The following is a 124,147-nucleotide window of genomic DNA, read 5'->3' as shown; positions in this document are numbered from 1 at the left end:
TTTTGTACAGTGGCTTTCAGCACCCCTCCCCCCCATAATAATTGTTCTAATGTCCCTGTATGCAGTGTTGTAGCCATATTGGTTCCAGGATATTAAAGAGAGAAGGTGAGTTAAGACAGTGGCTATAAGACCAGACTACTGTACTACCCCTTTCAGGAGTCTGATTTGTCCTGTGTACTCACAAGTTTCACCTTACTTAAAAACTACTTGCGTACAAAATCAGACAAAAATACAGAAGTGTCACAACACACTATTACTGAAAAATTGCTTTCTCATTTTGACCATATAATTATAAAATAAATTGGAATATAAATATTGTACTTAGTGTATAATTTATAGTGTAGTATAAACAAGTAATTATATGAAATTTTAGTTTGTACTGACTTTGCTAGTGCTTTTTATGTAGTCTGTTGTAAAACTAGCTAAATAGCTAGATGAGTTGATGTACCCTCTGGAAGACCACTGTGTACCCCCCATTGAGAACCACTGGGTTAAGTAATATCTCTTATTGGTGAGAGAGACAAGCTTGTCAGCTACACAGAGCTCTTCTTCAGGTCTGGGAAATATACTCAGAGTGTCACAGTTTTATACAAGGGGGAACATATTGTTTAGCATAAATAGAACATATTTCAAGGGACCAATCAAGGTGAAATGGCCTATTAACACCCTTCCAGTCCTAGGGAGGAAAGTGGGGGGAGGGGAGTGGTAGCTGGGGTACATTAATGGATTACAGATTGTTATAATAAGTAGGGCTGTCAATTAATCACCATTAAATCACGATTAACTCAAAAAAATTACAACAAAATTACCAGTAATCTTGATTAATTGTAGTTTTAATTGTACTGTTAAACAATAGAGTATCAATTGAAATTTATTAAATATTTTGGATGTTTTTCTGCATTTTTGTATATGCTGTATTCTGTGTTGTAATTGAAATCAAAGTGCACATTATTTTTATTACAAATATTTGCACTGTAAAAATTATAAACAAGAAATAGTATCTTTCAATTCACCTCATACAAGTTCTGTAGTGCAATCTCTTTTGTCTCTCTGAAAGTGCAACTTACAAATGTAGATTTTTTTTTGTTACATAACTGCACTCAAAATTAAAACAATGTAAAACTTCAGAGCCTACAAGTGCACTTAGTCCTACTTCTTGTTCAGCCAATTGCTAAGCCAAACAAGTTTACATTTACAAGAGATAATGCTGCCCTCTTCTTATTTACAATGTCACCAGAAAATGAGAACAGGCGTTTGCATCGCACTTTTGTAGCTGGCATTGCAAGGTATTTACATGCCAGATATGCTAAACATTTGTATGCCACTTTGTGCTTTGGCCACCATTCCAGAGGACATGGTTCCCTGCTGATGATGTTGTTAAATAAATGGTGTGTTAATTAAATTTGTCTGAACTCCTTGGGGGAGAATTTTATGTCCCTGGCTCTGTTTTACCTGCATTCTGCCATATATTTCATGTTATAGCAGTCTTGGATGATGACCCAGCACGTCTTGTTCGTTTTAAGAACACTTTCACTGCAGATTTGACAAAACACAAAGAAGGTACCCATGTGAGATTTCTAAAGATAGCTACAGCACTAGACCCAAGGCTTAAGAATCTGAAGCGCCTTCCAAAATCTGAGAGGGATGAGTGTGGAGCATGCATTCAGAAGTCTTAAAAGAGCAACACTCCAATGCGGAAACTACAGACTCCAAAGTACCAAAAAAGAAAATCAACCTGCTGCTGGCATCTGACTCAGATAATGAAAATGAACAAGTGTCAGTCTGCACTACTTTGGATTGTTATCAAGTAGAATACATCATCAGTATGGAAGCATGTCTTCTGGAATGGAGGTTGAAGCATGACAAGACATATGAAACTTTGGCGCATCTGGCACATAAATATCTTGCAATGCCGGCTACAACAGCGCCATGAGAATGCCTTTTCTCACTTTCAGGTGACATTGTAAAGAAGAAGCAGGCAGCACTATCTCCTGCAAATGTAAACAAACTTGTTTGCCTGAGCGATTAGTTGAACTAGAAGTAGAACTGAGTGGACTTGCAGACTCTAAAATTTTACATCTTTTTTTTTAATGTAGGTTTTTTGTACATAATTCTACATTTGTAAGTTCAACTTCCATGATAAAGAGATTGCACTACAGTACTTGTATTAGGTGAATTGAAAAATATTTGTTTTTTACAGTGCAAATACTCGTACCGTATTGTTCCGAGTATAGGCCGCTCCTGATTATAAGCCGCACCCTTAAAGTTTGGTGCTATTTTAAAAAAATTAAATTTTTAACTTTTTTTAACTTAAAGAAAATATACACATTAGTAGAACAGTAAAACAGTATTTTATTTAATGAATAGGAAGACATGTACCAGTATTTTTAACACTTTTAACACTTTTGGTAGTCCTGCTTTTGACGGCATATGTTATATACTCAGAAATATTGAAAACTATTTTGTAGTTATACTGTAAATAAAGAAGGGAAAAGGAATGGACAACAAGGAGACTGATGGGAACAGTTCTCACCCTCTTCCCTGCACAACAATCAACAACATTAGCAAATGTTCTTAGGGTTCGGAATCATGCCCCCCCCCCCCCCGAACTCCTGCCCCATCCAACCCCCCCCCCGCGGTCCTTGACACCTCCCCACACCCCAGGGACCCCTGCCCCATCCAACCACCCCTTCTCTCTGTCCCCTGACAGCCCCTGGAACCCTTGCCCCTGACTGCCTCCCACCGCCCCATCCATCCCCTGATCCTTTCTAACTGCCCCACCAGGACCCTTGCCCCTATTCAATCCCCCTGTTCCCTGCCCTCTGACCCCCCAACCCCTATCCACCCCCCACCCCGAACTCCCCTGCCCTTTCTCCAACACCCCCTCCCTGCCCCCTTACTGCGCTGCCTTGATGTGGCTGGCGGCACTACAGTCCGGCCGCGGCTGGAGCCAGGAGCCCCGGGATGCTGGGCCGGGGCAGGAGTCATGCGGCCGGAGCCCGGAGCTGGAGGATGTGGCGGGAGCCGGACGGCCAGAGCCAGGTAGCTGGCCGGCCAGAGTAGGGCGGCCGGGAAGGGATGCGGGTCCGGGGCCGGGCGGCGGGGGACACGGGGACGGGGACGGGCGATGCAGCGCCGGGCGGCGGGGGACGCGCGGCCGGGGCCAGCGCCGGGCGACGCGAGGCCAGGCAGGGCCGGCCAGAGAATTCTGGGGGGCCCGGGGTCTTCGGCGGGGGGGGCCCCTTCCATTCTGGGACCTGCCACCGAAGTGTCCCGAAGACCCGCCGCGGGGCGCCCCCGCTGCCGAATTTCCGCCGAAGCAGGACCCGCCGCTGAAGTGCAGCCCGGTCTTCGGCGGTAATTCGGCGGCGGGAGGCCCCGCCGCGAGTCTTCGGGGCACTTCGGCGGCGGGTCCTGGAACGGAAGGGCCCCCCACCGCCGAATTACCGCCGAAGACCGGGCTGCACTTTGGCAGCGGGTCCCGCTTGGGCAGTAACTCGTCAGTGGGGGGTCCGTCCGCCCCGGAGCGGAAGGACCCCCCCCCCCCGCAGGCGTAGACCAGGAGCAGAAGCAGCTCCTGCGCCCGGCCCCGCAAGAGTTTTCCGGGCCCCCCGGAGCGAGTGAAGGACACCGCTCTGGGGCCCCTGAAAAACTCTCGTGGGGGCCCCTGCTGGGCCTGGGGGCAAATTGCCCTCTTTGCCCCCCCCTCTGGGTGGCCCTGAGGCCGGGGCCGGCGGAGGCGGGTATACGGGGCTGGAGCCGGGCGGCGGGGGAGGCGGGGACGCGGCCGGGGTGGAGCCGGGCGGCAGAGGAGGCGGGGACGTGGCCGGCGGAGGCAGGTACGCGGGCCTGGGGCTGGAGCTGGGCGGCGGGGACGCGGCCGGGGCCGGAGCTGGGCGGCGGGGACGTGGCCGGGGCTGGAGCCGGGCGGCGTGAGGCCAGGGCCGGCGGAGGCGGGTACGCGGGGCGGGGGAGGCGGGGACACGGCTGGGGCAGCCCAGAGCCCTCTGATTCCCCGCCACGGCTGGGATTTAAAGGGCTCTGGGCTCTCTGCCGCAGCGGGCAGCCCAGAGCCCTCTGATTCCCCGCCGTGGCTGGGATTTAAAGTATTTTTATTGGTTTTTTTTTCAAGATCCCGATTATAGGCCGCCCCCTAATTTAAAGACTTAAATTAGGGGAAAAAAGTGTGGCCTATACGCGGGACAATACGGTAATAAAAAATAAAGTGAGCACTGTACACTTTGTATTGTGTTGTAATTGAAATCAGTATTTTTGAAAATGTAGAAAACATCAAAAATATTTAAATAAATGGTATTCTATTATTAACAGTGCAATAAATAATGTGATTAATCTTTATAATTGCACGATTAATCACAATTTTTAATGGCTTGACAGCCCTAGTAATAAGCCATAAATGCAGTATCTCCATTCAGTCCAACATTTTTAGTCTCAAGTATAGTTATGAATTTAAACTCCCAGGCTCATGTTTTGAAAGTTGTGCATGTTTCCTTTGAGGGTGAGGACTGATAGGTCAGATATAGAGTGATTGCCTTGTGAAAAGAGTTCACCTACAGCTGATGTGATGTTTATGTCTTTTATCATTTTCCTGTGTGAGTTCATTTGAGATCTTAACAATTGTCTGGTTTCATCCACATAGTTGCTATTGGGCAACTTATCTCTCACAAACAGAAGTTGAGCCAATACAAGCTATTACCTATTCATCCACCTTCTCGCTCTCTAAGTTCTTAATGGCACATTTGGGTAAAAAATTTCACAAGTGATCATTAACATGAAAAAAGACTTGTGTCCAATTCTCCACTGTTACTACTGGGACAGCTTCTTCTATGGTAGGAGTACTGATTTTAAAGAGTGTGCTGTCTAGACCTGCTCTGAGTAGATTTAGATGACATGAGGATGGTCAACACCTGTGCACCTATGACATTTACCACCATTGGAGCTGCTGCAACCATAGCAAGAGTGGGATGTTAAAAACAGCTAGTGAAGCCCTGGGCCCTTCTTGTCAGAGGCACCATTTAATTTAATGGTTAACGTTCATTGCTCTGAAAATAAGGATGTGTTTTGGACTAGGAAGAGGAAACTAGGAAGACCAGGAAATGATGGTCTTTGTGTTTAGGTATAAACTTTTAATGTCTTGGCCTGTTTTCTTTGTAAGAAGATGTGTGATGTTACATAGTTACCCAAGATATCTATCTTGACATAAAGGTTGAGCAGAAACAAGCCACTGGTAGATTCCACCTTGATTGTAGCTCCTCAAGGGCAACATTATCCCCCTGACCTGGGTTGACCGCTGCTACAAACAGTGGCAGATTAGCCACTGGGCCAATGGGGTCTGGGCCCAGGGGCTGGGGCCACTGGAAAATTGAGTGCACCCACTCCACCTAGCACTCTTGCCAGGGAGCAGGGTTGGGGTACTGGGGCATCCCCCACTCTGCCCGTTGCTCCTGTCCCCATGTGCTGACCCTGCTCCACAGCAGGAGCACGGGGAGGGGCTCCCACTTGCTCTGGCCCAGGGCCCCAGAAAACTGTAATCCACCTCTGGCTACAGAGAGATAAAAATTAGTGTCTTGTCTCCACTAGAATTATGTACCTAGGTAGGTGCCCATCTCAGTGTGAAAACTACACACTTTTGCAGAGAAGACAAAGCCTTGATGGGCCAAAGTTGGGCTTTCCAATGGCGTCAGTTTAACATAATAGCAAAATAATGGCGAGGCTGAAGCACGTGGTCAGCTAAGGCCATGGAGCCCCTCAGGGATGTGACGCTAACGTGACTGAACTCGCGCGGCTGGAAAACAAGCCCCTGTAGCTCCGTGGGGACGGGCCGGAGACAGACCCTCCGCCGCTCACCCCGTTCGTCTCGGGCCCCCCGGCCCCGGCCTGAGGCCGCGTCACTTTCTTGCTCGGCCTCTGGGGGGAGCCCGGCGGCGCCTCCTCCCGGTTACCCCCGCGGGCCGGGGAGCGGAGCCGCCGCTCTCCCGCCCCAGGGAGGGGCCCGGGGCCGCCCCGCAGGCGCTTCAACCCCTCACGTCCGGCGCGGCAGCAGCTCCAGCCCCAGCCCCAGCCCCGCTCTCGGGAGCCATCTTGCGAGCGGGGCCGCGCTGCCTACACGGCGGAGCCGGCTGCAGCCGCGGCCGGGTGACGGCCTGTCCCCCTCCCCCTCCGCGCGGGGCGGGGTTGATGGGGCCCCCGGAGCCGGGGCGCCGCGTGGGGAGGCCGGGCTGGTGGTGACTCTCCGCCCGCCGGACGGAGCAGCAGCCGCTCCCAGCAGGCGGCCGGGCTCGGGGGGGCGGGAGCCGCGCTCCGGCACGAAGGGGGCGGCCATGGCCGGCGAGCCGCAGAAGAAGCCGCACCTGTCGGCCCTGGTGGGACACACCAACGGGCTCACCAAGCCCGCCTCGCTGGCGGCCGCCGCGGGAGCCCGGGCCGGGGGCGCCGCCGCCGCCGCCACCTCCAAGAAGCTCGTGATCAAGAACTTCAGAGGTGGGCCGGGGCCGGGGGCGGGCGAGTCCCCAGCGCCTGGCGGCGGTTCCTAGCGTCCCCTGTTTGGTGCCGGCCCCGGCCCCGGCCCATCCTGCCGGCCGCAGCCAATGGCTCCCGCGGCCCTTTCCGGACCTGAGTTTACTTTGCTCCTGGCCCTGCTGCCCCCGCCCCTTCCCCGGAGAGGGAGGCCGCTGGGCCCGGCTGGGAGGGGCCCTGACTGCGGGCGGCTGCTGCTGCGAACAGTGACGGGCAGGGTGGGGAGCGGCCGCCTGAGGACCCTGCCCTGTGGGGGTGTCAGTGTAGCCTCCGAGCCGCTCTCCAGGGGCCCGTGGTGCACCCTACACCCCAGGAGGGCAGCCCCCGCCCAGTCGCCAGCGCCGATCTTCTGGTCATGTGGTGGGGGGTCTGCTCCAGTTCCTTTCTCACCAAGAGATACGTGCCAGGCGGGGTTTGCCCTGGAAAGGGACTGTGAAAAGGCCTTAACTCGGCTAACTTGCTCTCAGTGCCTCCCTCAACAGCTACAAGGGCCGTTGCTCCGTTAGCCTGTTCACTGTGTATAGCCAGTCACTTTTTTTGGCAAACGGGCCTGATCCTCCAGCCGCAAGGAAGTTATTTCAGTTTACTTACATATATGAAGTTCTGAGCACAGGGGCCCCAGTGTAGCTCTCATCTGTAGGTCTCAAAGACAGGCCAGTATTACTGGGGTGCTGATGATGGAAACCATGTATTTGGTGTTTGTGGTTGTTACTTCAAGCAAGGGATGCAGCAGCACCCCCAGCACCTTTAGTTCCAGCACCACTGTTTTACAGATAGGGGAAATGAGGCATAAAAAAGTGTAGTGATTTGTCCATGGTCATGCAGCACATCAGTGGTGTAGTTAGTTGGCAGCAGAACCCAACTCCCCTGTCTAACCAGTCCTGTGTCTGGCATCTGTACTGCCTTAGTATTCCCTTTCCTCATCTCAGCTAAGTGATGCAGTTTCTATATAGATAACAGTTTGTGTTGTAGTCTTTCTAATGTTTCAGTTAACAGCATGTTCTGTAATAAAATATGTGTAAAAAGTTCTATTACACACAGTGTAGTCAGAGATAATGTATATCAATGGTTTGGTGGTCAGTTACTCTTTAAAGAATATATAGAAAATAAATCTAGTATAGAGAGTGTTGAAATGAGAGTAGTGTCAAAGATATTGCAGTAGACCACATTAGTTTGCTAGTGTTTGGAATGTTTAATTAAGCTTTATTAAATAATAAAAAAGAACACCTTAAATTGCAACACCAACTTCTTGAGTGCATTCTGAGATAGTATCTTTGCACGTTTTACAAATTTTATCCAGGATCATGCAAGCTGCTCTGTCTGGGCAAATATTTTAGTAGGGATCTGTGCATGTGAAGAGGGGCAGCCCATGTGAAGCTTCTTGCAGGAGCAGGGCCTTTATATGCCACGATTCAGAGATAAAAATGGCACTTAGTGGCTTTTGCCATATTATATGGTTTTACAATATTTATAAATTTAAAAAAAAATATTTCAAGCTTGAAGTGTGAAAGTGAAAGACACATTGGATTCCACTTTATTAAATTATTCCAAAAGTATTTTAAAAGATATAGCTATAAGTAATCTTGTATTGCGGGTTCAGTTTCTACTTACTTGTATCTGGTTTTACAGAAAGACCTAAATTGCCTGATAATTACACACAGGACACATGGCAGAAGCTTGATGAAGCAGTGAGAGCTATACAAAGTAGCACCTCCATTAAATACAACCTTGAAGAGCTCTATCAGGTAAGAGTCAAGATTTTGTTTGTTTGTTTGTTTTAAACTAGTAAAGTGGTAGAGCAGGGGTAGGCAACCTATGGCACGTGTGCCAAAGGAGGCATATGAGCTGATTTTTAGTGGCACTCAGTGCCTGGGTCCTGGGCACCAGTCCAGCGGGCTCTGCATTTTAATTTAATTTTAAATGAAGCTTTTTAAACATTCTAAAAACCTTATGTACTTTACATACAACAATAGTTTAGTTATATATGCTAGACTTACAGAAAGAGACCTTCTAAAAATGTTGAAATGCATTACCGGCACGCAAAACCTTAATTTAGAGTGAATAAATGAAGACTCCGCACACCACTTCTGAAAGGTTGCCGACCCCTGCGGTAGAGCATAATACTGATTGCTTTGGGATTTTCATTGTCATAAATATGTAAATAGGATTTTTGTGTTTGCAATGTATATCATCTGGCTACTGATTAGGTCAGTATTCTGTTCCTAATATATGTTTGCCATTTTCTGGATCAGTGGCTCCCCAAATGTTGTCCTTGGAAACTTTCTGATGGTCCATGGAGAGAGAGCTAGCAGGATTGGGGCCTGTGATAAATGAAAAGAGGAAGGAGTACCTTCCTTTTATGGACACCCAGCTAGCCAGTTAGCTATAAAATCCCTCTTAGTAGCTGTTCTCTACTTGCTTTACCTGTAAAGGGTTAAAAAGTCCCTCTGCGATACATAGGTAAAAAGAAGGGAGTGGGCACCTGACCAAAAGAGCCCACAGAAAGGCTAAAACTTTTTAAAATTGGGGAAAAAACTTCCCCTTGATCTGTCTGTCTGTCGCTCTCTGGAGAGAGGGAACAGAGCAACTATGCTGTAAGAAGCTTTGGGTCAGGTATGAAAAATCACCTGAATCATACCTTGAAACTACTCACTTGAAACCCCCAGATATGTAAGTAGATCAGGAAATGTTTAGGAAGACACAATTAGGTTTATCTCTTTTTATTTATTTATGGCTTGTGAACTACTCTGTGCTAACCCCAAATGCTTTTGTTTGCTTGTAACCTTTAAGCTGGACCTCAAGAAGGTTATTCTTTATGCTTAATTCTTTTTTTTTTTAAATCTAGCAATAGCCTACGTTTCCAAATTTATTTTTTCTTTCTTTTTGTTTTTAATAAATTTTATCTTTTTAAAAAACAGGATTGGATTTTGTGTCCTAAGAGGTTTGTGCACATGTTGTTTAATTAGCTGGTGATATCATCTGATTTCCTTTGTTTTCTTTCTCAGTCTTCCCCAGATTGGGGGGAGGGGAGGGCTTGAGGGTACCCCACAGGAAGGAATTCCTGAGTGTGCCTTCCTGGGTTCTCAAAGGGGTTTTGCACTTGGGTGGTGGCAGCATCTATCCATCCAAGGTCAGAGAAAAGCTGTAACCTGCGAAGTTTAATACAAGCCTGGAGTGGCCAGTATTAATTTTTAGAGTCCTTGCGGGCCCTCACCTTCTGCATTCTAAATGCCAGAGTGGGGAATCAGCCTCGACAGGGCCATCTAACTAGCTAGTCATGTTGAGGACTGTGGAGGATGCATTTTGGCAGGGGTCAGAATGGGGGAAAGAGAGGCAAATAAGTGGTCATACTCTCCCAAACTCTGCTGGTTCTGGATGCTGAAATGGGATGTTACACTCACTAGATTATGCAAATACTCATAGTATAATTGGTTCTCTACCTTGCATGATTTGGTCTGCAATGAAATAGTTAACAGTGTTATAATATTCATTATCACAATTAACCTTCAGAGTCAACACCCCTGGTTCAAACCTGGGTGGGCAACAACACATTTATTATATTTACATGACAGTTAGAGACTTTAAAACTCTTGTTTAAAATAATGAAAGAACATTGCATGAAGGGGTAAAGGACATATCCATGACTCGTTTCCTTCTTTCTTCCCTTTCTATTTTGTTTTTAAATATGGTCAGTTTTCAGTTGTTTTCCTCAATATTCTTTTTTATAGCTTGTGTTTTTTATGGCACATAAAATAAGAATATTTATAAATTTCAGTAACTGCAGCATTGCAAAATACACAAAATGTGTTTTCCGTAGTCCTGCAAGATGCACCACCTCTGTGTGCAACTGAAATGAGTGAGTTTCTACATGGGCATGCATGGAACTCATTGCTAGAGCCCTGTGAGGATACAAAACTTGTATCCGAATCCAGTTTACAAACATGGTCTGCAGATATCTGCATCCACATCCGTGGATATAAAGCGGATATCCTCATTTTTGCAGGGCTCTACTTGTTGCAGTATTGGGGCCTAAGAAACTGTATGTCCCCAGAAGTGGTCTACGAGTTTCATTGGAGTTCTGTGGTGGGTTTGGGGTCATTAGCAGAGAGCATGCTGGGAGTTAGCAGTCTGCATTGGGTGTGAATATTAAAGACCTAAAAATAATAATGATTGGTAAAGGCTTGATTGCCCTTTTCTCCCTGATCCTCTGGGGGCATTTAACATATAATTCTAAAAATACTTTCTTTTTTTATTCAGTACTACCTTTAAAATAAAGGGATGTAGCTTGTTCTTTTAAATAGACAACTTGACTTGTATTATTTACATTCTGGGCATTGTAAGACGGCAATATTCCAGTTGAATAACATTGATCCCTATTTAAGGGTTTTAAGCTGAAGGCTGAAAAATCATAACTATTTTTTGTGCATTCTTATTTGAAAAAAGTCCAGATGTTTGTAATTTTGTTTGACTTGCTTTCAAAGTTTGAGATGAGATTATAGTAACATGAGCATGAAATTATCAAGGCCTGAACAAGAATTTTGGTGGGTGGGAAGGAAGGGAAGGGATGGGATGGATTTTTGGATACATCATAAAAGAAAAAGCAAGGAAATTGCCAGTTCACTTGTTTTCATGCTAATTTTGCAAAACTTAATTCAAAATGGCAATTCATTAATTCATAACAGATCTTCCAGTCATCAGTACTAATTAACAAGGTTCCACTGTATGTTTCTTTGCACACTTATTTGTTCACCTAGAGAAGGAGAGAGAAGATAATTCAGGCTTGACTAGAAATGTGGTTACAGATCATTTTAACTGCCTTGTGTTGTATATGAAATCATGCACAGGGTGGAACCTGTGTGTATAGGTTCTCTTTACCCTCTGATCTTTGTGGTCTTTATTCATCATTATGAAAGGAGGCCAGCAGGCCTGCAGAAACCCATGTGTAAAGTAGGTTGGTCTGCCACATAACCAAAAGCTATAATCATCTGTCATTTCCCATGTTGTTATTGATTACTGTAAATAATTACTGGTGAGTAAAATCTAATTAAAATAATTGAGTTTTGAAATTTGGGAAGAATTTGCAATAATGATGCATAAGCCTACAGTGCTTGCTAAAATATTTAGCTTGGAGATTTTTGAAAAAAGTAGTGGTTTGTAGAAATAATAGTTGTGCCATATCTGAAATCTCACTCTTCTTCACCGATCTGAGCCTTCAGCTAAGCTAAAAGTAAAAATAAACAGAGCAATGCTTTTCAAATGCTTTGTAATTCCTTTACTCCAGGGCTGCTGATTTCCTAATATAGGATCATAGACATGTAGGGCTGGAGGGACTTTGAGAGTCATCTAGTCCATTTCCTCTTCCCCTCCGTCCCTGCCCCATGGTGATGCAGGGTCAAGTATACCTATACCATCCCTGACAGGTGTTTTTCTAACCTGTCCTTAAAAACCCATTATTGGTTCATCTATGGGCGTTTGAATAGCAGTGCTCACCAAAGTGCTGCACTGTAAATCCTGTGTGGATGCCACGGGCACAAACTAAAAGGTTCCTAGTTTGTATTAACATAGTCCAAATTGCATGGTAATTTGCAAGCACTATAAGTCTATAATAGAAAATAAGCAGTCCTAGGGTGAAGGCATTACAAAGCATTTGATAAAACATAGCTTTGTTTATTTTTATACATGATGCACTAGAGAGGAAATGCACTGCTTCTTCCACTGGCGATGATTTATCTTCTGGTTCCAGTGGATTAATTGTATTCTCTTTTCCCTTTGTGACATACTCAGGGTACAATCTAGACTAATAAGTAGCTGTGTCACTCCTGTTCTCTTACCTGGGGTGCCCTTTACACTGCTTTGCTACTTAGTCTCCAGTCTGGACTGCTCACAAGCAGCCTCCAGCATGTAAGTCACTCCCAGCTATGTCCATGTGTGAGCTGTAGCTAGGCAGCCGCACTGTGTCTCTGACCAGTAGGGTGAACTTAACTCACTCCAAGTCTTAGATTTTCCCTCAGAAATGTATGTCCTGTACTGTCCAGCCCTCTCCAGGACAATACAAGTAAGTACAAGTCCATTATTTCTTTAAGATAGTAATATGCCAGTTTATTATTTCAAATAGTTCTTCAGACATTACAATTTAAATGCACTGGATTGGATAAAACAGTAAAACAAATGTATTAATGACAAAGGGAGATTTTAAGTGAGTACAAGTGAGCGTAATAGTCAGAAATGGTTACAAGAAAAATAAAGATAAAACACAACTGATGCCTAGCTTAACAAACTCTGGTAAATTTGAAGCAATGTTTTCTCACCACATGTTTTCAGTAGTCTTACTGACCAAGCTTCTTAGGTCAGAACCCCATGGTTATCTGCCCCTTTCTATAGTTCTGTCCCCCCTTTGAGAAGCATTTCCAGCTGGGAGCAAGGCGACGGGCAGTCTGTGTGGGCGGGAACTGTTTCTTGGCTAAGATGTAGATTTTTTTTTTTCTCCTGCTCCCTTTCTTGCCAAAGAGTGGCCACTTAGCAGGTAATGGTCCATCAGCTTTGTTTACACCTGGCTGAAGCACCAGCTTGTGATCTGTTTCTGAGGAATTGGATTGGCCAATCCCCAGACTTCTCTGGAAAACATACTTTTAGTCACAATCTCAGCTTGTTTATAACTTCACATATAACCCTGCTATGTGCATTTTACCATGATATTATTGATCAGCAAACTATGAATTTTTAAATGACATCTCACAAGGTGGTGTTTGTACAAAGATTATTTACAATGATATGTAGGGTGTGGACACAGGTGTAAATTCTGTCACACCCTTGCATTTCTTTTCTGAATAAAGGCTGCTTACAGACATTATAGAGCGGTGAAATCATGTGATACAGTTGCTTCTGAGTTTTCATTTTAAAAGGCTCAGGGTTTGTTTATGCTCAAAATGCTATGTCACTACTGTAGCACTTCAGTGTAGACACTACCTACGTCGATGGGAGGAGTTCTCCTTTCAGCATAGATAATCCACCTCCGCATGGGGTGGCAGAACTAGGTCGATGGAAGAATTCCTCCATTGATCTACCTATCTATCAGGGGGTTAGTTCAACTTAATTATGTTGCTCAGGGGTATGGATTTTTCATGCCCCTGAGCAACATAGATGGATTGACCTAACTTTCTAGGGTAGGCCAGCCCTAACTTTTCCATCTCAAACAAGTCATTTACTTTAGGCTTAGTAAAACCAGTCTTTCAGCGTCTCTACATGGGGACACTCGGGAAAGTAAATCTTAATTCAGACCTTAAGTTAATTCAAAGTGGATTAGTTAAACTGCATTAAGCCCCTCTGTGGACACTCTTAGAATTAAAGTAGCCTTATTTGGAATCTAACTCCGAGAGAGTTTGCAGCTGAGAATCCCAAGTGGAGAGAGGAACCTCTCTGCTACCTAGTATTAGGCTCCAGATTCCCTGAGAGGGGCAGGGTTTAGGACACAACCCTCTCCTTTGCATCTCCCATTGGCTAGCTTACATGGGGAGCCACCTATCATGCTTGCTTCGCTGAATCCCATTCTGAGATATGTGTTGAATCTCATTCATTGTACAAGGAATCTAGGCAATTAACCCAGGCTTTTGAATCCCAGTGATTTTCTAGGTGTCTACAAGTTAGGCATTTCTTTGTGAATCTAGCCCACAGTGTCCATGCTGATTCTTTTAAATCTATTGGCAGCATTTAGTGCTGCTGACCATGAGGGACTGCTGGTAGGTGGGGTTACTCTTGAGAACCCTCCTTCTCTTCTCTTTTTTTCTGTAGGAGGACTCAGCATATAATACTTGTATCATTGTGAATCTTGAGGTTCTAGTCTGTCATCCTGCTCAATACAGTAGAACCCCGATTATCTGACCCTCTCCTAAACGTCTATCCACATTTACTGAACAACCAGGATTCCAGGGGCCGGAAGCGGGTGATCTCTCCTGTGGCCATTTGATGGTGCTGCAGCATTGCATTTTCCCATTCTCCAATTTATCTGGGGTTTTGATTATCTGATCTGGTCCCGGTCCCAATTAAACTGGATAAACGGGGTCCACTGTATATATGTGAGGCAACGTGGATTGCATTACAGTACAGACCTGCTGATGCGCGAATCCACTTAACGCACGGTAGCGCCATGCCTCCCAGTGCTACCTATTTAACATGTGAGACTCGTTAACACGTGGTACAGGAACTTGCTATGTACCGCTACAGATTTGCTCACTAACTCACTGACAGAGAAATTGACAGGAAGTGCGGAGTGGAAACATGTTGTACATCTTTACCGCCAACGGGAGGGAGATGGTGGGGGGAAGGGGCAGTAACGTTAAAGCGCTGCCACAGCAGCGCTTTAACATTGCTGACCCTTTCTCTCCCACCCCGTTGGTGGCCTACCAGCAGGGCTGCCGATGGGGGAGGCAAAAAGGGCAGGGACATTAAAGCTCTGCTGCAGCAGCGCTTTAAGGACGGTCCTTTGCCGCGGCGGTGCTGGGCCGCCGATGGGGGGGCACAGCAACATTAAAGTGCTGCTGCAGCAAAGGACCCTGCAGCGCTTTAAGGTCCCTGCCCCTTTTGTCCCCCCCCACCCCCCCAGCCGCCGATGGGTGGGGTGGGAAAAGGGAGCAGCTGCCTTGGGGCCAACGATTTAAAAGGGCCTGGGGCTCCAGACGCTGCTACTGAAACAGTGGCGTCCAGAGCCCCAGGCCCTTTAAATTGCCACAGGAACCCCGGGTGGCATGGACCAGGTGGCCTGGAAGGGCTGGCTGGCGGATGCTGACCCCTAGCCCCGCCCCTTCCATCCTAGGCCCCGCCCTTTCTGGGGGCCAGAGCCGCCCCGCCCCTTACCGGTAAGTGTCTGAGTTACTTTCACCCCTATGTAGTAGTAGTAGTAATGTTTTTATTAGATTACACATTTGAATTTATATTTTTGCAAAGCACTGTTAACAGATAGGCCTGCAGTATTTGGGACGCTGTGAATACGTATGTAATCCTAGATAATTATACATTTATATACAGTATAGATATCTTAGGATATTTCAGCATGGCCCTCTTAACCCGCCGTCCGTTAACACGCGGTCGTGACGGCTTGACTCCCAACATCTGCATGTAAACAGGTTTGTACTGTACCTTTATTGTGCAAGTGACGCCAATTGTATATCTGTTTGATCATTTCCAGAAGATAACTAAGCAGCATTCTGTCTACAGAATGTCTAATACAGAAAACATGTTTGGAGGAAATAAAAGTAATTCCTTTTCCTCTTGATGGAAATAATTAGTGTGCCATTTGTCACTCATGTTTGTTACTTGGTGCTCTTGTCAGACCCACAGTTGCTTCTGAATGTTCAGGTATCAGCAGTGGTCCAACATATTTTTCCTTGAAACCATGCTTGGCAAGGAGATTGTGATCATTCTTGAATATGAAGCTCCCCTTGGTTATCCACCCCAATGTCACTTCCAAATTGGGTCATTGCAGAGCACTCTACTTGTGTCTAAATAAGCCTGTTCAGAATATGGCTGCTGAGTTGGAGTGCTTCCTTTGGGGAGCACAATGCATTTGTGCTTCACATACTGCACTGGTTACCAGTTTATTTGAGTGAAATTCTAAGGGTAGTTTTGCTGAGTTCCCAAACCATATAGTTAGTTAATGGTTAAGGATGAGAGGTAGTACTCCAAACAAAACTTACTATTCTAGACACCCATAGTTTTTAAATAACCTATGTTCAGATAAGTGCATAATTCTGCAGCAAGGTTCATACCACTGATTAACACACCTACAGAATTTTTGTCTGAATAACACCACCACTAATTCTTCCTCTTAGAGACACCACCCTCCAGTCTTTACTTTTTTGCCTGACCCTGAGAACCCTTATTTGTGTGATTAATGGTATTCAGGATCAGGCCCCTGTATTGAATGATTTGTGTTATGAGATGAAGAACTCTCTCTCTAAAGGCTATAAAAAAAATCTCTCTTGATGGTTGTAGGCATATGTAATTTTAAAATAGAATTATGCTGATACAGTAACTATACTGGTACTATTTCCCCTTCACTGTGCTTGTCATAAGAGGTTTACATAGTCTGCAGTGTCTGTAAGATGAAAACTTAAACTTTGAGAGTGATCTAGACCTAGGAAGCATACACATTTGGATACACTAGATCTTTATTTAATGTTGTATGCATGTCATATCACTTGGTAACAGTGCTTGCTTAACGATGGTGCTTTTTGTGTCTATGTATGTTGAGGTTATAATCTTATTAAGGAATGGAAAATGATGGCTTTCTCTGTGCTGTTGGTCCAGTTAGAAATTTGTAAAATATGCATTTTTTTTCAGAGGACTGTGTGTGGAAGTAAAGTAGTTGCTCCATTACTGCCCAGCAATCAGTTACTCCTGAGGGAATTCTGCACCTAAAAATTCTGCGCACAATATTTTAAAATTCTGCAAAATTCTGCATATTTTATTTGTCAAAACAACACACTATAATCACACCATTTTCAATTATTTGCTGACAAGTATTTTGAAATAAATTATCAACATAACTGAAAGTGGTGTGATTATTTTGTTGTTGTGTTTGTGTTATTTTGACAATTAAAATATGCAGAATTTTGCAGAATTTAAAATTTTTAAATTTGTCGGCGCAGAATTCCCTCAAGAGTATCAGGGTTCTGTGTGGCGCAATCTGGGTGTGGGCAGCCTGTGGGGGGTCTGGGTGCAGCAGGGAATCTGGATGCACAGGGGCTCGGTGCAGAGTTCTGGGTGCAAGGGGAGTGGGACTTGGCAGGGGAGTCCAGGTGAACGTGGTTAGGGCTCAGTGGGGAAGGGCGGGGGGAGTGGGGCTTGGTAGGGTGGGGGGTCAGGGTGCAGCTGGTTGGAGCTCAGTGGAGTAGTGGTCTGGGTGTGGGGGGCTCCTGATGCAGGGGGTGAGGCTCAGTGGGGTGGGGGTGTGGGTGGCTCAGTGGGGGTGTTCAGTGCGCAGCCGGCAGAGTGAACAGAACCCCAGGCCGGCAGGAGGCTGAGCGGGGCCGGTGGCAGTGGCGGGGAGCCCAGACTGGCGGCAGGCGAGCCCCCCGGCTCCCCCCACCAGCTCCCCCGTCACCATGCCCGGGTTCTGCGGCTCTTGGGAGTGTGCGCTGCCAGGGCGTGGGGCCCTGAGCCTGCTGTGGGAGGGGCGGCGGCTCCTCACACTCCCGGGAGCCGCAGAGCCTGAGCACGGCGAGGGGGCAGCCATGGGGCGCACGGGGACCGCTGCCCGCATGCATCCGCTGCAGGAGCCCCCTCCCCCCCGCGGGGGTGTGTGTGTCACTGGGCCACAGCCTGGGCAGGCGTGCCCCCCGGCTCCCCGCTCACCACGCTTGGGTTCTGCGGCTCCTGGAAGTGTGAGCTGCTGCCGCTGTCCCCCCTCACCCCCCGCAGCTTCCCCCCTCAGCTCTCACGCTGTTGCCAATCCTTTAGTATCTAAAGGTTTATTTATAAAATGAAAGAAAGGTGAGAGTTAAAATTGGTTAAAGGAATCAAATACATACAACAATTGCAAAGTTCTTGGATCAGGCTTGTAGCAGTGATGGAATAAACTGCTGGTTTGTTAAGTCTCTTGTTGCTTCCAAATCATTGGAAGGTCCTCAGTCCCTTGGTTAGAATGCTCCCATTAATATAAGTTCATAGTCTAGAGGCTTGAGCGGGAAAGAGACAAAATTGAGATGTTTCCAGCACCTTTTACAGCAGAGGTGGGCAAACTACGCCCTGGGGGCCATATCCGGCCCCCAGCCTGTTTAGTCCAGCCCTCGAGTTCCTGCTTGGGAGCGGGTCTGGGGCTTGCCCTGTTCCTGTGCTCCAGCCGGGGAGCGGGATCAGAGACTGCTCCATGCGTGCGTGCCAAGGCTCCCGGAAGCAGTAGCATGTCCCTCTTCCGGCTCCTATGTTTAGGGATAGCCAGGGGGCTCCGTGTGCTGCCCTCACACCAAGTGCCACCCCCGCAACTCCCATTGGCCGGGAACTGCAGCTAATGGGAACTGCAGGGACAGCACCTGCGGACGGGGCAGTGTGCGGAGCCGCTTGGCCGCATCTCCACGTAGGAGCTGGAGGGGGGATATGCTTCTGCTTCCAAGAGATGTTTGAGGTAAGCACCGCTCGGAGCCTGCACCCTTGATCCCCTCCCGTGCCCCAACCTCTTGCCCCAGCCTTAATCCCTTTCCCTCAGCCCAACCCCATGCCCCAGACTGGAGCCCCCTCCCACACCCTGAACTCCTAATTTCTGGCCAAACCCCAGAGCCTGCACCCCTAGCCGGAGCCCTCACCCCATATTTCTCCATATTTCATTTCTATTGATTTCAGCTACCCATGCGTCTGTATCTGAAATACTGTGATCTTCAGAACAAATGTGTTTTTCCATTGAAATCACATTTTAAAACATACTGTCACACTTGTTTTGTTCTTGGTTTCATTTTCACCTGTCCTTTCTTGCATTTCACACATTTTGACTTAAAATTATTGTAGGAAATGTTTTAAACTTATTTTTCCCCTCTGTATTTCACACTGTCATCTATAACCTTTTGCAGGTTTTTCTCTTCTTCTCAAATTTTTAACCTTTCTTTATTCCTTTCCTTTTACTCCCCACTATATTTTCCATTTTAGTTCTATTAGTTTCTACTTAATTTTTCACTTCTTGTTAAACTCTGTACTCCTCATCTTCCCTCTGTTCCTGCTGTTCACTCTTACCACTTTCTTCCCTTTCCTACCTGTGTGTTCCTCTCTCTACTACTCACCTTCTCTCCCCCATTTTGCTCCACGTTCCAGTTAGGTATTTCCCAGGATAATGAAACTGGCTCATCTAGCATGACCCCTTTCTACTCTCCATTACTACAGTCCAAAAGAGTTATAAATCATTCTCTTCTTCAAAATTTTTCCTTTCGTGTACACCTATAATTTTGGATAAGTGAACTTAAAACATTTAATAACCACTTGGTAAAACTTACTACAGATCTTACTTAAAATTGTGAAAACTAATTTAGAGAGATAAGGTGGGTGAGCTAATTTCTTTTATTGGACCAAATTCAGTTGATAGTGAGAGAGAGACAAGCTTTCAAACTTACACAGAGTTTGAAAGCTTGTCTCTATCACCAATAGAAGTTGGTCCAATAAAAGATACCTCTCAACTACTTCATTATATTAATTTTATTTTATATATCTAAATTTCCTTCTATCCCACAGAAATATGGTGGTGTCTCCATGTTTAATAAAACTATCACATATTTTGAAACTGAGGTTAATGAAACACTGTATACTTGTTCACCCTATGTCATTTCAAGCTTCTGCTCCTATTTTCTTTTTATCTTGTATTGGGTCTTTATTACACATTTTGGATTATGTTGTAGGGGAGGGGGCTGAGAAGTGCGAGCTGAAGCCTCCAGATATGCAGTATGCGTTCCTAATTAAGGGGTGATTTTATGCCACCAAACCTTCATGAAAATGACAGATGACAGAAAACTTTAAGTGATGTGATCTTTTAATTATGCCAATAGTTGAGATTTACGTTTCTTTTACACATTCCCATTCTCTATTGTTGCCGGCACAAAAGGCCTGAGGCGACTGCAACAGTGGTTCGTTGCCCGGAGTGCCTAGCTCCAATTAGACACACCAGGGTGGAGAAGCAAAAAAAAGGTTTATTTGAGATCTCAAAGCGCGTGCTCGGAGACCACGTCTCAGATCAAGCACACACCATACAAGCAGCTCTCTGTCTTTATACATGATTTTAGCTAAGCATGTCTATTACCCCCAATGCCCAGCTCCCCCTTCCCCCCCCCCTCTTCTTCCCTCCCTTCTAGTTCCCATACAGCAAGCACATTATAACGTAGCAATTACTCTAAACAGGTTAGATCATACTTGGCAAAAGACATACTATCTCGTTAGTAACTTTTCTTGACCGGTCATTCTGTTTCACTTCCTTTAGCCAGGTGCAAGCAGGCTGTATAATTGCCTCCTGGTACTGATAACTAGTTGCCACACATTCCATTCTTTCCATCTAGCCTGTGGAGTTAATTAAAGTCTAAACATAGAAGCGGTTAGGACAAGCAGAGGCCTAATACAGGGAGCCTTCATTGGCACTGTCATTTTCCACCCCTCTGTTAACACTGGGCCATGCCTGGTGCCACCAACACTATCAATGAATGTAATACTGTTCCTGATAGCTAATCATGCTCTGCCCCTTGCCATTTTTATCAATATTATTCCAAGAATTGACTACTAGCAAATATTTAAGAGAAAGTCTTGAAGCATCTTTGCCCTGTGTCCTTCTGTAGTCTGTTTAATCTAACACCTTGTTAAATTCAGAATTATGTCTGGCAGTCATGTTTCATGGGGGGGTCAATATGAGTTTTAAATATATTAAAGACACTATATGAACCTTTAGTCTTTTTCCTCAGGAAAAATGTAGCAGAAATTTAATATGTTCATACTTACGTTAACTATCAATCTAACTCACTACTTTTGTGTCTTCAGTAAGGCCCGTTAATCTTAATAAATATTTCAGGTGCATAATAACCTTCCACACATTTTACGAATAAATTGGAAAGTATTTCATACGCAGTTTGCGGGGACTTCTAATTATATACACATGTATATGAGACTCACTATTGTGATCGCTACTTAGATTGTTGAGCCTACATGGGTTGTCAAAGCATACAGAGGAGCTGATGTCTGAAGTGGCCACAGTTTGTGTGTGTCAAGACCAGGGGTCGGCAACCTTTGAGAGTGGTGTGTCAAGTATTCATTTATTTACTGTAATTTAAGGTTTTGCGTGCCAGTAATACATTTTACATTTACGGGGTCAGTGGACGGAACCCCAGACTGGAGTGGGGGCGGCGGACGGAACCCCAGACCGGCAGCGGGCTGAGCATCTCAGCTCGCTGCTGGTCTGGGGTTCTGGCCGCCAGCCCCTGCCAGGTGGGGTCCTGGCCGCCGGCCCCGCTCATCCCGCTGCCGGCCTGGGGTTCCGTCCATCCAGGCAGGCAGCAGGCTGAGCGGGGCCGGCGGCCAGGACCCTGGCTGACAGCAGAGTGCCACTAAAAATTAGCTCATGTGCCGCCTTTGGCATGCTGCCGCAGGTTGCCGATCCCTGGTCAAGACCAATGATCCACTCGAGAAAAACAAACCACGCAAAATCATTAAGAAAATTGACAGTAAAAGGCTAATAGACAAGTTATTGCAGCAGCAATTTCAAACTGAACTGAAAAACAGATTTCAGGTGCTACAAGAGTTAGATACTGTAAGAAGTCAACATCCATCTGTCAAGATGTGGCATTATTTTTACACAGCAGCCAACAACTGCAGCTGGTTTCCAGGCAAACTAATCTAAAATCTGGATAAGTAAGGATATATGGGACTGTGGGGAAAAAAAGAAACAAGTCAAAGCAAACATAGGTACCTCCAGAAGAAGGAGCAGCAAAAAAAATCTATTTTTTTTTAAAAGGACAGAGCAGTGAAAAGCAGTGTGAGAAAGACAAGCGGAAGTACATGAGTAATGTTACCAGTGACTGCTGAAAGAGATGATGATAAAAACACTTTTTTTCATTGTCTCAACGAGGTCCTAACTGGCAAATTTACAGTAGCAGGAGGACCTGTCAGGGATAAACCAGGAAAGAATAACACAAAAAGAACAAAAAAAGCAAGTGGCAGATCACTTTCAAGAGCTGCTCACACCTTCTTGTCAACTGTTGGAAATGGGCCATCCTGATTATCACTACAAACGTTTTTTTTTTCTTCTGCTGATAATAGTCCACTTTAATTGATTAAGTCTTGTTATAGTTGGTATGGCATCACCCATTTTTTCATGTTCTCTGTGTATATATATCTTCCTACTGTATTTCCCACTGCATGCATCCGATGAAGTGGGTTTTAGCCCACAAAAGCTTATGCCCAAATAAATTTTAGTCTCCAAGGTGTCACAAGTACTCCTGTTCTTTTAACAACATTGAGGACATTCAAATTGTGGCTCAGGATAGATGGGTGTCAGAGTCTAGTTTGTGCCCTAAGCAACATGTGATGGTGTGGGAAGGATTCAGATTTAGGGTACGTCTTCACTACCCGCCGGATCGACGGGTAGCAATCGAATTCTCGGAGTTCGATATATCACGTCTCATCTAGACGCGATATATCGAACTCCGAACGCGCTCCCGTCGACTCCGGAACTCCACCACCGCGAACGGCGGTGGCGGAGTCAATGGGGGAGCCGCGGACTTCGATCCCGCTCTGTGAGGACGGGTAAGTAACTCGAACTAAGGTAGTTCAACATAGCGTAGCTGAAGTTGTGTACTTTAGTTCGACCCCCCCCACCCAGTGTAGACCAGGCCTTAGAAATGAAAAATTCCATGAAATGTTGATTTCTCCCCCCGGTAATTTGATGATAAACACCTTTTAACAGTAGTTCTTTTTTTAGTTTAGATGGATACATTTGATGTTTTTTCCTTTCATCTGTGATGTTTTTTCCTTTAGCATCCTTCATTATGTTAATTATGCTGGAACATGCACTCTGGACAGGATATCGTTTGCTTATTTGTAACTGCCTTTGTTTTTTAGGCTGTCGAAAACCTCTGTTCTTATAAAGTGTCCCCTACACTTTACAAACAGCTCCGGCAAGTCTGTGAAGATCATGTGAAAGCACAAATTCTTCAGTTCAGAGAATATCCTTTTCTTGTGCACAGAAATATAGTCCAATAATACTTTTAAAATTATATTTTAAGGTAACACAACAGCAATTGATAAAACAAATGTGTAGGTGTTATATAAGCATTCAATATAGATCTTTAAATCAGTCTCACAAAATTCTAGTTACCTGCTTGCCTTAGTTAAATAATTTCTGTGGACAATAAAATATGAATAGCATTTCCATTGTCATGGTAAGGGTGCATGAGTAATTTTATACCTGGTCTGAAAATTTTCATGACTGTAAGCAATGCTTTGTTAACCTCTTTTGAAACAGCTATTGCATAAGGAGGAGAGTGGTTACAGGGGGAAAGTTGTACAGCAGTCCTGCTCCTTGGCTTTGAGATAAGGTGTTGGATATTTTTACCTTCTAAACTCTCTATGTGCCACTTAGTCCTGGTTTACACTACAAAGTTAAGTTGATGTAAGCTGTCTTGTGTCATCCTTGATGTGCATGTGTCTACACTTACATTTGTGAAGTGCCCCGTTACAGTGATGATGTAACACCAACTCCCCAGGCGGTGTTGAGCCATGGTCAGTGTTCTGAGGTCAACGCAGCATGAGTGTAGACACTGAGAGCTTGTCTTCACTACCGGGATAAGTCGACCTAAGTTACGCTACTCCAGCTATGTAGCTTAGGTCGACTCTTCCCTGGGTGTCTTCATTACACTGCTTCAATGGGAGATGCTTTCTGGTCGACTTACCTTACTCTTCTCAGAGAGCTGGAGTACTAGTGTCAACTGGAGAACACTGCTGTCGATTTAGCGGGTCTTCACTAGACCTGCTAAATCGACACCTGCTGCATTGATTGCAGCAGCACCAATCTCCCTGGTAGTGAAGACACGCCCTGATTTGCCTATGTCAGCCTTAATAGTCCTACAGCAGCTGTGTCCCGTAATGCCCAACGCTGACCGCTCTGGTTACAGTTGTGAACTCCACTGGCTGGGGTCACAGAGACCTAAAGCCCCGCCCCTCCCCCCCCCTTAAAGCCCGGTACATTTTTGAAATGCCTGCTCCTGATTATCCAGCTTGGCAAGCACATCTAGCAGCTCTCCTTTGTTGTGTGCAACTGTCCAGCCGACCATGCCAGCTACATTCTCCAGATGAGCTCCAGCTTGGAGTATAGGATAGGAGGTATAGGATTTCCTGGGCCTGTAGGAGAAGAGGCTGTGCAGGCACAGTTGTGGACCAGCTGTGGAAAGTGGACATCTACGAGCAGATTGCCTGGAGGATGCAGGAGAGAGGGCTATGATAGAGATCACCAGCAGTGCCGGGTGAAAGCGAAGAAACTGCGGCAGGCATATCAGAAGACTAGGAGGCCAACAGTCGATCCAGTTTCAAGCCCGCAGACCTGCCAGTTTTACAAAGAGCTGCATGCCATACTCGATGGAGACCCCATTGCCACCCTGCACATCACTGTGGATACCTACGAGGAACCTGAGTCGTAGACCCCTGCTGTGAACAGTGAGGGCAAGGAGGAGGGACATACAATCAGCGGGGATCCATCTATGCTGCAAGCCAGTACCTGTTTGAGAATCTACCACAGTCCAGTCAGTCCCAGCAGTTGATCATGGGAAAGCCTGATACAGGGGAAAAAACGTTGGGTAAGTATGTAATTGTATTTCCCATTCAATGATGTACTGATAGTTTTGTCCTGTTAAGTTGGGGGTACTATTGACCTTTCATTAATTTACTCATACTAGAAGAGGTAGGGTTACAACAAAGAGAGAGCCGTCATCTCTGTACAGTTAGGTGGGGGGACGGACATGCAGAGCAGTTTATGTACAGAGGGATGTCCCTTCAGTCCTCCTGAGAGATCTCAATGAAACGTCCATGGAGGTACTCTGCAATCCTCTCTCAAAGGTTTTTAGGGATGGCAGTCTTTATTTCTTTCTCTGCGATAGGATGCTTTCCTGTGTCTGTTGGCAATAACTTTGGCAGGCATCATTGCAGTAAACTGGCTAGCAGCATGTGGGCCTTCGGGGCTTCAGGACCCTAGTGCTCTCTGTGCCCTTGTCACCCTCAAGAGCGAGATACCCGCTAAAATCATCACTGCCAGTGGAAAATGGTCCCAGCATTTAGTGCCATTGCCCTATATGCATAGTTTCATGCAACCGAACAATTCCCTTGCCTGTGGTGGGTCATACTCACCATGGCTGGTGCTCTTGAGTGGTGTTGTGCACAAGCACTCTGAAGCAGAAGTGTCAATAAGCATGTGTTGTTTAAAACTTTAGGGGAGCAAGGAAAGGGAGTTCTGAATCTTAATTTTCACTTTCCGTTATGACTGTTGTGGCAAAGGTACCTCTGTGTATTTTATTTGTGGTTGCTGCCATTGCAGCCTTGAGGGTTTCCCCCTCCACACCTGCAGGGTGCCTGAGCCAGATCAGGAATTAAAAAAGAAGACGCGGGAGGACATGCTTAATGAGGTCCTGCAAGCCAGTGCTGCATCAGACTATGAGCAAAGGGCCTGGAGGGTGAAATATTGCAGACAGCCTGGAGAAAGAAAGTAAGTGGACAGGGGAAAGGCCCAGGAGTCCTAGCAGGAAAAAGAGAGGGAGATACACCAGGACCTAATAGGGCTTCTCTGGCAGTGCAAACAGATGCTGCAGACCCTTATGGACCTACAGGTTCAATAATCATGGATTCCCCCAGCAACTCCCTACATCTTTGTTCAACATTCTTCATGACATCAGAAGCTGCATCCCTTCCCCTACCATTCTATCCCATGGGACATTAAGAAAACCACAGTTGCTATGTGTTTAGCTAAAATGGGCATAAATGTTCTTTCTGTTCCATAACTTACGTTTTTAACATACAGTAACTCCTCACTTAAGGTCGTCCTGGTTAATGTTCTTTCGTTGTTACATTGCTGATCAATTAGAAAACATGCTTGTTTAAAGTTGTGCAATGCTCCCTTATAACATCGTTTGGCAGCCACCTGCTTTGTCCACTGCTTGCAGGAAGAGCAGCCCGTTGCAGCTAGCTGGTGGGGACTTGGAACTAGGGCAGCCCCCACATCAGCTCCCCTAAGTTCCCTGTGCGGCAGCTGCCCAGCAGGCTGTCAATTGCCAGGCAGTTCAGCTGTCCCTCCCCCCACTGCCATGTGCTGCTCCTGCCCTCTGCCTTGGAGCTGCACCCGGGAGCCTCCTGCTTGCTGTGCAGGGGTGGGAGGGAAAGAAGGGGGCTAATGTCAAGGTATCCTCCTGCACACTGCTTACCCCAGCTCCATAGAGCAGTGGAGGGACACGACAGGATGGAGGGAGCTTGCTGGCAGCAGCTGCTGTCTCAACTTGCTGATCTACTTAAAAAGGCAGCGTACTTGGAGTGGGGTCAGCATACTTAAAGGGGCAATGCACATCTCTCTTTCTGTCTCACACAGGGTGTGTGTTTCTGTCTCTGTCTGCCATGCTGTCTCCCCTCCCTCCATTTGTGCTGCCTTGTAGAATGTGAGGCTACATTAACAACAATGGGCTGAATGCTAGTTCATCATTTATCAGTAAGGGATTCCCTGGGAAATATTCCACCCTCTGACTTCACCGCCTCAACCAAGCTTCACAATTATCATTGCTGTGTACAATATTAAATTGTTTGTTTAAAAGTGTGTGTGTGTGTGTGTGTGTAAAAATAGTCTTTTGTCTGGTGAAAAAAAATTCCCTGGAACCTATTTACATTAATTCTGATGGGGAAATTGGATTCACTTAACATCGTTTCACTTAGTCACATTTTCAGGAACATAACTACAACGTTAAGCGAGGAGTTACTGTATTTGCTTTTAAATTGCAGAAATTTTTCTTTGCACTGGTTTTGTTACTGAACAAAATTTTAATCTTTTGGAAAATATTTCATCTTTATTAGTTCACGTCATATGCTGCAGCACGCACTAAAAGCACGCACTTGTGTCACACTGTGCAATAACAACTCATAGGATCAGTGACAGTGTAATAATCATAAATGTACAGCAAGCACCACAAAATTAACAGGTGAACAGACAGTGTTGTATTTATAGGCTTGCACCAAGCACCATACAGTTCCTACCAGGCCCCCAAAACAAGGTGGCCAGGTGGAGCACTTTACATCCCAAAGCACTATTGTGGCTCACTGTTAAAATATTATTTCAAAGCCTCTCTGAGCCATATAGCTCTGTATTGAGCTCTTCTGGTAGCACTTGTGTCTGGCTGTTCAAACTCAGCAGACAGACACTCCACCTCTGCCTTTCACCCTGGCAGCAGCTTTTTCCTCATTTGCTTCACAGATATTACGTAGGACAGAGCAGGCAGCTATAACTTTTGGGATTTTTTTTTCACTGAGATCCAATCTTGTGAGTGAAGGGATGCTGGTGTCCCTTCAGTCTACTAAAAGCATATTCAACTGTCATTCAGCACCTGCTGAGCTGGTAGTTGAATCTTTCTGTGGTGCTGTCCAGGTGGCTGGTGTACAGCTTCACGAGCAAGGGTTACACTGTGTCCCCCAGAATCACTATGGTATTTCAACATTGCCAATGGTAATCCGCCGTTTGGGAAAGATAGTCCCTACTTATAGCTTTCTGAACAGTCCTGTGATCTTAAAGATGTGAGCATCATGTATCTTCCCTGACCAGCCAACACTGATGTCAATGAAGCATCCCTGGTGATCCACCATCGTTTGCATAACCATAGAAAAGTAGCCCTTTCTGTTGGCAACGTGGTCTGATGCCAAAACAGTGTTATGCATGCCGTCTTTTGGTCGACTGCAGTTCGGGAACCCCATTGCTGCAAATCTATCCACGTCATGCATGTTGCTGAGTCACAGTCCTGCATACTAGGAGATGATCGGCCATGCACGCTTGCATGACAACAGCCTCCACAGTGCATTTGCCAGCTCCAAAATGATTTCCCATTGACCAGCGATCCTGCGTCACAAGTTTTCAGTGTGATTGTCACTCGCGTCTCCATTTCAGTATAACTGTCATTCTGGTGTCACTTCGCTGGAGGGCTGGAGCAAGCTTGGTGCATAGATCCAGGAATGTGACTTTGCGCCTCCAAAATTTTTGCAGCCACTGCTCATCATTCTAAGCCTCCATTCTGATACGATGTCACTAGTTAGTGTTCATTTCTTGGGCCCAGAAGTGGTGCTCCACCATCTGCATCTGCTCTGTGAATGCCACCAACAACCTTCAATTGTTTCTTGCTGTGGCCTACAGCAGTTTGTCCTCCCATGAAATTGTCGTGTTCCCTGCTGATTTGGTTCTCTTGTGGCTCTGCAAATACCGGAGGATTGTGTGTTCAGTGCTTGAACCTGATCTTGTGGGTGTGGGGTTGGTTTTTTCATTTTGTCAAAAGCTATCTATCTATCTTCAGTCAGAATTATATATAAACCCTCTCTTTTTTCAGACTCTCAGACTTCATCTGATCTTCTGAATTGAGTGCTTTTAAATTTAGGATTTTCTCTGTCTGAGAAATGATTTTTAGAGATCTGAGATTTCTATATCTGACAAGTATACTTCCTTTCCTGTTCCACTGACACAAGATGGTAGTCATCAAAATTTGGCTTACAGAGACTTGAGTTGCTATTGTATTTGAAGGGAAGAGTAGCCACATTTGGATTTCTTCATAAATGGTTTAATGAAACTCAGAAAGCTTGAATCACAGCTAGAGTCTGCTGTTGTGTGAAGTAGCCACCACAATTCATGAACATAAATTAATGAAGATCTGGGATTTTAGGTGAACCCTGTGGGGGGTTTAATGAGGATTATTTAAGCCCTTGGAAGATTTCTAAAAGAATACAGCTATTTGAACTATGTCTGATGTAAACCAGTTTAATGAACAAAATTGCTTTTCAGACACTTCCTCCCAGCTCTCCTCAATGGGAAGGAGAGTTGCTTCTGATTTAAGTGAGACGACTTCTTTAACCTGTCAGAGTTATGTAGTGCAGATGGAGGTGCAGGAGAGCAATGTGAGGTATTCACTCAAAAACTGAGTCATGCTTTTGGAAGAGTTCCCAGGCCTCTGCTCGTCCAGCACTTTTTAGCAACTGAACTCTGATCCCTAACTTCCAGTGCAATTTCATTTGTGTCCATAGAGCAACTTTACTGAATAACTTGCTGAACAAAAATGTACTGAATAAAGATAATCACTAGTATCTGGCCTCAAAAAGGGGTTGATGAACTAATTTTCCTTAGCAGGTGCTGCACAGATTCTCTGGACAGTCTTTTATTTTTAAAGAAGGTAAATAAATGCTGGCAAGATCACTGCAGACAAATGGTAAGTTGACTATTTGTTCAAAATGCAAATCACTGAGACATCAAAGCTATCTGGTAAATAAATGCTAGGGACATTTCAAAAAATCAGAAGTGGAGGGGGAGTTCAAAGAGTCCTTCAGCCTTGACTGAAAAAGAATTTTCTTAAAAATCAAAACACCTCTCCCCAGTTTTTTTAATTCATTTATTTATATATAATGTATAATTTCACCCCAAACAGTAAAGGGGTCTGCACTTATCCTCCACTTGCAATTTTTTTTTCTGGGTACTTCCTGGTTGCTTTTAGACAGCATTTAACAGCGCTTGGGTGCTTCTCCAACCTATAAAATCGGAAGGGTTCAAAGTTAACATTGAAAGAACAGAGAAAACATTAAACTCACAAACACATGAATAATTTCACTCAAATTGGTTTTGATATATCACGTTTTTGCCTGTGAAGATAGGACATTGGGGCATGAATCACACACTAATACAATATTCTTAATGCTCCATATCACTCATAATGTTTAAAAGACAAGATAATGGCACCTTGCAGGGATGGCAGAGGGGCAGTTAGAAAGATTAAGGAACAAACTGGTTGGAAACTCCAATCTCTACACTCCTACCCCCCAAATTAAAAATGTTGCAGGAAAAATTACCCTTCAAAGATTTTCATGGGAATTTTCTAAACAAAAGAAAAGTATTTAATTTAGTTTTCACTAGTATTCAGAAATGAAAATTGTCATTTCAACTTAAAATGTCATTTTGCTTTGGTTTATGAAAACTAAAAATGTTTGGATTTTCCTTTTTTTTTTTTTTTTAATTTGGAGGTTTTATTCTCCTTTCTCTCTTTTACTTTTCCCTTTTTCCACTGATTTAAAAAAAGAAAAGGTAGAAGGGGAAAACCCCCAACTTATTTACTGCTTCCCTCTTAGAAAACATTAATAAAGTATGTTTCTAGTCAACAGAATTAAAAAAAAATTCCAGTCAGAAAATTGAAAAAATTTGTTGAAATTGGAGCTTTCCTGTGAAAAGATGTTTAGACTAAACCACATTTTCCAGTGGGAAGATTTTTCAGTCAATAAATATTAACCACACATATAAGAAAGTGAAGAGAAAAGAAGGTGTCAGTATTAAACTTCTGTCTCTCTCTCTCTCTGGTGCACTTCTTGGGTGGTTGAAGAGTAGAAATAATGCAAGATGATATACAATCTTAATAGCCCTTACAGGGTTTGGAATTATTTGGGATACATCTTATAATACAGTTTATGCTTAGGTAGTATTGCTATCAAGGTCTACAATTTTAAAAAACGTTTACCTTTATACAAATCTGATTTAATACATGCAAAAATTAAGTTAATTGACTTGTAAGACATCTTAATTACACACAAACAGATTCTAATATAAAAAAAAATCCTGTGTGCTTGTAAAAGGCAAATTGGTTCAATCAGTGTTTTACATTTTGCAGATCATGATTAGAAGCATTTTCTTATTTTTGGATCGTACATACGTGCTTCAGAATTCATTGCTTCCTTCTATATGGTAGGTATCTGTGTAAATACGCTGCTAACATAATTGTTGAGTGTGAACTAATTGTTTTTGTAAAGATTAAACTTTACTTTCCCCCCACAATTATTTTGTTTTGTGTATGTAACACATGTAATATATTTCATTTCTGTAAAATTCCCTATACATGTATGGAGTTAAATAATGTGTCAGATCAGTTTTTGTCTGGGAATATTATATAAATCAAGCTATATTTCTGATTTTTTTAATGAATTTTCAATATTTATACAGGGATATGGGGCTAGAGCTTTTTAGAAAGCACATTATTAGTGATAAACTAGTTCAAAACAAGACCATTGATGGAATCCTCCTCCTGATTGAACGGGAACGGAATGGTGAAACTGTGGACAGAAGCCTGTTACGAAGTCTGTTAAGCATGCTGTCTGATCTACAGGTAAGAATAGCAAACCTTACTAATAGCTGCCACATTTAAAGACAGACACAAATTGTGGACCTTTCTAATTTTTTCATGTCCTACAAGAGTAACTTTTTTCTAATTAACATGTGCTTTGGAATTATAACCATATTTGCCATATTTTTAGGATCATGATTAAGTTTAGTAGCTGTATATATAACTGTTCAGTGTCTGTTTATAGCTTGCTTAATTTTTCACTAAAATTATATTGTAGTAAATTATTCAGTAAAATAAAACCGAGCATGTCATTTATTCTTTTTTAATACCAGTGGCTAGATTGAAGTTTTAGTTCAGTGAGTTTTTTTCCAAAGAAGGTTAATTCATCCTGTAGTGAGGCTCTAATAATACACTTAAAAATACTGTATCTGCATTAACGTGCCTGTATCTGCTGGCTCCTCCTTGTATTTATCACATAAACACAATATTGCTACAAGTGTATTGGGTATGAACTAATTTGGATGGCTTGACACACATTTATAAAAGAAGCTTAAATAGGGATGCTCCTTTGGGTGATACAAGTAAGTGGCTGTATTAGCTGCAACACCCATGCCTGTCACTCCTCTCCAACCAAAAAATCTGGGAAAAATCTAGTACTGATTTTTCTTTCAAAAAAATGAGTTGCATTGTATTGAAATGCTCCTTTTTGTTTTTCAGTGTGTCAGTGTTTCAACAGCAAATCTAAACTTGTCAGTTGAAAGTATTTGAGAACTCATTATTACGATAGACAAAAAGTTATCTCCTTGAGACACATGTGGCTGTGTCCTGCTTTCGCTTACTCCGTCATTCTCTTCTCCTTTTGTCCTCTAAATGAGGCCATTTTGCTTTCCCTTTTTTTCCAGCTGTAGGCAATGACCAACATAGGTCAGCGGAGGTTTTAAATTGTAATTCTTAAATCATGGGTATGCAGCTCCCAAATAAAATTGCTATAAATGAGACCAAATCCTTCTCATGGAGCATGTACCCAAAGGCAGGTCTCAGTCCTGGTAGTGAGAAAATTGACTTTGCTTCCAGACCCGAGTTTCTAGCATGAGACAATGTTTCAATGTTCTCCAGCTACTGGATTGACTTCAGATTTGTATTTTTAAACAGTGTAATTCTATATTAAAATATATCGCCTTTAATTGATTCAAAAGTCTTTTTTTCCATTTAATCCTGACACAGATTAAATGTAGTAACAAAAATATATACCATTGGCATAAGTAAAAGAATTTGGGCTTAGTCCAGACCCCAGTGGAAAAGGGTCTACATCACAAAACCTATCACCACATTCTGGCCTCTCTAAGGCCTGGTCTACACTGGGGGGGGGGTTCGAACTAAGGTACGCAAGTTCAGCTACGCGAATAGCATAGCTGAACTCGAACTACCTTAGTTCGAACTACTTACCCATCCTGACGGCGCGGGATCGAAGTCCGCGGCTCCCCCGTCAACTCCGCCACTGCCGTTCGCGGTGGTGGAGTTCCAGAGTCGACGGGAGCGCGTTCGGAGTTCGATATATCGCGTCTAGATGAGACGCGATATATCGAACTCCGAGAAGTCGATCGCTACCCGCCGACCCGGGCGGGTAGTATGGACGTACCCTAAGAGATTACCAAAAAAGATTGGGTGTGAAGTCCAAGCATTCGCTATATGGATGCAGTCAAGCTGTAATTTCATGGATTTTCACTTAGATTATACTTGAATAGGCATGAGTGACCAAGTGGACTAATAATTTTTGCACATTTTATTCAAGTAAACTTGAGCCTCCTGTCAGCATTCCAGTCATGCTGTCCATTCTGGTTTTGGTAGAACAAAGGTCATGAGCCTCCTTTCATCCTTGCAGGAAATTCTTTAGCCTTAGTTTAGTTAGGTATTCCCTGTTCACAGGGCGTTTAAATATGTCTGAGATATTAGGGGAAGGGTAAGAGAAAAAACAATAACTTTCATTTTTTGATAAGGCACTGCAAAGCCAGTCTGCCTTTCCTGCTAAGCCTCCTAACTGTCATCCATAACGGGCTCTGGTATATCTGGAAAATAAATATGTAATACTCCTTCTTTGAGATAGTTACAGTGGGTGAAGATAAGCTTCTGTCAGTCATTGTCTTTAGACAATATAATGCTCCATGAATGTCCATGCTGAAAGATGTGGATCTGGCTTGTGTGTTCTCTTTTGCCAGAGCTTTCCCCTTTATTAGCCCAGGTATTCATAGCTGCATCACCTTTTTTATGTCTGTCAGATTTTTAAGAGGCGAGGGTTTAACAGTAGTTTTTTTTTCTCTCTGCTAAACAAAGCTAAATATACCCCCTTTCCTGGTTTCTTCCAATCATGTGTGCATTTAGGTACAACTTTCTCCTTTGAATTATTTCGGACAGATACTTCTAGTTCTACGCTAGATAGCCTATAATCTAGGTATTTTTACCATGGCTGCTGCTATAGTAGGTGAAATCCTTATAGATTCTCCAGTAAATAAACATGGATTGCTGTTTCTCCCTCCACAGCCCCACAGAAAGAGGTTGGTTATTAAGTGAAAGCCAAGTTAATTAAATGAGTTTTACAATTTGTTTGAAAGCAGTGAGGGCTGCTGTTCATCCTGATTTCCTTAGATATCAGTTTTGTAGCTGAAGACCAGCTGCTGAGAAAGTTCTGTCTTCTGCTCACATGACTCTCATTCTTGAGGCTTACTGTTCCAAAGCAGTGTGACTGCATGAGGTCATGATCCCAGAAAGTGGGGGTATCCCTTCATATAGCTTGGGCCAGTTCCTCTGGAGGGTTTTGAAGATAAGGAATGAAACCTAGAATTTGAGTCGCTCTTCAATGGGGAGCCAGTGTAAAGAACTGGAGCTGAGATGATGAATTGGTGGGCTGCTGCATTCTCAACATTTGTAAGTAGTCATTTTGCAGTAGTCAAACTTAAAACTTATAAAATAATGGATTCCTTTGATCAAGTCTGAATTTGATCAGAGTGGGCTTCAGTCTGTCCAGCTATCTGTAGATACAGAGGGTGTTTTTCACAGCTGTGACAACTTCAGTGTATATTATAGAGAGGAGTCTGACAGTCTGAGGGCAGATTCCCTCCATGGTGGATTGGTGTTACAGTGGCAGCAAGTTTTCAAAGTGCTTTTCTCTCTCAACTGACATTGCCCTGTCTTGCCTGGGTCTAGCTTCAGCTAGTGGCACTTCATCCAGGTGCTGATATCTCCCAGGCAATACGATAACTAAACTCTGAAGCATGAATTTAATTTCACTTCAACAAAATTTATCATTCATTCTCATAACTAGATATTTTTGATATCCATACAAATCTTGTTAAGCTTCAGCAGCTTCCTGTGGCAGCGAGTTCCATAATTTAATTGCACGTTATATGAAAAAATTTCCTTCCATTGGTTTTGAATTTCTCACCTTTTTTAATTCCAGTGAATGCCCCCATGTCTTGTTATGAGGCAGGGAAAACAGAAGCTCCTGATCTACTTTTTCCAGGCCATGAATTATTATGTATACTTTTATCCTGTTTTCTCTACTAGTCTTCTTTCTAAAGTAAACAATCCCAGTCTTTTCAATTTATTTTAATATGACAATGTTTCATTGCCCTTGATCATTCCTGTTACTCTTCTTTGAATCCCCTCTAGTTAGACATTGAAGAGGGAAAGGATAGTCCAATTCATCTGCACCTCATTTATCTCAGTGAGCCAAAGCAAGATGACAGACCCCAAATTTCTTGGATGAAGATTATTTTGGAGACGGTGTTCCTGATTAGTCCAAGCATTTCACCGAAAAGGAGTTACCGGTTCTTTGCGGTGATTTCACTAATTTGGAGCTATTGCATTTGCAGCAGGAATGCTGGCAGGAGGATCAAACTCAACTGGACTGGAGTCCCATAATTGTGTGTTATTGGCTGCTGGTGCTTGTCTGTGTGATTTTAAACAGAAGCCCATTGATTTAGACAAATCAGACACTGAATCCCTGATTGAAGCACACTTACGATATCGTGTGGGAAAGCTCCCATTGCAGTTGGTCATTCATACAGACATGAGTGCAGTTTATCATAGAATATCAGGGTTAGAAGGGACCTCAGGAGGTCATCTAGTCCAACCCATTGCTCAAAGCAGGACCAATCCCCTTCTGTACCTATTATACAAATAAACCAGGAACTTCATTATCCAGTAGTGTCAGTGGCACTTTTCTTGAAAGACAAACAAAATATCCCATGACACAAAATTGTCTGTCCTCATCTTGACAACTAAAAATAAAAAAGCCAGCCTTAAGCATGAGGTTAATAAGTAACTAAATTAATAATTTCATTTTTTACCTAGGTTTACAAGGAATCATTTGAACAAAAGTTTTTGGAGGAGACAAATTGTTTATATGCGGCAGAGGGCCAAAGGTTAATGCAAGAAAGAGAGGTAAATATACAGTGTTAATGAGCACTAGGAATTAATTAAAAGACCATGGGGCCCAATTCTGTGCTAAGGTACACATGTACACCTCCATGTACTGCAGTGTGAGCTGCATTGGGGTATCTGAGAGGGATAATTGAATCCAGTGCGTTGAAGTATCTTTAAGTCAGTGGTTTAAGTCAATGGTCCACGGGTGTCTAAGATTTCCAGAAGGGACCACACCTCCTTTTGAAATTTTTTAGGGGTCTGCAAATGAAAAAAGGTTGAAAACCACTGCTTTAAGTGCATGACTAGAAGTGAGATAACCCAGTGAAATTTGGGCTACCTACAATCATGCTGCTGGAGAGCACAATATAGTAAGAGCTATGGGGGTATTGTCAACATTACTTCATCCAATAAATTGTAATGTGCGTCCTTTAATGTCATTCCAGTTTTTCTTTGATTAATACCTAATTAAGCAGTTGAGTTTTAAAAAAGGCTTATTGACTCAATAGACTAAGACAGTTGTGTTTTCTATTCTTTTGGGTTAAAGCGATACTGTCCTGTTGACAGGCCACAAATTTAGACACTTCCCAAAATGTAAAACAAATAAGTGTCCCCTAGTGTATATAAATGTATTGTCTCTCCCAAATGAGAGCTGTGAAAGTTAACTGACTCACCGCAAATATTCTGAAAGCAAGTGTCTACATGACACTGATATAAATTTCCATGTCACACACGTGTCTCTTAGCATTAGAGAAGAAATTAAGGATGGAATAATCTTATCTTGTCAGTACTCTGCTAATGTATAATTAAGATAATTGTCATGATAAAAAGGTTATGCATATGTCATACTCCTTTGTGTTCACTAATTAAATCATTGCATTCTTTTCCTTTGCTAGGTCCCAGAATATCTTCACCATGTTAACAAACGTTTAGAAGAAGAAGGAGACCGAGTGATAACATATTTAGACCACAGCACGCAGTGAGTACAAATTTTCTTCCATTTTTGCTATAGGCCAAACCTGCGTGCTATCCATTCATAAAGTAATGTGATTATCCATGGTTCAAAAGAAGGTAGGATTATTTCAATAGTATCTAAAAGCGTAATAATGAGATTATCTGTAACAAACTTTGTTTTACGAAGGCTATGTATCTTGATTAAAATTAAAATACACAATAACAAGAAAAAAGTGGGAGAGAGAAAGATCTAGCAGTATGAGTTTGAGGTTTTTGAAATTTTTGAGTTATTATATAATGTATCATTTGGACTTTCAAAACAGTAGTTCAGGTTAACCATTCATGCGCTGATAATGACATTTAGCTCAAACTTCCTGTGGGAAGGGAATGTGGTTTTTTGCCTAATGAAACTGTTAGATATCCTCACTCATGAGGTCTATTTAAAATGGCAGTCCACTTTTATTAACAGTGTTCTAGGCTATGTTTGGCATTTGATTGTGTTACAATGATGACTTTATTAAAGTATATCTGTTATTTCTCATTACTTAAAATTATCTACTGCAATCTATGTTGTAATGTAGGTATAATGCAAACAAAACTATTTTTTTAGACAGCTGCTATATATTATAAAATTCTAACTGTGGCTCTGATCCTGCAAATTCTTACTTGCAGGTTGATTAATATTTACTCCACAGTTAGTCTCATCAAAGTCAATGGAACTACTCTCATATATGAATTTAAGAACATGCATAAGTATTTGCACAATCATGGCTTTAAAGTGCAGCTCAAATAAAGAGTAGCCTGGAATTCTAGTGAGGATAGTCTGTGCAGGGACTTATTCTGGGTCCTGACTTCTGTCTTGGCTCAGGATGAAAGTCTGGGCCGACTGGGGGCCAGAGAGCTCTGTGAAGGCAAAATGAGAGAGCCTTGTATAAATCATCACTGATTTCCTTTGATCCTTTTAGGAAGCAGCATTTATGGGATCTGAAGTCAGTCTCCTTTAGTGATCCTCATATCTCACAGTTTACCACCCTTCTAGATATGTGAAGGGGACAGCAAGAATATTTAAAAAAGTAAAAAATTTAACCTATTAGATTTGTACTTGGGATAGATATGATCCTTCAGGGACAAAAATAACATTAGAAATAATAGAGGACAAGGTAGGTGAAGTGCTGATAGAGTACTCTCTTAATATCCTGGGACCAGCATGACTACAACAACGCTGCATATCAAGAAAAATGTCAGGTTAATTTAAACCCTTAAATTAGGTTTTGTAAAAAACATATTTTCTAAAACTTAAGACCAATACAGTTATTCTGTGATTTGTCAGCTTACACTATATTAGTGTAAAGCCAGGATTTGGGTGTTTTGTTTTGCTTTGGGGTATTTTTTTTTGTTGAAAAATTGCAGAATATTGCTCTGCAATATTTTCAACCTAAGCATTGCACCACCTTACTAATACATAAAAGCCAGAAAAGGAAACTGACCAGTCTTAGTCAAATGCAGTAAGTAATCTGCATTATAGGTGGAAAGTAGAGATAAGCCTACATTGCAAAATTCAGAACCAAGTTTAATATCTTCTCCCAGAGTTTGGTGGTCTGATATGGGGTTCTAGTTCAGCTCACAAGCGTGCTTCTTTAACCATGAAACCTTAGTTCAGAATTTGGGTTTGAATTTTGAACCACACTAACCTGGGTTGTTTGGTTTTGAGGTTCCAGCTTAGAACCATCTCTTTTTCTATCAAAATAAAAAGTAAATAAGAATCTTTAAAACTGTTCTAATTTTTAATATCTAATTTTAAGGTGTTATGAATAATAGCAAGAGCTTGTTTTTTAAAGTAACATTTGAATTAGAATCTCCATTTCTTAATTGCATATATTTTTGCAGTATTTTATCTTGAGTTAATTCCTGTTAGAATTTTTTTGTTTATGTAAAATACAGACTGCAAAATTAGAATAAACTGTAAATGTTCAATATTTTGTCGTGTAATAATGGGAGTTATTCACACATGCACCCTGATAAGAGAGTAATTGCCTTAAACTGTGCAGTATTTCTTATGTGCTCTTTCTTGCCTTACACAGGAAACTACTAATTGCTTGTGTGGAAAAGCAACTTCTAGGAGAACACTTAACAGCTATTTTGCAAAAAGGTATATCTTTCTTAGTTCTTTTAACCTACACTGAAGGACAGATTCTCATACTCTGCAACAATGGTAGATTGTACAACTATTCGAATGTGAGCCATAGCAGCGACTTCCACGCATACTGAGAGTGCCACTAGTCATCTCCAAAATAAAAACTGCTAATGGCACAGGATTGTATAAACTTCCAAAACAAGCACCTAAATTACTGCAGTAATTCTGTATAAATTACACAGCACAGGTGGAATTAACTTCTAGTTTGCTTGTCACTATGTAGTTAAAGAATCTTTGTACGGTCAAATACAGTGAAGTCCCAGTGAGGTTACCTGTTAAGCCAGTACAATATATATTCTCTCTTTGCATCCTTTGGTGTGTCTCTGGAAATCTCAGATTTGTCTTAGGGCTTGGCTACACTTACGGTTTGCAGCGCTGGTAGTTTGCAGCGCTGGTCATCCAGCTGTGTAGGAGCAGCGCTGGTGTGTGGCCACACTCACAGCTACCAGCGCTGGTGTGTGGCCACATTTGCAACATTTGCAGCGCTGTTGGGAGTGCTGCATTATGGGCAGCTATCCCAGCATTCAAGTGGCAACAACGTGCTTTTCAAAAGAGGGGGGTGGAGGGTGGTGTACTGTGACAGGGAGCGGAGAAGAGAGAGAGAGTGGATTTTTGGAGCCAACACTGTGTGTTAGTTTCCTGGATTGAAAAATCACAAAATGTTCACGAGCCCTTAGTCTTAACTCTTAATTGCAAACAGCCTGCCTCCAACACGGACTCCCCGCTGTTTCACTCACTCCCTGTGGTGTACTGTGACAGGGAGCGGGGAAGAGAGAGAGAGTGGATTTTTGGAGCCAACAGTTTAGCTTCCTGGATTGAAAAATCACAAAATGTTCGCGAACCCTTGGTCTTAATTGCAAACAGCCTGCCTCCAATGCTGTTTCTCTGTCAAGCAAACATTCACTCCCTGCCTCTCATTTGATCGTTCACAGCCAGGTACAGATAGCTCCTGTTTGCTGTGATCAGTGTTTGTTTTTTAGATAAGCAGTTCAACGGAGCTCCGATCGGAGTTCACAACAAAACAATGAGAGGCTGCATAACAAAACAAAGAGAGTAATTTAGGGCTTGGCTACACTTGCAAGTTGCAGCGCTGGTAGAGGCTTTCCAGCGCTGCAATTACACCCTGTCCACACTTGCAGGGCACAACCAGCGCTGCAACTCCCTGGCTGCAGCGCTGGCCGTACACCCAGGTCTGCTTGGGGTATAAGGGTTGCAGCGCTGGTTCTGCAGCGCTGGTCATCAAGTGTGGACACTCACCAGCGCTGTTATTGGCCTCCAGGGTATAAGGAGTATCCCAGAATGCTTTTAACTAAATTATTCCCTTTGTTTTGTTATGCAGCCTCTCTTTGTTTTGTTGTCAATTCGGAGCTCCGGGCTCCGTGCACCGCACCGGGAGCTGCTTATAGCTCCTGTTTGCTGTCATTAATCTGTAACTACTGTCAACAATGAAATGAGATAACCCCTGCAGGGGTTGAGTGTTTGCTTTGCTTGAGAGAAACGGGGGGAGGGGGCAGAGGGGAGTATGTTGGATGCAGGTTGTTTGCAGTTAACAGTAAGGGGGTGGGAAAATTTTCTGATTTTGCACAGTGTCGGTTCCAAAAATCCACTCTCTCTCTCTCCCCCCCGGTCCCTGTCACACTGCCCCACACCCCCCTCTTTTGAAAAGCACGTTGCTGCCACTTGAATGCTGGGATAGCTGCCCATAATTCATCACTCCCAACAGCGCTGCAAATGCTACAAATGTGGCCACACTGCAGCGCTGGTAGCTGTGAGTGTGGCCACACACCAGCGCTGGCCCTGCACAGCTGGATGACCAGCGCTGCAACTACCAGCGCTGCAGATTTGTAAGTGTAGCCATACCCTTAGTTAAAAGCTTTCTGGGATATCTCCTTATTCCCTGGAGGCCAATAAAAGCGCTGGTGTGTGTCCACACTTGATGAGCAGCGCTGGATCACCAGCGCTGCAATCGCTAAACCCCAACCTGGCCAGGTGTACAGCCAGCGCTGCAGCCAGGGAGTTGCAGCGCTGGATGTGCCTTGCAGGTGTGGACGGTTACTAATTGCAGCGCTGGAAAGCCTCTACCAGCGCTGCAACTTGCAAGTGTAGCCAAGCCCTCAGTCTTCTTCAGAAGTACTTGCTGAGTGATCAGTGCCTCTGATATCCTCTTGGTTTTTTAAAAATTAACAGGAACAGTCATGTCAATCTTCTTCTTTTACTGGATTTTTAGGCTTCATTGATGTTTCCTGATCTTGCGTATGTTTTGATATAAAATATCTTCTCTGTTCTTAGCTCTGGGTGAGCTTTAGGTTCTGGGTGTTCTGGTAACTTAGCCTCACCCCTCTTTGTTTTCTTCATGTTGCAGAAAATGTCCCCTCCCCACCACTTATTCTTCCTTTATTTTCCATAAAATACTTGGGATATTTTTCTCAAAACTTCTGGCGTTAGGTTCTTTTAGTTGTCTGCCTGATCAGATGGAAGATTATCTGATTAGGTCTACTTTACCAGCCTACCTCTTTCGCTAACTGTATCACATTTCAGTAACTTACCCTCAGGACCTATGAGTATTGCTGACTAGAAGTGAGTGAATAATTGATTTTTTTGGTTCGAGGATGAACCAAAATATTCAGGAAAAAAAATTGTTTGGTTTGAAGCGAAACTAATTCTTTTCTTTTTTCTTTTTTTTTCCTTGCTGAAACAAAAAAAGAAAAATATTTGATTTGGGTGAAACAAAATTATTAGTTCAATCCAAAACACTTTTTTCTTGGTATTTTATTTCAGGTGTTTTTCACCCATATTTTTGTTCTTTTTTTTTTTTAAATAGCAAAATTTCCAAATGAAATGCTATTTTTGAATGAAAAGTCAAAATGTTTTATTTCAAAATGGGCAAAACAAACTGTTTTGACATTTTTCCATTCTGTGGACCAAAATTCAACCTGAATTCATAAATAGTTTTAGTAACGCAAAAAAAAAGCCCAGCTCTGTTATTTGCTGTCAAGCTGCCTGTAACTGACCAGCTGCCATCTCTTCCAGAACCTACTTCTTACTGCTGTATCTATCTTGCTCTCTGTTGAGAGGGCTTCTAGCACCAAACTTCTATTTTTTTTTAAGTCCTAAATTGGCTTTAGCATCCCACACTCAATTCTCTACTGTTTTCTAACCTCCATCAGTGTGTGATTCTATCAAGGTGGCTTGCTGTGCAACAGCCAAACCATCATAATGTTTGTGTGATGAATTAGACATCTTACTACTTTTCTTCCTTTTTCTTTGTCCCTATTTTAAATATATAACTATACTTGTACAATCTTCGGCCTTCACTGATGTGCTTCATTTTATTTTAGCTGTTTTATTCCGTCTTAAACTTATTTTGAAATAGAAGGGTTTAGATGTATATCAACAAGAGAATGAACTATCAGTGGAATTGATGTCATTTGTCAGTGTTATTTTTAAAAGTTTTTCACAGTGACATTTTTATGTAGCAGACATCTGAGTAAGAAATGGTATGCGGTCTTGTTTTAATTATGAATTCTTTCCTAGTTTATAATATGTTTCCATATAGATATGTACAGTTAATATCTACACCTCTACCTCGATATAACGCGACCCGATATAACACGAATTTGGATATAACAAGGTAAAGCAGTGCTCCGGGTGGGGGCGGGGCTGTGCACTTGAGTGTATCAAAGCAAGCTCGATATAACACGGTTTCACCTATAACGCGGTAAGATTTTTTTGGCTCCTGAGGGCAGCGTTATATTGAGGTAGAGGTGTATGTGCAACTTTCATAATAGAATTGGTTTTCATATTTACATTTTGAGATTGTGATATCTGTAGATTTAAACTAGTTCGGCTTTCACATTCTGTATCTGCACTTAAAAAATTAAATGTGAGTAAGTCTAACACCTGTTGATTAGCATAACTTTTTCCATTCGTTTGATCTAGCGGCACATTATAATCCACTTGACATCCAAGTGTGCCATGCAAATAGAAGAAGACACTACCTTTTGTAGGTTTTGTTCCTTAGGAGAAGGCATGTGGTATAGTCAGTTTGATACAGGAAAATAAAAGCTTAAAAATGCTTTTGAGTATGTATAAGAAACTTTTATTGTATTAGTACAGCTGCCACTGACCAGCTGTTGGGTTTTTGTCTTGTGAGTGTAATAAGTCATTCAAAGGGTATGGCAGTACTTTCAAGAAGTTGGGTGCAGCCTTCCTGTTACAGAATAATTTCACATATATTTTCCTTTCCTATCAAATGTGTGATATAGTAGAAGTTGTGTGATTGGTCCAAGCACATGAGATGGAAAGAAAAAGGGAAGTATTACTATATTGGCTTGAGGGAGCAGGGGAGGTTGTCACCATCTTTGACTTTCCTTTTAACTGACAAATTTTGAAGAAGAGAGCACTACAAGATGAAATTGGTTGTTCATGTGCTGGAAAAAAAAAATAGATGGGTGTGAGACTTCCCTGTACTGTTTAGTTGCTGCTATCTCTGACTTAGTAGGTGCCTACCTTCTGATGCAGCGAAGTATAATTTTCTACATCGCCCACAGCTCACCAGTAGAAAACCTACCATATATTTTCAAGACATTGTAATTTATCTATTTTAGGTGTTTTTATGGTGTATGTTGCTGCAATAACTAAAGACTGAGCAAGCCAGTTTTATTTGCATTTTCTTATCCAGCATCATCCTTGAATTGCTTCTCTTGTTTGTTTATAAAAGTAGAATAAGTTCCTGGCCTTTGTAAAAGTAGACTTTGGGCTGGTCTACACTAGGGTGGGGGATCGATCTAAGATATGCAACTTCAGCTATGTGAATAGTGTAGCTGAAGTCGAAGTATCTTAGATCAAGTTACCTACCCCCCTCATGGCATGGGATCGACGTCCACGGCTCCCCCTGTTGACTCCGCTACCGCCGTTCGGGTTGGTGGAGTTCCGGAGTCGACAGGAGCGCGTTCAGGGATCGATATATCGCGTCTAGATGAGACGCGATATATCAATCCCCGAGAAATCAATTGCTACCCGCCGATACAGCCGGTAGTGAAGACATACCCTAAGTTACAGCACAAAATGACAGTGCTGGTAAGAATTGGATGATTTGGGTTTTCAGGAATTGATCTGAACATGAGATAATTCAGCACTACTTGGAGTCATTGCCAGTCATCCAATTAAATTTGAGAATTCATAAATAGAAGTGTATGTGTAATATGTTAGAACATGATCCAAAACCTGAGTGTAACATCAGCTAAATTGGTGACATGAATTCTGTTCTCATATGGGAGAGGCTGCATTAGTAAAGGCAAAAGTTGAGCGTGGAAAGAATTTGTGGTAATTTGTGTTGATACTATTTAACAGAGAGTTTATGCTGATACTTAACACAGGAAACATAAATCACCACAGCACCCCCAAAGAAACTCTCACAGGATATATATTTTTACTGCTCTAGAGTTGGGGCAGATTTTTTAGTTTACTTACTGAGCTCCTGTTAGTTGTGTGAGATCTCCCGATGAAAAGTGCTATATTAAAGCTAGGTGGTATTATTACTTTACAGCAAGCTCTCAGTAGGCAGCAGCTGGTAGGAAAATGTAAATACTTCCGTTCAAATTGTTTGTTTCTTTCAAAAATATTGTACCACAAACTGCTTAAGCCTGTATAAATACAGACCTAGATCCATAAAGGGGACTTAGGCTCAGCTTTGAAATGCCTGACTTGAGGCTGTTGGTTCCCCTAAGTGGCAGGGCACCTAAAGTTAGGTACATAGGCTCCATATACAATGCATGGGGAGAATTAGTTACTTAAGAACGGAGTTCCCAAAAGCCAGAATTCTTATCAAGGAGCCACCTAAGCTAGTCAAGAACAGAGCGGTAGCTTAAGCCCCAATCCAGAGAGACTTAGGCACCTCTCTCCACTTGGAATTCACAGACATATATCCTCTCCTGGATTAGGGCTGATCTTTCATGCAAAAAAAATGAGGTGGTAGGGTGCCCTCATTAGGTTCCATAATGTACTGATTAGAGCACTCACCTAGGATATGAGAGACATGGGTTCAAACCCACACACTGCCTTATTTGGAATAGGAATTTGAACCCTGGTCTCCCATATCCCAGGAGAGTATCCTAACCATAGGGCTTTGGAGAATTCTGTGGTGGGCTTAGCCCAATCTTTCCTATTGAAGCTGTTCCACTTTGTGTAAAATAACTAAATGTTCTTTGAGGAGTGTCCCGGTGCATGTAATGGGAGATTTGTAGTAGGAGTGCCTGGTTGGGTCGCACATGCGTTGCCCCCGTCTCGCGCTGTCTTAGGCAGTTACATAGTACCGTATGACCAACCCCGCTCAGTCTCTTCTCTGCCCTCGGTTTCAGACAAAGCACTTAGCCGCACCTCTGTACTTTAGCTTCTTTAGTCTAACTTAGATTTCTAGTTGTTTAGTTAATAGCTAGTTGTTAGCTAGTTTAATACTTACTTCCCCTTCACAGTTTACTTTTTCTTTCTATAAAAAAAATTTTTTTTCTCTTATATTAGGAAATTAAATTTCAGTTGTTAGTCACCCCTTAGAATAGCATTGTTACCCTCTCTCAGGGGAGAAAACCCTTCCCTGAGGGGCATGCCCAGCTCCCCAGGTTTTAAATGCTTCCTTACTTGCAGACTCTCTGTACTGGTCTCTGATGGGCATTCATAGTGTGGCTGCTGCCTTGGCGATACACACATTTTGCAGAGGTGCTCACATTGCCACAACTTGAAAGCCCAGGCCAGGAAGGTGAGAAACCTGCATTTGAAGCGCCTCATGATGGAGAGGTCTCTGCGCTCCCCTCCCCAACAATGGTATTCTATGGCAGCATCTGACAGAGGTTCCCCTCCACCCACTCTGGCAAAAAAAAGTACTCTGCCAAGAAGGCGACTAAAAAGCGGGCTCTGAACTCCCCTTCTCAGCCAAGAAGTGGCTTTCTCCGACTTGGCAGACCCCATCAGTACCAACTGTGCCAGGACCTCCAAGGTACATAAGAACGGCCATCCTCGGTCAGACCAAAGTTCAATCTAGCCTCCCAGTATCCTGTCTTTCGACAGTGGCCAATGCCACGTATCCCAGAGGGAATGAACAGAACAGGTAATCATCAAGTGATCCATCCTCTGTCGCTGATTCCTAGCTTCTGGCAAACAGAGGCGAGGGACACCATCCCTGCCCATTCTGGCTAATAGCCATTGATGGACCTATCCTCCATGAATTTATCTAGTTCTTTTTTGAACCCTATTATAGTGTTGGCCTTCACAACATCCTCTGGCAAGGAGTTCCACAGGTTGACTGTGCATTGTGTAGAAAAAATACTTCCTTTTGTTTGTTTTAAACCTGCTGCCTATTAATTTCATTTGGTGACCCCCAATTCTTGTGTTATGAGAAGGAGTAAATTACAGTTTCTTATTTACTTTCTCTACACCAGTCATCATGATTTTATAGACCTCTGTCATATGCCCCATTAGTCATCTCTTCTCCAAGATGAAAAGTCCCAGTCTTATTTATCCCTCCTCATATAAAAGCCATTCTATATCCCTACTCATTTTTGTTGCCCTTTTTCTGAACCTTTTCCAATTCCAATATATCGTTTTTGAGATGAGACGATCACGTCTGCACACAGTATTCAAGGTGTTGACATATCATGGATTTATATAGAGGAAATATGATATTTTCTGTCTTATTTTCTATCCCTTTCTTAATGATTTCCAACACTGTTTGCTTTTTTGACTGCTGCTGCACATTGAGTGGATGTTTTCAGAGAACTATCCACAATGACTCTAAGATCTTTCTAGAGTGGAAAAAGCTAATTTAAACTACTTCATTTTATATGTGTAGTGGGATTGTTTTCCAGTGTACATTACTTTACATTTATCAGCATTGAGTTTCATCTGCCATTTTGTTGCCCAGTCACCCAGTTTTGTGAGATCCTTTTGTAGCTCTTTGCAGTCTGCTTGGGACTTACCTGTCTTGAGTAGTTCCATATCATCTGCAAATTTTGCCACCTAACTATTTACCCCTTTTTTCCAGCTCATTTATGAATATGTTCAACAGATCCTTGGGGTACACTACTATTTACCTCTCTCCATTCTGAAAACTGACCATTTATTCCTACCCTTTGTTTCCTATCTTTTAACCAGTTACCGGTCCATGAGAGGACCTTCCCTCTTATCCCATGACAGCTTACTTGCTTAAGAGCCTTTGGTGAGGGATCTTATCAAAGGCTTTCTGAAAATCCATTATATCTACTGGATCCCCCTTGTCCACATGCTTGCTGACCCCTTCAAAGAATTCTAGTAGATTGGTGAGGCATGACTTCACTTAACAAAAACCATGTTGACTCTTCCCCAAAAAATTATATTCATCTATGTGTGTGACAATTTTGTTGTTTACTATAGTTTCAACCAGTTTGCCTGGTACTGAAGTCCAGCCTGTAATTGCTGGGATCACCTCTGGAGCCCTTTTTAAAAATTAGCGTCACATTAGCTACTCTCCAATCATTTGGTACAGAAGCTGATTTAAATGATAGGTTACAAACTACAGTTAGTAATTCTGCATTTTCACATTTGAGTTCCTTGAGGCGTCTTGGGTGAATACCATCTGGTCCTGGTGACTTATTACAGTTTAGTTTATCAATTTCTTTCAAAACCTCCTCTAATGTTACACCTCAATCTGGGACAGTTCCTCACATTGGTCACCTGAAAAGAATGACTCAGGTTTGGAAGTTTCCCTCACATCCTCTAAGACTGATGCAAAGAATTCATTTAGTTTCTCCACATTGGCTTTATTGTCCTTGTGTGCTCCTTTAGTATCTCAATTGTTCCGTGGCCCCACTGGTTGGTTAGCAGGCTTCCTGCTTCTGATGTACTTCAAAAAATGTTTGCTAATACTTTTTGAGACTTTGGCTAGGTGTTCTTTAAATTCTTTTTGGGCCTTCCTAATTATATTTTTACACTTCATTTACCAGAGTTTATGCTCTTTTTTTCTATTTTCCTCACTGTTATTTAACTTCCACTTTTTAAAGGATCCTTTTTGTGTCTCACTGCTTTTTGTACTTTGTTGTTTAGTCAAGGTGGCACCTTTTTGGTTCTCTTACTATGTTGTTTAATTAGAGGCATACTTTTACGTTGAGTGTCTATTATGGTGTCTTTAAAAAGTTTCCATGCACCTTGCAGGGATTTCACTTTTGACACTGTACCCTTCCTCATTTTTGTGTAGTTCCCCTTTCTGAAATTAAATGCTATTGTGTTGGGCTGCTGTGGTGTTTTTCCCTGCTACAAGGATGTTAAATTTAATTATATGATGGTCACTATTATCATGCGATCCAGCTATATTCACCTCTCGGACCAGATCCTGCTCCAGTGATGAATATTTAATTATATGAAGTAAAACAGCTTGAACAGGAGCGATAGAGAGACCCTGTAGCCTGATTTATAGGTTATGTATTAATTACATTTATTACTTGAGAATTTCACCGTCACCTTTCCCCTCATCACCAGCAGCCATCATTCTGGCACATCCCAAAAGCTACATCTTTCTCCTACTACCCATAGGCTGGGATGCAACTTTTGTAATATTTTATGCTGATGCCATTATGTCTGGTGCATATTCAGTAGGGGTTTCTTCCCTGTTCCTTATTTGTATTTCCTTACCTTACTAATGTTGGATTGTCTTTCTCCTATACGTTAGTAAGTTGAGATTATTAATATACTATCATATACGTCAATTTGTTGCCATGAGCCTCTTGTTGTTAGGTATCTGCAGATGTAGCTAATTTACCTTTTGTTGTTGCTATGTACATCAATTTGTCTCTATGACATTCTTGTGGTTGGACCCATGTTCCTGTGATTGAAAATTCCCCTTAAACACTCTATTTTCAGCTCCCCTATATTTGGGATAGTCCATTGGGCCTTCTATCTATGCCAAAGTTCATAGGCCTCAAGCCTTATTTATGCCAGCTATGCTCACTGCTGTGTCTTACAGGATACAGGCCTGTAGGCAAAGGTTCTGAATTCAGGGTGCAGAGGGTGCTGCTGCACCCCCTGGCTTGAAGTGGTTTCCATTATATACAGGGTTTATAGTTTGGTTCAATAACTCTCAGCACCCCCACTATACAAATTGTTCCAGCACCCCTGCCTATTAGGTTCCTTGCATTACTGCTGAATATAATAAAGGCAGAATATAATAAAGGCAGAATATAATGAAGGCAAGACAGTGATTATAATAGTGGCAAGCTAGCCCTATGGGCTGCCACCCCCACCCACCCAATACCCATTAGCTCAGTGATCAGGACACTCACCTGGGAAGTGGGAGACCAGCGTTCAAGTCCCTGCTCCAAATCAGACAAAGTAGAGTTTTGAACCCTGGTGTCCTTCATCCTGGCTGAGTGCTTTACCCATGGGGCTACAGGGCATAAGGGGGACACCTCTCTTCCCCTGCATTGGTGGACCTCACAGGTGAGAGAGGCAGGGGAATTCCTATATTATTAATCCTGCTGGGATTTAGGTGTGAGCTAGTTCTGGGCAACAGGATTTAGCTGTGTTGACGTCCATCAGCAGAAATGTAGGTCCTATGGGGACTTTATCGGTGGAAACATAGGCACTTAGGGCATTTAGATGTGTGCAGGATTAGGTGGCAACTGAATGGGGTGTTCTAAGAATCTAGATTTTGGACTTTGCTGCCTAAAGTGGCAATTGGGTGCCTAAATCCCTTTGTGGATCTAGTCCATAGACACTTGTCAGTACTGAGCATAACTCTTCTTTACAAAAGAAATTGTAGCTGCCATAATGTTATAATTGTATTGATTATTTCATAGAGCCCACATACCCTCTAGTCTGTCTTTAACTGCAATTATATCACTACATTAAAGTTGGTTTATTCTTATTTTAGGACTTGATAATCTGCTTGATGAAAACAGAATATCAGATCTCACCCAGACATACCAGCTGTTCAGCCGGGTAAAAGGTGGGCAGCAGATCCTGTTGCAAAACTGGAGTGAATACATCAAGGTATTTCAAACTTTATTGCATCTTACTGTCCTCATATTTATGCTGTCCACAGTGGAGTGACTGCTTGGCTTTTAAAAACAAGTAATGAGAACCAATTAAACACTCAACTGTGTTCATGAACATTATATTTTAAGCAGGTATGTGGGGTTTTTATTTGTTTTGTTAATGCACTGATTTTGTTCAGCAATATTCTGAAAGCTCATGTGATGAGAAACCACAGTGCATACACATTTTGATTTAAAATCATATTTAGGAACTGTTTATTTTACAGGACTGAACAGTGCAAACAGGTTTTTTAAAATCAGAACTTCATATGAGTTGAGAAAATGTTGGGCTGGAAAGTTGGCTGTGTTTGGTTCAAAATAAATAGTTCTCAGTTCCTCCTGACACTCTACTCACACTCCTTTTGAAACTACTGGAACATCAGATCTCGGCTGATACTTCCATCAGCACTGCAGATTTGTTATGCTATAAATAATTGCTGCTTGTTGTAACAGTTAACAGGCTAAAGGTTTTTTAAATTATTATTTTGAAAGTGAAAAGAATTCTCTCAAGAATCTATTTTGGTGGCACTTAGAGGTCTCATCTCCATTGTGCTAGACATTGTACAAACATACAACAGTTTACTCATCCTGAAGAACTTGCAGTCTAGTGGAGATGCTTTCAAATTGTAACCTTAAGCTGGGGCTGACTGTATGATAAGAAAACATTCCAGTGCAACTCTTGGAATCATGTGTCTTGCATCGTGAGGTAGTATTATGGAAGGCATGTCCGAAACATTATACCCTTGGTTTCCCAAATGCTAGTCATGTCATTGGTTGTAGCCACTCAGTTATCGCTTCCGAGATAGGAGAGAGACTGATGGGCATTTGAGACTGTGTACTCCAAGGGATAGTGAGAGAAAATCCCATGTGAATAGGATGACCTGATGCCCCTGAAAAGTTGATACAGTCCAGATTTTAGGACTAGACTCCCCTTTCTGGTCAGGTTTTAATTAACTTGTACATTTCCCAGTTTTGAGGACTCCTGGAGGTGGAGTCCAGGGAGCCACGAACACCAGGAGGAAACTGGTCAAGTGTTGGTGAATAGATGGGGGAGGGGTCAAGTCACAAGGAAGGTTTGACAGCTTTGGAGAGGGTGAGTCCTGGGGGTATGAGAGAGTGTATAGGGCAAATTAAGGTACCTGGGACCAAATCTCTGCTCTGCCACAGACTCGCTCTCTCTCTGACCTTGGGTAAGTCACTTAGTCTCTCTGTGCCTCAGGTCCCCATCTATAAAATGGCGATGGCACTTCTCTGCCACTCAGGGTGTTGTGTGGATAAGTACATTAAAGATTGTAAATTGCTCAGATACTACAGTAATGGGGGCCACGTGAATACCTAGAGATGTGGAGTATGTGGACATTGGGAGCCAGGGGTTGGATTCAGGCAGGATCAAGGCAGTGTATCAAGTATCATATCTATGAATTATTGCTATGGCTAGTTAAATGTTAAGAGGGAGGTCCGAGTTGTCTTGCCTTTTTTGGTTTTTCAGCTGTTACAGTGGCTAAGATAGAAGCAAATGTTAAAATATGGAGCTGTCATCCTGCTGCATCTGAGCGGTTGTCCCAGTTTTTCACTTTGGAAATCTGGTCACTCTCCTTGTGACAAATACCAGATAACATTCTTAAGCCATCTTAAATAGTAGGTCAATCAGACACTGGTTGTGTAGACTGTCTGATTCAATAGATAAATAGTGTTGTTATTCCACTGGAGAGCTGGGCACAAGTAGAAACAAGATAAGAATAAAAAATGATAAAGCAAGAATTTTGTCCTTACGAATCAATAGCTCCCACCCACCCCACCCCAGCCTGATGACAGCTCTGTTTTTCCACTTTTGTAGCCCTTGTTGACATTAGAACTTTGGAGTGACCAGAAGCAGCTAAATCATATCCAGTTATTTCTGCAAATAAACAGTTCAGTGGGATTAAAAAAAAAAGTCATGCAAAGTTTTTCATTACATTGAACATTCTTGCTACACTTTTCCACATACTCTTTCACGTAAATCCTGTATTTAACTGTAAACTTGTGTATGTACAGTCTTGTCTAATACGTAATTTTTGTTTAGTTTCTGTTTTAAATGTAAGTGATCTCTTAAACATTGTTGTTTGAAATCCATTAATGTGTGTTTGGATTTTTTTAGTTTTGTGTTTAAATTTCAGTGCATCTCATCATTTTTAATAGCTTTAAGATTTCAATTATTATTAAGCACCTCTATGATAAATTTTTCCAATTGCTAAATTTCATAAGGTGTATGTGTCTGTGGGGGGAGATAGGTAGCAATGAAGTATTTGATTATCAAAAGTGTTTGTTTTTACAGAACTTTGGGACAACAATAGTGGTTAATCCTGAAAAGGACAAGGATATGGTGCAAGAGCTACTAGATTTTAAGGATAAAGTGGACCATATCATAGAAGCGTGCTTTCAGAAAAATGAGAAATTTATAAACTTGATGAAGGAATCCTTTGAAACATTTATCAACAAGAGACCAAATAAGCCTGCAGAATTGATAGGTACAAAATACTTTTCTGTAAAATATTTCTAAAACCTATAGAAAGCGTAATAATATAAAGCATACTGAGTATGCTAGTATAATAGCAATGCAATGCATAGCTCACTGGAAGAATTGCTTTTGGGATACCAGGCAAAAATTAGTTTGGATATGTCATGGGATCCAGGTAAAAGTCTGGATGTGTTTATGTCAGGTGTGTGCTCAGTCACGTGAAGGAGCATGTTAACTCCTGCTATTGCTGCAACCCTACTTGCTTACATTGTGACTGATGCTGACAGTTGCTTAGAAATCCGTGTGGCTAATTTCCTAAAGCAGAGTAAGTTGCTAAGGGGGAAGAGTAGCTATTAGAAAAATAAATTTAACTGTATCTTATGGATGAGGCTTATACTGGTGTTAAACTTCAGTTTCCCATACAGTCTGACAGTCATTGCTAAGATAAATGTGCCTAAGAAGGAAGAAGTAGTGGATTTTTTTTTGGTTGTCTAGTTGTTTTTTCCCCTGAGCTAAACTCAGGAGAACACCAATTTTAAAAACATTCAGTTACAGGAAGACTGAGTTGTAAAGAAGAAAATTGTTCAGCACCTCAGAAGTCAGGAAAGGGAAGCTTAATCAGTTAGTGTACATTAGACAAAGAGTATTTAAAATGTTTCAGAATAAGTAGTATGGGGACAGATCCACAGGTGGTGTAAATTGTCGTAGCTCTGACTTTGAAGTCAATGGAGCTACTGCAATTTACATTAGCTGAGGATCCGCCCCTTAGTTTCTGTCTATACCACATTGTTTTGCTTTTGCCTGCTAACCTGAAAAATGGCTTTCTAAAAAATAACCTTACATAGGAAAGGTGACTGAATACCATTTGACACATGCAAAGCAGTGATATGGGCTTATTGCCACTTGTGGGTACTGTATCCTCAGCTGTTGCAATGGCTTCCTTCTCATCCCACTGACACGTAACCTAGTAAGACCCAGAATAGGGATATTCATATGGCTTTCTATACCTTAAATTAAAATTCATTGCGTAATTATATTTTTTTCTACCATTATCAAGCTACTAATTCAAAAGCATCGCTTCTGTTTAAGTTTTGGTGAGAGCCAGAGAGCACGGTAAAGGTCTACAAAAATAGTCGTCTGTGTTGTTTATTTTTGTTTCTCATATAATACATTCATATGCATTGCATAATTCCAAAACATTGTCTATCAACAAGTAATGTTCTTGTAGTGAACATAACGTGAAGATTATTGTGTTTTTAATATATTAATTTTAAAGCTAATTTGTTGCATTAATCTTTATCTTGGTCAGTTCCTTTGTGGCATAAATTTTTCCACTAATAACGTAATACTTGAATATAATTCCACTGATTTTGGAGGAGGGAAAATTGATTATAAAACAGAACATTTGGCATTTCACCAGTGTTTTAATATCTAATAATATTAAAAGTGGAAACATTACAGTAATTTTAGAGGGATTTTTATTTTAAGTGCCTCAATTTTTTTATTTATTTGTAGCAAAACATGTGGATTCAAAGTTAAGAGCTGGAAATAAAGAAGCAACAGATGAAGAGCTGGAAAGAATCCTTGACAAAATCATGATAATATTCAGATTCATTCATGGTAAGAAGGGTTTAAAATTGATGTGATTAAAAGATGATCTTCAGTGCTACTGCTAGAATTGTTAATTGATTTAGTGCAGCAGTGACAAACTTGTTATGTGTTTAAGAGTCTATAAACTGGGTCTACAAAATTAGAGACTGATGTTAGTGGGAGTTCTGCACAAAGACCACAGGTTAAATGTGGCCTCTGACCAGGAAGCTGATAGCATTTTCCCCCCTTCATGGTTTCCTTCCACTGGGGAGCCCAGCGAACAGTGGCTCATCCTTTTCATCCCCAATCCCTCCCTTACATAAGGATGCAAACAGAATGGGTTAAGGTAGAGAGAAGAGAGGATGTCACTGTAGTGCTCGACAGCGTACTGCAGTGCACTTTCCAAAAATGACCCTGTACCAAATAATAAAAAAGATAAGCACTTTAGCTGGACATTTCTGCTAAAATGAAGAGCAGGAAAAGCATATCACCATGTCTAATTGAACGACCTCCTGGCTGGGTTTTTTTTGGGGGGGCGGGTAAGGGGGGGCTAAATCCTAAATTTCTGAACTAGAGAAAAAAAGCTTTTTATGTCCAAATAGTGGCAGTTTATAATATTGTGCCGTTTATATAGGGGATGTAGGCAGGGCTGCACTCTTTTTTACCCCTCTTTGCTCTTGCTATGGAGCTATTTTCCAGAATTATTATAATATAGCAATCCAGACAGCAGATGTTCACCATAAAATAGAACTGTGTGCAGACTGATTTTTGTTTGTCAAAACCAAAGAAAATCCTGGCAGAGGTGATGAAGGAGGTACATATTTTTGAGGCTAAGAGATTAATCTTTCTTAATTTGATATGCTAAATATGAAACTGAGACTAAATTTTTTGTTTCTTTCTTTTAATATATGTATATGTATAATTTTAAAATTTTTAAATGAACAAAAAGGCTAGGTCAAAATACTAATTTTTGTGAAATCTAGTACATAGGTCATAGCAGGACATTAAGGGCACGTGTTGCTGAGTACTCAAGTTTCTGGGTCTTGGCCCTTTAAGGACAGATATTCTGGGACTTATGAAGGGAAATAGCTGTGACTATATCTCTGAGCAGAGACTCCCAAGCTCTCCCTGCTCTCTCCTGGGCTTCTCACCCACTAATAAAGTGGCATAGTTGTTCTATACAACCAAACCACTCTATCAGTGGGAGACAGGCCCAGGAGGTGCTTGGGAGTCTCTGTGCTGGGAAATCTGAAGTAGAACTCCTGTGGTAGCATTGGGTTCCTCTTGGCAGATCCTAATGAAGGAGTCTGCTATGCTTTGGGGGGGTAGAATACTTTGAAGAAGCTATGTATTGCCTGGAGGAAAAGTGAACCCTGCATCTGAAACATACTCTGCACCAAGGGGTGGTGGACCCTGAAACTTAAGGAGAGGATCTGGGGGAGCCCTGATGGAAGGGGTGAAGGCTTGTGGATATTCATATATATCTTATGTTTCAAAGGACTATTTGCAGAGCCCAGTGAGAGGTATACCAAAAGCCTGAGGAGGAAGTGTGTACAGAATGGGTTTTCTGAAACATATAGAGAGGCGTATTTTGTGTATTAATAAACCAGACTCCAGGAGGGAAGACGATGATGTTTTTGACAAATACAATTTTGTGTGAGTGAGTGATAGCAGTTGACCAAGGGGGGAAAATAAGTCATCAGCTGCATTTGGACACCGAAGAGGGAAGCAACCATATCACAGTGAATTAAGGAGAAAATCCAAACTACAAAATTGTTGTGTCCCTTCAAGGTCTTTTTAGATCATTTTACCGACCTTGTTCCAGAGAAACTAAATCTGAAAGTCATGACTGGCACTCTTACAAGGAAGCCCCAGCATGGTGGAATACCTCCACTGGGCTTATGGGCCATCTTGAACTGTGATGGAGGTCTAGACCAGGAGTGGGCAAACTTTTTGGCCCGAGGGCCACATTGGCATTGAGAAACTGTATGGAGGGCCGGGTAGGGAAGGCTGTGCCTCCCCAAACAGCATGGCCCCTGCCCCCTATCAGCCCCCTCCAACTTCCGGCCCCCGACTGCCCACTTCAGAACCCCTGACCCATCCAACCCCCCCTGCTCCTTGTCCCCTGACCATGCCCCAGGACCTCACCCCCTATTCAGCCCCCCCCACTCTCTGTCCCATGACTGCCCCCCCCCCCCGAACCTCTGCCCCATCCAACCGCCCCCTGCTCCTTTTCCCCTGACTACTCCTGGGGACCCCCTGCCCTTATCCATCCCCCTACCATGCTTTTCAGAGCAGCAGAAGCTTGCAGCCAGCCACGCCCCTCATGCTGCCTGGCAGGAGTGGCAGGCCAGAGCGCTGGCAGCGTGGCAAGGTGAGGCTGCAGGGGAGGAGGGACAGCAGGGGAGGGGCCAGGGGCTAGCTTCCCCAGCCGGGAGCTCAGGGGCCGGGCAGGACGGCCCTGCAGGCAGTAGTTTGCCCACCTCTGGTCTAGTCCCTCTCAGAAGAGTTCAATCTACAAGATCACCTTTATCCATACCATTCACTTCTAGGGAAGCTTCTTCTGCTGTCCCTCTACCTCTTCCTTTGTTGGAGCCTACAGAAGAAGGGAAGATAATGGGGGAATCTCTTCATGCCCCCTGCCCCAGATATTTCCTTTCTTCTCTGGATGAGGCTGTCACTCTGGAATCAACATCTCTTCTGGAGGATTTTAAAATTCCAGGGCTTTTTGCGAAGCGTGGCCATACCTTTGGGAGTACAGGTGGTGCTTGTACAAGATAACCCACACAAGCGCCTAGATATCTTACAGGTCCCTTCCCCGAGAACGATCACCCTTCCCATTAATGAAGCCTTTGCTGGAACCAGTCAGTTCCCTCTGGCAGATGCCAGCCTCTATCCCACCAACTGCCAGCAGGTGACCAGGCGCTATCATGTTCCTCAGCAAGACTTTGATTATTTCTTATCTATCCTACTCCTGATTTCCTTGAGATTATGGCCACTACTAAGTGTGCCAGGCAGTCTCACCCCAGAGACACTAACAACAAGAAGTTTAAAAGACTGGACTTGTATGGCAGAAAGGCCTATACCACTGCCAGCCTTCAGATGAGCGTCAAATTACCAGGCACTGTTGTTTAAATACACTTTTCTTAATTGGTCGGCAGTGTCCAAGTTTGCAGACAAGTTGCCTGAGGAGTACAGAGAAGAATTCTTGGCCATTAGTTTCTTAAAACCTCACTGCCTGAACATCGCTTCAAGCAGCCATTGATACAGGTGATGCTGCCTCATGCTCCTTGGCTATACCTATCTTGATGAGATTCTCCTCTTGGCTTCAACCCTCTGCCATCCCAAGGAAGTTGCAAAATACAATAGGAGATTTAGCATTCAAAGTGTTTCCCCAGAAAATGGATGACGCCATGTGCACCTTGCAAGATCCCTGAGTGACATCCTGTCATTGGGGGTTTACACCCCAGTAACAAGAAGAAACCATTTAAACCTGTCGTCCTACAAGACCTCTTAGCAGATGTCTCAGGATACTTCCAAAGGAAGGTTTAAATCTCCTAGAGATGTCTTCAGTCGGATTCATCCATAACAGGCCCTTACCAGACCACTGCAGCTTTGAAGCAATTGTTTTGACTACTCCATTGAGGACAGCACACTGACCCATATCTCATCTCCCTCCCTTTGAATTCCACCTCTCTCTCTCTCTCTCTCTCTCTCTTACAGCCTTAGGAAGCAGATCACATCATACAACTGGGTGTACAGCTGTAAAAGAGGAATACTTCACCTAGTTCAGCTCCTTCCTCTTCCCCAGTCCACCTTCCCTGTCATTTTTAGGGACCCATTTCACAAGACAGTATTGATTCCAGAAGTGCAGTCTTTTTTTGGAGCTGGGAGCAGAGAGGAGGTTCCTTACCAAAAAGTTTTTTATTTCCAGTACTTCCTGATTCCCCAAAATCTTGTGGTCTTTGTCCCATTCTAGACCTCAGAAAGCTAAACCGGTTCATCAGTAAGATCAAGTTCAGGACAGTCACCTTTGCTTCCATTATCCCTTCCCTAGAGATTGGTATACTGCCCTTGGTTTGCATGATGGTTACTTTCATGTGGCAATACATCGTGGCCACAGAAAGATTCTTCGGTTCATAGCAAGCAACAATAACTACCTTTACACGGCGCTTCCCTTCGGGTTATCTTCGACCCCAAGAATCATTGCCAAGTGCATGATGGTGGTGGTAGCCCATCTGCACTGCGTAGGTGTTCAGATATTTTCTTACCTGGGCAGTTGGCTAGTTCGGGAAAGATCAAGTGCCCATGTCCAAAACAGCATCTTTGTCATCAGACCGCTGCTGTATAGATATGTAACTGTTTTCCACTTTTCAGCAAGTCAAGAGAAAGGACACTTCTGTATAATTGAAGATAAGTAGTAAAGGTGTAATGTTTGATTTCTCAGGATTTTTTGTTGTTTTCTCTCCATACAGGTAAAGATGTGTTTGAGGCATTTTATAAGAAAGATTTGGCCAAAAGACTGCTGGTTGGAAAAAGTGCATCAGTAGATGCTGAGAAGTCAATGCTGTCAAAGCTTAAACATGGTGAGCAGCTGCAAATGTTGAATTTTTTACTTCCTTTAGGTTTTAAACCTGAACCTTTATTTATATTTATGTTTAAGTGACTGGGCCAGATTTTCAAAAGATCTGAGCACTCTACGGCTCCCACTGTTCAGAGTAGGAACTGCTGATTGCTATGTACTCGAGGAAATGTGGAAGTTTTATTTAGGTGCCTAAATGGGAATGGAGTTCTTTTGGAAATCTGTGACATTAAGCTGTACTGTGCTTTTGGGACTTTAGAGAACAGACTAACCTTATAATTTCTCTGATCTATCCAGAAGAGGGCTGGACATTACAGAGCACATGGTCTGGGGAAAATTTGGGACTGGTAGTGTGTTGTGGTCACCCTGAAAGTGTCATAACCAAAGCTGGTGGAAGTCAGAATGGGGCTATAAATGGGCTGCTGGAGTCAGAGGGGCTGAGTTAGGGCTGTCTTAGCACACAGACACTCAGGGTGTGACCTGCATGCTGATAGGCTGACTGTGAGTGTCCCTGGTTGGGAACTACAGCATCAAAGCATTGTGAGGCACCCAGGTTTGCAGAGCAAGTGGTGATACAACCCCTCACTGGTCTGGGTTTGCACCTGAACCCTGTCACAGTGGTATAGTTATGCAGGATTTGCACACAGCTTGCTATTTTAACTAAGGTTTACACTTCAAGCACTTGTAAAATAGTTTGAAGTGATTTTCAAGTGAAAAGGCTGCGAACAATTGTAAGGGAAATAGAACAAAGGAAATTGTAAAGATGAGTAAGAAGCAGAAAAGGCAGGAGCCTCAGCTTATCTGGATTTGCATCCCAGGGACCGTCACACTAGCCCAACATTAAGCTTAAGCCTTTATTACTTGTTTTATGTTTGTTGTAATCATGGAAACTTTGCTTTAATTTATGTGACAGAATGTGGTGCTGCTTTCACCAGTAAACTGGAGGGAATGTTCAAGGATATGGAACTTTCAAAAGATGTCATGATTCAGTTTAAGCAGGTAAATTTAACTTCACTTATGCATGGTATATTTACACTAGCTAAGATGATGCCACATAATTGTATTGAATTAAACAGTGACAAAACAGATTTTCCACAGATTGTTTATAGTTCAGCGTATCTGCTGGGACGTTATTTGACCCTACATTTTCATTTGATTTTGTTTTGACACTTAATAATAAAGCCTGAACGTAGTATTGCTACTAAATTTATTATTAGACCCATCTCTAAAATTGATTTTAAGACTCCATTTTATCATGTGAGAATTATTGCCAGGTTGTGACTAGTTTAGTATGAATGACCTACATCTAGTGATGAATGTTCTTGTGCCATACAGACTGGATTGTTGCTGTTATGTTCTCTGGATGCCCAGCCCAAGTGCTGTCTAGACTGCATTTCTTTCAAAATGTACTATCGTTTATCATCTTAACATCCCTCAAATGTTTTTGTATGGATTCTTTAAAATTCTTTTGACTTTGAAGTCCTTTAGAAGAACAGATCTCATAGATAATCATATTGTCTGTTTTGTTCCCAACCATTCACTATGTTCTGAATTGCCTACGTATGTAGTAGTGTGCCTTTGCATGACTTTCAGACAGTGGGAGTTAGAGCATTTTCCAGCTGTGGACATCACCTCTAGAAAACTTCCTGATACTGTCCATAATTTCCAACTGGAATCAGTATTTTAAAAAATTAAGAGTGCCTATGTTTGCTGTAGGAATTATCACAGATTTTTATATTGCACAGTGTTCCAATGAGAAATGCTTTATAAATTCAACTTTGGTTTATAGTCAGCTCTTTGGGTGTTTTAATGACTTGCCGGAATTAATTCATTGTGCCAAAATTAATTCACTGTTTAAAACAAAAAAATCAGTATTCCAGATATTAATAAAGCCATATATTGATTTACTTTTCCAAGTTTATTTTTAATTTATTGTGTTAGCAGGATTTTTAACAGGTTTGAGTTTTTTAATTTTATTTTATTTTAGTATATGCAGAACCAAAGTGATCCAGGCAATATAGACCTGACGGTAAATATACTTACTATGGGATATTGGCCAACCTATACACCTGTGGAAGTCCACTTAACTCCAGAGGTGAGTCTTTTAGAACAAGAATTTGCAGTCTATCATGGCGGAGGGCTAGGAATCTCAATATTTAGGTTGCCCTACACATCCAATTATAACGGTTTTCAATTACGTATAACTAGACTAGTATTCCTGAGGGAATTCTGCGCCAAAAAATTAAAAATTCTGCACACAATATTTTAAAATGCTACAAATTTTGTCAATAAATGTGGAGGGTCCAGCATGGCAGTGGGGAGCACAGGTCACAGACTGCACAGAGGTGGGAGATCACCCTGAAGCCCCTCCCTCCCTCAGGACCTGGACTCAGTGGTGAGGCTGCACCCGACCCTGACACAGCACAAGGGCCAGGCCTGTCCCAGAAATACCCTGGGGCCCTGCTCCTCCATGCCAAGAATACTCGATGTAGGCTGGCAGGTTCAGCCCAGCAGGATCCCAAGTGTGGAAGGGCTTAGTGTGGAGAGATAGGGTTCTTTGTGGGGCAATCTGGGCATGGGCGGCTTGCTGGGGGGGATCTGAATGAATAGGGGCTCATTGGGGCGGTTCTGGGTGCAGAGGCAATGGGACCATGCAATGGGGTCCAGATGAAGGTGGTTGGGGATCAGCAGGGGGGTCTGGATATACAGGGCTCTGCAGAGGGGGATCCAGGTGCTGTCTTGGTGGTGCTCACTGGGGTGGGGGTCTGGGTGCGGGGGGCTAGTCGGGTGGTCCAAGTGCAGGTGAGGCCTGTTGGGGTGGGGGTTTGAATGCGGGGATTGGTCTGGGTTCAAGAGTGGGGTCCAGATGCAGAGGGTGAGGCTTGGTGGGATGTGGGTTCAGGTTTAGGGGGTTCTGGGTGCAGGGGGTGAGGCTTCAAGGGGCAATCTGGGCATGAGGTGGGTCCAGATGCATGGGAGTCAGGTGGATGGGGGAGCAGCTCCCTGTACAGTGATCCCTCCTCGCTATGGCTGAGAAAGAAGAGTGGGGGGTTGCGGAGTTTCCTGCAGCCGGAGAGTTTGCTGGGGGTGGGTCTGACCCAGCTCTAGGGGAAGAGGAAGTCCTGTCCTGCCCAGCTGGGACTAGCTGCTGAACCTTGCACAGAGTAAGAGCCACTGTCCGGGCCATCCCCAGCCCCTTTCTGCGCCGCCCTTTCCCCCGCTCCCCCCAGCTGCTCCAGATGCCCGAAACAACACACCCACGCTGCTGGGGAGCAGCGCATGATTATTTTTGCAGCTTCCCTGTCAGAAAGTCATTTTTCTGCAGGGAAGCAAATAATTCTGCGCACATGCAGTGATGCAAAATTCCCCCAGGAGTAAACTAGAATAGGTCAAAACTTCTCACATTTCAAAGGTGGGTGGGGGAAAGGAAGTGGTTGAAAATTCACAAAATGGTTAACCAGCCAGCCTTCAGAACATAAAATATTTAGGAAAAATATTATGAAAAAAACATTTTGAAAACAATAAACAGCTTATATACATGCCTGTTTTACCAGATATAACCCATCTTCCACGTGGAGAAACTGGTAGGTCTTTCAAATCCCACCAGTTGAGGTTCTGTGGCCTGCAATGTGCAGGAACTCAGACTAGATCGGGGTGGGCAAATTTTTTAGCCTGAGGGCCACATCTGGGTATGGAAATTATTTGGTGGGCCATGAATGCTCACGAAATTGGGGTTGGGGTACAGGAGGGGGTGAGGGCTCTGGCTGGGGGTGTGGGCTTGGAGGTTGGGCCAGAAATGAGGAGTTCAGGGTGCGGGAGGGGGCTCCAGGCTGAGGTGGGGGAGTAGGGTGCGGGTGGGGTGAGGGCTCCAGCTGGGGGTGCAGGCTCTCGGGTGGGGCTGGGGATGAAGAATTTGGGGTGCAGGAGGATGCTCCAGGCTGGGACCGAGGGGTTCGGAGGGCGATCCGGGCAGGGGGTTGGGGTGCAGGCTCTGGCTGGGGATGCAGACTCTGGGAAGCAGTTGGGGATGAGAGTTTGGGGTGCAGGAGGGTGCTTCAGGCTGGGATCGAGGGGTTTGGAGGGCGGGAGGGGGATCAGGGTTGGGGCGTGGGGAGAGACTCAGGGGTGCAGGCTCCCGGCAGCGCTTACCTTAAGCAGCTCCCGGAAGCAGCGGTCATGTCCCCACTCCGGCTCCTGCACGGAACTGCAGCCAGGCAGTTCTGCGCACCACTCCGTCCACAAGCGCCGCCCCTGCAGCTCCCATTGGCTGCAGTTCCCGGCCAATGGGAGCTGCGGGGGCAGCGTGTGGAGTGGAGGCCCCTGGCTGCCCCTAAACGTAGGAGTCGGAGTGGAGCTATGCTTACACTTCTGGAAGCAGCGTGGTGCGGCCCCCGACCCCGCTTCCCGGCTGGAGTGGTGGAGCGGGGCAAATGCCAGACCCTGCTCCCCAACGGGAGCTCGAGGACTGGCTTAAAACGGTTGGCGGGACGGATTTGGCCCGCGGGCCATAGTTTGCCCATCCCTGGACTAGATGATCACTATGATCCTTCTGGCCTTAAAGTCTATGAGGACTTGGGAGCAGAGTGCAAAATGGGAGTGGGGCTTTTCAGAACCTTCTCTCCTCCTCTTCCTCTGACTTCGTTGCATGTGGGGAACAGATGATAGTAGGCCTAGGATGAAAACTCCACTTTGGTATATGTTCTTATTCTTTTAATGGGAATTTGGTTTTATCTTAACTAAAATTTATTTTGTTTCAGGAAAATTATATTATTTGAATGTTTGGCATCAATTTTTGCTCTGTTTAACCTGGCACCAATGTAAATGAGGGCAGATTTGGCCCTTGAACTTAACTTTTGTGTAAACTTTGATTTTAAATATTAAGATGAGCCTAACACATTACTGTGAAAATCAGTCTGATCGATTACATTGGTATAAGATAGGTTAACTTCCCCCCCCCCCCTTTTTCTTCTTTGTTTACAGATGGTTAAGCTTCAAGAGGTATTTAAGACCTTTTATCTTGGAAAACACAGTGGTCGAAAGCTTCAATGGCAGACCACTTTAGGGCATGCTGTCTTGAAAGCAGAATTTAAGGAAGTATGTTTGCTTATTTAATGCTTAATCATCTGCTTTTAAATAAAATAACGTATTTGGCATCTCTTGCCTTTTTAAGCAGTACATTAATAAAACAATTTTTTTTGCAGAGAAGACTAGAATCTAACAATTGTCTATATTAACTATTTATAAAAGTGTTTGTTTTCTTTGCCATTTATTTAGAATGTGGTATCTTAGTTAAACATGTTAAAACATCTTTCAGCAGTCACTGTTGTGGGTCAGTAAGAAGTCTCATTCATTGATGAAGAGAAGCCTGTAGCAGGCAGGAAACTAAAAGATTGGGGTGGAAATATTTGTAATAGTATTTTGAAGGAACTAGTGATTGAGTATTAGCTTTAGCTATTACAAAGCCATGCTAAAAAGGTATCAGTGGTATAATTTAATGAATATGGTTAAATTTAAATGCTTTTGAATTATTAAAGTTTTAAATAACTGAAATGTTTCTTAACATAGCTTTTGTACTATGTCATGAGATATCTTCATCAGTAACATAACCTCATTGTACTCTGATGTTAATGATGACTAGTTATAAATGCAAACTTTAGAGCCATGGGATCATGTGAAGTTAAGATGACTGACAAGTTTGTAACTGAAAACAGACTTAAAATGTTTGTGCATGGAGATCTTGAATTATTAATCTCCTTCCCATTGCCTAATTTTACAAACGCCACACTTCTGTTAACGCTGTTGCTGCAGAATTGCATGAATTAGAGAATTTGTTCATGTTCTGTCAAGTTTTATCTGACACTGATATCTTTCATGTTAGTTTGCTTATCTCTATTAAACAACACATTGGGTGAAATTCTGGCCTCATTTAAGTCAATGAGAGTTTTGCTATTGATTTCATTGAAGTCAGGATTTCACCCATTGTGTGTACCTAGAAGAAAATGCTGTTAGGTGAATATTGGGCTATGCAGGTAACCTGTTGGTGCAGTACACTACCAATATAATGTCCAGGATTGGTTGGTTGGGGTTTTTTTTGTTGGTTTTTTTTTTGCGGGGAGGTGTTTTTTTGTAATTTGTCTTGCTATTGTTACAGTTCCTTGGCACCACATTCTAGGATACATAATCAGGCAGCAGAATCCTTTTTAAATACACATTTCTCTTCATCTAGAAGCTATTTCTTGACAAATTGTATAATCTATAAATTATTTATCAGTTGTTTTTGAAGTTTGGCACTCTATAGAATACAGTTGATACTCTGAATGTTGTACACAACTCTAGAAATCATTTACAGTTACTTGTGGGGTTTTTTTGTTCCCTTTGTAGGGAAAGAAAGAGTTTCATGTGTCACTCTTCCAGACATTAGTGCTGCTTATGTTTAATGAAGGAGATGAATTTATTTTTGAAGAAATTAAAATGGCTACTGGTGTAGGTATGAAAACTTACTTCATGCATCCATTATTTTCTTTCATTTGAATAGCTTCTAAATATGACTTTGGATATAAAAGTCTAATTTTAAGTACAGCAGAATGTTGCTCATTTCAGTAACTTGCACTGGCTATTAAGATACTTTTGTGAATCAGCGAGTATGTAAATACTAAAAAGATGAGCAAAACATACTTCTACTACTTAGATAACATTGATACTTCATAAATGTATTAGTAAATGATCTGTAGTATATTTTGTAAAACTGATGCATTCTTACTAACAAGACCTCACTACAGCTTTTTTAATTCTTTGAGAAGTAGAGAGAGACTCCATTTTTTTGTGTGCAGATTATTAAGGTTCTATTGTAGTTTCAAGTATCATACTTTAAAATGACCTTTTTAGAACAATTGCATTAGTTTTGGTTTGGAGAGGGGGGTTTGAATTAATAATGTCCTTGCATGATTATCCATGTGTATTCCGCTTCTGGTGCGCATGAGCACCCAGGGCACAAGATCAATTTTTTTTTTTTAATACCAATGCCTGTTGAGACTGTGCCTGTAGCCCACATGCCCTCTGGCACTCCATAGCTGAGGGCATAAAGGGCAGAGCAGCTGCAACCCCCTTCCAGTTACTTTTTACTACCCAGGGCAGCAAGATGGATCCTCTACGCTGTCCGCATCTCTGCACACTGCACTTGTTTTCTCTAGTTTTTAGCTAGTGTTCCTTAGTATACTTCAGCTTATAGTTAAGTCTGTTGGCATAATTTTTTTTAAAAAGGAAGAAAAAATGAGAAGACAAGCTCTTCAGCTTCTGAGATATTCCCAGTGCGAGATCCCCTGGATATGGTGCAGTTGAAATCCCCAGGATTCAAATCCTATCCCTCTTGTGTGGTAGCTATTCCTATCAATCCTGGACACTCCATGTGCTGCTTCTGCCTCTATGAAGTATAGACACAAGATAAATGCTTGATATGTTTCTCTTTTTCAAAGAGAACACACAAAGAAAGGGAATCCTGCCAAAACTTTCCATCTTGGAGAGATGCGTAAGGGCATTATCTGAGCCTGAGAAGAAGACAGCCAAACTAGACCAGTCTCTGTGAGTGCTCCAGTAAGTCTCGGGTCTACCTTGAACTTCAGGGCTCACTTGTTGCCTAGAGAGAGCTTCTAACCCAGCCTCAGTTCAATCTTATGAGGCAAGAGGGAGGAAAGAATACTGGTTTCATTGGAGAGACAGATTTCCCTCATCAGCACTGAGTAAATCCACACCAGGGGGCAGTTCAAGGCTCAGATTAAATACTGCTAATGTCTCTGCACCATTTTGTCACCAGATGACCTCAGCACTGCTTTTGGAGCCTGTTTCTGACTTTACCAATACTGATCGATTGACCACAAAACACCCAGCATTGATACACCCGTCACTGACATCCAAACACCTTGCCTTGGCACTAGAGTGCTCCATACCATCATTCATAGCACCCACCACACTACCAGCTGATCTGGAGGACAAGCTCGCAGTCCTAATGAGATTTGCAGTATTGATTGACTTGACAGTAGCCAATCCGCTGGAGTCACCATTGCAGACAACTACTAGGAAACTCCTAGCTCTGGTGCCATCTGGATCCACCATCTCAATTTCTGCACAGGATACCCTTGGGCCCTGAACCCATTGTGGTATCTTCCTTCTCTCCATACCCCTAGTTTAAGCAATAATGGCCATGCTGAGCCTGTTTGGGGATGCCACCCAGTAAAAGACTTCATTGGTTCCCCTGCCTCCAAAGCCAGGTCTGTGTCCCCTCTTAATCCATCTCAGGAAGGTCAGCTGGTCCACTATACATCTCAACATCAGTACCAGGACATAGAGCAGGATAGTCTATGTGAGACAGATGTCCAGCCTATCTCAACAGTGATATTGTCATCTTCGCTTGATGCTGCTGCCCCCCTTACGTCTGGCAATGCTGAAACAAACTATCTGATCTTCTAGGAGCTTCTCCAACAAATGGCAGTTACCCTGGAAATTGCAGTAGAGAGAATGCCGGAAAGGTCTCACTAACTTCTGCATCCAGTGTTCCTTGGGCTCTGATAGATTGGCGATGCCAATAAATGAAGCCTTGTTGGAACCAGCAAGAGACCTATGATAGACCCCAGCTTCAGTGGAACCCACTTCAAATAAGGCAGATAGGTGCTACCAAGTCCCCTTAAAGGAATTTGGTTACTTCAATAATGACCTCCACATCTGGATCCTTGGTGGTTGCAGCCATCCATGGGAGGTCCAAACACCAGGGACCACCCAAAATGACACCATGGCACAAGGACCTGAAGAAACTTGAATTCTTTGGCAGCAAGGCCTGTTCCTCAGGCTAGCTTACAAATGCCCATCTTGAGCTACCAAGCATTCCTAGCTAAATAGAACTTACTGAATTGGGACCAAGTGTCAAAGTTCAGAAGTCTCACAGGATCACAGGGAGGAACTCAAAGCTGCTGTGGTAGAAGGGTAAGTGGTAGTAAGTTGCCTTTGATGCCTCAGACACAGCAATTACAGTAACTCCTCACTTAAAGTCATCCCGGTTAACGTTGTTACGTTGTTGATCAATTAGGGAACATGCTCGTTTAAAGTTGTGCAATGTTCCCTTCTAATGTCGTTTGGCAGCCACCTGCTTTGTCCACTGGTGGCAGGAAGAGCAGCCCGTTGCAGCTAACTAGTGGGGGCTTGGAACCAGGGTGGACCGGCAGCCCCCCTATCAGTTCCCCGCTCCCCTAAGTTCCCTGGGCAGCAGCTGCCCAGCAGGCTATCAGTTTGCCGGCAGTTGAGCTGTCCCTCCCCCCACTGCCATGTGCTGCTCCTGCCCTCTGCCTTGGAGCTGCTCCCCGAGACTCCTGCTTGCTGTGAGGGGGGGAGGGGAGGAAGACGAGGGCTGTCAGGGTGTCCCCCTCCCCTGGCTCCTGCACCCCGCTTACCCCGTCTTCCATAGAGCAGGGGACACACACAACAGGGTTCAGGACAGGAAGCTTGCTGGCAGCAGCCAGGGTCTCAGCAAGCTGATCTACTTAACAAAGCAGGGAACTTAAGGGTAGAGTCACTGTACTTAAAGGGGAAATGCGCATCTCTCTCTCACACACAGGGTGTGTGTCTCTGTCTGCAATGCTGTCTCCCCTCCCTCCATTCCTGCTGCCTTGCAAAGTGTGAGAGTTAACCCTTGAGGGCTCAGCCAATTGCTAGTTCATCATTTAGCAGTAAGGCATTCCCTGGGAAATATCCCACCCTCTGACTCCTCCATCTCAACCAAGCTTCACAATCATCATCACTGTGTACCAGTATTAAATTGTTTAAAACTTATACTCGTGTGTGTGTGTGTGTGTGTAGTCTTTTGTCTAGTGAAAAAAATTTCCCTGGAACCTAACCCCCTCATTTACATTAATTCTTATGGGGAAATTGGATTCGCTTAACATCGTTTTGCTTAGTCGCATTTTTCAGGAACATAACTACAGTGTTAAGTGAGGAGTTACTGTACTATGCATAGAGCCTCTTGGTTGCAGTCGTCCAATATTCCAAAGAATTTCTAAACAACCATTAGGACCTGCTCTTCAAAGGCTGTGACCTTTTCAATATCCACACAAAAGATCTTCAAACTTTAAAGGATGCAAGGGCCACCTTATATTTTTGGGGGTTCTAAGCTCCGGCTCCCAGGACAAAGCAATACAGGCCACAGAATTACCCCAACCGAAAACAATCTTCTTCCTATTACTATCCCCAACACACACTTTTTCAGCTTCCTATCAGCAGCTTGATGGTACAGTTGAGAGTTGCATAGCACTGTAGAATATTTTCCTCTCCCGTCATTTGGGAACAATCTGTTGTTTTTTTCAAGGAAGCCTGAAACAGGTAACCTTGGCTCAATGGGTCCTGGAAATCATGAACAAAGGGTACTCCATCCAGTTTCAGGGACCCCTCTTACAATACTGCTAAGGAGGGAAGAAGACTCTCTTCTGCAACTCATAGTAATGGGAAATGTGTGTGTGGGATTCCAGGCCAGGGGGGTTCATTCACATTACTTCTTAATCCCAAAGAAGAAAGGGGGATGGTGTTCCATTCTGGACCTCAACAAATGCATCCATTGTTTCAGGTTCAGGATGGGAACACTAGTTTTTATAATTCCTACTTAGATCCTCAAGACTGGTTTATGACTCCTTCATTTAGGATGACTGTTTCCATATTGCAATTCATCCAGCCCACAGGAAATACCTCACATTCCAGGTTACCTTCAATATAGAGTGCTTCCCTCCGGTCTACACACAGTTCCAGCATATTCACCAAGAACCTAGCACTGGCAGCTCACCTAAGGAGACAAGAGGTGTAAGTCTACCCGTACTTTAACTGGTTGATTTGGGGCAGTCACCTCAACAAGTGATCAACTCCATCCATTTGGAACTCTTCGCTACTCTGGGTTTCAGAGTCAACAGAGAAAAGGCCACGTACACCTCTACTCAAAGCATAGAATTCACAGGAGCTTTATTGGACTCCCCAGTGGCAAATCCTGCCCATCACCGGACAGGTTCCTCACAAATGAACGGCCATACTAGGTGAGACCAAAGGTCCATCTAGCCTAGTATCCTGTCTTCCGACAGTGGCCAATGCCAGATGCTTCAAAGAGAATGAACAGACCAGTAATCATCAAGTGATCCATCCCCTGTCACCCAATCCCACTTCTGGGAGACAGAGGCTCTGGACACCATTCTCAACCTTACTGAGCAACTTGAGAGTTATCCAAAGACATCAGTCAGGACATTTCTCAGGCTCATGGGACAAATGGCCTCCTGCACTAAATAATGCAGTTTGCCAGACTTCACTTATCCCCCATGCAGGCATGGTTATGACCTGTTTATCTACCCAGCAGACACCTCATAGATATGACAATCATGGTCTCTCAAGAAGCCCTCTCTTTGTTAGATTGGTGGAAGGATCCTGTACATGTGCACAGCAGAGTGCCATTCTTACTGCCTCTATCCACTAAACAGCTGGTGACTAGATACATCCACTCTTGGAAGGGGAGCTCATCTGGACCATTTTAAGATGCAGGGACTATGATCTGTCCCCCACAAGAAGTAAATCTCCACATAATATCCTAGAGCTAAGAGCTGTTAGCCAAGTCTGTCGGGCATTCCTACCCACCGTATTCTGAGGAACCACAATCCAAGTACTGAAGGACAATACTACAGCAATGTACTACGCTGGTAGGCAGGGAGGGACACTCTCATTACCTCTCCGACAGGAAGCAATCCATCTCTGAGACTGGTGTATCAGCCTCCAAGTAACACCTTTTGGCCCTACATCTTTCATGTTTGCAGAACATCCTTGCAGATGAGTTCTGCACATGATACACAAACATAAGCATTCAATCAAGAACACATTTCTGCAAGACAGCTACATCTACAAATGAGGATGCCCAAGGATAGACCTGGTTTCCATAGATTAGAACAAAAAATGCCAAATATTTTGCTCTAGAGGAGGGTCTGGCCTTCTGCATTCCCTGGATTTTGGGACTCATATTTACCCACTCATTCCATTGATACAGAGGATCCTGCGAGAGCTCAAAAAGGATGATAATGACAACGCCAGCATGGTCCAGACAGCTCTGGTAGTCTGAGCTGATGAGCCTGTCAACACAGCCCCCAATCACACTTGTGGTTCAGCCAGATGTAATCATACAAACTGAGGGCCAGATCCTACACTCAAACCCAGCATCACTGCACCTTGCAGCCTGATGCTGGCTGGCTAACAGCCACAGACAGAATCTGCTCCATGGAAGTCCAGAATGTTTTGGTTTGTAGCAGAAATGATTCCATTTGAGTAACTTATTCAGCTAAATTGAAGAGGTTCTTTTTTGGGCAATGCAGAAGCACCTACTCCCACTAGAAAACCCAGCAGAAACTATTACTTGCTGGCTCTAATGCATTTGGGACTCTGCATTACTTCTGTGGAAGTCCATATGATGGCATTTTCTGCTCATCCTCCTATTGAAGATCTGTCTTCACAACAGTTGCTAGGTTCCTCAAGAGCTTCATGTCTTTCTTCCAGTCTGAGAGACCCTGTCCCTCTGGAACCTCATTGTGGTATTATCAGGGTTAATGAGGCCTCCCCCTGAAACTTTTATTTACCTGCTCTTTATACTACCTGTCTGTGAAGACCACCTTCTTAGTGGCTAAAACCTCATCCAGAAAAATAGGACAGATCCAAGCCCTCAAAGCAGGACCCTTTTATACAGTATTCCATAAGGGCAACGTGACATTAGGACCTCACTCAAAGTTCTTTCCTAAACTTGTCTCAGATTTTCACCTGAATCAGATGATCCACCTGCCTTGTGCTAATCTGGGGAAAGTTAAATTTCACTTTAGATGTTGTTGGGATTCTCTCATTTGGACAGAACAAGACCATTCGGGAGCTTGCCTAGACTGTTTCTGGCCTTTGCTGAGGGGATGAAAAGTCAGCCTATATCCACCTAAAGACTATCTAAATGAAACTCAGACTGTCTTGCTCTGTGTGTGTGTTTGGACTCACCTGTGCAGATAGGAGCTATTCCATCAGAGCTCCAGCAGCCTCTGCTGCTTCTCTAATAGGCATCCCAATATCTGAGATTTGCAGCAGTTACCTGGAATTTTGTCCACACCTTTGCCCAGCACTACTTCTTGGTATAGAACTCCAGGTCTTACACACACTTTGACAGAACTGTCTTAGACATTCTTTCAGTAGACTGTGATCACCCACTTTCAGAACATGATATCACTGCTTGTGAGTCACCAGAAGTAGACATATGGACATCACTTGAAGAAGAGTAGAGTCGTTACTTACGCTATAGTAACTGGTTCTTCAAGGTATGTTGTCCATATGTACGCCATGACTCGCATGCTGTATCAGCTGGATTCTGTTTTGGTGAAGAGTGGTTGCAGCCACTCCCCCTTTACATTCTCTTCTATGCAGCACCAGAGAGGCTATGTCTAGACAGCAATGTAAGCCTAAAGTTAGTGGGACTCAAGTCAGCTGACGTGTCAGGGAACCCTGGGCTTTAGCATCTACACTGCATTTTAACCCTAGATTAAGAATTTTCTGACCCGTGCTCAAACCTAGGACTCTGAAGTCCACGCTGTAGTGCACAAATCTGAGTCAAAGTAACCCTATCCCAGTAACCCTATGCCTAGCACCCCCACCACCAGTGTGGACACTGTAGCCCTTCAGTGTAGCACTGTGGACAAACTCTCTTGCCCACCCTGTTTCCTAACTGCGGTGGTGCTATTAACGGGACTCGGGTGCCCATAAGGAGCACCAGTTCATAAACGGCATAAGTAGCTCCTTTGGTGGCTGTCTCAGTAGAACAACTGCAGTTTGAGAAGGCTTTCTGCTGAACTATCTAATCTGAAAATTGGGCTCACCAGCTCTAAGCTGAGTCATATGGCAGGAAAATGCCCATGTGCATCTGTTCTGAGGATAATTAGAACATCAGTCTCTCCAGGACTGTCAAACTATTAAAATACAACTTTGCCATTCTTAATTTTTTAAAGTAGGAAGTCTGTTTGTTTTGAAGTCTGACATAAAATGAAGTTATCAGAGGAAAACACACAGACACAGCCTGGCTGCTGCCGGCTGCAGAGTCATGAGGTGCATGCCCAGGGCTTGGGGTGCAGTATGCTCCAGTAGCCCCTGAGGATCCCCTATCTCTGCTCCTGCCGCACCCTGTGAAACAGGGATAAAAGATCCCCAAGAGGCTGCAGGAAAGTTTTGGGGTTGGCTCCCACTCACCGCCCTCACAGTGCACGCTGCCTGGCCGTCCCTGCCACACAGCGCAGGTAGAGGGACCCAGGAGCAAGGGCCATTGCGCTGGCTGCCTGCAGTGCTGCTGGCTGCCTGCAGTGCTGCTCCTCTGCTGCCAGGAACTCTGGGATATATCTGGAGGACTTTTGGGACCTAAGTCAAGCTGGGGCCACATACCCACAGGAAACCAATAGGGCTTGCCCCTAGGTCCCAGCTTAACACAGGCTTGGACCCTCCATCCTGGCAGGGTCCTGGGACCTTGGGTCTGAGCCCTAGGTTAGCACATTTGCAGTATGGATACAATGGGTGTTTGGCTTGAGCCTGGTTTCAGACCTGGGCTTAAATTGCTGTGTAGACATACCCAGAGTGTACAGGATACATCTGTGGCCTCAGCAGACACTGCTATTCAAAAACAATCCCGTTTTCTGTGCCTGGGATGCATGCACACCAGAAGTGGAATTACATGTGGACAATACATCTTGAAGAACCACAGTTAATGGAGAGTAACCATTCTTTATAGTGCTTCAAATATAGTGTTTCAAAAATATAAAGCATATAAGTGCTTATTGTTTAATTATTGCAATCTAATATTTTTGTAAATTTAATATCTTTGTAAATAATTGTACATCCACTCCCTTACATCAAAAGAAGGAATGAAAAGGGTTTTCTTAATGGTGGTGTTGCAGGAATGTGAAAGCTAAACTATTCTCTAACTAATAGGGCTAATTTTAGACCTAATAATGTTAGCATTTTACTTAACTCTTCCAATGCACTTCAGCACTAGCTTGCGAAATCTTTGCTATTTCAGTTCACAGGTCTACACACAGTGCTATCCTAACACATTTTATTGTGGTTTTTATATTTCCGGTAATGGTATTCAAGAGATTAGGCAGAGAACAACAAAATGCACATTCACTTTGAAATTTTCAGGGCTTTCACAAAAGTCTTCACAAAGTTTAATGTTTAGTGTATTAATATGTTTGTTTTGCCTAACGCCAAAGTTGCTTTTGACTTTGTGCTTTACGTATTAAGATTCATTATGTCATTCCTTGGTTTCTAGTACTTCCATATTGTATTGTTTTTAGTGCATAAATGTCTTCCTGGTAGCATGAACAGATGTCCACTTTTTCTTTTAACATAATATTCACCTTAGAACATACTCATATCACAGTACCCACTGATGAAGCACAGGGTAACACAATTTACTTTTAAGAGATTAAAAAAAAAAAAAAAGTCTCCAAGTACATTCTTGTCTGATCTTTGGGGTTTTTTTGGGATTGTAAACTCCTTGAGGCTGGGGCCACGTCTTTGTTCATGTCTTGTACAATGTTGAAATACTGTTATTTCTTACATATAAGATCTGCAGGATTGGGCCTTTAAAGTTATGAATTACATTGCATATTTAGGAATGAGTTAGAAGAAATTATTAGCAATATACTTCAGAAAAGGAGGAATGTTCTAAATTGTATACATAAATTAACAATTTAATATTTCAAATTTCAAAGTTCTAGTCAGCTTTTTATTGTATTTTTAACCTGTTTACAGAGGACAGTGAATTGCGAAGAACCTTGCAGTCTTTGGCCTGTGGGAAAGCACGAGTATTGATTAAAAATCCAAAAGGCAAGGATGTAGAAGATGGAGACAAATTCATCTTTAATGGTGACTTCAAGCATAAATTGTTTAGAATAAAGATCAACCAAATACAGATGAAAGAAACAGTATGTATTAAAATACTCTTACTCTTTCCATCTATTTTGATACTGTTCCTTGCTTACCTATATGTCCTGGCTGAGTTGACACGATCTCTGCATTTTCAGCAATATTTTTCTCATCCTGGGAGGCTTGTGTCCTAAATTGGTATGATCTCACATACCTTTCAATACATCTTAACTGTTTGGACAATGCAGTTGAAGTATTGACATTACATTGATTGAGCAGAACAAAAGTAATGCTGTTAACACATCAACTGTTTTTATTTGAAGATAAGAGAGTTATTGAAATAATTATCGTCCCCTCTGTTGCTGTTAATATCTTTGGGAATGGATCCCAATTCTTGGGGTCAGCATGATTGATGTGTTTTAATTAGCATGTCCAGTTGTTTTCCTTGTCATTAGCATATAGAACTCTTTGAAAAGTACAGTCCTGGAATGATTATCTATTTCAGAAGGCCCATATACATTAAGGTTCCATAGATTTCTCATCTGTATTAATGTAGTTTTTTAATTAAAGGAATACTGTTGTGTTTTTTTAATTGTAGTTTGGTTTATCAAGTTAACACTTTATAAGAAATATATGAATTTGCTTTGCATATGCTTTATTTGTATCCTTGTTGTTTTTTCATACAAAGCACACGGGATCTTTTATAGAGGAGAAAGCAAATACGCCACTTTTATTGAAAATACAACAGTTAGCATATGCTTTTCGGTCTCTCTCTTACACACAGTCCTGCCAGTTGATGTTTATAGTTACCAGTTTAGAGTCTGGATCAATCTAGTGGCCAGCCAGATTGGTCGCAGAAGGGAGCCGGGCTCTGTTGGTTGCGATCCGATGCTCCTGGAGTGTGGGAAGACGAACCCAAAGCCCCATGGCAGAGCACCCTGTTCTTAGTCTTTTTTCTTTGTTGAAGTCTATGGATTTTGCTGTGTCGGTTTCTGACCGGTTACTACTTAATTGGTGTAAACATTCCAATACACCTCCGAGAGGGTCATCCTGTCCTGGTTTAGATTTAATCAATTGTCCTTAGGGGTGCCAGCCTTCATCTCAGGGTTGTCAATCTGCCCTTCCTTCATTATGGCTTCACTACTTCTTCCTTGACCATTTGGCTATAACAATGGCCTCCACACCTTATCTTTTCCTGATGCATACGTTCCTCATTCACACAATCAATCTCTTACAAAAACCTTCAAAGGTATACAGACAGCAGTATTTTATATTCATCAGAATACATTGTAAATCAAGCCTTGCTAAATCTTATAACTAAAACAATTCACATTGGGGCTTCAGGCCCTCAACATTCCTCTGATCTCCTTAACATAAATACAATACAAGATCCTGTCACTTACTTACTAAAACCTTAAAACAAAGAAATGTATATTTAACTAGAGTGCCTAATTTGTAATACATATGGAAATCATAATAGATAATAGATATTATAACTTATCCTAAAAAAAAATCAGTCATAAGGATTGTTTTGGTCTGTCATTCCTTTCTGCTATTCAAAGAGGGTGGCTGACAGGATGAAATCAAATCCTACATTAATTCTCATAGTACAATTATAAAATCCTGCTCCTACATCCTTAGTTTCCTTTAACAGCATCAGAACATCCCAGAGCCCAGGTTTTAGGTGTGTGTGCTTGTCTGTCAGAAAGAGAAGAATAAATGAATATTGTTTCTTTTTCCACACATTACTTGTATATTTCCCTAAAGCTTATCAAACATTCCGAGACAGAAAAATTGGCAATGAAAGATGGCTTGATGCATATTGTCTTGTCCTTTAGGTTGAAGAACAGGTTAGCACAACTGAAAGAGTGTTTCAAGATAGACAATATCAGATTGATGCTGCTATTGTACGAATAATGAAGATGAGAAAGACGCTCTGCCATAACCTTCTTGTTTCTGAATTGTATAATCAGCTGAAATTTCCAGTAAAGGCAAGTGAACTTTAATTTCCTTTAAATCCATACTAGTATTATTTTAAACTACCTGGTTCTTCATCGATTGCTCACTCACGTCCATTCCATATTAGGTGTATGTGCTCGCCACATGCACCGGTGCTGGAAGTTTTTCCCTCAGTGGTATCCATAGAGGACCGGCTCTGGCGCCCCCTGGAGCGGTGCACACATGCTGCGGTATAAGGGGCGCTGCCGGCTCCCCCCACCCTCAGTTCCTTCTTGCCGCCAGTGACGGTGCTGGAACGTCTGCTGCTTTGGCTAGCATTTTGTTTCATTCAGTGTTTCTTCTGAATGTTTCCTGTAAAATAGTCGTAAGATAGTTAATAGTTCCCTTAGTGTTTAGTTCTAGTTCAGCAGTCCTGGTCGGGACTCGGCCTAGGGACTGGGCATGTCCCAGTCACCAGGCTTTAAGCCTCTCGATCATTGTAAGCGGCCTAAGCCCATCAGTGACCTGCACACATGTTGTTTGAGGTGTCTAGGTGAAGGACACACAAGCGACAGGTGTCACATCTGTAAATCCTTCAAACCCCGAACAAAAAAGGAGAGAGACATCCGTCTCAGGGTGCTCCTGATGGAGTCAACACTGATCCGGGCACCGGAGCAGAGGTCCGACTCAGCCCCGAGCACCACAGTGTCGGTGTGGAGCGGCCCTGCCAACGCCATATTTGAGCCAGCACCGATCCCCCTCCCCGGCTCTGATCAAGAAGCTGAAGAGAGCCACGAGGGGAAGATCCCTGCCCCCCGTCGTCTCCCCTGCGCTTTCTGTAAGGAAAAGGACAGGGCTGGAGGAGAGCCAAGACCCATGCTGAGTGGCTCGACGCCTCTGTCAGGGAGTCGGGCCCTAGCTCAAATTCAGCGGTCCAGCCCATCCCACACTGTGCCGCCACCCCAGACAGTGACGAGGGCTTCCGTCATCTAGATGTTCTGTTGACACCGGAGGTCCTGAAGGCAGCACGGGAGATGCTGTCGCTCCCAGTGCTGCCCACATCGGCTTCGGTGGTACCCCGGTCAAAGGGTAAACCTGCCTTGGTACCTTACCATGTGTCCGCACCTCAGCAACACCGCTTCTCATCGTGGGGGACCTCCCGCCTGCTCTGAGCTGTCATGTCTCAGAGGCAGGCTCAACAAAGCCCTTTTTGGTCTCCAGACCCTGTGCGCTGACAGTGGGATTCGAGGTGTGGCTCACCGGTAACATGGTGCAGACCTACTGAGGCACGTGCCCCCTGGCAAGAGCATTGAGACCAGCCTTTCGTGTCCCCAAGGCCTCGGCACCGGTCACATGAACCATCGTTTGAACGCGGCCACCAGTCACCAACCCACCCATGCCAGTTGCTGACACATGGATCCCTGCAGTTGGGGAGATCCTCCTGGCGACCGGCCCACTCCAGCTCCCGGTCCTGTTCCATGTCCGATACCAGCGTGAAGCATAGATCACCCATTTATTAACACCGAGTGCCGACAGTCCCCGAGTTTCCACATGAGGGACTCATCTCGGTCAGTCAGGTCAATGTCGAGGCGTAGCAGCCGGCACCGCATGAAGAAGGAATGCCGGTCCACTCGAGCATGGTCACATGCCAGTGAACACTCCGCCTCCAGCTGCGGAACTGTGCAGGAGTCCTTGATAGCGGGACAAGCACTGGCAGTACCGTCCATGTCGTCGGCACCGCAACCAACCCCATGGGCCCAAAGCCGGTGGCCTGGTACCCCTGGAACCCATGGGGATTTTCCCAGCCCTCGCAGACAGTCCCCTCAATGGGGGCCTCAGATAGGCCATCGGCCTTATCATCCTGCCTTCCACCAGAGGTGGAGGCCCCAGAAGGCAGAACCTGCCAGGCCCATGAACAGACAGGGAAACAGCCTGCTGGACCATCAGGCGATGTTGTCGTCATCTTCATTGTCGCTGGATGAAGCCATCACAGGTACCCTTCACCCAGTTCCACAAGATGATGCCAAGGCTCATAAGGAACTACTGAAGACGAACTACTACATCCTCTGCTTCACGGCACCTGCCCCTACGCAAATCAAATATTATTAATGCCCTGTGGCAAACCCCCTCTTCCCTGCCCCCCATTTTGAAAAGGGCTGAACATAAATACTTTGTGCCAGCTAAAGGTATCTCTACACCCTCCCAGCCCCAAAGTCTCTTGTAGTTGAGGCTGTTAATCAAAGAGAGAGGCAGGGGCAACCCAGGCCTACGCCCAAAAATAAAGACTCAGAGACTGGATCTGTTTCGGTGAAAGATTTATTCATCTTCCAGCCTTTAGTTGAGAATGGCCAACCACCAAGCCCTCCTTGGCCGCTCTGATTACAACATGTGGCAGGCAATGGCCAAGTTCGAGGTTTCGCTTCCCGAAGGGTCCAAGAAGGAATTCCGGGTGATCCTCAAGGAGGGCACCAGGGTGGCCCTCCAGGCAGCTTCAGATGCGGCTGACTCCGTGGCTCACACCATGGCCTCGGCCATCTCCATGCTGTGGGCATCCTGGCTGCTCCTCTCGGGTCTGTCGACAGAGGCTCAGCCGTCAATGCTGAACCTTCCCTTCGACGGCAGGCCCTGTTTGCGGAATAGACAGATAGTAAGCTGCATGGGCTCAAGGACTCCCGTACTACCCTGAAAACTGTAGGGCTTTGCGTCCCTGGTCAAGTCCGTAAGTGGTTCAAACCACAGCCAGCTCATAGCCAAGGGAGTCAACCCTGGCAGGAGCCACCCCACAAAAAGAGCAGGGGCTACAAATGCCGCCCACTCCCTCCCTCTGCCTAATCAGGCTCGACCCATAATAAGCAGGGGAGCAAGCGGGTATTTTTAGGGTGCACCCAAAGGCAACCTACCAGACTATACCCCAGATCTATCTTTCCCGCCATTCTCCAACTGCCTTTCTTTTTTCCTCCTGGCATGGACCACCATAACCTCGGACTGCTGGGTCCTCAGTACAGTGGCGCAGGGTTATATCTTACAGTTACTGTCTACCCTCACCCCCCTTCACCGTCCCTCTTTAGGGACCCCCTCACTAGAGTCTCCTCGCACAGGAGGTAGAAGGGTTGCTGCAGCTGGGTGTGGTGGAAGAGGTTCCCCGTGAGAACAGGAATAAGGGGTTCTATTCCCAGTACTACTTAATCACAAAAGCCAAAGGTGGTCTACACCCCATCCTGGACCTACAAGACCTCAACAAATACCTAAAGAAGTTGAAGTTGTGCATGGTCTCTCTAGCCTCTTCCATACCCTCCCTGGATCCAGGAGACTGGCATGCTGCCCTCGACTTGAAGTACTTTCATATAGTGATCTTCCAAGGACACAGATGCTTTCTGTGCTTCATGGTGGGATCAGACCACTACCAGTTTGCGGTCCTCCCTTTCGGCCTAGCGACAGCACCAAGGGTGTTTACCAAGTGCATGTCGGTGGTAGCAGCTTACCTCAGGCGTCAGATCTACCCGTACCTCGACGACTGGCTGGTCAAAGGTCAATCCAGGTCAAAAGGGCTGTTGTGGTGTTGCAGGCCACATACTGATCCTGGGCCTGCTGGTAAACGACAAAAAGTCGACGTTAGTTCCAGTGCAGATAATAGAGTTCATTGGCGCGGTGCTCTACTCCACCTGCGCCAGAGCGTTTCTGCCGCAGGAGAGGTTCCAAGCATTGGTGGACCTCTGCATGGGAGTCTCCGTGTTCCCCCAGGCCACGGCCAGAGTTTGTCTGTGCCTGCTGGGACACATGGCAGCATGTACATATGTTGTCCACCATGCCAGGTTCCTAATATGGAATGGACATGAGCAACACATCTCGAAGAACACCAGTTTCATTAATTTTTCTGTTCTTTTCTATCCTTCTAAAAGATGAGAAGAATAAGTAAGTAAATAGTGTAGGATTTAATGGTTGAATCAAAATCAGAGATTAAAATGTTAAAATACGTTTTCTTTAACAATGAGGGGGAAAAAGTCAGCAGGTTTTATCAGGAGTTTATATATGTATGCATTTTTAATTTGATGTATTTTGTTATACAATGTATAATGCCAATTTTTAAAATAAAGATTATTGTCCTCATTTTACTATAGTGGGATTGAAAATAAAAAGTTCTTTTTATATTTCATTTATATTACTAAACATAATACCAATTTGATCTTTTCTTATAGCCTGGAGACTTGAAAAAAAGGATTGAATCTCTCATAGATAGAGACTATATGGAGAGAGACAAAGACAACCCCAATCAATACCACTATGTTGCATAATGGAGAGAACTTTTTTTTTCTAAGAGAACACCAGAATAATGTATTCAGGACTTTGAATACCTGTGCTGTTTCCAGACTTTACTTTTAGTGGATCTCAAGTTGATGTATACTATTCAGCCAGCTGCATGCACTGGTGTGGATGAGACAGAAAGGAAATGTTTCTTGGATCATCCTTGTCAAGACTCCTTAGTGATTTTTAAATGGCACGTTTTTTAGTTCTTTTAGTTCTTCCTTTTTTTTTTTTGAGCTCTTCAAGATATGTTTGTTCTACTTTGTTTAAAATTAACTTTTGAAGTTGGAAGGGAAGGTAAAAACAAATACTCTATTTTTCTGGCTTATTTATGTATGTGTTCATGACTGCACATCCATAAAGACCCTTAATGCTGCATTCTTTAGCTACAAAAATCCGTCGGGTATCTTTTAAAACCCCTTTTAATTAATTAACCCTTATGTACAAACACTTAGTGAATTTTTGAAATTATGCACCATGATACTGTTATATTCATGTTTGTTTAGTTTTTTTTCACAATAGTTCTAAACTTCAGTCTGGTTTGGATAAATCAGGTTTTGAAGTGAAATCTTTGAAGTGCCAAGAGGACAACTGTGTTAAAATGTCTGTAGTGAGCTGTCTGATTACTTAGCTAAGGTATTCATTTGTGGAATTTTTTGCTCTAGGGCAAGTGATTTGTATCACTGTTTATGTAAAACTTCAGTATAATTTAGTTTTGTCTTTAGAGACAAATATAGGATAATTCCTGTACAGTGCACTCAATACAAGAAGAGAAGAGATTTCAAAGGCTTTACAGTCTCAATGTTGTGAAAGCACAGATTTATGGATTTTGTGAGTTCCCTGTTACATATTGTATATATGTAAGTTGATTTGAATTAAAGAATGAAGGACATGTAGATCTGTTAGATAATTGTAACTATAAGGAAGATACTTTTTTGTGGTAATATTTACAAGCCTCTGTTTTATTTTACAGGATTTGCATAATGGTGTTTCATTCTGATTAAAAGCTACCAAAGGAATTTTGATCATGGCCTAATGAGAATTTAACTAAGCAATATATTCTTGAAAATAACTTACTAAATTTATATAATATGATTTTTGTGCATAAATTATAAGTCCATGACCCCTTCTTAAGAATCCATTGCTAAAAGCTGACATCTTCTGGGTTTCCATATTAAAGTCCTCATTCTGTCATCTGGTCTCATGAATTGTATTGCATTATTTGAATTATTTTTATTCCCTTTCCTTTGTGTTAGAAACTAAACCCCCTATCATATGTTTAGTACAACAAATGTATTTAAAAGCTATTTAATATTGTAATTTAATGTAGACTTATATTTTAACTTGCTTTAATATTTAAATCTTTTGTTAAATCAAATAAAATCTCATTGATATGTATTAAATATTAATTTCTTAGCCACCATGTGAATTTGGCACTTAATCTCAATCTGTCATTGAAGATTAATTAACAGACCTAACTTTTAACTAATTGATTTATTCCCTATTCACATCACAACCAGCCAAAGTCAGTTTGCTAAAACATACTGCTGTTTTTGGTGTTTTAAAATAAAAAGATTTATGTAATAAACACACAAATGTAACGGGCAGAGGTTTTATCAGACTAAGGACTTGTGAATGATAGGCAGTAATCCAATAATCTGTGCTATTTGAACAATGCTCTCTGCAGTAGCGTAGCTAGCGGGGTGCAGGGGAAGCAGCCGCTTCCCCTCAGCACAGTTCCCAAAAGTGGCGCCTGCCAGGCCGGTGCTGGGGGCAGCATGGCCGAAGGAGCCATTGAGGGGGTGGCGCGCGCAGCAGGCATCTAAGGAACACTTTTCAGTAGTGTCTGAATATGAATCTGCAGCAGAGGAATTGGAGTCTGAGTGGGAATTACTGTTTGTGCTAATTTAGGGACAATTTAGATCATAGGTTGGTTTTAATTTACATGATATTCCACTGACATATCATGGGTGAATAAAGAATGTTTGGCCTCTAATACTAGAGATGTGTATATCTGGTACCATAATAAGACAATTACAGTATTATTGTACAATACTATTACCATACACCATTTATATTATAGTGGCATAGAGACTGTACAACCTTCAGTCTCCGTCACTGCAACAAAATTCCTCATTGTGATGTAAACACAAGGAACTGTACTAAGATCAACTCATTTCACATAAGCCACTAAACAGTATGACGACTCCGGTCACTAATGACTTGGGTGCAAATGTATTAGTTTTAAAATGCTTAGCCATTTGTTTAGGCTGCAAAAATTCTAACAAAAAAAGATTCTAAAGAATCTTTTATTGCTATACAAGTGAGAGTAATTTGGCTAACAAATACCAGTCTTTGGGTAGGATGTTTTTTTAATTACATAGCTCAGAATTCTTGTCTGTCAATTACCTTGCTTCCACAGGGAGAGCCACTTCATTATTGATGAAAATATGTAATAGCATCAATTTTTGTTAACAATTTGTTTTTAATCAAACACTAGTCAGAAAGTTAGAAGAGTTTATTTTTTGGGTGGAGGGTAGGAAAGATAAGGTAGAGCAGTGGTTCTCAATCAGGGGCCGGGGCCTCCTGGGGGGGGGGGGGGGTTTGCAAGAAGGTTTCAGGTCTGCCAAGCCCAGCCAGCATTAGACTCGCTGGGGCCCAGGGCAGAAAGCTGAAGCCCCACTGCATGGGGCTGAAGCCTGGGGCCCTGAGCCCTGTCACCCAGGGCAGAAGCCAAAGCCTGAGCAATGTAGCTTTGCGGGGGGGGGAGAGGGGGACTGTGGTGTGGGGCCCCAGGCAGTTGCTCTGCTTGGTACCCCCACTGCCGGCCCTGGCTTTTATATGCAGAAAAACAGTAGTTGTGACAAGGTGGGTAGTGGAGTTTTTATATGGGGAGGGGCACGGGGGAGGGATCAGAAAGAAAAAGGTTAAGAACCCCTGAGGTAGAGAGCCAGTGGCATAGCCAGGTTCTAAGTGTAGGGGGAGCAAACATAAAAAAGGTGCCCCCCTTGGCTCCTCCTCTAGTCTTGCACCTCTACCCCCTACTTCCCCCATTGGATCCCTCCCCAAATCTCGCCCCCAGCCCTGCCCCCTCACTGCCCCATTGGATCCCAAGCCGGGCCTGGGGAGGAGACGCCCCTGTGCAGCAGCCTGGGCACACGGGCCATGGCCGGCTGGGGCCGGGAGCGCTGCAGTGCAGCGTGGAGGCTGCTCCAGCCCTGCAGCCCGCGGGGCAGCGTGGTGGGTCTGGGGGCAGTGCAGAGCAGGCAAGGCCCAGGTGGGCAGCGCGGCCCGGGGACATGGGCTGCCCACTGGAGACACGTGGCGGAGAGGGGCTGCGGGGCGAGACTTGTCCCAGGCGGGGTGGCCGGCGGACAGGGGCAAGGAGCTGGTCGGGGTCCCCCGAACCGATAAACTTCCCCGGCGCTGCCGGGGAGCCCCGCACCTCTCCCTCTCTAGTGGTCCATAAGAGGAAGAGTGCCCCCTGAGGACTTCAGTGATGATAGCAGTGATTTCTACCACAGTGTTTTAGCTTCTTGCAATGGCGGCTAGAGATAAACGCAGATCCCAACCAACAATGAAAAGTTAAATACTGTATGTATCTGGCTCGGGGAGGGGGAGGGAGGTTGGAGTGGGAGACTTTTTGTGGGGTGGTTTTGCCTCTTTTTTTTTTTTTGTGGGGAGGGGAGGAAAAAGAGGTAACTATTTTTTTCATGTACAGTAACTCCTCACTTAACATTGAAGTTATGTTCTTGAAAAATGCGACTTTAAGCGAAATGATGTTAAGTGAATCCAATTTCCCTATAAGAATTAATGTAAAAGGGGCGGAGGGGTTAGGTTCCAGGGCAATTTTTTTCACCAGACAAAAAACTATATATATATATAATATAATACACAGAGTACACGTTTTAAACAAACAATTTAATACTGTTCACAGCTATGATAATTGTGAAGCTTGGTTGAGGTGAAGTGAGAGGGTGGAAGAAGGTGGGATATTTCCCTGGGAATGCCTTGCTGCTAAATCAGTGGTTCTCAAACTTTTGTACTGGCGATCCCTTTCACATAGCAAACCTCTGAGTGCGACCCCTCTCCCCACATAAATTAAAAATAATTTTTTTTATATATTTAACACCATTATAAATGCTGTTGGCAAAGCAGGGTTTGGGGTGGACGCTGACAGTTCACGAGCCCCACCATGTAATAATCTCATGACCCTCTGAGGGGTCCCGACCCCCAGTTTGAGAACCCCTGTGCTAAATGAGGAACTAGCACTTGGCTAAGCCCTCAAGGGCTAACGTTAATGTCGCCTCTCACTCGACAAGGCAGCAGGAATGGAGGGGAGAGAGCATAACAAACAGAGACAGAGGGTACGTCTATACTACCCGCTGGATCGGTGGGTAGTGTTCGATGTATCTGGGATCGATTTATCGCATCTCGTCTGGACGCGATAAATCGATCTGCGAATTGACACCTGTACTCCACCTCGGCAGGAGGAGTAAGCAGAGTCAATGGGGGAGCTGTGGCAGTCGACTCGCCGCTGTGAGGATGGCCAGGTAAGTTGAACTAAGATACTTTGACTTCAGCTACGTGAATAGCATAGCTGAAGTTGCATATCTTAGTTTAAACCCCCCTGCTAGTGTAGCCCAGGCCAGACACACATCTTATGTGAGAGAGATTGAAATGAACACTGCCCCTTTAAGTAAGCTGACCCACTCTTAAGTGCCCCAGGCTCTCTCTATCTCTGTCCCATAGGTGTCCCCACCCTGCTCTATATGGAGAAGATGGGGTAAGTGGGGTGTAGGAGCAGGGGGGAGGGGGACACCCTGACAGTAGCTCCCTCTCTTCTCCCCTCCCCGCCCTGCACAGCAAAGCAGGAGGCTTGGGGAGCAGCTCCAAGGCAGAGAGCAGGAGCAACACATGGCAGTGGGGGGAGGAATAGCTGCAATTGATAGCCTGCTGGCAGCTGCTGCACAGGGAACTTAGGGGAGCGGGGAGCTGATAAGGGGGCTGCCGGTCCACCCTGGTTCCAAGCCCCCACCAGCTAGCTGCAACAGGCTGCTCTTCCTGCAAGCAGTGGACAAAGCAGGCCCAAATGTTAGAAGGGAGCATTGCACAACTTTAAACGAGCATGTTCCTTAATTGATCAGCAACATAATGAAACAAGTTAACTGGGATGACTTTAAGTGAGGAATTACTGTAGTAGGAAGAGGTTATGTTGAAGCATGCTGCCCCTAGCCATCACCTATCTAAAAGACCCCAAGTAAGACTACAGAAAAGCAGTTTAGGACATAAAAGTTTCTCCCAGGACTGATTAATTTAGTGGGAGCACCCATGATGAGGAGAGTGACCAAGTGATGTACCTCCCTGATGAAGGGTCAGGCAGTAGAGCTGACCCTCCTTCATTCTCTGCACCATGAAACGTAAATGTTCTCAGGTCTGGGGTGTTAGAAGCAGAAAAACCCTACCACAGTGTATTGAGATACTGATTTATAATACAAGATATTACTAGAAGCAGAATTTCAGTGGTAAAACAAATAGTTCTAAAGCATGAGCGAGAGGATATCCTTTAACCAAGCTGGGCAGGAGAAACAATCATATTACGACGTGATTGAATGTCCTGTGCTCCATATCTTCTTTTCCTCTACAGCATCTAACTATCTTTATGACAACACATTTTTATGGACTAAAAGGTATAGCCAATAAATTGACTATACTTGCAGTTTGATATTAAGAACATTCAAGAGACCGCATAACCAAGCTCAGCCAAATTTATTGTCTAAAGACAAAACACGCTACAGTGCATGAAAAAGTTAATACATCACCAATCCTTCCTGGGAACAGAAGTTCATCTTAGGGTATGGCTACACTTGCAGCCGTACAGCGCTGCCGCGGGAGCGCTCTGGTGGCAGCACTTTGAAGTGCGAGAGCTCTCCCAGCGCTGCAGGTACTCCACCTCCCCGTGGGGATTAGCTTACAGCGCTGGGAGCCGCGCTCCCAGCGCTGGGGCACTGTTTACACTGGCGCTTTACAGTGCTGTAACTTGCTGCGCTCAGGGGGGTGTTTTTTCACACCCCTGAGCGAGAAAGTTGCAGCGCTGTAAAGTGCCAGTGTAGCCAAGGCCTTAGACAGAGAATGTGCTTCCCAAGTGCCCCTTTAAACTGGCCATCTTTTATAGCATAGCTGTTTACAAGTAACAGCACTTAAACTTTAACAAGCCAGCTTTTGTCTTTGGTGCCTCCTTGTACTTTCCCATCTTTCATTTGAATATTAAATATCAAATGTTACAGGGCATGAAGATACTCCCTAATACAAAGCGCTCATACATCTTTCATTATTTCCTTGTACTACATTGTACCTTTGTTTCATAATGCTCATATATCTAGCTTTTGACAGTTTTTTGTATTTGCTTAAGCCAAGTGCTGATATGTCTCCCAAGGCCTCATGGGATATATGCCTAAGCATAAATGAGCAAAAATATGCAGTGTACAACTTAGCATAATTACCCAGCAGACATGTATATAATATATAGCTATTCATGTGGTGTATATAAACATAACCTAAATGCACTGGCTAACACTACTTTGCTGCTTTTCTGTACCAGGTTATCCAAAGAAGTCTTAATAGAATTTTCTAGTTTTCTCAAAACACATGAATGTTAGAAAAATCAATAAATCCTAAACTATTTATAACCCCTTCTCCCCTTTTTTTAAAGTATGCAAAAGTGTAGTTAACTTCACACAAACAACCTCAACTAGGTTCCCTTAACCTAGAATGATGAAGCATATCTATCCATTATATGGTCATCTTCAGTGTCTATTGAAACTTTCAATACCTTTTAATCATACAGTGATTGTGTAGACTTGACCTTCATTAGGGTTATCTTTTACAATTTCTGATTAGGCAAAAGCAGACTGAGGCATTTCCCATAGCTCACAAAGATTCCATGTGGGTGAGGTAATCTCTTTTATTGAACCAACATCTGTCGGTGACAGAGACAAGCTTTTGAGCTTTCACAAAGGTTGGTCGAATAAAATGTATTATCTCACCCACCTTGTCTCTCTAATATCCCTGGGACCAACATGGTTATAACAACACTGCATACAAAGATTCCATGGGTTGTACAAAGAGTTAGTGTATCTCTATATCCAAACAACTAGATCATGTGAGATTAAATTATGGTACTATATGGAAACTTCAAAGGTTATGTTGATGGAACACAGAGATATCAGACATGTATGAAACAAAATATGAATGCTCTATAGCTCACATTTCTAATATGCCACCTGTGAAGTATAAATATTGTGTCTTTAAATGTAAAGCTAGAAGGGAAAATGAAAGGCTGACAGAACTAAGGGGGCTCAGTTAAAAGTTGTGATTTTCCATAGTTTCCAACATGTAGTCCTTTTGTTTTTATAAAGTGAAATCAATCTTAAAATGAACCTCAAGTTTCTACTGAGTTTTGGGAGCTGATGCAAACCTTCTCTTAAGGAAGATTTTTGGCTGAAGAAGTGGCAGATAGTTTCAGCTTTAACTTCAGGTTAAATATGAGTTCAAGTGATTGGTCATGTGCATTCCACAAGAGGTGTGTGTGCTCACCACGTGCACCGGTGCCGGAAGTTTTTACCCTAGCAGTACCTGTAGGGGAGTGCCCCAAGCAACCCCTGGAGTGGTGCCTCTATGGTGCAGTATAAAGGGTGTCACATGCTCCCCCCACCCTCAATTCCTTCTTGCTACCAGTAAAGGTGCGTCAGAACTGCTCTGCCACAACATGGCTGCAGCTTCCCTCTTGGACTCTGTTAGTTCATAGTTAGTAGTACCTGTAGTTAAAGTAGTTTAGTTCAGTTAGTTTAGTGTGTCCAGGTAGGGGCATGCCCCATGCCCTGGGCTTTAAGTTGTGCAACACTTACAAGCTGCCAATGAACACTTCAATCTCCCTGGCCACTGAATAACAGACTTAAAAGTGGCAATTCTTCAATTAAAAAAACTTCAAAAACAGACTACAAGGAGAAGCTGCAGAAATGGAATTAGTTTGCGAACTGGACACCATCAAATTAGGCCTGCATAAAGACTGGTAGTGGATGGGTCACTACAGAAACTAATTTCCCCATAGTAATTTCCCCCTACTGTTACTCTCACCTTCTTGTCAGCTGTTTGAAATGGACCACCCTGATTACATTGCCCTCATTACCACCACAAAAGCAATTTCCTCCCTTGCTATTCTGCTTTTGAGAATAGTCCACTTCACTTGAATTGTCTCATTAACACTACCCCCCCCCCATACACTTGGTAAGGCAACTCCCATCTTTTCATGTGTTGTGTGTATATATCTGCCTACTGTATTTTCCATGCCCTGCATCCAAGGAAGTGGGTTCTAGCCCACAAAAGCTTATGCCCAAATAAACTTGTTAGGCTCGAAGGTGCCACAGGGACTCCTTGTTGGGTTTTGCTGATACAGACTAACATGGCTACTACTCTGAACCAAGCGGTTTTCTCAGCTCGCTGCTGCCCAGAGGCAGACACAGCCCCTGCATGTCTAACCAGCCCCCCGTGAAACCCACCTGCCCCCCGCACCGGGCTTGCGGAGCAGCCTTGCAGGTGCCCTGCTCTGTTTCGGGCAGTGGCCCCCAGTGTTCCAACGCTCTGCCGCCACCAAGCCGCTTCATTGCTTCCCGCCGCCCTCTGACGGGCCCTGTGCTCGAGCCGCGGGGAGCCGGGAACCCGGGGGGGGGTGGCTGCACGGCCCGGCCGGTACCATGGCGGGGGGGAGGAGGCGCTGGGTGTGTCGGTCCCGCCCACCCTTTCTGCAGCGCGCGGCCCGGCCCGGGCGCGCGACACAGCGGCACCGAAGGGAGGGTTGTACCACGTGGGTGCCGGGCAGCCAAGACCGAAGGGGCGGGGGGGAGGGGAAGGAGCCTCTTCCCCGCCAGCTCGTGCCCTCTCGCGATATTCTCCCCGCCCCCTCTCGTTGGCGGCCGAAGCACGTGACGCTGTGGGGCGGTGACGTCAGCAGTCATATGACCTGACGAGGGGGGGGGGGTGTCTCTTGTGCCCGGCGGCAGCAGCAGCAGTAGCCGTAGTGCGGAGTCTCCCCTGCGCCTCCCTCCATGGCTCGGCTCGGCCGCCGCGGGCTGCTCCTGGCCGCGGGGCTGCTCGGTAAGAGGCGTCGGGCCCGGCCGCGCGCGTCCCCCGCCCTCCCCCGGGAGGGGACCCGGTCTCCGGCCGCGCGGGGGCGGTCGCGGTGGGGCGGCTGGGGGGGGCCTGGCCCCAGCGCCCCTGGCGGCGCAGCCCGGCGCGGGCGGCTGGTGCCCACCGGCTGTGACAGGCGGCTCGGGGTGGCGCAGACAGCGAGCAGCGCAGCCCGCCGGGGGGGGGGTCAGCGCCTTGGCCAAACCCATCCCGGCCCCTTCGGCCCCCGGGGAGCCTGAGCCAGCAAATCCGCCCTTCAGCGCTGCGGTGCGGGGGTGGGGGGCGTTTGGGCTGGATGCGGGGCTCTGTTCCTGCCCCCCCACTGGAAACCGCCTTGGCTCTTACCTGGCTTTCCTCTGCAGTTTTCTGTTTTAATGTTGTAACTTTAAACTTGTTGGGGTTCAGGTTTCTTGGAAAGATGCTCAACCTTGTGTGTGGTCCTTGGATTTGCCAGATAAACGTACACTACAATTTAAGGGCAAACTTCTTTCCTGTGTGGGGATGGTGGAGGAGTCCTTGGTGGGCCCTGTATCCCTGAAGGATACGCAGAGCAGAACCCACCTCCCTTGCGTTCCCTGGGCCAGGAAATGAGAGGCAGAAGTGCAAACTTGGAAGTGATGAAGTAATACCCAGCAGAGCTCCCCTGTGTGAGAGAAATTCTTTGGACATACACAGTCAGATTAGCCCTTTCTGTTGTTTGGCTCTTAGATGTCTTAAAATCAAGTATCTAGGGGACTTCACTGCTTTACAAAGTTCTACTGCCTGAATATGGCTGTGAACCATTAAGTTAAATGACATGGTGCTGACAACTGTAATGGTCAGTGTAGATGGGACAAATATAGTCAATGTTGTGCTTGTAATGAATTCAGAGTGTCACCAATGCATTGATATCTGGCTGATTCTGCAGACAGGTGAAACAGTAGCTCTCAGATGTAGTGAACTTTCCCATTCGTTTTAGGGGCTTGTTGCCTAATGTGACTGTTTCAAATGACAACAGTAGTTTCCTGCTGAATATGTTCAGCAGAAACAGGGGAGGGTGCAGTGGGGAATGCAATTAAACTTCATCCCACAAATGTAGCTGCTACTGCTGATAGGTGGAGGGAAGACTTGCAGGGAGAGTAAAATGAAATTCAGTATCACTAAGTAAAGGATCCTCTATTGGGGAAGCAGTGAAAGGAATGGGTTTCTGAGGGAAATGTGGCCTATTTTTGGAATTCCTGTTGCATGTTGTAGGCAGGGCTGTCCTTACCCATACGCAGTGGCCCCCGCCCCAACCCCACCTCTTTCCGCCTCTGCTCCACCTTAGCCCCACCCTTACTCCTCCCCAGCCCCACCCTTCCCCAAGGCCCCTTCCTGCCCCTGCTCTGCCCCAGCCCCGCTCCCACTCCCCTGAGAGAGTGCAGCAGGGCTGGGCCTGTGCTCACCAGCAGCAGGAAGTGCAGCAACCTGGCCCCAGCCCTGCTGTCGGTGAGTGCTGAGGGGGTGGTTCCCCCCTGCCCTCAAAGTCAGCCCCCCCATCCCCACAGAGGCCTGTGCCTCACCCCCCCCCACATGGGGGGGCTGCGTAGGGCCCCAGAATAGCTAGGGATGGCCCTGGTTGTAGGTGCTGCTTTCACCTAATTCCAGTCTAAGGTGCAGCTTTGAACCTTGCCAGTGATGTCTTGGCGCTCAGTTCTTGCATTGGGTGTGCTGATTAAACATGGTCATCTAACAGTCACTTGCTGAAAAGCACTAACTCATAAAGGCAATTGAGGAAACTTGCATAATCTAGATTAAAGCCCAGTAAATACTTTTCAGACACAATAGATACAAGAACTATGTAGTTAATCTATTTGTTTCTCTTTATAATGGGCATTGGTCATACTGGGGGACAATACAGGGATTGTTAGGCTAGAAAACTATTGTCATAGGTTCATAACTGTATAGATGGGCTGGATACCAACACTGTAGAACTCTGGTGTTTGAAAACGCATATCTGAATCTTGCAGCTTTGGTTCTTTTTGAAAACTTAAGTTGCAGCGAACTTGTATGTGAATGTTTCAGATCAACTTTGCACTGTGCTAATCTTATCTTCACTGATGGCTTGTTGAAGCATGCTGTTCTTGAGATAAAAATCCTGTATGGCTTACAATGTCCCCTAATATATCAAATCCTGATGAGCCATTCAGAATGGACTTCTATAGCTTTTCTGGCTGCTTCTGAAGAAACACGGTTCTGGGACAATGTACTTGGCAAAGTGAAGACTCCTTGAAGGTGTAATAAAGTGCAAATGCTAAGTGGATCCTGTAATCCTCCTCTTCCAACTGAGATGAGCTTCCTAGGTGTCTGTTCAAAGGCAGCTGAGTTGTGGTGGTAAGGTTTTGGCCCCTGACTAAATGGCCTTACTAAATTTTCATGGGATGCATGGCATTGGTTACAAGTAATACTACATGGTCTGCTGGTGAACAACTTGGTAAAAACTGTTTTGATTAAGATGCCAGTACTAGGAGCTGAAATTAAACCTCAGAGGGTACGTCTACATGGCATGTTGGAGCAAGCCATCCAGCCCAGGTCAACAGACTTGTGTTAATGGGGCTTATTTTAGTGCTCTAAATAGCATCTCTGGCTCTGAAACTATGGGGTGGGGTTGGGCTTAAGAGCCTGAGCCCCATCATGAGCTGTAACTTGAAAGTACTGTCTATATGGCTGATTTTAGAGTGGTAGCCTGCTCTCTCGACCCTTGTCTGTCCCTAAGTGCCTCGAGTAGCCCACAATGAAAATGCTACAGTCAGAGCAGGCTGCTAAAAGGAGAGCAGATTCTGCCAAAACTGGTGGTTAACACTGTAGTTAGTGTTAACTAACTGTTAACCACCCCAACACTGTTTATCAAGAAACAAAGAAAAATAAATTGCACAGCCCCCTTTATTGCATTCCAGTTCTCTGGCTCCCAATCAGCAAGTAAGTCCATAAGAGTGGCTGAAGAGGGTCATACCAAAGGTCCATCTAGCCCAGTATCCTGTCTTCCGACAGTGGCCAATGCCAGGTGCCCCAGAGGGAATGAACAGAACAGGTAATCAGCAAGTGATCTGTCGCCCATTCCCAGCTTCTGGCAAACAGAGGCTAGGGACACATCCCTGCCCATCCTGGCTAATGGCCGTTGATGGACCCATCCTCCATGAATTTATCTAGTTCTTTTTTTGAACCCTGTTAGTCTTGGCCTTCACAACATCATAATAGATGTCCAGTAAGGTGGGGAGTTATTTAAAACTCTACTTACTATACAAAATGTTCTTCTGATCCCCAAAGGGCCATCCACGTTACCAGATCGATATTAGTTTGGATCTTACCCAAAATATCATGCTGCCAGCCAATCCTTTAGTATCTAAAACTAAAAGTTTTTATTATAAAAAAGAAGAGAGCTGTTAAATGGTCAAAGCAGTGGTACATATGACAGAGTTCTTAGCAGCATTGGTGAGTTTGCTGGCTTGTCGAGTCCCTCTGGAACACATCCACGTGGATGGGTCTGTCAGTCCTTTGTTCAAAGCTTTAGTTTGTAGAGAAGTTACTCCAGAGGTGAGAAGCAGGATAGAAGGCAAAATGGAGAAGATGCAGCTGCCTTTTTTAATATCCTTGCCATGTGGCTTATACATTGTTTGTCCCAAACACAAGCTCACAGCACATGGGCATGGAAAAGCATTTGGAGTCCCATGTCCACAGACATGTACCTATATGTTGTCCCCCTGTCTTTTCTCAGTGGGCTCATTGTATAGCTGATTGTCCTTCATGGGCAGGCTAGATAGAGCTGATGTCACACTGTCTGGGAGTGTCACCCTTAGAAACACAGCACTAATTTGATATACAAATATACCACACATAATTATAACTCGCAATACATACATAAACCTGATTATCATATTTTGCCCATCATAACTTTCCCACTGATGCCTTACATGGCATATCTTGTAAGAGGCCTTGCAATTTTGTAATACAGATAGCAATAATATTATAAGTGGTCACCCATATTCCATACAACGTCACACTGGGCTGGAAGGCTTGCTGCAAAATGCTGAATAGATGTACTCTGAAAAGACAAAAAGCATAAAGCTGCAGAAAAGTTGCCTTGCTAGAGAGGCAACTAGCATTTTTTCAGCTAAACTAGATGCCCAAATTTTGATGGGATTATGGCTGTTTCTGGTACTAACGATGAACACTTTTCCAGTAGCTATTTTCATTTTAACTGCTGTCAGTTGCATTCTTTCCTTCCAAGTCACATATAATCGTTTTAAAATGATCAGTGGCTTCAGTGAGAGGTGTCGTGACCAGTTCTGCTGTAGCATGTAAACGAGTCCGCTGCCAACCATAAGACCACAAAACTTAGTACCACTTTTAAAACCGATCTGAATACTTCATTGCACTACCTTTATACTGAACTGTACATATTTCAAACTACTCTTTATTCATTTGGTGAGACTTTGGTGTGCCAAACATGATATTTGAAACTTTTTGTAATGCTTTTGCTTAGTAACTTGGAGGCATGTTTCTAGTTTTAAATAGCCTTGGTTGCGATGTGGATCACAAGGTGAGGATGACTGGGTTGTTTGGTTTGGTTTGTTTTCTTTGCTCAGCTTTTTCTACCCTTCATTGGCAATGAATAACATAGTACCAGGTAGTACTGACAGCCTCACTTTTAATGAAAATGTAACAAGTGTAGTAGCTGTCCTTCCCTTTGATCCTAGAACATTCAGCTGCAAATGTGATGTAACATTCCACAATGGGTAATGCATAAGAAAACAAAGACAATCTTTGGCATTCAGGCTTGGGCACAGAAATCTGCATTTTCATCAACTGGAAGAAAAATAATTAAGGGTATTAAAATTCAGTTCATTTCTGATTAAGTGGGTTCCAGCCCACAAAAGCTTATGCCCAAATAAATTTGTTAGTCTCTAAAGTGCCACAAGGACTCCTCATTGTTTTAGTTCATTTCTAGTTTGGTCAGATGGCCCTTTCTAAACAGCCATCTTGAAAAGAGCACCTAGGGAAGGCATGCACAATTTCTGTATGGAGGCTGAAGGTGCACCGGCTCGTTTTGTTTAGATGAGAATGTGAAGATGGTTCACTGAACCAGTTTGGTCTGCACCTCTTCCATCATCTGTTTTTCTGAGGGGACTTTTCTGTTTAGTTCACTCTCAGCCCTGAGTTTGAGGGTATTCCCCACCCCATCCCAAAGAAAAAATGTGATTGTGGGCTATCAACCGGACAAACATTTTTCACTATTTATCTGCCCTTTTAGAGGGAGAGAATCCTGGTGTAAAACTCTTGAATTGACACTTTTTAAGTTTCAGATACCAAATGGAACTTGATGTAACTTCACAGTGACTTTTCAAGCCACACTTGCAGTTGCTAAATGGCCTTTTTCTTGTTTTATTTAAGCTGGAAAAGTTGAGTGAGTAAACATTGTAGCAGACTTTGAACTTGTCTTTATAGTGAACTGGACAGCTAAGAATCTACGTAAATATTTCCCCCCATTACTGATGTGAAACATTTATTACACTAAAATGCTTGAAAATCATGTGTCAAAATGAAAAACTGAATCCTTTGTAAAACTTGCACTGCATGTTGCTATTCCGCATGAATTCTGTGGCGAGAATACATTTATTTAGCTCTGTGTGGAGTATGATGTAGTCCTCTCTGCTTCATACTCAAACTTTTTTACCTTTTACCTTTTGGCTAATAGTTTGGTTACCTTTGGGTAAAACACTGTTGGCGAGTATTTACACTAGCCTTTACAAACCTAACATTAGCTTAACTACCGTGAGCTATCAGTTAACTCATGGTGGAAATCTAATACAGACTGCTAATTATTGGTATCTTTATCTGACACTAGCGTGAAAAGTATAGCATAACCCCTCCAGTGAACTATATTCAATATTCTGTTTACATTTAATATAAGCTGTAATACTTCAAATTGAGTTTCAAAGACCCAAATACCTATTAGCATCAGTACACCACTTGGGATTTCAGTTACTCATCCTTCCTCAGAAGGGAAGCCTGACCAGGCTGGGTGCTGCAGAGAATTCTCTTGGAATAAGAGGAGTCTTCCAGAGGTTTTTGGGATTTTTTTTTTTAAACTTACTCTGACTCTTTAGGTTCATCTGCAGCAGAGAGAAAAAAGCTGTTGCCACTGCAGCTTCAGGCGACTGCAAGATACTTCTGTGTCTTTTGTCCTAATGCAACACAAATATGGTCCGTGTATCATTGTTGCAAGTCTTAACAAAGTTTGCACCTGCCTTGGCCACTGCATTTACTGTAATGCCCGTGTGGACTGAAACGGTTGTTACAGCTGCATGGTGCAGTTGGTCCCTCCCTCCCACTCCCTGTTCTAATTGGGTCTGAAGGCAGTTGATGTGGGTCTACTCTTGGGTCTACCCCTTGCCATTCCCTGCTGTCCTTCTCCCCCCTGCCCCCCCCCCAAAAGAAAAAGTGGAGAGAGGTAGACTCATAACTTCATGTATGCTTGTATTGATTCTAACTTACATGTCACAAAACATCAAACCTAACCAGGTGCTGTGCTGGTCTCATCTCCTGAGAAACAGGAGAGTTAACAAATGCACATTAAACACTTGCTTAAAACAAATCTTGCTGTTTATTTGATGTCTTGTGATCCAGATACTGCTGTTCTCTCACATCCCTCTCTTCTGTCTCCTCAGTCCTTTAACAAAGGGCTTGTACTGGATGTGCCCCTGGGATGCTATTACTGGGGTGGGGGGCTCTTCTCTCAACTCTGGTATGGACCACGCCCCTGCCTGCCTGCATGTGGGAGGCAATGTTAAAGAAGCTGTTAATTCAGCTGTAAAACAGGGCCCTAGTCAGCCATTGAAGTGACTGTGGGTTGTAGGTTCTAACCCACGACCGGAAGTACAAGACCGACAAACACCTGAATTATTTAGACAAAAATCAAACCAAATTCCTTACCTCCTTGGCACACTGTTCTATCAAGAAGCACCACACCACTTGGGAATATGCCCCTGGCCCAGAGTCTGTCTGGCAGAAGGTGCAGGCAACTTCCTGCTATGCTCAAGCCGTGATATCTGCATGCACAGCTCTTGCATGGTGGTAAGCAAATGATAACAGGTTCGAATAACATACTACCAACTATCCAGCAGCTCCAGAGAGCTGTACAGAAGTTATGGGACAGGCACCAACTTGCAGTGGTGTTGTGGCAAGTATTGTGTGTGCAGTGCCTTCATTGGCACACAGACTGGTTATGGCATGCTGAACCATTGCAAGGTCATAGTGTTCTGGCAATGTTTAGCTATGCTACCTGGAAATCTTTTTCCATAGCATAGAGCCCTTAAGTGACACTTATAATGGGACTTTCATACTGTAGTTAAACAGATTACAATGTGAGATTTCAGGTGAGGTGGATTCTGGTGGCTAACCCTCTTCTCCTCTCCCCCCCCCCACTCCCCAAGCATAAAACTACTAGAGGGAAATCCAAGCTAAACAAAACTATGTTACGTAAACACTAGTTCTTTCAAAAACTAATCTGCTGGCTTGAGATCTCTGTGTACCAGGCAGAACTCTAGAATCATGGAACAACCCTAATAATGAAACTGCAGCAGCAGAGTAAATCATTAACTCCTGCAGGCAGCAATCTGGGCAGTTTTCTTTGGGAACAGATACACTAGGGTAGTCAGTAGGTGGACTGTGGCTCGAATCCAGACCTCAAGATACTTTTGAACTGACCCTGAAAACTTTTTATTTACTTATCATTTATTTTTATTTTCTCCAGAGTCTGGACCTTGACTCTCTGGAGTCTGGATCGTGACAAAAAATAATTTGACTACCTCTGGCATACACTGTAACAACTGAAAACATGTTTCAACAAACATCTCAGTTTCAGTAAGCGCTAACCACTCCTCCACCACCACCACCACCACCCCGCCCCCCTCCCTCCCACACTTAAAAAACCCGCTCTCTGTCAGAGGCTGGATATTGAATTTAGTGCACCCAATCTGGAAGGGTAAATCCTATGTTACAACCTTTTATAGATGTAATTAAGTAGTATTTGAAACTTTCTCTGAGGGTGAAGAAAAGGGAAATCCTAACTTTCTATTTGAGCATCAAGTGAAAGTTACTTAGCAGTGCAAAGTTAAATAACTAATATTGTTTCTCCTACTGAATTGCCTGGTGGCCTGTGTGTCTCCACATGATTATTTTGTATTTAACAGGGAACTGAAATGGTAACTTGTAACATAATACTCCACCAGCATGTTAACTTGGGGTCATAGCAAAACAAAGGCAGTTCTGGAAATAAATGCTCCTTTAGTAAGAGATTCAACATACACATGGAAACACAGACTTCAGGTAGAAATATGTTGCACTGCTTTGTTCAGATAGGCAAAACGGGGTCTTCAGAAAACCATTCCTATTTATCACTTGCATGTTTACTTGCATTAAGTCACAATTTCTTGAATATTGTATTTATCCAGCTGTGGTGTAAATCAGTCTTTAAAATTACAATGTTTCTGAATCTATTTTACAAAGCTGTATCACCTTGCTCTGTACAGTAGTAGCAGTGCAGTGAAAAATATTTCCCATGGAGATCACTGGCCTCTCTTCGCTTTCAATGATCATGGTAAGATTACTCATAAACACTAGTGTCTCGAGCTACTTAACTATATACCCTGAAAATAACCACCAACTTTATGGAACCAGTGCTCTATTGGTAACAAATTGCAACAGTCTTCTTTGGTGCTGTCAACTATTAAACTAAAACTCAGAAGGTCACATCACCAATTGCTTAAAGTAAACAGGAAAAAATAAAGGTCTGCTGAATCAGCCTGTACTACAGTAAGCATAAGCAGTGTTGTAATTGTATAGTATTCTTTAATGAGATACATTAAGTAAGGCTCAGTTCTATAATAGAACTTCTTCCTAGCACTGACTTTGTAATACATTGGTGTTGGTTTGGATGTACAGTCCCGTCTTCAGCGTTTGACAGTTTATAAATTCTCTTACGTCTTGTAGATGAGCTGAGACTTTCACATGCTGTAAACGGTGACGATCTGTACTGAAACTGTCCCCACAAAATCCACAAACGGCTTCTCTCTTGCAGGCTCAAGGAACTTGAGCCTGCCTTCTTTTGGTTTCCTTGACTGTTCTTTACTAACTCCCCTTCTTTCTGTCTGGTCCTTTTGGTATGTTCTGTGCTCTCCCTTCTCTCGTGTTCCCCTGTCACTGATCATCTTATACATCACCGTGCCCCTTCAATGACCTAATCAGTTCCTGTGGTCTTGAGCCTACACTGTCTGCCCTCAACCTATTTCTGACTTCTTCCCTATGCTTATGCTTGCATATCCTTCTGCATGTCCTGTTAATGCCCTAAATTAAACACAACAAAAGCTGAACTGTACGTTTCCTCCTAAACTACCTGGCCTCCTCACTTCATCAATAACAGCTCCACTGTCTTCTGTCAGTCTCGTAATACTGGAGTTGCTCTTTCCCTCTCAGTAAATCTAGTCACTTCCCATGGGTTCTCACTGGTTAAAGTGCTGATTCATGCCTTGGCATGAACTCTTACAGGGGCTACAGTAAACTGTTTTTCTCATGCAACTTCCTCCTCCTACCTTGACATCACCTAGCAACTAAAATAATCCTCTCCTGCCACTTTAGCAGTTATGCCTCCTCCTTTTGGCCTCACATTCCTCTTCGCTTAAAGATCAGACTCCTCATCTTTGCTAAGGTTCCACTCCTGTCTCATCTTCCACTCCGTTGGTCCTGAACACACACCTTCTGGGGCTCTCTCCTTTCATTGTTGCTTCCTTAATCTCTGACTGTGACATTCATTCCTCTCTTCACATTGCTCTTCTTTGGCCTGGAATGACATCCTCCCAGTTTGCGAAGCCTTCTCTCCCCCTGCAATCTCCTATCAAACCTCATTTCTTTCCACTACTGGCTTCTGTTCCTGTGCCACCTGATCTTAATTCTAATAGCATCATGTTTGTTTAAAGGCTAGAAATCCAGCCGTCTGACTGTGCAGCTCAGTGGCACCTAAATATACTGTAGATTTTCAACCCATAAGTCTTCACTCTTTTCATTTGTGGCTCTCAAAGCACTTTCAAAGTGTGGGCAAACCCCAGTATCCCTGTTTTACGGATGGGCAACCTGAGGTATAATTTTAATATAGTGCTGGATCCTCAGCTAAGTTAAACCTGAGCTGTTTCACAGCATTCAATGGAGCCACATAGAATTGGTCAGCTTTTTCCCAAAAAAGGCCTTTTTGACTAAAATAAACTTTCATGGAAAAGCCTCCAATTTGGTCAAATCTTCCTGATTTTATTGAAAAACAGAATGTTCATTGTTGGTTTAAAAACTTTGAGTTTTTGGAAGCAGGAGTAAAATGTGATTTTGAAGGAAGCCCTGCACTGGGCTCACAACGGCTACAGACCTTCCCCCCCCCCCCCCAAGGGTTTAGGAACTACCTCAAGGTGTGTTTTGTGATGAACCCTGATTGTGGAATCATGGAATAATGGAAATCCTGAAATATAAACACAGCTTACAAAACCCTACAAAAACTCAGGACTGGTGCTTCCATTGGGCAACCCTAGGCAATCGCCTAGGGTGCCAGAATGTGGGGGGTGGCATTTTGCGCGCTCCCAACAGGGCGCGCGGGAACTTCGGGTTCCGCTCCCGTCACACCGCCGAAGAAGGACCCTCTGCCCATGTGCCACAGAAAACAGCTGCAGGCAATTGAGCTACTGCTGACATTTCGGCAATGACTGCCACTGTTGCCTGCGGCATTTCGGTGGAGGGTCCTTCGGCGGCGCAACGGGAGCAGAACTGGAAGTTCCTGCACGCCCCTTGGGGTGCGTGCAAAATTCCCCCCCCACCCCGAATTCTGCCTAGGGTGCCAGAAACCCTGGCGCCACTCCTGCAAAAAATATTCAGTGTGATCAAAGGCAACTAACAATGTCCTTCACCCTGCCAATCCTCATTGTGCCAAGTCATGTTGATGAAACTTGCAAAATAGTAATCCTGGTGAGATGGGATCAGATTGCTGCTTGGCTGTGTGTCGGTGCCTGGCTTTATCCCCACAGCTCTTTCCCATCATGGGAAAGGGAAGGAAAGTGACAGATTTCTGTTTTGTCAAGGGCTGCTGGGTTGGGAAATAATGAAGAATCCCCTCATTCTCAAGCAGTGTGAGGGAAAGGAGGTGTCATTCTTATCCTCCTGCCCTCTTCCTAACTAACCAACCATTCACCCATTTTAGCACTGACTTTTGTATGTGTCAGCTGCTCCAGGTGAGCTGGACACATATTGGGAAAGATATTTGTTTCCACTAGTAAAGGCAATGGAATGGGAAACGGACCACTGGTAGCTTACAAAGGCATTCTGTGCTAAGATCATGGGAGAGATGGCTTCCACGTGGAAGATTTAAAGTAGGGTTGTGAAGTGATTGCATATTAAATCACAATTTTTTTAATCACACTGTTAAACAATAATATACCATTTATTGAAATATTTTGGCTGTTTTCTACATTTTCAAATATTGATTTCAGTTATAACACAGAATACAAAGTGTACAGTCTCACTTTATATTTTTTATTACAAATATTTGCACTTTAAAAACCAAAATAAATAGTATTTTTCAATTCACCTAATACATGTACTGTAGTGCAATCTCTTTATCATGAAAGTTGAACTTACAAATGTAAAATTGTATTTTAAAAAACAACTTTTATTTTTTAATTCAATATAAAACTTTAGAGCCTGCAAGTCCACTCAGTCCTATTTCTTGTTCAGCTAATCGCTCAGACAGATAATTTGTTCTACCTTTGCTGGAGATAATGCTACCCACGTCTTGTTTACAATGTCACCTGAAAGTTGTTACCCGAAATTGGGCCAGCTAGTAAGCGTAGGGAGGACTAATGACCCACCAGAATTTAGCAGAAAGCAGCATGTTTATTATTCTGATAAGCTCAAAAAAAACGGGGGGGGGGGAGCTCCCAGGACAGGCATGGCACTGGAGATGTTAGGATCCTTGAAGGTAACTGTCCCACAGCGTAGTGATGGACGGTGTGATGAAGGTAACTCTTCCTAAGGCACAATGAAATGCAACGGGGTGAACCAATGGCCAGGTGGTCCAGGCAAAGGGCTTTTACGGGAGGTATAATCTTGTGAGTGCAATACCAAGCACATGGCCCCTTCCCCTTTTAACCACCTGTTCATGGCCTGCGACTAGAAAGGACGTGACCACGTTTGGTTGGTCACACTCCACCTCACACAATGTCCATGCATTGGGTGAGTGAGCGCTGCCTAATTAGAGTCCCAGACACCTTGTCTACCTGGGAGCTCTTATGATCTTCCAGCTGTTCAAGCAGCCCATTCATTCCACAAGCATTTCGGAGGGAAGGGAAAGGGGAGAGCCACTTCACAAGTATTCAGAGGGAGAGGAGACAAGGGCGGGGAGTGTAACAGACCTTTTGCTAGAGTGACCAGATGTCTTGATTTTTATAGGGACAGTCCTGGTATTTGGGGCTTTTTCTTATATAGGCTCCTATTACCCTGCACCCCCCCGTCCTGATTTTTCACACTTGCTGTCTGGTCACCTTACCTTTTGTGCATACAGATCACTGCTGTTCCTACAACAAAAGTGAGAACAGTGTTTGTATGACATTGTGTTAGCCGGTATTACAAGATATTTACATGCCAGATGCACTAAAGATTCATATGTCCCTTCATGCTTCAACCACCATTCCAGAGGACATTCTTCCATACTGATGACGGGTTCTGCTCAATAACAATCGAAAGCAGTGCAGACTGACGCATGTTCATTTTCGTCGTCTGAGTCAGATGCCACCAGCAGAAGGTTGATTTTCTTTTTTGGTGGTTGGGGTTCTGTAGTTTCCGCATCATTGTGTTGCTCTTTTAAGACTTCTGAAAGCATGCGCCCTACCTCGTTCTTCTCAGATTTTGGAAGGCACTTCAGATTCTTAAACCTTGGGTTGACTGCTGTAGCTATCTTTAGAAATTTGATATTAGAGCCGCCTTTGTGTTTTGTCAAATCTGCAGTGAAAGTGTTCTTAAATCAAACGTGCTGAGTTGTCATCCTAGACTACCATAACACACAATATTGGGAAGAATGCAGGTAAAACCATAGAGCAGGAGACATACAATTCTTCTCCAAGGAGTTCAGTCACAAAATTTATTTAATGCATCAGCATGGAAGCATGTCCTCTGGAATGGTTGAAGTGGCATATGAATGTTTAGCATATCTGGCACGTAAATACCTTACAATGCTGGCTACAAAAGTGCCATGTGAATGCCTTTTCTCACTTTCAGGTGACATTGTAAATAAGAAGTGGGCAGCATTATCTCCTGTAAATGTAAACAAACTGATTTCTCTTAGCGATTGGCTGCACAAGAAGTAGGACTGAGTGGACTTGTAGGCTGTACAGTTTTACATTGTTTTGTTTTTGAGAGCAGTTATGTAACAACAACAAAATCTACATTTGTAAGTTGCACTTTCACCATAAAGAGATTGCACTACAGTACTTGTATGAGGTGAATTGAAAAATACTATTTCTTTTGTCACTTTTACAAGGCAGGTATTTGTAATCAAAAGTAATATAAAGTGAGCACTGTGCACTTTGTATTGTGTTGTAATTTAAATCAATATATTTGAAAATGTAGAAAAACATCCAAAAATATTTAATTTCAATTGGTATTCTATTGTTTAACAGTACGATTTAAAACTGATTTATTGTAATTAATTTTTTTTGAGTTAATAGCATAAGTTAGCTGCCATTAATCGACAGCCCTAATTTAAAGTACTTTTTTTTCTCTGAAAGTACAGAAGTACTAACTAGTGTCTTCAGGACACACCCACAGATCTCGCTGGAGATGAACATGAAACTGTTTTCATCAGACTGTACGTTGTCACTTCAAGACTTTTATCCAAAGCTTTTCTTGTACCGAGGGGGAGGGATAGCTCAGTGGTTTGAGCACTGGCCTGCTAAACCCAGAGTTGTGAGTTCAATCCTTGAGGCGGCCAGTTAAGGATCTGGGGCAAAATCAGTACTTGGTCCTGCTAGTGAAGGCAGGGGGCTGCACTCAATGACCTTTTAGGGTCCCTTCCAGCTCTATGAGATAGGTATATCTCCATATATTTTTTTTATATTGTATTTTATTTTATTTAGTTGTATGTGTCAGTCCTTCTCTTGGAGTCTAAAGTGAGCACTGTATGGATATGTCTGTACATACAGTGCTGTAATCGTGCAGCTGATAAAGCTGTGCCATTGCAGCATGTGTTGAAGGTGTTCTGTGCTGACGGGAGTCCCGTCGGCCTAAAAATGCCACCTTCACAAGCGGCTGGAACTACGTCTGCCGGAGAAGCTCTCCCACCAATGTAGCAATGTGTACGCGAGTGACATAGTTAACCAACATAAGCGCTCGGGAGTGGAATATTCTCAACCTTGAGCGATGTGAGTTTTGTTGACCTAGGCTATGTCAACTTGAAGAAACAGGTTGTTTCTTCAAGTAACACTTTGTTTGAAACTAACTACTTTCCACTCTTAACAGTGTTTTTACAGATGTCCTCGTCAGCATTTGAAGTGAAAGATCAGAGTGGTAAAGTCTGCATAATAGCTAATCTGTCAGCGTCCTTCTCAGTGGAATACCACACCAAGGGTGGTCAACAGGTAGGAGCAGTAGCTCAATGTTTACTTCCGATTTGCATTTTAAACAGGCAAACTGATGTTGGTGCAGGTGGGTTCTGTTAGAAGTTAAAGCAAACATTAAGCCAGAAAAGCTCCTTGCACAAACAGTGCTCTTTAAATCTTTTATTCCTCCTTGCTTCTGGAATAATGGCTCTGACACGTTATTTCCTGAGTAGACTTTGGGAAACACTAATAGTACTAAGACTGCCAGCTGCTGCATGAACTTGAGTGATTTAATTTGTCAATTTGGGGTCCTAACATCAATACTAGAAGCTGCTGCTGAAGGGTGCATTTAATACTTCAGGTTACATAATACACTAGACCAGTGATCCCCCAAACAGTGGCCTGCCCCTCTAGTGGGCATGGAGGAATGTTCAGGGAAGGGGGGAATGCAGCAGGGCCCAGACCAGACCCCGCTGGTGCTGCCCAGCTCTGCTCCCAGCCTGGCTCCTGGGGGGGTGTAGACAGGGGTAAGAGGGGTGCAGTGTGAAAAGTTGGGAGACCACTGCACTACACCAAGAGCAGCAACGCTTAGTTTGCCTTACCTCAGTATAGACAATCTCTCAAATCCTGCAGCTATTGCTGTTGGCTCCTTTCTTAAATTGTGGCCTTCAGTTCAGCAGACTGTGTGCCCTTCGTACTGTGATTCTCCTGCTTTGTGTATGCACTTAGTCTGCTTTTATGCCAATAAAAAATTTAGCCCCTATGGGCCGCTTCATGAGACTTCTCTAGATGTCTGTCTGCCAGTTGCATAGCTAGACTCCACTTGAGTCTGCTTGAGAGCTCCAGTGTACTGGGACGATTGCTGAAGCTGCTGGGGTTGCATATCCAGTTTGTAGCTCAGTTATTAGGTCAACAAATGATATGTGCTCATTAAATACTCATTTGAGTATTGTCCGCTCCTTTTAGTATTCTGATGTAGTGGTCTTCCTTTGGAGATGGCATGGTACAGCTAGTGTTGCCACCTGGCCAGGCTTTCCCAGCATTGTCATTTTTTTTTTTTTTTTTTTTTTTTTTGGCTCAGGATTATCCCAGATGTCTGTTTTTTGTATCTCAGAGGTGACAACTCCAGGTCCAGTGGACAGGGCACTGGGTGGGGAGTTCTATTGGCTCGGCTCTGCTACTGACCTGCTGTGCCTTAGTGTCATCATCTGTAAAATGGGGATGATACTTTAGCTCTTGTATCTAAGGAGCTCTCAGAGCATTTTACAGAGGAAGGGAACAATTGCCCAAGCCAGTCTCTTCCATTTATAAAGCAACATCTAAAACACTGCATCGTCTGCATTATGCCGGTTTCAGTACAGCACTGCCAATTGAATCTGCTTATTTCAGTTGAAATGAAGAGCTCTTCAGAAGCAGCTACAAACTGTTTCTGTAAGATTATTTTTGCTTCCCTTATTCTGAAACTTGGAACACTCACCTTTGAGCATACTATTACCTTAGCTTAGTTCCTATGTCTCATAAATATACTATCACTAAAGCTGAGAGTAAGTAGCTTTTGAAATTTAAAACCTTTTGCATGACATACGAAAAAGTCTTCAGCAATCTCAGTGAGGAGTTAGTTGGTTCAAAGTCTGTTGTCCACGTTCTTCATCTATGCCAGTGGACTTTATTTGAGGACTTTATTTGAAATGTTGCTTTAGTTCTAGAATTGAAAGATAGTTAACTTGTCTGCAAATTAACTGCTTAGTTAATTTGTGCTTCATTTGACTTGATACAGATTTTACACTAGCAAGTTCATTATTCCTAAAGTGCTGCAGTGTTCATGCCAGATAGTGAAATACAGAAGTTCAGATCTTGAATTATTTAATTTTTATAGAGAAAAGTCTAATAAAATCTCCATAGCTATAAATAATTATTAGCACCACTGATTTAAATCATATTGCACCAAGTGTCAGTGATTATCATCTTTAGGTAAGTGTCTACTGGAAATCAATTAAGGACTGATTCATTGCACCTGCTGCTTTTTCTGGCTGAAAAAAATATAGCTTGTAGGCAAGCAGCTCTTCAAGTTTCAAGTCCACTGATCTCACTTGTTTAAAACTGACTTGGATTTAAATTAATTTATTTTAAAACAACTGCAGTTAAAGCTGTAACTCTTAGTACTATTGCAAGGTGTAGGGATGTATAATGAGTAAGATCTTGTCTGCCCTTCTCTCCCTGCCCTCCAGGATACCACCCTAAATTCACTGCATATCCTAAGGCTAGGAATCATGCTAAAAATCTCGCTCAATCAGTCAGTTGAATAAATTGCACATGCCACGGGTGAAGAGAACTGGGAATTGCTGTATACTTCAGCACTGAAAACTAAAAGGAAATCCTTATGCTGATTGGTAGAATGTCTGTTTGGGCTGCCTTCATGGTAGATAGCACTTGGGCTAGGGCACTTAACTTTTAAAAACAAAAAAGCCTGTTGGTTGCCACTTAATCAGTCTGGAAAGGAATTAAAAGGTGAGCGTAGATACATCAAAGTGTATGCATAGAGAAGAGGAATGCAAAATGAGATGGCTAGTAAGGGGGGAGAGAACAGAATACACTGAACAGGATAAACTGCTCAATGGGTAGAAATTACTGGATTGTGGGATATGGTGGAAAGAAACAGAAGAGAGAATGAACGTAAAACTGGAGATGACTTCCTGTTGTGTGAATACTCTTCCTCAATCTCTTACAAGTTTTATTATATTCTAGGGAAATGGTTAGCACAGACAAGATGGAGTCAAATGTCTGCTTATACATGTGTATAAAGTACCTTTTTGAGCAGCGAGCTTCTCTATCAATCTGTAATCCCTTGAGTTTCATGCCTTATTAGTAGACAATATTTTAGAATGTCAAGCTCTGGCCTAGCAAGATTCCCGTTTATGGCATGTATGAGGAATGAGCTGTGGCGGGCCCTAACATTCTGAACTATCTAAAAATTGCACCCGGGTTAAGTTTGGCATCCACTAACATTCAAATGAAGCTGCTTTCTTAACTCAAGCCGACTGGCCCTTATAAAAGATCAGCTACACAGTGTTTCTCAATGACTGGTCCAGGGATTGGCACCAAGCCCTGAGATCTCCCTGACACAGTTTAAGAAGGCAGCAAGCCAGTCCCTGGTATCAAAAAAGGTTGAGAAACATTCGTACAGCTTGTTAACTTTCCATTGTTCACTTTCGCCTTCAGTGCCAATGTAAAACCTTGTCATAACTCCTCCTGTTGCTCCTTTTCTGAAAGTAAGTAAAATAAAAGATTTCTAAGAATCATAGACAAGCAAGAGTTGTGCAAACTGTACTGCTTAATTTAGTCCTTGTTACCTAGATGTATTAGAACATCAGAGAACAAAGCTTAAATTCTCCAAACTTCCACTTTCTATCTGAGTTCCTGTACCTCAGCTTCTTTAGTTCAGGAAGTCAGGTACAATCCGACTCATGGTGCTAGTTTAGAGGAAATTTGGGGGGGGGGGGGCGTTTTACTTAATTGTTCATGGAGCTAAATGCTATTTAAAAAATTGTATACCTCAAACACTAAAGTATTTTTTGAGGGTTAAATACTTGAATGCTAAGAATGTTCACCCTGTGGTAATGGACTCTGGCTGAGCGTGCTGGAGTAATTGCCTGGGATATCTGAAAAGTAACAGTAGGGAAGGTGTTTACTAATCCCATTTAAAACTCTCTTGATTTTACCCTCTTTAGCTGGTAGCACGTTTCACACTTGCACAAAATGCTGAAGTACTGGCAAACAAAAGCAGTTGTGGTAAAGAGAATGTATCGGCTCCTATACTGGCGATTGGATTTGGAGCAGGACATTTGTTACAAATGAATTTCACAAAGACCTCAAAGCTGTACAGCATTGATGAGCTAACGTTCTCTTACAATTTGTCTGATACAACTGTGTTCCCCAACTCAACTGGAGGTGAAGTAAAAATTTTATTGACTTTCTGTTGTATGCTCCTGAATTGTTATACATGTGGAATAGCACTTTTTTATTTTTCTGTGCAGTGCTATCTGGCAACATCCTAATCTTTGCACAACTACATTTTTTGTTACAGGAGAGAAAAACGTTTCACAAAAACCTAATATTCAGGCAGACTTGGACACAAGATATAGATGTTTCAGTACCAACCGGATTAATATGTTGAATGTGACCATAACTCTTAGCAATGTTACGCTTCAAGCATATCTTGTGAATCATACCTTAAGTGGAAATGGTAAGTATATCTGGTTTATTGAGAAAATATACTGAGACAAGCGAACCTACCTTGTTTGTGGAGGCCTGTGTGACTAAGTAATCAGAAATAGAAATATCCTGTCACCTCAAGATGACTTCTGTTCACTGCCAGCATAGGCTGGACATGAAAGCCACCTGACAGCTGTACAGTGAACTCATGTGGCTTCAGTTCACTTTCTCCTGGATAGGTACCTGCATCATGACAAGCACACATTGGCAGCCTTGGTACAAGCAAAGGATTGTATCTGCTTGGACATGTAAGTATTACAAAAGGGTCCCTGAAGCATATTAGTTGTGCGATATAGGAGGCAGTGGCAGCTGCTGCTGCCTGCTCTGCACCTGATAAATAGGACCAGCCATCAAGAGAGGGTGAAGTGAAAATCCTACTCCAACTGATGCAAAACTCTCTCTCTTCAATAGAGTCTGGATTTCACTCTAGCTGTCTAGTACATTCCATGAACATCAAATCAATTAAATTAAAAAAAAAAAAAGTTGATGCTGGTGCTTTCAGCATGAATTCTCCCTACCAGGACATTATCAGCTGGGTCCAGTGTATTCCATGGAAAACTGAGGAAGGGATTTCAGGAGACGACGACTGTACTTTCCCATAAAACAGATCTTTCTAGTGTAGGAAGCTAGTCTGCAGTGTCTGTGTCTCCCCAAAGCCCTCTTTGTTCAATGGGAATTTCTGAAAGGGTGCTGAATGAGGCTTGTCCTTGTGTAAATACAAGTGTAGACTGTGTTCTTCACTGGTTCAGCTACACCTGTGTTCATTCTCATCAGTGTGCAATTCTGATAGAGTAGTCACAAGTTAGACCGGAGATTTTCACTGTGCTGGTCCCCTCCCAAGACTGTGTTGGGATTTACTTAGTTATATATTCCTGGCTCTTCTTTCACATGGGGAAGTGGGAGCTGCTGCTGCAGAAAGGGAGACCTGACTCTTACCTGCTGGTAGCAAATTGCCTACTTTCCTGAAGAGAGATGTGCAGGAAGTTTACCTGTTCAGTTTTTGCTTTGGTCTAAGATGATACTGAAGGATCCAAGTTCGTGTTCAATATTGGCCTCTGGTGACCAGAGAGCTTGGCATCCTTGCTTTAAAAAGGTGGTTAGTTATTATGGGGAACCATCTTTTATAAATCAGTGAAAATAACACATCTGCACTGTATTTGGGACTTATTCCCACGTGCAAATGGGATCCTTTCTTCTGCAATACACAGGCTAATCAATTTCCCCAGACATACTAAAGGCCTCAATATATGGAGCGCTGTAGCTGCAGTAATTGTAGGAAGATCTTCTGTGTGGCACCAGACAGAACCTACTGAATAGCACTCTGGCTTGTCCTTTGGTTCAGACAGGGGAAATGATCTTATAGGCCAGGGCCTTGGCTCAGAGAGCAGAGCCAAACAGGGCTTCCATGCAGCATCTACATCAGGTCCACAGTGGACCGGAAAGGCTGGACCAGTCTCCCATTGAGATGTAAGCTCCCTGGCATACCTTACCCTGAAATGGGCAGGAGATGCCAAAGAACATACAGGGCTCTGTGTTACCGTGTATGCTTTGAGAGTTTAATTAAACTTCAAGCTAAGTACATTCCTTCTTGACCTGCAGCCCACAATAAAACTTAGAGGCAGAAATTTTGGAGCATATTTATTTAAAACCACTGCTAAGGGGTTAAGTAACCAAAAACTACATGCACAGCATGGAGACTAAACTCTGAGTGGTTCCTCAGACACAGAAGCCAGATCTGCACTACAGTGTTTGCTGCATGGTCTCTTTTATCCACATAAAAACAGTAAATGTGACACTTTAAAGGATAGCATTCTTGGAATGGGACATAATCATGGCTCAAAGCTCAAGTTCCTATACCACAGGGATTTCCTTTCCCTGACTGGCGTGCCTGCTTTAGAAAAGGAGCAGAATGCAGGAGCCTTTGGTGAAGAGTTGCTAAAACAAGTCAGGAACTTGTGTTAGGAGACCCCTGGCATCTCTTGGCAAACAATAGGGATGGGTTGGGTCACTGCTCCCCTATGACAACTTTTCCTTCCCATTTACTACATGGATCCTGGCTTTGAACTGGACAAGAACGGAAGCTAGGCTGGCCAACTGAAGGTGGGTAAACCAGAAATTGTTCCCTTCAGAGAAATGGCAGGGGCGTGGCTACTAGTGCAAGCAGGTCTGATGTAGGAATTGACAGAGGAATGAACCTCACAGGTTGTGCTTGTGCTAGAGGGGAAAGGTGTATTTTGGACAATCATTAGAAGGAGCAATGCAGAGCAGCCTGTGAACAAACTCCGTAAGAAGCTAGATCAGATGTGGGCAAACTTTTTGGCCTGAGGGCCACATTGGGGAATAGGGAGGAATCAGGGCTGGGGCATGGGGAGAGGCTCAGGGGTGCAGGTCCCAGAATGGTACTATACTAGAAAATGGCTTTCAAGGATAACACAAGAACCAGCTTCTGCTTTCCAGTGTGCTGGCAGCCAACAGACTAGGGTTGCAACATGAGCCTAGCTATGTATATGCCAGCAGGGGGCGCTAGCTGCATCTTGATAAATCAGGGATAAGTGTAAATGTTCTTGATTTGGTGAAAAGACATTAATGTCAAACTACTGGATAGATAGCTTCTGTTTCACCATAAACAACTGTTCTGCTAAAACTAATAAGGGTAGGCATGTGTCATCTTGATAACAAATAGAATGGATTTTGAGAAACCCATCATGGTTTTTTTCCATAATGCCTAGTACAAAAATAGAAGAAAGTGAAGCTGACCAGTTCTGTATTGAATCTAACCAGTAAAAAGTAAATGAAAAATTCAAGAGTCTAATTTGTTCTTAATAGAATGACTTCCTTGTAATTCTGTGCAATTGTACTTGATGTTTATCACCTTGTACTACTTTTGTTCCAGAAACTGTGTGTGCTGCAGATAAGACACCCACTACTCCTGTAGCCACTACAGCTACTAGCCAAACACCTACAACAAGCCAGGCACCAACCTCACCTCCACAAAATCCAATGACTGGGAAATATAATGTGACTGGTACAAATGGAACCTGTGTACTTGCTCATATGGGTCTGCAGCTTAATGTCACGTATCTAAGAAAAGATGGAAAGGTATATCTTGTTTGATTTGTACACTAAGAACTTACAGAGAGAGCTAGTGGAAAATATTGCTTCCCTATGCTTCGTAGGCTGGACTGGGTGTTAACCGTACTCCATTATGGTTCTCCAGTTTAATTGTTCAACATTTTAACTTGATACAGTGAATATTCAGACAATACAGAATTAGTGTAAACTTGCTATAAATAGTGTGTTCCTGATGTACTGGGAGCTGTCCTGGATAAGACCCTTAAATGTGTCTCCATTACGTAGCAGGACTCTACAACTTGAATGTTGAACTTCAACTGAAATATATTTGTTCAAGTCATAGAAACAGTTGAAAACATCAAAAGGAGAATCTGGAAAATGAAGATGCTACTTAAATGCGTTTGTGTCATTTAGACACACAAATCAGTCTGTTTGAAAATGAGGCATCTGAATATGAACAAACTTTCAAATTCTGTGCAGACAATTGACAGTCCTTCTTTGATATTATGATATTGCAATTTGAGTTTCACAGTCTCATAGTTTCACAGTTTCAGCCAGTGTCAAAGGCCAGCACACACGAATTTTGAGGGGGCAGAACTGGTTCATAGACTAACTTACTAGTCTTCCCTGTAAATATATTTTTTTGCAATAGAGTCTATTGGCTCTTTTTCAGTCCGCCTCCTGCCTACTCTTGTTTCTTGGCTCTATACTTTTTGCTGCAAAGCTCAGCTCACCAGCTTTAGTGTCAAGCCTGTACCTTCCTACACACATACTTAGTTCATTAACAGGTCTGCTGGAGGGGAATAATTGGGAAACCCACTCTGATAGATTGGGCTCTTTCCTGGCAAACCACAGTAAGGCTTATTGGAAAGACCAAAAACTCCCATCCTTAGGGGAGTTTGGTTGCAAGATCCCTTTTGCTGGTCCATGATTTGGATGCAAGTCAAAGGAGATGATTGCAGTCATATGTTGGATATTGTGAGGTCCAGAAGGTAAGGCATGTGAACTGGTCTGTGGATGTTAGCGTTGCTGGGGGCTTGCTTGAGCCCTAATGATTGTATTGATGGGAAATGCATTTCACCACCTTAGCTGTAAGTTACAGGTCTCTTGTATGGAATCTGGTAAGCCAATTCCTGCAACATGAACTTCTAGCCCCTCTGAAATGGTTCACTTGTCCCCTAGTGCAGTGGCTCTCAACCATTCCAGACTACTGGACCCCTTTCAGGAGTCTGATTTATCTTGCATACTCCCAAGTTTCACCTCACTTCACAACGACTTGCTTACAAAATCAGACCTAAAAATACATAAGTGTCACAGCCACACTTACTGACAGATTGCTGACGTTCACGTTTTTACCATATAATTATGAATCCATTGGAATATAAATGATGTACTTACATTTCAGTATAAAAAAGTCATTGTCTGTATGAAATTTTAGTTTGTACTGACTTCACAAGTGCTTTTTATTTAGCCTGTTGAAAGACTAGGCAAATATCTAGATGAGTTGATGTACCTCCAGGGGTATGCCTAAAGAATAGTAGGAGTTTATAAAAGATCTCTTGTAGTGCCAGCCAACCTGTAAAATTCTACTGGCAGTCTACTCCCAAAACCTGGTTGGCAGCACTTCTAAGTATTGCTGAGACAGTTTGGTGATTCCTTCTTACCCCTAGGTTGGGCATTTTGTTCTACATCAGTCAAGACAGGTGTTTAGTCTTGCCAAATTAAAAGAAAGTTAAGTTATTTTATCAGAGAACTTGTATGTGCAAATTTCTGATTCAGTCCAACAGGCTTAAAACCTTTACCCCATAGCACTCTGCAAACAGGATTGTCTTGAAATGCTGAGATGTTAGCGTTGTGTAATAAAGCCTTTCAAACTCTCTTGCCTTTACATGACTCAGTAATAGGCCAGAAGGGATTATCTTGCCGTTCTCAGTTTTCCCTCATGTGGAAGCAGAAGTGTGTTCATATGGTTGCTTTAATCTAATTTAATAAGCCTTAGTGCATTGGTGGTGATGGCTGATGGTTTCCATCAGGCTCTTCAGTGCAGTACTAGCTTCCTTATCCGCAACATGTTTTAGCTGGAAAATACAGTTTGACTGTAGCCAAGGATCTGGGCCTTAAGGAGAGCACAGCAAGGCTTGAATGGTGGTGTAAGCACAAGGAACCTGTGCCCACATAATGAGCACTTTTACATGCATGTGTGCATCCACATGCAATTTTTCATGCATCTGAGCAGAAGCCAGGTAGCGTTAACATCTTGCTGTAAGATGTAATAACTAGCCCTTTTCTCATCCATAGACTGGATTGGATGTGCTGAATTTTGTTCCAGTGAATACATCTTTCTCTGGGAGCTGTGACCATTCCTCTGCCTTTCTGAGCCTGACTTTTGGGAGAACCAGACTTGTATTCCAGTTTCTACTGGTAAGGGTGTTTAAATGTAGTATCTTGCACAGCTCTGGCTTGCTTTTTAGATGTGACTAAATTGTTCTGGACTCAAGATAGATTTATTTATTTTTGTGACAGTGAGTTTTATTCCAAAAAAGCTTGTTACATCCCCTACAGAATGTATAACAAATGAGGAGGGAGAGGATTTTTGTAAGTAGAAGAAATGGTGGGGAATGAAGGAGCACTTCGTTATTAATATGTTGTGCAATTGTCCATGAATGAAACTGTTGGTAGCTCTGTTGCTTGGAACAGCCTTTAGGGGAACAGACTTCTGTAAATAGGTGTTTCATCTAATTACATGACAAGCTTGCAGAAGGAATTGGATTAAAGTCCTTAGTAATACTGTTTATAAAGCATGACCGGTACCTGCTGCTTCACTGTCTTCTGCAGTGATTTGTTAGGTACTGTGCTTACTTGGTTGCATCAGCAGCACATGTGTCAGAAGAGTTGATAGCCCTTTTATTTCCCTGGGAGGGTGTGTTCAGGATATAGTATGTTTGCTCACTGACTTGAGCAAGTATGATCAACCTGAAATTTCTAATTGTCAGCCTTTAAATGCTGCCAGTATTGATGTTGGCTTGAGTTAAAGCCATTAATGTAGACCCTGGCTTTCTCTAAGGCCTTCCAGTAAGCACTTGTGCTGTATCCTTGCCTGTATTCTACAGATCCCCACCATCCTGGGTCAGCAGGGGATTGTGGTTTTGATGTGTTGTTGAGAGTATTTGTCTTGTTTACCATTTTCAAATGCTAACTTGGTAGCTCTTTAAAAAGTCTCAGGGCATTTTTAGCCTGACTGCCATTCACCACTATACCTGGCATCACATTCTAGAATGTCTTGGGGTTTTGTTGTGGTTTTTTTGTTTGTTTTTTGTAGTGACCTCAGCAGTTCTAGTGAGGATGTATTAAACTCTTCAATTGTAGAACTACATTGTACTTCAACTGTTTAAAACATGTCTGAATGCCAACTCTCTTGTGGTTTTTTGTTTTTGTTTTTTTTAAGAATACAAGTACTGATAAGTTTTTCCTGCAAGGTGTCAATGTGACCACAACTTTGCCTTCTGAAGCTAAAGGTAAGGATTTTTTGTTAAATAAAGTCATAGATGAGCTCTATAAATACTAAGGAGCCTAGATATATGCCCACTAATACTGAGGGTGAAGTCCGGGGGTGGGGGAGCGAACATGTTATGTTTTAACTACTTGAATTTTCTTAAGCCTTTGCAACTTCTGTTTCTCAAACCTATTTTGTTACTTATGCTGCGTTTTGTTGCACAGAAACAAAGGTTGACGTTTTTAACAGCAGCATGAGCGAGCTGAGAGCTAAACTGGGGAACTCCTATAAGTGTAATGCAGAGGAGAAACTTTGGGTCACAGACCATGTCTTTGTCAACTTATTTGATGTTCAGGTCCAGGTTTTCAAGATCGATGAAAACAAATTTGGAGCAGGTAAAAAACTGCATACATCTACACTTTAACGACACTTTAAAGGTTTTAATGAACTTGCATGTTTTACTGATTTAAGCATATCTGAATATTTTTTTTCAGAATCTAGTCTTTAGAGTTAGTGGCCAGTTCAATAAATTCAGCTTGGTCTAAAGCTCAGTCACAGCATGCCTCATTACAACTGTGACAGACCACCAAGTACAGCTAGTTGAGTGTCTGAATTAAGGCTAGTGCATTACATGTAAATAAATGCAACATTTTCTTGGAATAGTGCATATAAAGACACAGCGCACCATTGTAGTGCGCAGAAAAGCTTTGGAGGATCTGTAGTTCCACTTCCACACCAGTGTTCTCTTGGGCAATCGTACCAAAGGAGCAAAGATCTGAGAAGCTGAGTTCCCAACTGGTTAAGTGATCTCAATGGCTATAGTCACAAGGGAAGGTGTTAGGTGAGAGGAGTTTGGGTAGCTAGGAAGAGAAGCTGCTTGTGGGCTCCTGTAGTATTGGCTCTATTAATGTGTGGGGAACTTGTGTGTGTATATATAAATCCACTATTACACTGTGTGCAGTAAATTGCATGTTGTACACAGTGAATACTGTTTATCAAGAGGGTACACAACAAGCTGTTCAATCATTCTTTACTGAATCATCTTGAAAAGCAAGCTGACTTACAGTGGCTATGGTGAGAGCTCCTTCCATTGTTGCTGCCAGGCTACAAGTTAAAAGTTGACTGACTCAAGTTTAGCATGCATCTGTATGCTAGAGTAGAATCTTCCAACATGAAATCAGCTGAAAGTTTGGTACCTTTCCTGTCAATGGGCCAGTTCCTAATGTGAATTTTGTCCTCTTTACAGTGGAAGAATGTCAACTGGATGAAAATAACATGGTGATCCCTATAATTGTTGGCGCAGCCCTTGCTGGACTTGTCCTGATTGTCTTGATTGCTTATTTGATTGGTAGAAAGAGGAGCCATGCTGGATATCAAACTATCTAATAACTTGCACTTAAATGAATCCACGGGTTGAGCAGTTGCAAGAAGTGGAGAAATTAATTTCCCCTAAGCTGAGATCCCTTATTATAAGGGAGCAGTCTTTCTTGCAAAATGCTTGTTAAATTCTGCTTTGTTAAATGTGAATCCATCTTGCAGCATTTAACTATGCACGAAGGAATAACCTCTCAAATTCTGGTGTTTAATGTTGCTAACTGGTTAAATATTTACCTACTTAGAAACAAGCTAAGAGTGCTTTTCTGAATTGGCATGAATTTAATGTCAGTTAGAAATATTCCAGACTGGTGTGTAGCTAATTCATTCACTCAGATTTAAGTCTAACAAAGGGAAGCTTTCACTGCTGGTACTACTACCCTCCTGTGATGAAGTTAGTAATTCTGCTGATGATTACTTACTTTAAAGGTATGTCAGACCAATCAAAATGTAAACATTGATTCCCCTGGCCCCCCAAAAAATAAAAATAAAAAAAAAATCTGGGTTTTTTACTGAGCTTTAAACACAGCATGCCTGGCATCTGCAGGGTATGAATAATGCAATACTCAAACATTATAGGAACTCATTTACAATTGGGCAATTCCCTATTTGATATTTTTGATGCTCTGCCAGCTTAAGAGCTGGCCCTTTTTAAAATATAAAATGGGTGTGTTTATTTACTTTTTTTGGTAAAGTGAATTTCAGTCTCTTCTGGTGGCTGTCAGGGCAATCCTGTTACTGCAGATATGTACAAGATCAATTTAATCTGCTGACTCTCTTGCTTTAAACGTGGCTGGGGTTGTACACTTAAGGATCAATTCTTATGTATGCATTGCCTATAACAATGCTAATAAAGACACATTTTTCTGTATAGTGTCAATACCTTTCTCTACAACATTGTTCTTGCTTTTTAAAAAAAAATCTTATCAACCAGTGCAGCTGCATGTACCACTCGCTTTAAAATAGTCAGACTTTAAGGGTAGGTGTACTCTTTCAGCAGAGATATTACACCCTGGACTAGCATGCCAACTGAGCTTTGCTAAAAATAGCACTGGAGCTCTGGTGGCATGGGCTTCAGCACAGGCTAGCAATGTCTGAACATATTCAGGGTCACTGCCAGGTGTGTGATGCTATAGCTTCACTGACACTTCTACGGGCAGGTATACCTACTCATGCTATAGTCCCACTTCTCCTTGCAGTGTGCACATAAACTCTGAATCTCAGTATACCCATCAGGTTTACACAAACTAAAATAGCACTTGTAACTGACAGATCACACACCACTGTTATGCGGACTGGATTACTACTTCAAGGAGTAGTATAGTATTGTAGGGGGTCTGAGAATAGCTTGACTTTCTACATTTTTCTCTGGCAGGAAGATGGCCAAAAAATTTTAAGAGATGTATCCATGGCATAGGTGGAATCCTTTGCCATTTGGCAATGGCTGGTAAGGTTTAGCAACTTACTACATTCAAGCAGAACAGAGCTAGTTTTATCACTGGCCTGCATTTCTTCTCCTACAGCAGGGCATAAAATCCTCAAAGTATGCAGGGCTATCCTTCTTTCCGAGGAGTCTGATGTCTGTGGCAGGAGCAAGGGGGTTGTACTAGCAGATGCTGAGGTCTTATAACACACAGTTCTCCCTTAGGCCTGTGTATTTTTATTTATTTATTTTTTAAAAAGAGTTGGAAGCTGTTCATTCTGCCCCAGTTCAGGGTTGGGTCTGAGCCACCTAGAAACTCCTATTTTATAAATGCAAGATACTGTCTGGGTGACATATGTGGGAAGAGGCAGAAATCTGACATTCAGCTGCACCAGTGCTGCCTCTTGCAAAGGAAGCTAGGATTGTGGGCAAAAGGTCTGTTTCTAATGCACTACTATGCTACCATTTGTTATCATGCTGGTCACTTGCCCACTGGTATATGCTCTCAAAACCAGCATTGACTCCAACACACCCTTTGCCAGCACTCCACCCTAACTGTCTAAAAGCTTTACAGTTTAATACACTCAGGAAGCCCATTGTAGAATCCTGTGCAAAGTCTGTTTATATGCTTTACCACACTATCATGTGTTTAGTGTGAGTGGTAATACATTGAGGAGGTCAATCAGTAGTCCCAAGGGCCCAATGCAGAATATTAAGGACTCAAACCTGCCAGCATGGGGTGGAGAGAGGCTTTCCCTCACACAGCCATTTCATTTTTTTTGTAGCTCTGCCATAGGTTCAAAGGTAGTAGAGAGGCCTGTTGCTTAGGAAATACATTTAGGTCTAGCATTAATGGTAATTTCTCAGTTATCTAGGAAGGAAACTTGCCATTTAATACATCCTGTTAACTACTGGAGTAGAACACAGTTAAAGCTTGAAGTCCAATGAGCCACCTGCTGAAAATACAATGGGACCTGTATTGTATACAAGAGTTAGAGGAGTCTCCCCTGCCTATGCCTACACTGCTCTGATGCCAAGTCTTACAACAGCCCACACTCAACACCCTCTCCTACTTTGCTCCCTAGCATCAGTCCATCTGAAACCTGGAAGGGTTGAGGTCAGTCTCACATGAACCACACACACTTTGAAATACCTACACCTTACATATGGTAATGAAGCTGCTGAGTCACACCATACTCTCTCAAATACAGTAAAAGGAAGTTCAAGTGATGGTCCCTATATGTAATCCAGTTGCAGGTGTTCCCTGGACCAGAGCTGGAAGGCTTTCCTAGCACATGCTGCATCACTGGGTTAACAGTCTCCCCTCAGCCTCTGCACTGAGGTTATAATAGACCATGTCAGTTGACACCTCTTCTGTTCCCTCTTACCACTGCAAGGCCTGGGTCCCAGCAGGAAACAGAGCCCAGAGCCTGGCTCTGAGCAGAGAGCCTGGGGGCAGTTGAGCTCCACCTGGAATCTCCCATTGTCACCAGGGTGATCAAATAAAGGTAATAATTGGAGATATACCAATCTCCTAGAACTGGAAGGGACCTTGAAAGGTCATCAAGTCCAGCCCCCTGCCTTCACTAGCAGGACCAATTTTTGCCCCAGATCCGTAAGTGGCCTCCTCAGGGATTGAACTCACAACCCTGGGTTTAGCAGGCCAATGCTCAAACCACTGAGCTATCCCTCCCCCACCTGTGAAATTGACAAGAATGACAGCCAACAGCCAATGGAAGCAACCTGGAATGTCTACATGGACACTGCGTCACCCTAACTACACCAACATAAGCCCTACGCCTCTCCTGGATGTGGAGTTATTATGGCTGTGTAGAAGAACACATCAGCAGGGCTTGAGATAAGATGCTTTAGGTCAACTTGACTCAGTGTAGAGCAGGCCTAAGAAAGTAAGCTATTCCCTTGTGTCAAGTTTCTTGTTGGTGTTTTTTGAGCATAGTTAGTGTATATAAAATACATGTACATGTAGTTAGTTGCTAATCAGAGGCATTCCCTCCCCAGAAACTCTGCCCTATATTCCAGGTTTTAAAAACTGTGTTTTGTGCCTGTGCTCGTTCTCCGTGAGCAGTAAGCCCGAGAGCTGTCGGTATTGCCTCAGGGACGCTTATATCACCACTCACTGTGCATCCCTGGACTTGGGAGGTAGAGAAACATCAGCTCAGGGTATATCCAGAAGTGAAAGTAAGCTGGTACACCATATCAGCAAGAGCCACTGCGCTGTACTGAGGCAGATCAGTTTCCCCTGGCAGCAATTTAAAGGGCCCAGGGTGCCTACCACAGCTACGGCCCCCGGAGCGCTGGAGTAGCAGTGGCAGGGCTCGAACAGCTATTTAAAGGATCCAGGGCTGCAGCAGCCGCTACCACCCCAGCCCTTAAAATAGCCGCTGGAGACCTACTGCTGTCTCCCCAGGGCTCTGGCAGCAGGGCTCCAGGGACGATTTAAAGGGCCCAGGGTGGTAGCAGCAGCCAGAGTCCTGGGCCCTTTAAATCATTGCCTGAGCCGCCAGCAGCAGCTGCTGCTATCCCAGGGTTCAGGTGGTGATTTAAAGGGCTCAGGGCTCCCACTGCCGCTATTCTTCAGGGCCCTTTAAATCGCCACCTGAGCCCCACTGCTGGAGCCCTGGGGTAGCAGCGGCAGGGCTCTTGCAGGGATTTAAAGGGCCTGCGGCTCCCGGCTGCCCCTACTGCAGCAGAGCCCCAAGCCATTTAAAGCTCCGCCAGAGGCTGGGGCCCCCTCTGATGGTAATTTAAAGTGCCTGGGGATTTAAAGGCCCTGCCTTTTCCAGCAGAGGCCACACCTCTTCCAGTTAAGGCCCCTCCCCTCCCCAGGGCTCCAGAGTACCAGTAAGTCCTTTAAGTTACTTTCACCCCTAGATACATCTCATGGAGGAAGCCGGGGGTCCGCATGCCCATGCTGAGCTGGGACCCTCAGAACCGGCAGTGCAGTATCTGTCCCAGCACTTCCCACATCCCGTATTTGGTCCTACTGGCACTCCCAGACATGAGAGTAGGAAGCACTCTCATGAGCATAGAATTAAGTCCCCAGCAAGAGCTACTTCTAAGCGCAGTGTTTCCTCCCCGAGCCATGCCGGGTTGGGGGAGATGTTGTGCACCAGCACCCAAGCTTGTCTGCCTCAAAGGTAAAGCAAAACACAAAAAGGATCTGTGGGTACTGTTAGTAACCCCAGTACCTGCCCCTGTGGAGCTGTCCCCTGCACACGCAGCACCTGTTCCACCACCACCTCCATGCCCTTCGGTATATCCAGCCCACAGACTCCATCTCGGTCTCTCTTCATGCTCTCCTGCCCTCTCTGGGTGTCTGCATCAACGCAAAGTCAGTGCTTGTGCCTACGCAGATGATCAGCTTCTTCAGGACATGGCTCGACTCAGTTGCAGAACGGGCCTTCCTTCCAGCCGACCGCTTTGCAACACTGATAGCCATAGGTAACGGACCTATGCCACAACCCTCGCACCATGGTCTGCTGTTGCCTCTCCCTCCTCGGGCACATGGCGGCCTGCACCTATGTAACACTAGCTGCATGTCTCCACACACATTGCCTCCAACTGTGGTTCCTCTCCCTTTACAGACATCACATGGACCATCTGGAGGCAAGTCATTGTCACCCAAACAATTGTGGCTTCCCTCACCTAGTGAACTGACACCTCCAAAGTTTGATCAGCACCCCATTCACCTCCCCCATCCTGCAAGGGAGGTGTCCGTTGTGATGGCCTGCAGGATGGGGGGAGCTACACAGACCATCACACAGCACAGGGCATCTGTATACTGTGAGAGGCCAAAATCCACAAAAATGTCCTAGAAGTGTGGGCAGTTCATTTAGCATGTCAGGCGTTTCTTCCTCTGATCCAACCACAGCAGTCAGCTACTCTCAGATACGATAGCAGTGATCGTCCACATCAACGCCAAGGCTCCATTCCTCTGTTCAGGGTCCATCCACCAATGGAACTGGTGCATCAAACACCATGTGATGCTCCAAGCCACGCACCTCCTGGCCACCCAAAATTCCCTGGCCGACGCACTCAGCAGGACTCCCTACCTCAATCATGAGTGGGAACTCACTGATGTCACTCGCCACTACCTCTTCCGCACATGGGATCTCTTTGCCACTTGCGAAAACTGCAAGTTACCTCTTTATTGTTCCCAGGAAGCCATGGGGGAGGACTTGGACAACGTGCTCCTCCTATCCTGGATGGGTGACCTCAACTACGCCTCCCCCACCCCCCTGCCCCATTCTGCTCCTCCCTCAAGTCCTCTGCAAGATTCACCAGGACCGAGAGCTGTAATACTCATAGCCCTGTTCTGGCCCTGTCAGTTTTGGTTCACAGACCTCCTCAGACTCTCCACCCGCACCACACTCCCAGATCTCCTCACAGAAAAATCGGGGGAGAGTCAATCTGAGCATCCCAATCCAGATCCTCTTCACCTCATAGCCTGGTTTTGGATGGGGCTCAAGGGTAGACAGAACATGCTCCACCCCGATGCGACACATCTTTACCCGAAGCAGGAGGGCATCCACCAGGGCTTGCCACTGAGCTAAATGGGAACATTTCACTACTTAGGCTCACTGCCATCACTATCATCTGAGTGAGATATCCCTACCTATCCTCCTCGATTACTTCCTCAAGCTCAAAATGTCAGGCCTTGCACTCAGCTCTATACAGCTCCACCCGGCAGCACTTAGTGCCTTTCTCCCAGCAATTTCTCCCGTACTGCATCTCCTCTTGCATCCTCACATCCAGCTCCATGCTGATTACTGCTCACCCATGACTGGAATACATATAGGGATCACCACTTGAAGAAGAGGAGGTTACTTACCTGTAATTGAAGGTTCTTCAAAAGATGTGGTCCCTATTTGTATTCCAATACCCACCCTCAATCTCCTCTGCTGCGGACTGCACTACTCATTGGTAAGAGGGTCACTGGACAGGCATCGACCTGCACGACCTATTATAACTTCGGCTGGGAGCATAAGGATACGTACAATGCATGTTCGGGTCAATGGGCACTGCTAGGAAAGGACACCCATGATTGGAATACAAATAGGGACCACACACCTCAAAAAGCCTCCAGCTACAGGTAAGTAATCCCTCCTCTTCTATCCTGAGGGCTGAGGGGAGTAGGCTGAGCAGAGGCTGCAGCAGGAAAGCGGAGAACCAGGCATAGGACCAACCTGTTGCTGACAAAGAACCAGCAGTTACCACATCAGGAAATGAGGGATAGCGGCACATGTGGAGGGCAGGATGAGACTGCAGATGGGCTGGCAGGCTAGAGGACTGATGACTGGCAGGCACTAAGTCTGAGGAACCCCATGTGCTATGGTTACTTTTCTGCCTCTCTCCTGGTCTGGCCCCAGGGGCTGGCTTAAGAACACTCAGGCTGATCTTTTAGAATAGTGTTTAAAGAAAGGTGTGTGTAGCTTAATGGCAGCCCTGCTAAAGCACTGCTGTTGCTTCCTTAGAGCACTGACGGAGCTGCACCAGGCCTAAAGCTCACTGCTTGAAGCAGCTGCAGCACTTGTCTCCAACCTTGTGGCCGACAGCACCATATCACACACCTAGGGGGAGACCACTGTAACAGCTCAGCGACAGTAACATGAGCGTGACTATTCCTTATTTTACTGTGATTCATCCCCCTACCTTATCTCTCTCTAGCCTCAGAAGGGTGATGTAACCTACCCCTACGGTGACCTAGAGGTGGGACTGCAGTCCCTAGCTAACAGCACCAGGGTTGAGTGCAGGCTGCTATTCCTTCCCTGTATCTTATTCTTGAGTTCAGACTTTCAATCTCTATGCCTGCCTGTGTACTCCTG

At 43.6% G+C, this 124,147-nt stretch overlaps 2 protein-coding genes and 1 long non-coding RNA gene across 3 annotated transcripts; 2 read left to right on the top strand and 1 right to left on the bottom strand.

Annotated features, from left to right (window-relative positions):
- Positions 1 to 6,139: 6,139 nt before the first annotated feature.
- CUL4A (cullin 4A) lies at positions 6,140 to 81,864 on the top strand. Its single transcript, XM_045007429.1, has 20 exons — positions 6,140 to 6,498; positions 8,164 to 8,279; positions 23,107 to 23,210; positions 29,402 to 29,471; positions 30,915 to 30,988; positions 31,244 to 31,406; positions 35,715 to 35,804; positions 36,680 to 36,762; positions 38,819 to 38,886; positions 49,826 to 49,944; positions 52,303 to 52,495; positions 54,001 to 54,105; positions 58,551 to 58,661; positions 59,571 to 59,656; positions 60,645 to 60,752; positions 63,638 to 63,751; positions 65,039 to 65,144; positions 74,486 to 74,658; positions 76,438 to 76,590; positions 80,734 to 81,864. The coding sequence occupies exons 1-20, from the start codon at positions 6,339 to 6,341 to the stop codon at positions 80,827 to 80,829; spliced, it is 2,292 nt and encodes a 763-aa protein (XP_044863364.1). The 5' UTR covers positions 6,140 to 6,338; the 3' UTR covers positions 80,830 to 81,864.
- LOC123364930 lies at positions 78,874 to 89,557 on the bottom strand. Its single transcript, XR_006577361.1, has 3 exons — positions 89,398 to 89,557; positions 80,020 to 80,125; positions 78,874 to 79,162 (listed from the first exon to the last, which is right to left on the bottom strand). It is a non-coding gene; the product is annotated as an uncharacterized LOC123364930 (long non-coding RNA).
- A 278-nt stretch (positions 89,558 to 89,835) lies between these two features.
- Positions 89,836 to 117,749, top strand: LAMP1 (lysosomal associated membrane protein 1). The gene is made up of 9 exons (XM_045007438.1): positions 89,836 to 89,992; positions 104,588 to 104,706; positions 108,396 to 108,615; positions 108,752 to 108,910; positions 111,833 to 112,038; positions 114,310 to 114,432; positions 115,457 to 115,526; positions 115,729 to 115,899; positions 116,751 to 117,749. The coding sequence occupies exons 1-9, from the start codon at positions 89,944 to 89,946 to the stop codon at positions 116,888 to 116,890; spliced, it is 1,257 nt and encodes a 418-aa protein (XP_044863373.1). The 5' UTR covers positions 89,836 to 89,943; the 3' UTR covers positions 116,891 to 117,749.
- Positions 117,750 to 124,147: the final 6,398 nt, after the last annotated feature.

The sequence above is a fragment of the Mauremys mutica genome, chromosome 1, assembly GCF_020497125.1.
Source record: "Mauremys mutica isolate MM-2020 ecotype Southern chromosome 1, ASM2049712v1, whole genome shotgun sequence".
Taxonomy (NCBI): domain Eukaryota; kingdom Metazoa; phylum Chordata; order Testudines; family Geoemydidae; genus Mauremys; species Mauremys mutica.
This window is presented reverse-complemented; position numbering and strand designations above follow the sequence as displayed.

Coding starts and splice junctions, on each gene's coding strand:
- LAMP1 (XM_045007438.1), top strand. CDS start 89,944: ATGGCTCGGCTCGGCCGCCGCGGGCTGCTCCTGGCCGCGGGGCTGCTC. Junction 108,616..108,751: donor GTTCCCCAACTCAACTGGAG/GTGAAGTAAAAA, acceptor TTTTTGTTACAG/GAGAGAAAAACGTTTCACAA. Junction 114,433..115,456: donor TTGTATTCCAGTTTCTACTG/GTAAGGGTGTTT, acceptor GTTTTTTTTAAG/AATACAAGTACTGATAAGTT.
- CUL4A (XM_045007429.1), top strand. CDS start 6,339: ATGGCCGGCGAGCCGCAGAAGAAGCCGCACCTGTCGGCCCTGGTGGGA. Junction 29,472..30,914: donor AAGATCACTGCAGACAAATG/GTAAGTTGACTA, acceptor TACATTTTGCAG/ATCATGATTAGAAGCATTTT. Junction 63,752..65,038: donor TGAAAGCAGAATTTAAGGAA/GTATGTTTGCTT, acceptor TTCCCTTTGTAG/GGAAAGAAAGAGTTTCATGT.